This window comes from Meles meles, chromosome 20 (genome assembly GCF_922984935.1).
Source record: "Meles meles chromosome 20, mMelMel3.1 paternal haplotype, whole genome shotgun sequence".
Classification (NCBI taxonomy): Eukaryota; Metazoa; Chordata; class Mammalia; order Carnivora; family Mustelidae; genus Meles; species Meles meles.
In genome coordinates, this window is record NC_060085.1 from 3,008,162 (window position 1) to 3,141,718 (window position 133,557).

The 133,557-nt window shown below is 59.0% G+C and overlaps 8 protein-coding genes across 15 annotated transcripts; 3 read left to right on the forward strand and 5 right to left on the reverse strand.

Annotated features, from left to right (window-relative positions):
- The first annotated feature begins 308 nt into the window (after positions 1-308).
- MPND (MPN domain containing) lies at positions 309-8,194 on the forward strand. 2 transcript variants are annotated; one of them, XM_045989798.1, is made up of 13 exons: positions 329-474; positions 567-868; positions 1,570-1,806; positions 3,517-3,649; positions 4,077-4,161; positions 4,409-4,505; positions 4,771-4,843; positions 4,924-5,000; positions 5,772-5,940; positions 6,056-6,126; positions 6,502-6,591; positions 7,148-7,240; positions 8,011-8,194. In XM_045989798.1, exons 1-13 carry the CDS (start codon positions 468-470, stop codon positions 8,095-8,097), a joined length of 1,521 nt encoding a protein of 506 aa, XP_045845754.1. In that variant the 5' UTR covers positions 329-467; the 3' UTR covers positions 8,098-8,194. The 2 variants fall into 2 exon arrangements, with proteins under 2 accessions (XP_045845755.1, XP_045845754.1); XM_045989799.1 differs by lacking the exon at positions 1,570-1,806 and having other exon boundaries at positions 309-474.
- A 318-nt stretch (positions 8,195-8,512) lies between these two features.
- On the reverse strand, positions 8,513-38,189 carry SH3GL1 (SH3 domain containing GRB2 like 1, endophilin A2). The gene is made up of 10 exons (XM_045989800.1): positions 37,958-38,189; positions 13,794-13,862; positions 13,501-13,573; positions 12,434-12,577; positions 11,887-12,020; positions 11,567-11,725; positions 11,185-11,288; positions 10,610-10,734; positions 10,420-10,476; positions 8,513-9,966 (listed from the first exon to the last, which is right to left on the reverse strand). Exons 1-10 carry the CDS (start codon positions 38,000-38,002, stop codon positions 9,770-9,772), a joined length of 1,107 nt encoding a protein of 368 aa, XP_045845756.1. The 5' UTR covers positions 38,003-38,189; the 3' UTR covers positions 8,513-9,769.
- Positions 38,190-41,321: 3,132 nt separating this feature from the next.
- Positions 41,322-66,388, forward strand: CHAF1A (chromatin assembly factor 1 subunit A). Its single transcript, XM_045992181.1, has 15 exons — positions 41,322-41,581; positions 44,121-44,171; positions 45,002-45,867; positions 51,252-51,305; positions 52,891-53,120; positions 53,306-53,366; positions 53,599-53,667; positions 56,424-56,650; positions 57,128-57,296; positions 57,422-57,502; positions 58,409-58,501; positions 59,567-59,819; positions 60,300-60,790; positions 65,249-65,345; positions 65,927-66,388. Exons 1-15 carry the CDS (start codon positions 41,530-41,532, stop codon positions 66,001-66,003), a joined length of 2,871 nt encoding a protein of 956 aa, XP_045848137.1. The 5' UTR covers positions 41,322-41,529; the 3' UTR covers positions 66,004-66,388.
- Positions 66,389-68,533: 2,145 nt separating this feature from the next.
- UBXN6 (UBX domain protein 6) lies at positions 68,534-78,507 on the reverse strand. Of its 2 annotated transcripts, none has more exons than XM_045991973.1 (10): positions 78,328-78,507; positions 75,301-75,464; positions 74,894-74,958; positions 73,967-74,095; positions 71,317-71,414; positions 70,674-70,749; positions 69,873-69,957; positions 69,430-69,780; positions 69,171-69,319; positions 68,534-68,684 (listed from the first exon to the last, which is right to left on the reverse strand). In XM_045991973.1, the coding sequence occupies exons 1-10, from the start codon at positions 78,408-78,410 to the stop codon at positions 68,556-68,558; spliced, it is 1,329 nt and encodes a 442-aa protein (XP_045847929.1). In that variant the 5' UTR covers positions 78,411-78,507; the 3' UTR covers positions 68,534-68,555. The 2 variants fall into 2 exon arrangements, with proteins under 2 accessions (XP_045847929.1, XP_045847927.1); XM_045991971.1 differs by having other exon boundaries at positions 74,885-74,958.
- Positions 78,508-85,198: 6,691 nt separating this feature from the next.
- Positions 85,199-106,326, forward strand: HDGFL2 (HDGF like 2). Of its 2 annotated transcripts, none has more exons than XM_045990875.1 (16): positions 85,199-85,372; positions 88,088-88,164; positions 88,268-88,406; positions 95,452-95,643; positions 99,938-100,054; positions 100,154-100,225; positions 100,846-101,014; positions 101,121-101,196; positions 101,283-101,592; positions 102,724-102,821; positions 103,706-103,779; positions 103,946-104,016; positions 104,374-104,475; positions 104,711-104,924; positions 105,521-105,653; positions 106,049-106,326. In XM_045990875.1, exons 1-16 carry the CDS (start codon positions 85,301-85,303, stop codon positions 106,146-106,148), a joined length of 2,016 nt encoding a protein of 671 aa, XP_045846831.1. In that variant the 5' UTR covers positions 85,199-85,300; the 3' UTR covers positions 106,149-106,326. The 2 variants fall into 2 exon arrangements, with proteins under 2 accessions (XP_045846831.1, XP_045846830.1); XM_045990874.1 differs by having other exon boundaries at positions 85,202-85,372; positions 106,046-106,325.
- Positions 106,327-106,331: 5 nt separating this feature from the next.
- PLIN4 (perilipin 4) lies at positions 106,332-117,143 on the reverse strand. 3 transcript variants are annotated; one of them, XM_045990873.1, is made up of 9 exons: positions 117,098-117,143; positions 116,934-117,004; positions 116,288-116,423; positions 115,361-115,419; positions 113,800-114,238; positions 110,842-113,007; positions 110,542-110,729; positions 108,621-108,707; positions 106,332-108,546 (listed from the first exon to the last, which is right to left on the reverse strand). In XM_045990873.1, the coding sequence occupies exons 2-9, from the start codon at positions 116,982-116,984 to the stop codon at positions 108,214-108,216; spliced, it is 3,459 nt and encodes a 1,152-aa protein (XP_045846829.1). In that variant the 5' UTR covers positions 116,985-117,004; positions 117,098-117,143; the 3' UTR covers positions 106,332-108,213. The 3 variants fall into 3 exon arrangements, with proteins under 3 accessions (XP_045846829.1, XP_045846828.1, XP_045846827.1); XM_045990872.1 differs by having other exon boundaries at positions 110,842-114,238; positions 115,361-115,416; XM_045990871.1 differs by having other exon boundaries at positions 110,842-114,238.
- A 2,770-nt stretch (positions 117,144-119,913) lies between these two features.
- On the reverse strand, positions 119,914-126,672 carry PLIN5 (perilipin 5). Of its 3 annotated transcripts, none has more exons than XM_045991235.1 (8): positions 126,626-126,672; positions 125,517-125,592; positions 124,864-125,059; positions 123,983-124,065; positions 123,461-123,641; positions 122,493-122,692; positions 121,132-121,248; positions 119,914-120,929 (listed from the first exon to the last, which is right to left on the reverse strand). In XM_045991235.1, exons 2-8 carry the CDS (start codon positions 125,574-125,576, stop codon positions 120,399-120,401), a joined length of 1,368 nt encoding a protein of 455 aa, XP_045847191.1. In that variant the 5' UTR covers positions 125,577-125,592; positions 126,626-126,672; the 3' UTR covers positions 119,914-120,398. The 3 variants fall into 3 exon arrangements, with proteins under 3 accessions (XP_045847191.1, XP_045847192.1, XP_045847190.1); XM_045991236.1 differs by having other exon boundaries at positions 126,567-126,671; XM_045991234.1 differs by lacking the exon at positions 126,626-126,672 and adding an exon at positions 125,977-126,095.
- Positions 126,673-127,565: 893 nt separating this feature from the next.
- LRG1 (leucine rich alpha-2-glycoprotein 1) lies at positions 127,566-130,583 on the reverse strand. Its single transcript, XM_045991511.1, has 2 exons — positions 130,464-130,583; positions 127,566-129,302 (listed from the first exon to the last, which is right to left on the reverse strand). The coding sequence occupies exons 1-2, from the start codon at positions 130,514-130,516 to the stop codon at positions 128,291-128,293; spliced, it is 1,065 nt and encodes a 354-aa protein (XP_045847467.1). The 5' UTR covers positions 130,517-130,583; the 3' UTR covers positions 127,566-128,290.
- Positions 130,584-133,557: the final 2,974 nt, after the last annotated feature.

Genomic DNA, 133,557 nt, shown 5'->3' on the forward strand with positions numbered 1-133,557 from the left:
AGTTAACCCTCTAGAGACTGAGGTCCGGCCGGGACGCTTCTGAACCGTGGCGCGCGGCCCCTTCCCCGTTCTGCTTGCAGCCCCAGGGCACTCTGGCTCGCTCTCCGGGCCTCAGTTTCTCCCCTGGTCTCAACGACCGAGCTCTCCGGCCCCTCGTTTCCCGTCTGGTCCCCCTGAGCTGAACGGCCCGCAGCTCCAGGCCTCCTCCAGGGCAGGCACTAGTTCCCCGAAAGCGCAAGTCCCGGAGCCTCAGTTTCCCCACTTGTAAGCTGCCACGCGCCTCCCACGGGAGGCAGCCTCGAGCCCCCGTCTTCCGAATGGTCCGGGAGGGCTGAGTCCCCCGGCTCCCCGCCCGCCCCCAGGCTGGGGCTCCTCCCCTTCGGGGCGGAGCCTTGTCACGTGCCGGGAAGAAAGGGCCCGCGGCGCGCGGGGCGCGCGGGGCGCTCGGGGCGCGGGGCGGAGCGTCCATGGCGGGTACCTCGGGGCTGGCGGGGGTCGGGGGGCACCCGGCGCGGGGGCTGGGCGGCCGGGGCGCGCGGGCCCATGCAGCCGGTCGGTGCCCGCAGCTCCGGAGCCGCTGTCCCCGGCGGGCGGCGCGGGCGAGGAGGCGCCGGACGAGGATGAGGACGAGGCGGAGGCCGAGGACCCCGAGCGCCCGGCTGGAGCGGGCGGCGCGCGCAGCGGAGGCGGCAGCGGTGTCGGCGGCGGCGGCGGCGGAGGAGGAGGCGGCGGCTGCGGGGTCGGGGCCGGGGCTGGGGGCTGCGGCGGGCCGGGGGGTGCGCTCACCAGGCGCGCGGTCACGCTGAGGGTGCTCCTCAAAGATGCGCTGCTGGAGCCGGGCGCCGGGGTGCTGTCCATCTACTACCTGGTGAGCGCCCCTACCCCATCCCATCCCGGCTGGGGCAGGAAGGGGAAACTGAGGCCCAGCGCTCCCTGACCGCCGGTCGAGCCCGGGTGTGGGGAGGGAAGGCCGAAACACGGAGCGTGCAGACCCAGCAGGAGCCCCTCTGGGCTGGAGGAACTCCTTTCCCCAATACCCCGTTGCACAAAGGAGAGGACACCGCCGCTTTCCTGGCTGTGGCACCTTGCTCAGCCTCTCCATATCCTAGTGTCCTCATATATAAAATGGGATTTTTTTTTTCCCCTCACGGAGTCGTATGAGGATTAAATGGATACAGCGCCCAGCCGGTGCCTGGTATCCCGGGAGTGCTTTTCGGGTTTGCTGCTGTTGCTGTGGGTCTGTGCGTGGGAGCAGTTTATGAATGGAGCGCCTGCCGCGCCTGGCTGTGCGTGCGTGTTGGGGACTCGGCAGACCCCGGCTCTGCCCGTTGGGGGTCTTGTGGTCCATTTAGAGGATGGAGACACAGAGCTGGACACTTTCAGTCCAGGCTGATGAGCACTGTGATAATGGACACATGGGTACTGGGAGGTCCCTAAGCCAGAAGGCTTCCCGGGAGGGAAGTGGAAGTGGGTGCCAAGCCCTGGGGAGCAGCAGGGGGTCAGGGAGGGCTTCCTGGAGGTGTCTTGGTGGGTCCAACTCTGGGCCCAGCCAGGCCACTGTTACTGCAGGGGAAGAAGTTCCTGGGAGACCTGCAGCCCGACGGGAGGATTGTGTGGCAGGAAACTGGGCAGGTGTTCAACTCTCCCAGTGCCTGGGCAACCCACTGCAAAAAGCTGGTAAACCCAGCCAAGAAGTCCGGGTGCGGCTGGGCTTCTGTCAAGTACAAGGGCCAGAAACTGGACAAGTACAAGGCAGCCTGGCTCCGGCGACACCAGCTCCACATTCCCACGGCTGCTGCCGATGAGGTGCGTCGCTCAGCCTCCTGGAGCAAGGATAAGGGTTCCCCAGAGTGAGAGCATTGGAGCTGGGGCCCCGTGGGATGAGTAGGAGTTCTTGAGAGCAAGGTGAAGAGAGTTTGCCAAGGGAATGGCACAGCCAAGCCACGTTGGTTAGAAAGCAACACAGCACTTGGGGAGCCCTGATTAGCTGACAGAGCTGGAGGCTCACGTGTCTTAGGGAGCTGAGGGGACTGGGGACATTGGCAAGGACCAGATCTGGGAGAATTTCCAATACTATGATAATAATAAATCTTTGTATATTCACCAACTGGGTAGACCTAGCTAAGGACCTCTCTGGGTCCTAAATCTTTGTAGGTAAAATAGAGATGATCACAGTACCCGTATGTATCAGATATGTATATCTAGCTGGTAGGGCTGAGATCTGTAGGGCCTCTGGCAGGCTAGAAACAGGCAGGGAGGACTTGGGCTTTTGCCCTGGGGTGGGTGGGAGCCCTGGATGGCTAGGGGCAGAGGATGGACGGACCTGACTCAGGGGCCCACGGCGCCCTCTGGTGGCCGCTGTATGCAGTACAGCCTAGGGGGCGGGGCGAAGGCGGGAGCTGGGGACCAGTGTGCAGGAGACTGAACTGGCCCAGATGGGGAGATGATGGGGTGGACCAGCCCAACAATGGATGGGGGAAGAAGTGGGTTGGTTTTGGCTAATTTTGAAAGTTGGCCTCATGAGATTTGCTGCTGCATGAGATGTTGGTGTTAAGGTAAATTTTGCTCTGAGCAAGTGAATGGCTGGATGGTCATTATCAGAGATGATGGGGATTGGGGAGGAGAGGGTGTGGGGGGACAGTCGGGTGCAGCGTGGCTGAGCTGAGCGTGAGATGCCTCAGAGCCCCCCCGCAAAGAGACCTCCAGGATTAGCTGGACCCCCAAATTAAGCTCAGGGGAGGGCCGGACTGGAGACAGGACTGTGGGCATCATCTTGCCATAGACCGGGTTGGGGGGGGGGACAGCGTGTGGTGGATGAGGCTGCCTGGAAGCGGAGCAGGTGGGGAGGGAAGAGGCCGGAGGACCCACCCTGGGCATCGGGGGAGGGGTGGGAGACCGAGGGGGCTGGAGAGGAGGGAGCCGAGCCGGGTCCCTGAGGAGCTCCCAAGAGAAGGGGGTCAGTGAGACATCGTGGTGAGGGGACAAGGACAGAGACTATGTGACTGTTGGGTTTGGACACTGGGAAGTCACCCCAGCAGTGGCAGTTAAAGGGAGAGCAGGAGGAGGGAGGGATTACTGAGAGAATCTGATAAAATAATCCCTGTAAGCCCTCGCTTGCCCTGTGAGTGGATTGACAAGAGGCATGCCAATGGCTTTCCAGCCATTACCTTATTTCACCTGGATGCTGTCCCTGTGCAGCTGGAGGTCATTGTGCGTTTTTACAGATGAAGAGGCTAGAGCTCAGGGAGGTCAGGGTGCTTGCCGGAGGCCACACAGCTTGTAAAAAAGGAGAGGCAAAGTTTGCATCTTCTGCCACGCTCTCCGATCTGAGCTGCAGCCGAACCATGGGCCGCCTCTGCTCACTCCCTCCCTCTAGTGGACATCTAGGGCAATGGCAGGAACCTAAGGCTCAGGCCCACCAGCCGTCTGAGTGGACCTCTGGGTAGACGGCGGTGAGGAGGGTGGGCAGCACCCAGCTGAGGGTCCTGCGGCCGTCCCCCACCCCCACTCCCCCAGAGCCCGGCCAGTGAAGGGGAGGAGGAGGAGCTGTTGATGGAGGAAGACGAGGAGGAGGTTCTGGCAGGGGTCTCGACGGAAGACAAGAGTCGGAGACCACCTGCGAAGGGACCCTTGGAGCCTCCCCACCCAGGTGAGAGGCCTAGGGGAGGGGAAGGGGTGGCACGGGAGACGGGCACAACTCAGGTGAGAGAGGTGGCCGCGGACAGATCTGGTCTTTCTTCTGCCTGGCTGACTTCCTAGCCCCGCTGCCTAATTTCCTTCCCCCGCTGCCTGATTTCCATGACCCCCTATAGGACTTCTTTGCCTCGTTGCCTGATTTCTTTGGCCCCCAGCCTGGTTTTCTGAGGTCCTCAGCTGATTTCCTAAGCCCTTCATGTGGCATTTTAATCTCCTTTTCCCGATTTGTTAACCTGCCACCCAATCTCTCTGTTCCGCGGCCTGATTTTTCAAGCTGCCTCGGGAGGTTTTTCTTTCTTGGGCTGCCTGGGCTTGTGTGTTCGGCTTCTGGGCTGGAAGGGATTGATGCCGCCGCCTTTCCGTTACCCCACACTGTGCAGAGGCCGTGCCCCCCGGGAAGCGGGTGGAAAACAAGATCCGGGTGCCCGTGCGCTACTGTATGTTGGGCAGTCGCGACTCTGCCAGGTCAGACACCCCTGTGCCCGCCCCCCCGCCCCCGGTGTACTCGTGCTCTGCGGGAGTGGGGGGAGCAAGCACCCCAGTCAGACACAACCTGTGCCCACCCCCCGCCCCGGGTGTTCACATGCTCTGCGAGAATGGGGGGGACCCCAAGTAGGTGAGCACAAGGCTTCCCGTGCTCAGAGCTGGCTCTGGAGGCCTGGGGAGCTGGCTCCTGAAGCTATGGGGCTACGGGACCCTCTGGCTCCGACAGGAACCCCCACACCCTGGTGGAAGTCACATCCTTCGCTGCCATCAACAAGTTCCAGCCGTTCAACGTGGCCGTCTCCAGCAACGTGCTGTTCCTGCTGGTGTGTGCCCCGCTGCCCCCTTGTCCCTTGCGGGCCAAGGGCCAGGCTGGGGCAGGTGGCTGGGGCACCTGGGAGGTGTCCCTGGAATGTTAGCTCTGTGAGGGCAGGAAGTGCTTTGTCACTGCTGAGAAACTGGGGGCACTCCAGGTCCCAACGAAGGAGGTGGGCGGGGTAGGCCCTGCCCGTGGCCAGGGCTGGGCCTGAGGACAGACTTTGGGGAGGGGCGGCAGCCTGGGCCGCTCTTCAATGTCCGTCCCCTCCCCAGGACTTCCACAGCCACCTGACTCGCAGCGAGGTCGTGGGGTACCTGGGGGGCCGCTGGGACATCAACAGCCAGAGTGGGTATTCGGGGCCAGGCGGGCAGCGGGGTGCTCGGGGCCAGGGTCGATGTCTACACCTCCCCCCCGCCTCTGCGCAGTGCTCACGGTGCTGAGAGCCTTCCCCTGTCGGAGCCGCCTGGGGGACGCCGATATGGCCGCTGCCATGGAAGAGGAGGTGAGGGGACACCTGGAGTCAGGGTGCTCCGGGGAGGGCAAGGGTGGACACAGCTGTCCTGGCTACTGTGCCCCGGTGGCTAGCACAGTGTCCTACTTCCACAAGTGAGCAGATGTGTATGTGTGTGACCCCACGGTCATCCTTTCTCTGGGCACAGGTGGCCAGCCCCCTGTCCTTCTGAACCCCTGTCTCCAGATGGATATCAGGGGCCGTTCTAATCGTGCTTGCACGGTGCGGCTTTGCACGTGCCTGGTGCTGGGGCCAGCGCTCCGGCCGGCCTTCTCCCTGCTCGGCCGGGGGCTCTCGGGGGCATGCGAACAGGCGTGCATTTGGTGCGCGTGTCTCCCGGCCGCTGCCGTTCTTGGTCCTTAGGCTGGCGCTTGCCTCTGCTTGCTTCAGGCCTCTGGAGACGCCTGTCCTGCCCCGGTGCACACACACCCTCCTAGCTGCTTGTTTAACTATCTGGGCGCCGACCGGGTGCGGGGAGTTGTTCCCTGAACTAGGGATACTGCAGAGCCCGCCTTTGCTCGGTGACAGCTGCATTTTCTTTCATGGATTTGCGGACTGTGCCCCCTCCCTTGGCCTCACGGCGGGTGGTGGGGGCAGGGTCTGGCTTGGTCACCGCGGTGTCCCCAGGCCTGGTACACACCAGGCACGTAGGTAGTGCTGGCCTCACGTGGGGGATGGAGCGCGGCAGGTGGGTGCACACACAGGCCGGTAGAGCCCCGCCAGCGTGCGCCCCGCCTGCCTCAGCCTCGCCTGTGCCCCCAGGTCTACCAGAGCCTGCTCCTGCGGGGCCTGTCCCTGGTGGGCTGGTACCACAGCCACCCGCACAGCCCTGCGCTGCCGTCGCTGCAGGACATAGACTCGCAGATGGACTACCAGCTGCGGCTGCAGGGCTCCAGCAACGGCTTCCAGCCCTGCCTCGCCCTGCTCTGCTGTAAGTGTGGCTGCCCCGCGTGCGTGCGTGCGTGCGTGCGTGCGTGCGTGCGTGCGTGCTTGGCGCCCTGGGCCAACCCCCCTGGCCTAGCCCCCCTCTCACTCTCCTCTTGCAGCCCCTTACTACTCTGGCAATCCCGGCCCTGAGTCCAAGATCTCGCCGTTCTGGGTGATGCCGCCCCCTGAGGTAGGCGGGGCCAGCACTGCAGGGGCGGGGCCTCAGCGTCCGGGGTGAAACGAGAGCGTAACCGCTGCACTATCTGAGATTTGGGCGGCCGCCAGGGCGGTAAGGGCTGTTGAAGAGGTGTGGCCCCCATGGGGAGCAGGCTGCCCGCCTTACTGAGAGGGTCCCCTTCCCGAACCTGTCCTGGGGTCAGAATGGGGTTTGGAGAGCTATTCCTGGCCTCTTGTGCTGGGGGCAGGGCCATGTGGCCCTGAACCTGGTCGCGGTGCAGAGCCGGGCCTGGGGTCTTGATTCGCCGATGGCTGGCCCAGGGCACATCCTTCATGGGATGCAGAGGGCCGGAGGTGGCTGAGGGTGACTAGTTTGTGTCCCTGCCAGCAAAGGCCCAGTGACTACGGCATCCCCATGGACGTGGAGATGGCCTACGCCCAGGACAACTTTCTGACTAATGACATCTTGCATGAGATGGTAAGCTCACTCCCATGGGGGTGGGCGGGGCCCCAGCTGGCCGGTGGCAATAGCGCAGGGCTCAGGGTGGCTGAATGCCCCGCATCAGGGCAGCGGTCAGACTCCTCTGCTGCGCCTGACTCTCCAGTCCCACGTTCTTGCCCACCTGCGCCCCGCCCCCCCGCCTCCTTGCTGTTCTGGAACTTGCAGGAGGTGCCCCTGACTGTCCAGATGAAGACAAGTGAGGGACTTCAGGTGGTGCCCACATGAACGTTTCTAGGGCCCACGGTCCAACGGCCATTTTGAAAACAGCTAGGAGGTCACCCTGCGTGGCTTTGCTGATCGGCTGTTGCTTGGGAGGAGGCTAAACAAGGGGGCGGGGGTAGGAATCAGAATCACCGGTGCCCCCCTCATTGCCCTCTGGGGGCGCTCCTCCGTGGTCTGTCTTGGGGTCCTGGGTGGCTCCTGTGTGCTGTATAGGACCAGGAGCCCCATGAGGGGTGGCTCGCTGCTGTATCCAGAGCGCCTGGTGCGGGAGGGCGGGGCGAGGGGGTCCCACTGGCCCCCTGTCCTCTAGATGCTGCTGGTGGAGTTCTACAAGGGCGCCCCAGACCTCGTGAGGTTCCAGGAGCCCTGGAGCCAGGAGCACACGTACCTGGACAAGCTGAAGGTAAGACTCATGCCCCCAGCCTCCTGTGAGCCCCTTGAGGAAGTCAGTTCCTGGAGGGCCCCCAAGGATCTATCCATGGGCAGCCTGAGACACGGGGCTCTCCTAAGTTGTTCTGGACACAAAAGCTGAGGAAGAGGAGTCCGGTTTGGCCACAGGTGGGTGGTGATGGGGACAGGGACCCCTGCTGGAGGCCTGTGCGCCCGCGGGGAGCGCAGAGGGGGATGGTTTCTGGGGAAACCAGAAAGCGGCTGGTGCCCTGAAGGGTTTCTCCAGCTCTCTAGCCCTATAGTCATTTAGGGGGACTTCTAAGGGCTTGGTGGCCTCGGGGAGGGGGCAGGGTGTGTGTGTCTGACTGACTTCCGGCATGGAAGTCCTTCTCAGACGGCATTTTCAACGGCCCTGGGGAGAAAGGCAGTTTTGCGTGCTTGTTTTCTTCAGACTTAAGAGTGACCAGAGCTTCGAGCTGTCACTGGTCCCCTCCACCCTGTCATGGGGCTGGTGGGGTGGGGGGGCGGCTCCCCACGCAGGGGGTGTGAGATCCTGGCAGGGAGACAGCTGGGGAGAGAACAGGATGTGGAATGTGCAGAAAGCACCCCCTTCCTCGGCCCAAACCCAGAACAGCACGAGTGGGCCGCCTCCTTTAAAAATAAAAGCTCGTTCTCAGGACACTACCGTGTACCTGTTAGTAGAGCTCCTCTGCCGGGATGGGGAGCGGGGGGACGCCAGCACTACGGGGCCCAGCCCTGAGGAGCCAGCCCTGCTCGTTTCAGATGTCCCTGGCCAGCAGGACACCCAAGGACCAAGGCGTGTGCCGTGTCCTGGAGCAGGTCTACAGCCTTCTGGAACAAGGGAGCTGAGGCGCTGCCTCCGAGGTCGTTCTCCGAACCCCCAGCGGTTCCGGCTGAGGGTCGGGGGAATTTGTTGTGGTGCAGCAATAAAGGGGAGAAGCAAAGAGCCTGGGCGTGTGTCTCACCTGGGGGGTGCCCCCTCCCCGCAGTGGTCGCCAGGCACGTGGGCGGCTGTCTGGGTGGCACGGCCCCTCGTTTAGGGCAGCAGGGGACACTGTTGTGCAGCTGTGCTGGAGGGCATCCACGGCCCGTGCTGGCAGCTGGGCAGAGGCCAGCTGTCCCTCCCCGGCTCCTGGGGGGCGGGTACCCATGCCGGGAGTGGGCCCTGCCCTGACAGAGGTCCCCTCAGGGGAGCTACGAGAGTCTGGAGGAGTTGGGGGAAGACCCACCCTGCACCTCAACCAAACAAGAGACTCTAGAAAGAGACATTTAATACTTTTTAAAAAAAATCCGGATTACATTTTGATCTGCCCTCGATCGTGACCAAGGCTATGCTGGTCATCTTTGCCAGGAGGTCAGTGCCTCCCCCCAGGAATGGCAATGTGGGGGGGGGGGGGCTCAAGGAAGAACAGAGCCTGGTGTCCCCAGGGCTTTGCTGAGTCATCAGAGGAGGGGAATGTGATCCAGTCCCAAAGTCCCCGAGTTGAGCCGACTTTTGGACTAGGCAAGAGAGGACGTGGCTGCGGGGCTGGGCTCCGCTGCTCAGGGCAGCTGCCTGCCTGGGTCTGGGGGGAGATGGCTGGGGCCACCGTCAGCAGCAGGGACAGCAGCCGGTTGAGGAGGGGGGATGGCGCCTGGACCCTCCTGAGGTCAGTCCCAGCAGCCAGGGGTCTGGGAACATTCATCAAAGCCCATGTCTGACCTTCAGCAGAGCAGAGGCTGGAAGACTCCTGTGGTCCCGTCTGGGGTGCACACGTGTGTGCCGCGTGCACAGTGGTGGCGGCAGCTCGTGCCAGAGGAAAACGTGTGTGCGCTCCGCACGTGGGAACTGAGGAGGGGGCAGGACCGGGGGCGGGGGGAGGGCGCCGCCGTGCAGAGCTGAGCGCCCTGCAGGAGGGAGACGCCAGCGGCTCCGAGGCTGCTCAGGAAAGGGCCAGTCTTTCGGGGAACCCTGAGGACCCCAGGGTGGTATCTCCCCAGGGAGACGGCACCATGGGTGTGCCGGGGCCCGGGGAGCCCTGGGGTTGGGGCTGGGAAGGAGTGCCGCGGGGTCGCTTAAAAGCCGGCTGGTGAGCCTGGGCTAGGGGTCCTGCTCAGAACAGCCAGTGGCGCGGATGTTCTGCTCACCCTGTGAAGGGCAGGTCTCCTGGGGGCCCGGGGACAGCCCGGAATAGAGGAGACGAAGCAGGGACGGGACAGGGCGTGTGCGCACACACACGTGTGTGGGTGAGTGAGGGGGCCCACCTGCAGTCGCCCGTCCCTGGAGGGGCGTCCCTGGAGGGGCGGGAGGAAGTTAGTGTTTCTCAGAGCACCTTGGTGTCAGCCCGCTAGGGGCACGGGGCCGGGGAGGGAAAATGCAGCCCGGGGGGGAGGGGGCTGTGGACGCGCTGGTGTCGGCGGGGCCTGCCTCCCCCGCGGGGCCTGCCTCCGCCTCCCCCCAGCCCAGCCCCAGGAGCTCCGGCGGCGCAGCCGTGGCTGCAGAGGCAGGTGGGACGTGGGCCGTGGGCACGGGCCGACGCCCTCACTGCGGCAGGGGCACCAGCACCTCCACGTAGCTGAGGGGGAAGAAGCCGGACTGGCCGTGGAGCATGCCCTCGTACCAGTTCTCGTCGATCTGGTTGGTCAGCGTGATGACGTCACCCTCGTGGAAGCCCAGCTCCCCGGCGTTCTCCGGCTCGAAGTCGTACAGCGCTTTGCAGCTTGGCTGGTCCAGGGGGGCTGGGGGGCAGAGGCTCGGCTCGGACCCGGGGCCCCCTCCCGCCCCGCCCCGCCCCCGCCTGGCTGCATCCCCTGAAGGACAGCTGCCGCTGCTTCTGCTGTCCCCCAGCCTTGTCAGAAAGGAGGGACGAGGGCCCCATCCGTGGGCACCAAAACACTCCTGGGAGGAGCTGGGGATGGCCAGGGGCATCAGGGGGACAGAGTGACCAGAAGCCCTCAGGTGGCTCGTCGGAGAGCCCAGAAGCTGTTGGCCACCCTCGGTGCTGTGGACGGGAAACCCAGAGATGCCGTGCGTGCCGTGCAGGCCCGGGCCTAACTCGTTCCCTGCCCAAGACGGGCCACGAGGACTTGATCCCAGGGGCGTCCGCTTCCACCACAGAAGGGGAGGAGAAGCGTGTCACACTGCGGTGGGGAGCTTGTGAGGGCAGGGCCCGTGCCCGCAGGGACACTCACGCATGCTCCTGCTGGGAGTCCGGATGGGCTTGTCCGACGACCGGAAAGATGACGAAGCTGCTTACAGACAAAGCAGAAAGGCGGGCTGAGAACCTTGGGCTGGGCCCCTTCGCCGGGGGTGGGGGTGGCGGTTGGCTCCGCACTTTGCACGGAGCAACAGGCTGTGTGTGGCGCCCTCCCCACTGCTTACGTGTGATCTTGGGGGCCGTGGCACAGGGGAAGCCCCCATTGGACTGCTCAGGCTCCCCAAGGTCGAAGGGCTCCCGAGGCTTGGGCTTGTATTCCCGCTTGGGACGAGAGGAGGCGTCCCGCATCCTGCAGGCAGGGAGGAACAGCTGTGAGCAGCCAGCAGGGGCCGAGTCCTGTACATGCCAAGGGGAAGGGACACCCCCGACCCCACCGTTGATGCTGCTGCCCAGGACTTGGGGTGCGAGGAGCCCTAAGACCGGCCTGGACACAGAGGCCCAACGGGTCTAACCAAAGGGCCTCCCAGCAGGTCAGTTACCCCAGCTCAGACCCTACTCAGAGGCTGCCACCTGGCCAGGTACCCCCCGACACACGCAGCCTTCATCTCTTGATGAAGAGAAGCCGCGCCCCTGCTCCGAACAGGCCCCAAGCCGGGCTGGGCCATCGGGGAGGCTGGCGGTGGTGTCTCGGAAGCCCAGAGGGCCAGCCCAGGGACCCACGGGAGCGGCTCTGGGCTTCCAGGGCGCAGCACAAGTCCAGACGGGGCTCCCGCGGCGAAGGCCGGGGGCCGGGGCTCACCTCCGCTTGAGCTTGTCGGCCAGCTCGTCCAGGATCTGCACGGCCTGCCGGTGGTAGTCCAGCTGGGCGTCCACCAGCGCAGAGAGCTGGCTCACCTGCTCGATCTGCGAGGAGCAGCCCACTGAGGGGCCGGCCCCCCATGCCCCCTGCCCCCGAGGTCGCCTCTCTCAGGGAGTCTTGCCAGAACGCTCCTGGCACCGGGGCCCTCCCCCTCCGCCTGACCCCCCGCACTGTGGCTGGAGGAGACCTGAAAGCTTCACAGGGCCGGGGTTGGCCCCTCGGGTCCCGCGGCTGCCCCTTTGGGCTCTGGGTAAGGCATGGGTGACTCCGCCCACGCGCCCCGGTTTTGAGGAGTCTCCCCCCAGGGAGGGCCCAGACGCACATCGGTCTCCAGGAGGTTGTGCATGCTGGTCTCGGCCACCTCCTTGGACTCCTCGAACTTCTCCAGGGCCTGGCGCAGCTCCTCGTCGGGGATCCTGCCCTGTCGCTTCTTCTTGTAGTCGAAGTCCAGGCGGCGGCCCTCCAGCTTCTTCAGGTGGTGCTGGGGGTGGGGGGGAGCGTCAGGGCTGTGAGGTACGTGCTGGGGCTCTAGGAAGTCGGGCACGCTGGGCGGCGCCGACACGCGGGGGGCAGGGCTGGGAGGCACCTGCGCCGGGTGAGGGTGGGCACGCGGCGGGGAGGGGGCAGGGGGAGGGGCGGCACCTGGATCTCCTTCAGGTCTTTGTCACACAGGTTCTGCAGGGGGTCGATGAAGTTCTGCTTGACCTCGATGTCCAGAGAGTCCTTCACCTCCGCCAGGCGCTTCATGGACTCCCCCGCATCCAGCAGGGCGTCCCCTGGCGGGGGGAGTAGGGGAGAAGCTGTCATAGGAGGCCAGGGCCGGGGTCCAAGATACCCCCAACTGCGAACCTGCCCTCACCCCCAGGGCCCAGACGCCAGAATTTAGGACCAAACAAGGGTCCCTGAAGTCTGAATCTGACCCCCGCAGCCAGGAGGAGCTGGCAGACGGGGGTCAAGCCCCCCACGCGCGGCTTCCCCCACATTAGCTGTGGCTCAAGGGCAGGCTTTCCAGCGGCAACACTGCTCGTTCATCCCCACAGAGGAAAGAAGGGTGTTCTCAGCTTCCGTTGCCCTCATCCAGGGAGTGAACAGGCACCGCAGAGGACCCTGGAGCATGGCAGGGACGTGGCATCCTACCCTCCAGCGTCAGATGCTCTGGCCCTCCAGCCTGGCCTTCTAGAGCCCTCACCGAAGTTGGACTCGCCGCCCAGCTCCTTCCCGTGGCGGATCATGCACTCGCCCAGCAGGCCCTCCGACTGTGGGTAGCCAGGGTTCTTCACCTGCCCTCGGATCTTGGACACTGTGTTGAGCATCGTCAGCTTGGCCCGTGAAGCTGGAAGAGAACGGGCTGGGTAGGCCTGTGGCCAGTCTCTCTCCAGAACAGGCCTGCGCTCTGCCAGCGCTGCGGGCTGCCTGTCCCAATGCCCTCTTTTATAGAGCTCTGCCCTGGCCCAAGGAACCTTGGTTCCTGGGTCTGCTAATGGCCAGGCTCCGAGGAGAATGTCCTGCACAGACCTCCGCGCTCTGCCCACCCTGGCCACAGAGGAGGACTGGCAGTGAGCAGGTGATCGGCTCCCCTGGGCCCCTCGGGGCCTCTGCATCCTGGAGCACAGCTTTGATCCCAGAAGCTCCCCTCTCCGGCCTGGGGACTAGCACCCCAGAGAAGTGAGCAGGCAGGCATCGGTGTGTACAGGTTTGGGGGCCCCCGACACAGTGCCCGCCTGGCACCGGGGAGGAGCTGTGCACCAGCCTCGTCCGCTCAGCTCTGTCCCTGGCGCGGGCCTCGAGCGGCCCAGCTGGAGCGGCTGCGGGTCCCACAGCCGTCACCTCCTACTGCGGGAACTCGGATTCGGACTGTCCTCAGGGAAAGGTCCCCGTCTCTCTCTCAGACTAGGAGACTCCCACCTCTCGCTCCAAAGCTGGGCCTGCAGCTAGGGCCTGGCAAATGGTGGGCAGCCAGTTCAAACTGGGGCAATGACTGGTCAGTGGGAGAGATGCCCCTTCGGCGGGGATTGCTAGCTGTCAGGGTGACTTCGGACTGGGGCTGCCACACAGAACGAGAGCTGCCTGATGGAGAGGAAAGGAAACGCAGGACTCTGAGGGCATCCTTTGCACCCCTGGGTCCAGCCCCCCATGAAACCCGCCTGCCTACTCCCGGGCACTTCAGTTCTCTGAGCCCACACGTTCCTCCTTCGGCTCCGGAGACCGGCGGGTTCCTGGCTGACATGGACCCCTCTAGCCGGCTGGCACCCCTACCTGGGTTGGGCTGCAGGTACTCGATGGTTCTGGCCAGCACTTCCGTCACGGCCTTGCTGGTGACATCCACCTTCTGTCGAGAGAGGCGGGGTGTGGGCTTTCACAACCACTGGGGCGCCGGAGGCCAGACGGCGAGTCCCCGGACAGCCCCTGCCCCTGCCCCGCCCCCTGCCTCCCAGGGCCAGAGGCCCATCCATGCAGGCCCCCCTGCCGCAGCCCAGCTGCGGTGTGGCTGTGGCCTGGGAGGGTGACAGTGCCGGGCGTCAGGCTGGCCACACCAGCTCTCCCGGTACCTTCTCCATTTCTTTGAAGTCTTCATCAAGCTTGGTCCCTTCGGCACCTCCGACCTTTTCGCTGACCAGCTGGGAGGCAGAAGGAGGGAAACCAGTGTGAGCCTCAGCCGAGGAGAAGGCCAGACTATGCTTTCCAGCCACGTCCACTGCCAGGGCGGCTGCTGAAGGGGTGCGCCCTCCGGGATGGCTTCCCAGGGGTGCGGCTGACAGCAAGGTGGGTGGCCCGGGGAGGGGGGAGTAGGGGTGGCGCCTCCTGCTGGAAGCCTTCCCTGGTCACGCCTCCCCCTCAACGGCCCATCACCCCCGCAGACCCGTGTGGGGCCAACCACAGCTGGTGACATTCTCTCTCAGCGCTCAGGCGCCCACACCCGGACAGCGATGCCATGGCTCGGCTCCAGCTGTGGGGATGAGGTTCACCAGAATAACTCTCTGCTCAGGGATCACACAGCTCCCTTTCCCGCACTGAATTCCTGTCTCTTTGGGAAGGAATCCTGGAACCCGGGGGCCAGCACTTCCCCAAAACACATTCTCCCTGGGCACCTCTGGGAAGTGAGCCAGTGTGCGGTGGGGAGGTGGTTCCGCAGCTGAACGGACGTGCGGATGACGCAGGCCATCGCTCTGTGCCCCCCCCACCCCCCGATCCGGAGCAGACAGGGTCTGTGCGCCAGTGGGTCGGGGTTTCTACTTGGCTGACCCTGGGAGTCAGGAGGGGCCCCCAGCGCAGGCGAGCGGTGAGGCCGCCGCGGTGCGGGGACAGGAAGGAAGCAGGGCTGGTGCAGGGTCTGCCTGGTGACTGTCGCCACCTGCCGTGGCTCAAGCCATGCGCCATCCTCTAGGGGACCCGGCAGGACAGGCAGGGGCTGCCCTGCGGGCTCCTGCTAGTCGCTCCAGAAGTAAAGACCCTGGTCACTCCCTGGGCCATCACGGGGCGTTCCACTTTATTTCGTGCGACAGTTTCACTTCTTTTGATGACGGTAAAACAGGACGTTCTCAAATTCAGTGGTTGCCAGAGAGGGAAATGAGTTCACCGCCTGACGTGAGACGGGACTCTTCTGGTGAACTGGAGGGAGTTGAAGTGTAAGTGCTCAAAACCACATCTTCCGGGGCCCCAGGACGACGGCCCGCTCGGTGCAGGCGCGGGGCACACAGGGAAGGTGGCGCAGGAGCCACAGCCCTCCCCTAACCGGAGGGCAGGGGCAGACCCTGAAGGCTGGGGAGGGGGCGGGCATGAGGGGCGCCTCCCCGCCTCCCCAGAGCCCTCAGCTCCGCAGGCAGCATGTGTGGGGCTCGATTTCTCAGGCCGTCCCTGCACCCGGGCACACAGGAGGGCATGCGGGGTCCCTACTCATCTCCCTTTACCCCTCCTGGGAGCTCCGGGCTCAAGGCCCTCACAGAGCAGACGACCATTCCCCGCATCCCTTCTCGTCAAAGCTCAGAGTCTTGGACCGGCACAAACGGATGAAAGGATGACAAGGGGCCAAGAGGAAAAAGGAAAAAATCAAAGAAGTCATGTGCTGACTGTAGCAACAAAGGGCCGCGGCTCTCAGTGGGGGCCTCGCCAGGGCGCAGACCGTGCCCAGCGGAGAGGGGCCCGAGCGGCCCGTGGGAAGAGCTGCAGGTGTGGGCAACAAGCACGCACCTTTGGGCAGGAGGAGCAGGTGTTGCTAGGGACCGGGGCCTCCTGTCACCGAGCAGCCAGCCGGGGAGGCTCAGCAGCTGGGATGCTGCCTGGGTGGAGGGGCTGGGAGGGTCCCAAAGGGCCCTGCCCATGGGGAAGGCCAGATCCCGACATTTCGTTCCGGCTCAGGAAGAACGCACACACATTTTCAGATCCAACGAGCGCAGCAGACGCCCCCTCGGAAATAACCTGTCCCCCGCCCCCCCCCCCCAGAACCTGCACCGCACCCGAAGCTCCCCTCCCACATGCCCTCGGCCGGACTCCCTACAGCCCGATCCTGCTCCTGCGCGGGGCGGGAAGAAACAGGCGTGGTGCCTGGTGGGGCCCCTCTTCCTCTCCACACCTGAGAACGGCCAGGGACACCCACGGGCTTCCAGCGTGGCAGGTCCCCCGCTGGCCGAGCCCCGCGTGGCCGTGGCCCTCCCCACCGAGCACAGGCAGAGAGGGTGGTGACCAGTGCCCACTTTCCTGCAGGGCCACGACCACGACAGTGGAAACCGCAGTGTCCCGGGCCCCACCAACTTCATCGGAGCCTGAATCACTGGCTCCAACCCCATAAGGGCCGCTGCTGAGAAAGTCAGGCCGGCGCCTCCCTGGAGCCAACATGAAGCCCAGCCCGGGCCAGAACCTTCTCCAGAACCCTGCCCCAGTTCAGGAGCCAGTCTGTGCCGCCAGCGGCCCCCACGGGGTGAGACCCAGGGCTGCGGAAGAGGCTGCCCGGCCGTGGGACCTGGTGGCGGCCTCAGAGGGGAGCTCCCCACGGCCCACCGGACGTGTCCCTGCTCCTTCTGAGACCAGCTGGAGCTCCTCGCCCCCTGCACTGGTGCTGCCTGCACGGTGGGCCTCAGGCTAGTGCTCAGTGACTGTGTCCACGAAGGGCTAGAGCAGGGGGTCTCTCCTGGGGGCCATCACCTGTATCTACGAGCCGTGCAGCCGCGTCCGCTGACCGCGCCCCCTGCGAACGAGGCACCTGGGAGACAAGTGAGCCTGGAACAGCGCCAGATCTTCACCCCAGCGCGCCTACGTGACTTCCAGGCACAAGGGTTGGCCTGTGGGCATCAGTAATAGACTGTCTGGGGGAGGGGCTGTTCTTTTGGAGACCCGTCATCATTCCAGACCTCTGGAGAGAAGCAGGGAATCGGACGGTCGGGACAGAAAGAGAACACGCAGCGGAAGGACCCACGAAAGGAGCGCAAGCCAGTGGGACAGCCGCACCGGCCTCAGGACACGGAAGGGCAGGGAAGCGGCTTTCGGGGGTGGGGGAGGATCATGGGGGGCTGGTCACCGGCAGGCATGTCCACGGTGGCCACATGGTGGCAGCTGGGGAAGCAGTGTGAATCCTGCGGGGCGGGAGGAAGCCAAAGCGGCCTCCGGCTCAATCGTCTCCGCAGGAAAACCGGACTGACATGCGCGACACGGAGAATGAAGGGGTCCGTCTGCAGGCTTGGTGACCTGGGCAGACCTGCTTTGACCATGCAAGGGTCTGAGAGAAAACAAGGCAGGGAGAGGAAGGAGGAGGAGGGGCGGAGGGAGCTGGCGCGGACGCACTAGGAGGAGGGGAGATGTGCAGGGCTGCCGCGTGTGTCCCTACTCAAGCCCTGCGCCTTGCGTCTGGGGGCCACTTGCGGCGCTCCAGGACCATTTCCCAGGGTAACACCGGAGGTCACCTGACCTCTCCTGGCCCAGGCTTCCCCTCCTGCGTTCACGTAGCTAACTTCTCCCTGCCTATCTGTGGGTGCCAGGATGACCTTTGCCACGCCAGGCACAGAGGGGGGGAAGCTGCTTGTCAGCACAGAACAGGTGACCGAGACCAGGGCCCCGGGGCAAAAGGGGCCTCAAGGATCTGGGCCCAGCCACTATGGCTATGGCCCTACACGAGCCATCTAAGGATCTGGGCCCGTGATCCTCCTGGCTCTCAGGTGTGAGCACAGCTGCTCCAGTTAGCAATGGCCGTCAGGATGGGGGTCGACCGGCTGGCACCAGCTAACGACCGCATTACGCCATGCCGGGTGTCTGAACAGGAGGGGGTACAGAAGGAGCACGAGAGTCTGACCTGGCCTTGGGGAGCACCGCTCTGGCAGGGGAGATGAGAAAGTCTGACGAAACAGCAGGGCAGTACAGAGAACACGTGAGAGTCACAAAGGAGGGGTAAATATGTCCACAGGGGAGCGGGCTGTGGCTCCGAGGGGACCTGAAGGGCAGGGCCCCAACTGGCAGGGCCGGGCCAGGTGGGGAGAGAGTTCTGGGTTCTGGGTGAGAGGCAGGTTTGGGGCACAAGGGCTACAGCTCCTGGCCGACAGGACGCCAGGCGGTGTGTCGTACAGGCAAGAGGGTGCGGGGACCAGCTGGCCCATTTGACGGATGAAGAAACTGAGGAGTAAGAGACCATGGAAATGTAAGTGGAGGACGCGGGTGCTGTGCCCAGACCTGTCGGACTTGCCAGTCCACCTGCACTGTGTCCTGCGCTGGGGGAGGGCGGTGGTAGGATGCGGGGGAAGCCTGCGGCCCACGTGGGCCTCCAAGGGCTTTGGGGAGGGGTCAGAATGCCGCGTGCGCAATGCCTGGACACGGGAGGCCCCAGGAGGCAACAGGGATGATCCCGGGCAGAGCTGAGACATTCCTGAGCCAGGGTGACGGCACAGGGATGGGAGGGGAGGGGATGGAACCCGAGGACAGACACCCTCCCTCCAGATCCCTTCCAACTCCACCCGCCCTCCCTGCCGCGTCCTAACATCTGGAAGGCTAGGAGCCAAACGCTGCAGAGCAAACCCCTCTAGTTTCCATCACGGTCTTCGGTCTCGTGACACCCCGTCACCCAGCTCTCCGTCCTCGCCCTGTGCCCCCGGGCCCCCATCTGAGGGAGCGCCGGCACAGACATGAGCTGCTGTGCTCTTGGGCTAACAGGCTCCCTCTCCGGAAAGGCGGGGCGAGGCGAGCATGCTTCTGGGGAGGTGGCGTGTGGGGTGCACTGACTGCCCCAAGCCGCCGCCTCTTGATGCATCCGTCCCCACCCAGGAACCCCCAGCGGCCCCTGGCGTCACCGGGACACTTGGGGAAACTGCCAAAGCCTGGGCCCTCGTGAGCCGTGGGAGGACGAGCTGCTTGCCGCCCAGGGCAGAGCTCCCCCGTGGCTCTGAGAGCAAAGGCCACGAGACGTGGGGCTGGGCCCCGGCTCTGGGGTGACGAGGGGGTGCCGGGGAAGTGGAGCCCGTGGGAACGCTAGCTGTGCCTGCACGGGTCTTCCTCCTCCTCCTGGGAGGAGCCGGAGGACGTGACGGAGACGTGTGAGCCAGACTGAGAGCTCCTGCCCCAAGCGCAACCCGTCTGTTACAGGTCCTCCGTACATATTTGGGAGGTGACAGAACAGGTCGCTGCCCCCACGGAAGGCAGGGTCGGGACAAGTCAGAACTCCCGAGGCATGCCGGGAGTCTGAAACTGCCCGGATTTGCCGGCACCTTCACGCCTCAGGGCGCACACCTGCTCTCCTCCCGGCCATCCCAACTGTGTTTTCCAGAAAGCAGCTTGGTGGAAGGGCGTGGTGGCAATGATGAACCGGGAAAAGTCTTGTGAGGTTCGGTGCCACGGGAAACCCGCCGGCTGGGCGCCATGGCCACCAGCTCAGGCCCCGGTGGGCCCACCTGCACCCAGACACAGCCCTGCACGCGGCATTACGGGGCTTCCCGGGGACGCCAGCTCTGGTGCCGAAGGACTGCGGCCTCTGAAAGCCCAAGTGTTCTCTCAGCAGAAGGCGGCGGTGGCCTCGATGCTGGCGCAGAAGCGGAAGCCGGAGGTCCCCCAGACTACAAGGCCATGCCAGCTGCTGGTGTCCCTGCCAGAGCGGGGCTGCTGTCATCTGGGGACAGAGCCAGCAAAGCTGTGGCGAGGAGCCGGGCAGGAGGGCCTCGGCCAGACCAGGCCCCTGAAGGCCGAAACCCCGGGGATCTGCTGCCACCCATAGGGCCGGTCCTTGATGTCACGTCCCGGGCTGGCTCGAGCCTCCCACAACCTGGCACAAATACAGCTCGGGACAGCGTGGCTCTCGGCTCCTGGAGATGAAGGATGGGACACTGGGCTGGCACGGGGAGGGAAACGCTGTGCTGCCTGGAAGGCGGCGAGCCGAACGGCCCACAAGGTCCCAACGGCCGCTGCCCTGCCTGGCCCACGCTGTCCGAATGCCAGGGGGGACCCTCAAGTAAGAAAACGCCTCCAGGTCACCTGTCTGGTTCACCCGAAAGTCAGAGCTGGCCACTGGGAGCAGCAACTGACCACTGGGAAGCAGGGACTTCAGGAGGAAGTGGCGAGGCAGACGGGACCGTCACCCAGTGACTCTCACGGCGGAGTGAGGAGCCAGATGACGAGGCTCCATGTGCTGCTGTCCCGGAGACGGAACACAGCGGAGGGACGCAGCGGAGGCCGGATATGGAGGCCCTGACCTCTGCTTCTGCAGTGCCGGTCTGAGTCCCGGCGGGGACAAGCTCCCACTGGGCAGACACCAGGACAGCTGTCCCCCTCGCCCCTCCCCGCTCCAGGCTAAGAAGGTTCTTCATGGACTCTGCTAGAGCCCAGTCTACCCAACCCCCCCCCCCGCACTGTCACGCCCCTGGCCCGCGAGGCCTACTATACCAGGGCCGCGCGGACGTCTGCAGCCCCCACGTGCCCCCCGACCCTGGCTCAGACTCTCCTCGGTCCTCCCCAGGACCCCGGGTAGCCTCTCCCCAGGTCTCCCTCCCTGGGCCTTGCTCCCACCTCCTGTCCAGAACCCTCCACGCGTCACGTTGGGGCCTGCCACCCTCTCCGGGCTCCCAACCCTGTTTGCACTGCGGCCCCCATGACTGCTCCCCTGTCCGCCACCGCGGCCTAGTCCCCGTGTGGAGTAGGGGCCTGGCTCCGGCGCAACTTCCTGTGAGAGTCCCCCAGGCCTTCAGAGCGCCCCGCATCCTAGCCCCGCATGCCGAGCATGCCATGGATCCCGCATTTCTCTCCGGCTGACAGCCAGCTCCGGGGGTGGGGGGACCCCGTGTGTCTTGCTTTCTGACCCAACCCGGCCCGCTGCATAGGTCTGCTGGACACCATCTGACTGGCTGGCCCAAGGCCCACTGAAGGGCGGACTCCCGCTGGCCCCTCTCCCCACCTGCAAAGGGCTGGCTCGAGAGGCGGCCTCTCCTCCCCCCTCCGGGTGTGGCTAACGGACAGAGGCGCAGGGTCCCCCGAAGGCAGGGAGAAATCCGAGGGCCCGAGGCTGCGGAGGAACAGTGAGGGGCGGAGCAGACACAGGCAGTTGAGAGGTGCCATTTCTTGTTGCTCCGGTCCCCGTTCCCGTATGTGATGGAGCCGGCCTCAGCCCTCTCAATTTGAGGGGAGCACCTTGCTCCTCCCTGCAGGGTGACTCAGCAGTCCCAGGAGACACAAGGAGCTCCACGTGGAGGGTGCGGGAGAGGGCAGGCTCCCAGCACTGGCCACAGGCAGGGATTTCCCCTCATGGTCCTTGTGGCCAGGAGCCAGGGGCTGAGCACCCTCCCCACGCACTGTGGGGGGGCAGTGGCCTAAGGTCCTGGGCGGGGTTCCTCCGGGGACCCTCCCAGTTTCCTTGTCCATGAAATGGAGTGTTGGCCCAAGTCCAACTGTCAAGATCAGCAATCCTGGGATTTCTATGAAGAAGCCAAGTTTCCCCAAAAGGAAGCACAGGCCACTTAACAGAACTGGTCCCTGCTCTCACCCATGGTTCCCCAGTTCCCTGGCTGATCTCACAGAATCTGCGGGAGGAAGTGGGCCCGCTGGGCGCCGAGGGGAGCCGGCAGAGGGGAGCTCAGGAGGGCTCAGACAGCACAGGGGACCTGTGGTCTTGCCGCCCTGCTGGCCCTTCTGTCACCCTGGGGACCGCAAGAGGAAGGGACAGAGGCATCCAAGACCTCCAGCAACCCTCTGGACCAGCTGTGGCCTCTGGGCAGGTATCTTGACCTTATAAATGGGACAACCGGGCCCCAGGATGTGCCTTGCCCAGGGCCAGGCAGCGTAGTGTGCCTGTGTCCACGGCAGGCAGGAGTCCCAGGAGAGTTAAGTCCAGCCCAACTCCAGAGGCTGGCCCCGCACTCTTCCGGCTTGTTCCTCGTTTTCAGAGGCCAGCTGGGTGTCGGGGGGTTGGGAGACGAGGGGCTGATTAATAAGGAACGTGGGTCTGCTGCAGACTGAGGCTGGCACTCGGGGAGGGCCGCAAACCGCAGCCCTCCCACCGGTGAGTGTGGAGCCATGTCTCAGGCCCTGTAAGCAGGTCGGGAGGACCTTACTTGCTCCTGGACGCCAGAGCAAGGCCCCGAGTTCAGAGCTGTCCAGGACTACTCTGAGATAACGGTGCTGGCCCTGAAGTTGAGGGCCAGCTTTGCCCTGAGCCTTCTGGAACTCCACACAATACCGATGGCTCAGGGGTAACAGGAGACCAAAGCTCCTAGAACACTACAGGGGCCTGTGCGATGCCAAGAGCACACTGGAGCCATTCGGGGGCCCACCGGTCTCCCTTACATAGACCCTGGCCCACGGCACGCTACTGCTCACCTCGGAGGAGCCGGGTGGGACTTTTTTCTCACCCTCCCGCTGACTGTGGCTCGGCCCAGAACACAGCCTGGGAAAGTGTGGAATCTGGGCAGCACCAGACTTGGCGGGGCTCAGGCTGTGAGCTCATTCTGCCTCCTCCCAGGGCGGGTGGAAGGAATGAGGCCTGCGGACCAGGGGACTCTGAACTGGGCCCGATCCCAGCTGGCGCCCCAGCTCCACAGATGGTTTTTTACCAACGACCGAGATGCTAGCAATTGCTCAAGGAACAGATCACCCCCGCGACTTGTGGTCGGGCTGAAATGCCTGGGTATGCGTACTGACCTCCTGGGTTCTGTCTTCTCATCGTGGGATGAGGCAGGAGGGCTGCAGGTCACACAACCGGGGAAGTCAACTTCAGATGAAAACTTGTAAAAAGAAACACCCAAGCCACAAACAAATGTAATACAGCCCAGGCCCGCCCGGCTTCACAACAGTGAGCGTGCGCTGAGCGGTGGCTGCTAGCGGCCAGGCCACGGTCTGGGCGGCAGAGCACAAGGGGTCTGCACCGGCACAGAGACAACAAGGGGGCCCGCAAACCCGTCCGGGGGCCACGGCAGAGCCGACAGAAGAGGAGCCCTTCAGGAAGAGACCCGAGATGCAGCTCGGAAACCCTGCCTGGCCTCCAGAAGGCACCGACAGAACGTCCATATCAAACACTGTGAGCACAGCCTACCACCCAAGAGGCTGGGCACCCAGACTAGAGTCTCAAGGAGGGGCATGTGTACCCCAAACACGACAAGCTAAGGCAATTCCCTGATCGACCTAAAAGCCCAGGGCCCCTGCCTCTTGGAACACAGATGCCTTCTCTCCGGTCTCTAAGACCCCTTCCATTTCTAAAGTCCTAACTTATGAGAAGCTGCCTCTTCCAGGAAGCCCTCCTGATTCTCCATCACCTGCCTCCTTACCCAGACGGAAGTGCTGTGGCCAGTGGTCACCTCTCCCATCACATTACCGGCACCTCCTCTCTCAAGTCCCTGCCCCCTTCGGACCACACCTGGGACCAGCTCACCTGGACTGTGTTTTCCGTTCTGTGAAGTCACCGGCCTCACTCCCACTGGGCTGTGCACTGGAAGTGGGCGGCCCCATCCCCGACAGGAAGCGCTTCGATCTGACCCCATACACCACTCCATGGCGGCGAGGCTCTGGGAGGGCAGCGGGCTCAGGAGCTGACTGGATGGCAGCTCGCCTCTGTATCCCCAACGTCCCTTCGTTGCCCACATGTGGGAAATTCAGGTCACGCTGGCAATCTGGCTGGAGGCCGCCAGTCCAACTCCCTGCTCTCCACCCAAGGTCTGCCCACAGCGGGCTCCTGCACCAGAGAGCCAAAGGTTGATGAAAGTTGTGAAGAAAAACAAAATCTGGGCGCTTGAGTGGCTCAGTTGGTTAAGCCATGGCCTTCGGCTCAGGTCATGATCCCAGGGTCCTGAAATCAAGCCCCGCATCGGGCTCCCTGCTCGGCGGGCAGCCTGCTTCACCCTCTGTCTCCCACTCGTGCTCTCTCTCACTACGTGCTCTCTCACCGTCTCTGTCTCCCTCTCGCTCTCAAACAGGAAAGGAAAGGAAAGGAAAAAAACGAAAATCAAAATCTGGACCAGTCAGGCCCAGACTGCTTCGTATTCAGAGGACCCCCCTCCTGGAGAGGCATGACTTCTCAGTAACAGGAACCCCTGTGAAAGCAACAAGTCTGTGGTTCGGGAGGACAGGACACTGGAGAGGAAGGCTGACAGCAAACAGCCTCTGAAGGCCGAACAGAAACACGCCAGACTGGAGCGGGGAGCTGGGGCGGCGCACACTCACGGCGCCGGGCATCACCGGGCAGGCAGGGCTCTGACGCGGAGCCCCCGGCCACAGCTCCAGCCAGAGGCGCTGAGAGGGTGCCGAGGAACGTGCCGTCACCTGGCGCTACTGCTCGCCTGTCCCATCAGGGCGGTGACAGCAGGCCTGTGTGACTCACGGCCACCAAGACCAGTTTCTTCAGGTGTGGCCACATCCGCTCCTGGGCAGGCGCTGACCCCGGGACAGCACATGGCGAGCAGCAGCCTCAGCACGGCAGACCCACCCCTGCTGTGGGTCAACGCCCGGCGCTGTGAGTGGGGCCAGGTGCTAAGTGCCAACGTTCTGTCACCCTACCCGGCCACTGTCCCCCTGCCCCCCTCCAGAGATACCAGCCTGGGTCAGCTGCAGAGCCAGTCTTGGAAAGCCAGAGCTGGAAGGAGTCTAGTCTCAGAGTCACTGTCCAGCGCCTCCGCACAGATGAGGACACCAACAGGGCTGAGGAGGAAGGAGCTGCCCGGGTAGGCAGGTCGTTCCCGGTGGGCACGGGGACAAACTGCCCCATCCCTCCAGCTGCCACCCACCCTTTAGTGACCAGAGCAGATGGGCCTGTCCTTCCTCGGGATGCATGGTCGTGCGCGTGCACACACGCACACACACAGCCATCGGCACTCATGCCCCAGCCCTGGGAAGCACCCAAGACCTGGAGGTTCCCAGGGACCTGCCGCAGGCCGCCGACGCCACTGCAGTTCCGGGGGCCTCTCTCCTCCCTCAGGGTCGATCTTTATTCCAGCAAGGCCACTTGGGACAGCCCGGTCCCACCTCCCTGCTCCAGGGCGCCCCGTCCCCAAACACGAGCTTCCAGCCGGCGGTGAGGTTACCATGAGGAGCCGGGAGGGCAGCGGGGGCCTGGATCCCGGCAGGTGCCTGGGTAACCAATCTCCGTTGAGAGAGTAAATAGACACACGTTGGCGCGCACACCCTGCCCTCCGGGAGCCGCTGGGGGGGGCGCTCTCAGCAGAAACACGCACCGCCTCTGCCTACCAGGCCACGACTGTTCGCAGGAAGGCGGACTCTGCTGAGCCTCTGTTTCTTCAGCTGCAGGCTGGGAGGTGGTGACATGTGCTGCGAGGCTCGGGTGTGAATGTGCTTTAAAACCTACAGACCGGCGGCGCCTGGGGGGCTCCGTTGTTAAGCGTCTGCCTTCAGCTCAGGTCATGATCCCAGGGTCCTGGGATAGAGTCCTGTGTGGGGCTCCCTGCTCGGCAGGGAACCGGCTTCTCCCTCTCCTGCTGCCCCTCCTCCCTGCTCATGTGCGCGCGCTCTCTCTCTCTCAGATTGTATTTACTGATTCGACGGAGAAGAAGTAGAGCGAGCGGCAGGGAGAGAAGCAGCAGCAGGTTCCCCGCTGAGCCCGGGGCCCGATGCAGGGCTCCATCCCAGGGCTCTGGGCTCATGACCTGAACCAACTTAACCAACAGAGCCACTCAGGCGCCTCCACCCCTCAAATGAATAAATAAAATCTTTAAAAAAAAAAAAGCCAAAACAACCCACAGACCATAGGAGCACGCCTGCTGCTCAGTGCGGGACAGGCCACATGAGGAAAGGCGGCCAGAGGGCTGTGTGCAGGCAGCTGGGGCAGCGTTCCACGGCTCGGGCAAGGTCCAGAAACAGGATCCACCATGGGCCCATACAGTGGGGTGAAAGGCTTCCCGGGGAGCCCTCCTGAGGGACCCGTGTCCCACACATGCATGACCACACAGAGCCAGGCAGGGATAAAAGCCACGTCCACAGCAGGCCGATCTGTTAGCTCTTCTGCAACAGAAACTCCGAGGGATCAGTATCGGGACCTCGACTCCAGAAAGCTCACGGCGCCAAGAATATCTGTTGACAGGCGGCTGTGATACACAATTCTTTGAGAGCGAGAGTGAGCAAGAGAGAGAGCGCGAGAGAGCGAGCCCGTGCAGGAGCTGGGGGCTGGGGGGGAGTGGGAGAGGGAGAAGCAGACTCCCTGCCGAGCAGGGAGCTCCACACAGGACTCCATGCCAGGACCCAGGATCATGACCTGAGCCAAAGGCAGACGCTTAACGACGGAGCCCCCAGGCACCCCTAGTTACGCCCACGCGCTCCTGGTTGCAGCACTTACGCTCTGCGAATGAGAGCTCACCCCCACAATTTGGGGACGGGGGCGCTTGCTGCATTTGCCAAGACGGCTCTGCTGCTTTGACTCATGGGACCCCCCCAGCAATGCTTTTCTGTATTTTGCAGGAGAAAAAGAGCCCTGCCTCCCCACCTGGTGGCCTCCCCGCTCTGCTGTCACCCCGTGACATGTCTGGCCTCGCTGCTTCTCAAGCTGGGAGCCGTAAGAGCACTCAAATCCCTCCCCACCTCGTGATGCCCACCTAGCAGCCGGGGCCGCCTCCCAGCACCCAGGGCCGCCTCCACTTCCCGGGAAGGACAGAGCCCACTGACACATGGTGTCTGGGCTCCAGGATGAGGGCGGAACGATTGCAACAAGGCAAGCCAGCAGCCCCGAGGCTCCCGCACTCGCTCTAGCCACCCATCTAGAAAGCCCTGTGTGCTCTTTTGCTTTCTTCCTCCCACGTCCAAATGCAAAGCCGGCATCCAGGGTCATCACCTCAGGAATCATCCCTGGTTTCTCGCTGCCAGCACTGGTCATAGGACCCTGTGTTACTGTATCAGCCCTGTTCCAATCACTGAGTCACCATTCGTGTTTGGGACACTCTCCAGCCCGGAGCTGATCTGCTCTGTCAGGATGGGGATGAAGATTTGGGGTCAAAGTGGGAAGGTCAGATTTCCCCCTTTTGAAAAGGTTGCCCTATTCGTTCAACAGTTCATTATATGTGCCAAGTATAGTAGGGGAAAAAAGATTAATAAAACCACACACAAAAAAGATTAATAGAAGGGACTCACAGGGAGAAGCCACTTCCTCCTTGCGGGGAGAGAACCAGGGACGGTTCACAAAGGACACGACCCTGAACTTGGCTTTGAAGGATAAACTGATGCAGAAAGGAGAGGAGGATATGATGTGAAGAAAGGCACAGACAAGGGGACATGGAATCTGAACCCATGCCGAGGACAGAGGAGCTGAGGGCTGGCAGGGAAACAAATGCTCTCGAGGGGTCCTGAAGTGTCCCTCTTAGAGACGGGGTGGTCTGGTCTTTAAGCAAAGAATATCTAGTGTGAGCTCCAGGCTCTGCGATGGGAAGAAAGGGGTCCTTGGACTCCAGACCTGCCAACTTCCTTCCACACAGCCAGCAGGAGCCGGTGACCCTCCTGCGGTGTTTCCTGCGAGGTGCCGCCCTGAGGGGCAGGTGCGCAACAGTGTTTTTGGCATAAAACCTGAACACAGCGCCGGTTTTCAGGTTCATGTTAAACAATGGTGGCGGAAGACTTCCTATCAGTCAGCTTTTAAGTCACCGAGGTGGGATCCAGGAACCAGGGAGTGCCTTCCGCAGAGCCCTTTGGCTGAAGACGGCTGTTGGGGGGGAACTGCTCTCAGCACGGTGACCCAGAAGTCGACTTGGCGAAGTGACCTGGTCCTATTTTTCTGGCTGACTGTGGCCGTCAAGTTGGAGGCGAGAGCTAAGGGAGGATAAAACACCCGAGCACGCGTGCACACACCCCCACTCTTGAGGAGGAGCGGAAAACCTTTATCAGGACAAGGCTTTCAGACAGTGCAGACCTATGGCGCAGCAACGAATCACGGTAAGTTCAGTGACAGACAGCACAGAACGTTAAACGACAGGACGCCAGAACGATACAACCACAAATCTTAAAGAGGTGAGAAGTCCGACACAGATCTCACCGGGCCAAGTCCAAGGTGTTGGCAGGGCTGCATTCCCGTCTAGGGGCGCTGGGGGTCTTGGTGCCTCTCCTGGCTTCTAGAGTGGCCCCTAGCCCTTGGCTGTGGTCCGTCCTATCCTCAAAGGCAGCCAAGCAGACCTGCCACACTCCCTTCTCCCCGACCCTCTCCCTCTCACCACAGAGGCGACAGGAACCTGGCTGTAAGTGCCCTGATCCCTAGACGGGGCCTGCTGGGTCAGTTCTGAGTGATCTCTGCACCTCCAGGTCCACACCCCGGCTCCCGTCAGCAAGCCCCCACGCCAAGGCAGCACACGGACAGGTTCCACGGAGCAGGGCGAGGCCCCCTGCCCGCCACAGGAAATGCGGGAGGGCCTCGCCACCCGTCCATAGCACTCCTGTTCTAGAAAGTTGCCGCAAACACTGAGCTGTTGAATAGGAACCCACTGCTCCTAGGGGAAACAATGGGGTTAGGTTCTTGTAAGCCTCTGGCCACAGCTGATCAATATATAACCTTGTTGTCACATGTGTTTGTTTCAAGACACCGTATCTAACACACGCTGTTGACTCATCGACACTGAACTTGGCCAGCAGCGCCATAACCCCCTCATGACCGAAGTTCATCGGACACATGGGTTTCCTCCGTAAGGAACAACACGGTCTTGTACTTGGGAACGCGAGCCGGCCCTGTAGCTCTGGGCTTGGGGCCGTTTCAGACAGCAAAGTCACCCACAAAAAGCACAAAAATGCAAAAAAATGTGGCATTTAACAATACCACAAGGACACTGGTTATCAGTTCGAGCTGAACACAAACGCAGGGCCACTTTGTCCCCCCCCCCTCAGCTGGGAGCAAGCACACGGGGAGACTCAGAATTGTCTGCGCCTCGGCACAGGTTTGCAAGGACTGCTAAGTGCCCCGAGTGCTGACTTGGGGGCTACGAAGAGATCCCAGCAGCCGGGGAGCATGCACACGCAGCATCTCCCACCAAGGAGCCTCGACGGTACATGTCAGCGCGAGTGGCCCTTCGCAACAAGGCTGGATGCCAGGTGCTTTCTGCAAACTCGGCCTCCCCGCGGAGAGCAGAACTGAAAACTAAGCTATTGAGGAGCTGACAGCTGATGAACAAATGAATCCTGGGAGGAGGACGTGGGGCAGAGAGAGGGCTCTGGGTGCCGGCTGCGGCTGCAGGCCTCCCTGCTTTATCCAAGGTCTGTGTACCCCCCAGGCCGGGGAGCCTCCGCCCAGCCCACTCAGTGTCCTGGCCAGGGCCCCTGGGCGGTACCGCAGAGCACACTGGAAATATCACCCTTATGAGTGTTCAGACACGTGACTCCCATCAGCTTTGGGCCCAGGACTTCAGGTCATGCAAACTGACGATTTTTTTCCAAGCTGCTACCACAGAAAACCTATGCGGTTACATTAAATGAGGTCTAATCTGGAAAACCTCTCAGACACATGCCCAAGGGGACACCTGCAAGAGCGCTCACGGCCACACAGTTTGAAAGAGCAAAGACACGGGAACATTGTAAGTGCCCCCCGGCAGGGGATGGTGAGATCACGCCAGGGAAGGCCATCCAGTGGAGCACTGAAGCCAGAGCTACCCCCGTCCGTGCGGCGAGCGGCTTTTTCTGCGTCTGAACCACTTCGTGACACGACAACAGCAGCAGGGATGCAGCGCGACCGTACGCGGACACAAGTGACATTAGCTGGGTAACAGGTATCAGCAAACGATTATCGACAACGCACGGAGGGGTCAATGTACCCAGATTAATGGTTACGATGTAAGGACGTGATGAACGATAAGGAATACTAATACGAGCAGCCACCGCCTTACCAAGGTACCTGAGAAGTGATGTACTCTCGACAGCACCCCCCAGGCACCCCAGCGCTGACTGGCTCGGGGCCTGCTGAGCGTGCCGGGAGCTACCCCAGTGACCTCGGCAAGGTCGACCCTGGGGCTCTGCCGGAGAGCCTAGCGGACTCCTGGACTCCAGAAGCACGACGGAGGCAACTGGGCAGAAGGGCCTTCTCCCCGCTCTCCTGAACCAGCACACTTCCCTCCTGCGTCTGCGGCCCCGAGACTCCAGAGCCCGCCTGTCCATGGTGCTGGGGGCAGAGCAGGGGACCCGCTGTGGGAAGCGCAGGCTGGGACAGAGGGCACTCAGGGGCCCCGAGACGAACGGCTCAGATTCCTCCGCCATGAAGATGTCCCATGCCGAAGCTGGGGGACAAAGCCATCTGGATTCCGGGGTCCAGGACCTCCTCATAGCCCAGCTCAACATGGGGCACCCCTTGCACGCGTTTCAGGGCCCTGACCCAGACACCCACTTGGCGGTCAGTGGGGAGCTGCAGCGGCTCCTACGTTCCACAAAGATGGGGGAAATGCTGCATTGTGCAGGCCAGAAAGCAGCGGGAGACAAGCCCACAGCGAGGGCTCTCACTCTCAGGAGCTAAAGGTCAACCCTAGACCAGCCGGGTTAGATTCAGAGATGAACAGACCCCATCCCCGCTCCCTCAGCTGCCCTCCTGTGAACCACACACGCTGGCCTTGAAGGGCCGACGCTGGGTGTCCGCTTCTGGACAGTCACGGCTCTGATGGGCCAAGGCCTTCAGGTTGACAGATGCCTGCCTGTCTGCCCGTCGGCCCCTTGGCCCCCAGACAGCCGTGGGGCCTCGTCCTGGGAAGCTGAGTGGCAGGGGCCAGAGGGAGACTTGGGGGCAAAAAGGAGCAGGAAGTTTCCAGTTTCCTTCCCACGGGGCTTCCTAAGACTGTGGATTGCTGCTCGATCCTGGGGCTGAGACCCTGAATGACAGGAAGTTCATCATTCGGCTGCTGCACTTGAGAGAAAGTAGGGCTGGGTAGAGGGGTGCTGGTGAAAAAGATGTGAATTAAGGGCCCGGCCCCGGTGAAGGCTGGGGACTCCCCCGAGAGTACCGACGGAACCAGGCACTTACTCTCAGGCCAGTCGAAAGCCACGGGAATAATCTCTGAGTTTTGATTTCTTAGTTTTAAACGAGCCGGACCTGCTCCTGATGGAGGGCTGTTAGCCACTCTGCTTCCCTGGGGTTCTGCCTAGGCCTGAGCAGGAGCCACCCCCAGGGACACGGCGGGCGGCCACTGTCACTGGACTGCCCCACTCCCACCATTTCTGACCACTTGGCCAGCAAGCGATGGCCCAGGGGGCCCTGGGCCTGTCACAAGTCACCAGGCAGCCGTGCTCCATCAGGAGCTCAGGTGTGACGGGCAGAAAAGCACGCTCTGCTATACGGGAGTATCTGGCACACGGCACGTGGGCGGGAGAGCAGTCAGCTGCTCCGCACACGGAGAAGACTTTCCAGTGGGCGGCCCCGGGCGAGGGCAAGGATAAAGGGAGACACAAACAGGGCTTTACAGGGCACACAGGAAGTGGACGGAGAGACCAGGTTGGGATGCGGAAGGTGAGGCTCAAGGAACAAGGCAGTGCAAGGCGGCCCGGCCGGCCGGCAGACCGGTCAGACCGGAGTGCGCCACCCGTGCAGGGAAGAGGTGGGATTTGAAACTGGGACCAGGCGGGGCTCCAGGAGGTCCTGAAAGCCAGGTCAGCTGGGGATGTTCACACTTCCCGCCCGTCCCAGGCTCAGCTTCCTCCGGGCGCGCTGACACTACACCTCTGGCATCTGCACCCGCCGCCCGGGACGCAAGCATCTGCTCACTAGTGTGCAAACATCCTTCTGTCCGCCTACCCATCCAATACTTACTGAGTGCCCGGGACCGGCCAGGGACGGGGCTCAACGGGGCACACAGCAGTGGCAGAACCACAAGGGCCCTGCCCACAAAAACTTAGGATCCAGCGACAAAGACGCCAGTCTTGGTCCTCGAACGGGAATGCAGCCATGCAGGAGTCGCAGAGATGGGAAGACAGGGGCTCTGAGTGCCCGGGGGCTGGGGAGACGCCGTGGAGGCTGAAGGGACACGTGGAAGGTGAACTGAGGTTCACCTTCCAAAGGCCCGTAGGGCTGCCGAGCCCGGGAGAAGAGCCCGCGCCCTCCGTGACACTCGGTGGACCCCTCGCATGGTTGGGCTGGGAAGACACTCCCCACGACTGCGAGCCCTGCTAGGACAGGGGCCGCTGGGCGGATGGTCTCGGGCACCGGGTGAGAGGCCACTGGTGGGCACCACCGGCGGCGCCTGATTCCCAGGTGTGGACTCTGGGCAGCTGCGCAGTGACCGATGCTGAGTCAGGTCCTTTGGAGGAAATCACACTTCAATTTTCCTGCTGTGGTTGGGAGTCTCTACATGACCCCGCTCTCTGGGCCCAGTCAGCAGGTTTTTTTTTTCTCGGAGCTGAGCGGAAAAGGAAGATGGAGCTGTCCTCTGGGATCCTGGGTTCGTGGAACCCTGGTTACTGCCTAACAGGAAATGAGCGGAAATGTACCCAAACTGCAGTGCTCAGTCGAAGCAGCTGCCAAATCGAGTCCTGTGAGCGGCTGGGGGGAGGGGGGTTGCAGCGGTGGACAGGGACAGGGCAGGGAGGAAGGGGGGGGATGGGAGAGGAGAGGGGGAAGCGGGGAGGGGAGAGAGGAGAGAGCAAAGAGGAGTGAAGACAGCAACCAGCTGCTGCTCATCTGACACAGCCCTCCAACCAGCTCGCCAGGGACAGCTTTGAAAAGGAACCCGAGAAAGCCACCCCTGACATTTCAGCAGGCAGGAAAAGCCATCGGGGTTTGAGTACAAAGGTAAAGACCCCTCAGTGGGCCGCAGAGCTCCTAGGGTAGAGAAGGTCTGTTGCTGGAAAGCTTCAGCATCAAACCATCCTACAGCTCACACGTCTCCCCCCACTCCCCGGCCACCCCGCCCTGGAAAGCAGGAACAGAAGACTACTGCACTTTCCTCCAGCCCCCGCCCCCCGCCCCCCGCAACTTGCCACGGTGCCAAAACGTGCACCACACTTGCCTCCAAACCCCAGGGAGGAAGCTGGTCACAGGGCCCGTACTAAACACTAAGTTTCCCCAGACTGGATCGGTTTCCAATAATGGCAACAACGGAAGAGGAGGAGAAGGGCTGAGATGGGCCAGGGCAGAACTGGCCTATGTCCTTGGGTCAAAGGCCCTGGGACGCACACGCCAGAGGCAAAGGGCAGGTCTGAGTAGGCCGGGATACAGCGCCAAGTGTTTCCTCCGAGGAAAAGAAATCGAGCAGATGCCTGTATCGACACCTGAGGGGCCAACCGGTGCGCTCGGGCCCGCGCACATACTAAGGTCCAGGGGGCTTCGCAAAGGGAAGGCTGGGGGCGGAGGGGTGTGCAGGGAGGAACAGCACCACACGCCCGGTTCGCTCGCTAAGTTCTGGGGTCTCAGGAATGTGGCAGCCCCCCATGTCTGAAACTGAACAGGGAGACACTACGGAATCCCTAACCTCGCAGGCCATCATTCAGCGGCGCGCGGACTGTAATTAAGCACCCTGTGGGCTCTGCCCTCACGCGGCGCCAGACAAGCAGGGAGCAGAGCACCCAGACGCGCTGGCAGGTCTTTAATAAACACAGGGCTCGGAGTCAGAGCGGAACTTGCCACCTCACGTTTGGCAGACACGGGAAGCCGAATCAGAGCAGGGTGCCCTCCTGGTCCTGGTTCGTTAACAAGAATACGCAGGATTCTGCTTGGCTACAGAGCGCCTCCAGGACTTTGAACGGCGGGTCCTGGGAAGGCGGTTGGGCGAACCCGGTTTTACCGACAGGCCTGGGAAGTGGTGGGGTTCAAGGAGGTCCCGGGGTCCTCTGGGGGAGAGCGGTCTCACACTTGTTCTGCAGCTCCACGGTCCACCCTAGAACACCAGGCTGGTGGGAAGAGCGGCCGGGCCTGATCCCCAACGGAGCAGGACGGGAGCATCTCCGTCCAGGGTCCCACAGGAACACGGCCAGTTCAAGGGTCTTCTGACAGACGGAGTCAGCAGAGTCGCTTCCGGCAAACTTGGACTTAACCCAGCTCCCATCACACATGGATATCGCCAGCAGCCCAAGCCATTCCCAGGGCTGCTAAGAGTCTCCAGGAAGTCAGCCGCTGATGCTGAGCTCAAGGGCTTGGGGCAGGGACGCAATTGAGCCCGTCACCTGGTGCTCTCAGCACACAGGTCCCGTGCTTTTATTCCACACAGGTGAAGGAGGCGGAAGTTCCAGACTTTTGCATCTTTGACTATCCCATGTTTGTTACTTAAGAGGCCAAACCCTTTGCTGGGGAATCAAAAGCCTGATTCCACACAATAAGGTTTTAAAAAAAGTCAGAACAGGTAGTAACTGGGGATGTTCCAAACACCAGCCGCGTCCCCCAGATATTACTTACTCTAACAGGCCGGGGTACCGGGTGCCCCAGCCCACCACAGGCCTCTCAGAGGAAGTCTGATCTTTCCTCCAGGCACAAACCCAGAGCCTAGAAAGCACCCAGTGAACTTCAAAGCCATGGGATATGGCCATTGTGAACTTTCCTCCTAGCTCTGATGGAACCAATCTTTCAGTTCAAACGCTCTCCCTCCTTGCAGGCAGGCAGGCAGGCAGGCAGGCAGAAAGAAAGAGAGAGAGAGAGAGAGAGAGAGAGAGAAAGTAAGTCAAGCCAGCATTCCAGGCAGCTGCCAGATCTATCCCTGGTTACACTCTCAAATCTGGCCTGGCCACAAGAATTATCAGAGACCAGCGAGCAGCTTAGGTCTGGAAATTAACATCGAACCACAAGGAGAACTGAACTTCCTAGTTTGGATCTCACTAGCTGGGTCCCCTGACCCTCCTTATTCCCCCGGAAATACTCAGATTAAAGCATCTCCCCCAGTTCTAGATGTGCACAAGTACCAGGTGGGCAGCAGGACTGGGGCCCCAGATGGACGCCTCTTCTTTCCAGCGCTTTCCTCTACAGACTCTTTAGCAAGCCTCGGCAGCGGCCAGTTCTGAACAAGTAAGTTCTGAAAAGCTCACAGACTTCTCATGCGAGCCCGAACTGACCTGTGACAAGACCTGAACGTTTGCACCAGCGGTGAGCTGGGGTGGGATCTGCCAGGACACTGCCAGACACTAACAGCTGGTTTGTGCCCAGTGTCATCGGTGAGATCAGAAACTTTCAATTAATGTCACAGCCTCAGCTTCTGGAAACCAAGCCTCTCCATGCCCCACTCTCTCCCACACCCACCCGGCCTCTTTTTCTCAATTTAGAAACGGTACTGCTACAGGCCTCTGAAAGCAAGAACCTGTCTCAAAGCTCTGTTTCTCAACCTCGGTGCCACGGACATGTGGGGCCCGATAACTCTTTGCCGTGGGGAAGGCTGTCCTGTGTACCATAGGATGTTTAGCAATCGTCCCTAGCCTCTACCCACTCAACGCCACTAGCGCCCTCTCCCCAAGTAGTGACAACCAAAAACCGTCTCAAACATTGCCAAACATCCCTGAAAGGGCGCACAGGGTGGGGGAAGAAGGGAAGGGTTAGTCACCCCAGCGCACACTTATGTCTTCTTAAAAATACCAGAGGCCAAAAGATACCCTGGGGTTCTAACCGCCTGCGATCTGGGGGCTGAGCTGTATGTCCACGTCCATCTATGCTTTCGTGGTTATCTGTGTTTTGAAAACGAAGAAAAGCAGGCAGCTGTCCTAAGAATGGCCCAGGAGAGAGTTGTTGTTGTTGTTGTATTGGTTTTCTGTTTTTGTTTTGTTTTGCTGTAATTATTCTCACTTCTCCCAAATCTTAGGGCAGGGTTTCTCTTCCTCGGCACTACGGACATCTGCGCCCAGATAATTCTTGGTTGTGGGGGCTGCCCGGTCCACTATAGGGCGCTGGGTGGCATCCCTAGCCTCCAGCCACTAGACACTAATAGGAACTAGGTTTGTGACAACCAAAAATGTTTCCAGATATTGCCAATGTCTCCTAGAGAGTAGAACTGGCCCTGGTTGAGAACCACTGTCCTACAGGAAGATATAAACGGCCCCACATCATTTTGGTAAAAAAGGGGAGCGCATTTACTCTTATGCCAGGTAGATGAGACCAGAGGCTGAAAGCAGACTGCCGGTTCATACAGGGAGGATTCAACAGACGTTAACCACCGCCTCGTCCTCCTCAACAGCCGACCCTACTCTGAGGACACGAGGATGAAGAGAGGTGCAGTGAGCACAAGAACAGAGACACACAGGGAGATGTTCGGATAAGCCACAGAGATGTGGGGGGCCTGTGGGAACTATTCCAGAAGAGAGCGGAGCGCGGCCAGCATGATTCCTGAGAGCACGGCTCAGCAGAGACTCCATCAGGAGGCCAAGACAGCCGCTCCCAGAGCAGGATGTGGCCACTGCGGCCCTTGCTTGGGGATGGGCCTCAGAATGGCGAGATCACAAATCGATGTGAACCAGCAGCGTATGCTGCACGGTGCTCTCCAGGTTTCAAGATAGTTCTCACAGATCTGAATGCAGGGCACCCCGCTTTCCCCTGAGACGTAAAGCTCTGGTGGCCAGCCAGAGCGGCCTAGCTAATGCCTCTAGCAGAGTGTGCCTGCTTGGGACAGCACGGGCCTCCAGCAGGGGCCTTGAGAGCTGCGGGTTGTGAAGAGGGGGCTTCTCCTGCAGGAGGAGCTACATCAAGGTCATCAGGGTCCAAGACAGTAAGCACCATCCCCAGATTCTCTGGTCAAGCCCCGGGGATCTGGTGTCTGCTGAGAGAGGTCTAACCCAGGGCCAGGTGCCTTTAATTCTATCCTGCTGGGGCAGAGGGCTGTCCTCTCAGCAGTAATCCCAGAACCCCTCTCGATTAAGTTTCTCTTCCTCCAGGGGTTGGCCATTGTCTGGGCTTTGCCCTAGATAAAACACTAGGGTGGGGTCAAGACTTTTTCCATCAAGGGCAAAAGGTACCAGCTGCGTTACTGAGAACTCATTTCTCTTCCCTCCCCCTGAACTTCTCCACATTGTGGGAAAGGCCCAGTCGGCCGGCAGGGCCCACACCATCCCCGGGACGGCCGCTCATTCCTCCGTGGAGTCTATCCACGTGCACTCCACACCTAAGCTTCTGAATCTGGGATTAGTTAAGATGCGGGAACCAGTAGGAGTCAAGGAATCTGGGACTTGACGTGGATCTGAAACTCTCAGCTGAACTCCCCCCAACGCCCAGTTTTCTGGAGAGCGGACGCACAGCTCGCACCAGACCCACGAGCGATGGGACACGGGCATTCCAAAAAACCTATACTTCTCTGTCACAACTAAAGCCCTGTTCTCTTGGATTCAGCATCCCCCTTCTGGGCATTTGCCCTGCAAGTCCGATCCCACCTGTGAGCAAAGATGGTCAGTGGCTAATCCCTGCGGTGTCATTTGTAGCAAAAACGGGTTGGAAACAATCTACACATCCACCACCAGGAAGCTGGTTAAAATTCAGCCAGTCCCCACCAACCCATTACAAAGATCAAAGAAACTCTGGGGCTATGCTCCAGCGCAGTAGCTCGGGGTAAGGGGAGAAGGGGAGTTCCCCCAAGGACACTTGGTAGCGCAGGGAGATAGAGGTGGTGTCGGGATGGGGGGGGGGTGCTGGAGGAGGTGGGGTCAGGGATGCCGATCACCACCCCGCAGTGCCTAGGACCCCCCCCCCCCAAACAGAGAGCCATCTGAGATGGAGAATTCCAGCTCTAGCGTTATCTCCAAAACCATTTAAGGAAAACCTGAAGCACTAAGGGCTGCGTAGCCTACGCTACCACTTGTGTGTGTTTTGTAAAGAAAAAGTGTACCCTATCTCTAGAAAGGGACGTGACTCGTGGGTGACAGTCCTTGCCGCTGGGGAGCGGGGCCGGAGGCCCCAGGCACTGGAGGCGGAAACGGACTTTTCACTCTTACCCTGTCCCAACTCTGTACCGGGCCCATCAAAAGGGGTTTTCGTTTGTTTGTTTTAAAGAACTACTCCAGACGCCCAATCTCCCTGCCTCTGGGCTCTCTGGCAAGAGTCCCGTGTCGACAGCCTCAGGAGTGTTTCTTCCCCTGCTCTTTCCCCACTCCCCGCCCTTTTACAGGGGAGGGCGGGAGGGGAGGGGGCCCTGCCCCGGGTCAACCTCCGGGCGCATCTCGGCCGCTCCCAGGGGTCTGCCCACCCTTCTTGGGGAGACCGGAGCCCACATGGCGGGCAGGGCCTGGGCCACTTCGTGGGCACCCCCGTCCCTCCTGCGCTCTCCCCACCCAGCGGGGGACACGCGCCAACGCCGCCCCTTCGGTGCCCGCGGCCCCCTCCCGAGCCAGGGTCGGGCCTGGCCGGGTCCCCGACTCCGGGCAGCCTGGGGCCTGGGGCCCGGGGCTCGTTCCCCCCGCTTCGGCCTCCGCTCACCTGGCTCGCCTTGTAGAACTGCTTCTTCAGCCCCGCCACCGACATACTGCCTCCCGCCGTGGGGGCTCCCGCCCGGACCCAGCGAACCGGAGGGACCGAGCAAGCGTCAGGCTCCCGGGCGCCGCCGATACCCTGCGCGCCTCAGCGGGCCCCGTCGGCGCCGCCTCCACCGCCCTCTCGCCAGCTCCGCGCCCGTCCCGGCGCCGCCTCAGCAGCTCGCGCGCCCGCGCGGCCAGGATATTACATGGCAACCGCACACTTCCGGTGCCGGCCTGCGCGCGCCCCGACTGCCCCGACTGCGCACGCGCGCCCCCTGCCGGCCAGCGAGCGCACGCGCATGTCGTCGTCCCCGCGGCGGCGGCCTCCGCCAGAGAGCTGGCAGGAACGAGCCTAGAGAGACCATGGAGATTACAGCGACCCCTGGAGGCCCCGGAGGTAGTCCTAACGTTTTAGGAAAGGCGCTTAAATCCTGGAGAGATTGGGAGGCCGGGTTTACAAATCTCAAGATACCTGATTGTTAATCTCAGCTAACCCAATTCTCTGGGCATTTAGTCCCTCCCGCACACACTGCCTTCAACCCTGCCACGTGCTCATCCATACAACTGCCCAACTCAGACATCAGGGTGTCACTTCTTCCTTTCCATCCCCTTATCCTCCCTGCCCTGTGTAGACCAACCCATTTGGCCTCCTCTCTGTATGCCTATTTGGAGGTTCCCCTTCCAATTTCCCCTAAAAATAGTCAGAAAGGTGCTCTATAACACAATTTATATCACGTTATTCTACTGTCCTCAGAATACACTCACAGCGGGGCGCCTGGATGGCTCAGTCGTTAAGCATCTGCCTTGAGCTCAGGTCAAGATCCCAGGGTCCTGCGATCCAGCCCGGCATCCGGCTCCCTGCTCCGCGGAAGCCTGCTTCTCCCTCTCCCACTCCCCCTGCTTCTGTTCCCTCTCTCGCTGTCTCTCTCTGTCAAATAAATAAATATAATCTTTTTTTTAAAGATTTATTTATTTGACAGATAGAGATTACAAGTAGGCAGAGAGGCAGGCAGAGAGAGAGAGAGGAGGAAGCAGGCTCCCAGCCAAGCAGAGAACCCGATGCGGGGCTCGATCCCAGGATCCTGGGATCATGACCTGAGCTGAAGGCAGAGGCTTTAACCCGCTGAGCCACCCAGGCGCCCCTAAATAAATAAAATCTTAAAAGAAACGAAAAAGAATACACTCACAATTTCCAAGCATGATCTGCCTACAAAGCTTGCACAGTTTGGCTTCATCTTGCACAGAATGACTCTTCTGACTTCAGCCCTCTTCCTCTTCTATAATCCATGATCCCTGTTTCCTAGGGGCCTTTGCTAATGTTGTTCCTTTCTTGCACATTCTCCCCCAATCTTCCCCTCATCCTTTGTACATAAAAGAGAAATCTGTTTGGAATGTCACCTTCTTCGGGAAGTCCTCCTGGGTTGATACATGTTAATTGATTTGAGTTTTTTTTTAAATCAACTGTTATTGAATTGAATTGATTGGAAGTAATAATGAATTGAAACAGATAAATTAATCCAAAAAGAGGAACAAGAAAGTGGCTAGAGCTAACGTGTTTGCAACTTCAATGCTGAAATCTCTGATGGATTTGGGTGATTTTCTGAAGCAGAAGATTGGTGGAAGTTTCCAAATGCCTCAACAGAAGGTACTGGACTAGATGGAGGATTGTTTCAGAATATGTATGCCACAAACCTCCTTCCCAAAGATCCTGATGGGGCTGTTATGAATAGTTCTTTAAAATTCCCCATGTGATTCTGAAAGGCACTCAATGATGACCCGCTGGTTTAAATCATTGCAAAATGCTAGAATGTCATAATTCATACGGGGGAAATCTCATGCCTTGAGTAAAACATGACCTGCCCAAAGTGATATGCCTAATAATTCAACTTTAATTATCCAATCTATAGAATCGATAGAATTCTGAACTTGGGCTAAATGTCAGTCTTCTTTCCTAACTTCTCCGCTTGAGAGATTAAATTGATGCTAAAGAAAACTAATTCTAGGGGCACCTGGATGGCTCAGTTGTTAAGCGTCTGCCTTTGGGTCAGGTTATGATCCCAGGGTCCTGGGATCAAGCCCTACAGTGGGGGGGGGGGGTCCCTGTTCAGTGGGAAGCCTGCTTTTCTCTCTCCCACTCCCCTTGCTTGTGTTCCCTTTCTTGCTGGGTCTCTGCCAAATAAATTTTTTAAAAAGCTTTCAAAAAATGATTCTAAGCCTTGCTGGTTGACCCAGAAGGTCTCTGTTCTATGTGAGGTTTTTAATCTACATGATCACACAGCCCAATCAAATGAAGTTTATGCATTCACTCAACTATTTATTGAGCTTGCTAAAGTATCGGTCGCTGAGAGGTACTGGGGATACAGTGTTAAATTATTCCTTCCCTTATGGAGCTGGTGACAAATACAGATACTAAATCAAATAACAAGTTAATAAAAAAAATAAGCTGTAATTGCTTCAAGAAAAAGAGAGGTGCCTGGGTGGCTCAGTCGTTAAGCGTCTGCCTTCAGCTCAGGTCATGATCTCAGGGTCGTGGGATCAAGCCCGGCACAGGCCTCCTTGCTCATCAGGAAGCCTGCTTCTCCCTCTCCCACTCCCCCTGTTTCTGTTCCCTCTCTCTGTTTCTCTCTGTCAAATAAATAAATAAAATCTTAAAAAAAAAACACCAACTGTAAGGAAAAAAGGGCGGGGGAGGAGGAGAAAAAAAGAGGGGAAAGAACCCAATTGTAGGAATTTCACCTTGCTGGGGATAGGGAGGGAAAGGCTCCTCTGAGCTGTAGATCTAAGATCTGAAAGTTAGATAGAAACTAGTCAGGAAGAATGCGACGAAGAGTTTTCTAGGCGAGGCAACAGTATGTGCAACAATCTTGAGGATTACACCAGAAAGATCCATTTCATTCATTCCCTCGAATATATTTGGTGCACAGTAAATGCTTTTAAAGCGCTACACAGAATTTACTTTCTTCCTGTTGTTCACCTAAAAAGACATTTATAGTTTTAATAGTTATAATATTCAGCTGATGACCAATCAGCATAAACTAAAAACTTTTCTTCCTCTAAACCGCAATTTCAGGTTGTCACCCACCAGCCTACGTAAAACGTTTCGTCATGACGTAGGAGCCTGGCCCTCCCTCCTCCTACCGACCTATCCCACGCGCCTAGCCAATCACAGTGTGGAACTCTCAGCTTGATATCTTCTGCCTCCAATCGCAGGGCACCTCCTCCCCGCCAATGACCGGCGGCGGAGAGGAAGCCCCGGTCCTCCGCGGGAATATCAATAGGGGAGCCATGGGAGGAATGGAAGCCTCGGCTCTCGCGAGGATGCTCCCGGCGCTCCCATCTTCCCGAGGCGGGTTGTCACGTGATGCTGTCTCGCCCAATCACCGCGCGGGCTGCGGGGGTCGCCGCGGTTCCCGCCAAATACGAGCTCGGCGGCCGCGGCAGCAGCGGCGCGGGCGGGAGGGCGAGCGGCAGTGGCCGCCTGAACAGAGCCCGCGCCTCCGCCGCCTGAGGGGAGCTCGAGCCGCCGCCGGGGCGATGCTGGAGGAGTTGGAGTGCGGGGCGCCCGGCGCCAGGGGAGCGGCCGCAGGTCAGTTCCGTCCCGCGCTGAGGGGAAGGGGGGGCGCGGCGCGCGGCCTGCGCAGGCCGAGGCGGCAGTTGGGGGCGGACGGGCCTCCCGGCCCCAGGCCCGCTCCTCTTCGGTGGCTGTTCGGTCTGGGCGGCTGTTACGGCCGTAGCCAGGGCCCTGCGACCCGAAGGGCGCCCTCCTTGACGTTATTGTTGCGGCCGCGACCATTTTCCCCGGCGCTTTTGCGTCAGTTCGTCCTTGCAGGGCTCTCTGCGGTGTTGGGTCGGTGTGGCCCGGAGGGGAGACCGAGGCCCAGGGAGGCGGAGGGGCTGCCTCTGCAGGTTGCCGAGTGCGTTTGTGTCCCCTGAGCAAGTTGGACCGTGCAGCGGCCCTCTGGCCGGGTGGGGAAACTGAGGCCCGGGGGCCCACGGGCTCGGGGACCAGAACAGCCGCGTCTGCGGGTCGGGGCAAGCCCAGGTAAGAGGCCCGGATGGTGGGCTCGACCGGGAGCTGGGGCTCCCGGGTTCTTGATCCTGCCCTCTATGCAAGGTGAAGACCTGTCTTCCCCTCCCCCACCGCACCTTGGGGAGGGGGCTTTCCTGCACCTGGCGGGGCCTGGGAAACGTGGGATGGTGAGCCGAGGAGGACTAGGCTGCCTGTCTACTTTGCTTGACTCCCATTTTGTGCCTAGCCCCGGGGCAACGCTTGGCGCATAGTAAGTGCCTGATAAACAACCTGTCCCTTGAGTTGAGGGCTGACAGGGAGGTCCACGAGTCTGCTCCAGGGTTTCTCAGCCTGGGCACTGTTGTCACTGGGGCTGTCCCTTGCATTGTGGGGTTGAGCATCGTCCCTGGCCGCCACCCGTTAGATCCCGTTAGCATCCCCTTTTTCCTACTTGTGACGACCAAAAAAGGTATCCGAGCAGTGCAAGGGGCCGCAGGATGGGGGGGGGGGGGACACAGAATCGCCCCCTCGTTGAGAAGCACTGCTCCTTGGAAATTTCACGGAGACATAAAATTCATATCAATAAAGTCGGGACCGATCGTCGTGAGCGGTCATTTGATGCAGTAAGAATGTTTGGTTTAAAAATTTAAAAACCACCGCCTTGCCGTGACCCTCCTGCCATAAATGGAAGGGGTGTTTTAAGGCTCCGTAAAAGAGGAGCCATGTACTCTCAGAAGAAAGAGCCTTGGTAACTTTAGACACGAGTGTGTGTGAATTGTATGTGTGCCTTTGAACGGTTCACATCCCTGGGTGGGCTCCTCTTTCATGCTTCTGGGCCTAGGTCACTTTCGTTCCCCTCACATCAAAGCTGGCGGGCCACACCGGTAAATCCTTGTGGTTGTCCTAAAAATAAATTTACGTGGGTAAAGATGATGTATACTTCAGATAAGGGGGGGAAATCCTGTCTTTGGTAAACGAAGACGTGGGAATGATACCGTCTTGAAATGGGTAGAAATAGGCGAGAGCAGTTTCACCTCTGGACAGCTGAGTTTTTCAGAAACCTTGATCTGCTTTTTGAAGATACTCACTTGTGTGTATCTTTTCCCAAACGTATGTAGATTGCCCCAAATAACTAACCTAGATTTTTTCAAGCCAGATCTCCTAGCAGGTGTCAGCTTCTAAACTTACTCTAACCAATTTAAGGATATTTTCCCAAAGACTTAGCTCTATTTACAGTCATTTTTGTCTCAGCTTTGATACTTTTTTGGACATTTTTTTCGTGCAGGCAAATACTCTCCCTTATTTCTTGACAGCACGTCAGGTCCACCCTGGCAAGCTCAACATGCTTTAAATTGTTTTACCTGTATGGACTCTTATTTAAGAAGAAAATTAGTCCTATTCTGATTTTGCAGATTTGGTGGTGGGGATGGTTTGACTGGAGGAGGGCATTTGGGGTCATTAATGGTGAAATTTGTAATGCAGTGCTTTCTGTCATCTCCGCTTGTACTTGTTTCCCTTTTTCTTCTCTTTTCTAAGACTGTTTTTTAAGTAATCTCTACACTCAATGGGGGGCTTGAACTCACAGCCCTGAGATCAAGAGCCGCATGTTCCTCCAACCGAGCCAGCCACTTGCCCCATCTTTCCCCTTTTTGCTGTCCCTGTTACCATGCTCATTGGTGTCCCACTATGCGCCAGTTCTGAGCTAGGTGCGCAAGGTACAGTGCGGAACAAGTCTCCGTGTTGTCACAGAGCTGCCATTGTGTAGGGGAGAGGGAGAAGACCTAATAATGCAAGTTTCAGAGCGATGGTTGCCACACAGAATGAGAAGGTGTGACAGGTTGAGAGCAGAATTTCTCAACCTGTTAACATTTGGGGCCGATAATTCTGCTTTGGGTGCCCTCCTGTGCATTTTAGGGTATTTAGCAGTATCTCTGTCATGTATCTACGAGACACTCCCTCCTCACAGCAACCAAAAATGTCCCTAAACATTGCCAAAGGCCCCGTGGTGGGGGTGGCAGAATCGCTCCCACCGGACAACCACTTTGGACGTGTTAGGTGGCTCCATATGAATTGCTTCCAACTTTTAATAACTTATCCTTTGACACTTCATTCACAGCCATGGATTGCAAAGACAGACCAGCTTTTCCAGTCAAGAAGTTAATACAAGGTAACTGTCTGGGAAGGGGTTAAATATGTTCCTAACTTGTATCCTTCATCGTCTCCTCAGTTGTATTTGTAGTTTTCTTTGAGCAGGGGCCTTCCACTGGGGTCCTCAGGGCTCAAGGGCTAGAGGCGAGATAACATTTGTACCTTCCAGTCAGAGGCTGGGGAGCCCCTGTGATTATGTTGCTGTTTCCTTAGGTTCCCGGGAGCAAATCCAGTGGTCACTGCCCTTACTTAGGTTTCTCTACATCAGCACTGTTAACATTCTGTAATTTTTTGTCACAGTGTGGGGCTGCCCTCTATATTGTATGGTTTAGCAGCGTCCCTGGTCGCTCATCCAAGTCATGACAAGCAGTAATATCTCCAGACTCCACCAGAAATCCCTGGCACACGCAGCTGCCCCTGGTTGAACCACAGTTGTACAGGATGATAAATGTGTTCAAATCCTTTGGTGTAAAAAGAGTGTTTATTTGCCCTTAGGCCAGACTCGCTAAGTAACTATATACAGAAACTATGGTTTCTGGTGTTTAAAACTTGGTATCTGGTTCCGCTGCAGCTGTTTTCCTCTTCCCATGATGACTGATAGCAAGTTTGGTGTTAAGGGGAGTCACGTTAAGGGCAGCAGTCTCTGAGGTGAAAGGATCAGGGGCAGGGGCAAACCATGGAGCCCGAGGGCATCCGTGTTTTCTAGAGAAGTCCCGACCCCCCCAGACCCCCAGACTCCCCTCCAGCCCAGCAAGGTCAATGCTTGTTGAGCCTATGGAATGTCAAATTATTGATGGCTTGTCGCCCTTCACACTTCCCTGTAAAGATGGCCTTCTCTCTCTGTTTCAGCTCGTCTGCCCTTCAAGCGCCTGAATCTTGTCCCAAAGGAAAAGAGCGAGGACGGGTCGGATGACACCAGGAGCTCTGAGGGTGCTCCTGCCCAAAGTCAAGTCCCTGATCTGGAGACCTCTTTGGACACCTTGGAGAACAACTGTCATATGGGCTCTGACATAGACTGTAGTCCCAAACTTGTCAATGGGAAGGGTCCCTTAGATAACTTTTTAAGAAACAGAGTCAAAACCAATATTGACCAGACCGCGGTCATCATTGATTTGACAGAGGACTCGAATGACCAACTAGGTGGCCTTGCGGCCCACAGTAAACCAGATGCTGCAGCCTCTCCCTCTGCGGAGGCTGTAAGTGGGATCGGAGAAGCTGGAGGAGACAGGGGGCCGCCAGAGGCCCGTCCGGAGGATGATCTGGCGTGTCCTGAGGAGACCCTTTCCGACATGCCATGCAAAACCAAGAAGGAGGGTGCCGGCTCCGGGGGCCCAGAGAGGAGTGGAGATGGGCAGAAAGGCTTGCCCCCAAGCTGCGCTGTGCTGACCGGTGACGCAAGAACGTGCCCAGAGAAGGACCAGGATGGTTGGAGTGAAGCCAGGGGCATCCTGTTCAAAGGGAAGGTGCCCATGGTGGTCTTGCAGGATATTCTGGCTGGGAAACCTCCTCGAGCCAAGTCTCCACCCGTGACACCCACAGACCAGGGCGTGCCCTCTGAGAGCGAGACGCCGGAGTCCGGCCCTGAAGAAGACTCTGTTCTAAGCCACTCGTCCCGGGGTTCTTCCTCTCCCAGCAGCTCACCCGAGGGTCAGTCTGATTCCAAAAAGCAGCTCAGCAGTCCCAGGCCCTCCCCAACCTGCACACCTATCCGCAGAGTAAGTATCTCTGCCGAATGCCGGTGTGGCAGTGGCCACGGGATTCAGCCTCTCGCTCTCCTCCTGGGGATGCTGCGTGGCCCAGGTGGTTAGTGGCCAAGCAGGTGGGGCCACAGACTGATCGGGAATTTTTTTTTTTTTTTTTTAATTTATTTGACAGAGATCACAAGCAGACAGAGAGAGGAAGGGAAGCAGGCTCCCTGCCAAGCAGAGAGACCGATGTGGGGCTCGATCCCAGGACCCTGGGATTATGACCTGAGCCGAAGGCAGAGGCTTTAACCCACTGAGCCACCCAGGCGCCCCATGACTGGGAATTCTTTGGCTATCAAAACCGTGAGCGGTGTTTGGTTACATGTGCCCCGCGATGTGCTGGTGGCAGTGTTAGTCACCAGCGTGTCAGGTGTCTTCTGTGAACTGCCATCTTGGTAGCCGTGGTTGTTCACACCTGGTGAGTGGTGCCAGTCAACTTGGCCGTGTTAATGAGGATTGCTCGGAAGCAGGCAGCTGCGACCTGTCGTGTCAACTGTTAGCTCCGTTTCTCCTTGCTGTTCTGACGTGGGTTCGTAAAGGGGTTAATGGAAGGGAGTCTTGGTGAAGAGATCCCAAGACAGCAGGAAGACTAGAATGGGGGTTCTGCAGGGTCAGCTCTCGTCAGCCTGGACACCCAGACCTAGACACGGAAAAACCGCCCCCAGAGCGACGAGAACCAAAGGAGAACCAATATGGCCCCATTTTTAAGGACCCACAGAAAGATGATTCTCGAAATGCCTATCCCTGTTGCTGGTTTGTGATCAGCCCGGTGGCAGCTGTCTCCGCTCTCATGCCCCCTTAGGGTCTTCTGGGTAAAACTGATAAAATGAGTCAAGAATCCAGAAGTGTGTTTAACGGTGTCCTTTGGTTTGGGTTTTTTTGGTTTTTGTTTTTCCGTGTTTTGGTTTTGTAGAATTTTTGTTTATATTACATTTTTGTTTGTTCTAACTAGGCTCGAGCTCAGCATGGGGCTTAGCTCAGCGTGGGGCTCAAACGCATGACTTTTTAGATCAAGAGTCACACGCTCCACAGAACCAGCCAGGTGCCCTTAGGTTGTTTTGTGTTTTTGGTTGCTTTTTAATGTAAGATCAGATCCCGGGTTGGATCATTCAGTCTCCACCCAACCTGCTTGATTTGACCTTGATCACTTTCTGAGACTTGATCTCTAAGGGACTAATTATTTTTCTAGGTGACTGCATGGCTTTTATCTCCTGAGGAGTTTAGAAGGAAAGAAAAAGTGGCTTTTTCTTTAGGTTTTCAAAATGGCAAGAGTGGAGCAATCTTTTTTTCTGGCAGATACTTTTTTTTTTTTTTAAAGATTTCATTTGTTTATTTGACAGGCAGAGATCACAAGTAGGCAGAGAGGAAGGCAGAGACAGAGAGGGGGAGGCAGGCTCCCTGCTGAGCAGAGAGCCCGATGCGGGACTCGATCCCAGGACCCTGGGATCATGACCTGAGCCGAAGGCAGAGGCTTTAACCCACTGAGCCACCCCGGCGCCCAGAGATACATTTTTAAATTCCATGTGAGCCGTCACTCAGGCTCTCAGAATCAGAGTTGACGTCCCTTTTCGCTGTGAGCCATCTTGTTGGGTCGGGCCAATTGCCTGAAATCCTTCCAGCTGCTGCTGCTACTTGGCCTAGATCTTGTCATGTGACGTGTTACAGCCAGTTAGCCTAGAAAACAGGACATGCACACGTGTTTCCGTTCTTCTCAAGCACTTTATTTTTTAAGTTTGTTTTTATACCCGTAGCCAAGCCCGAGGATTGGGAAATGACATAGTTGGGCCTTGTCATGAAAGTTTTATTTCTATCCGCCGGCGCCCTCGGCAAGCCGAGCTCGTGAACGGAATGTGGTTGGTTAGGAGATTCTGGCCTTGGGTGTTGGCTCCTCACTCTCAACACTGGCCTGGAGGTCTGAAAGGCTCGAGAAGGCAGTGTTTACCACACGGCTTTGCAAATAATTTGCCCTGTGAGTGGCGAAGGTTTGTGGGGCCCCAGAGCCTGCGGCCGAAAATCCGCCCCTGCCACCCCCCCCCCCCCCGTGAGCTGGTCCGTCACAGGCGTGGAAGTGGAGCTCCTGGTGGTGGTTGGCACCAGATGGATGAGAGCAAAGCCAAGTGATTATCAGGCGTCCCCCGTGCTGTGAGAGCCAGACTCCCTGGGGGAGGGGCCCAAGACAGTCCACTTGGGACCCACAGCCTCATGCATTATCTCCCACCACCACCCCCTCCCCAGGAGCAGGAGTTTCCGAGTCGCGGGTTAGTTCTGTGTTTGGTGCTCAACCAGCACCTTCCCTGGGGGACTCCTGGGTTTCCTGACCCGTATTAGCTTGGGGAATACTTGTGTTTCTCCACTTTCCCTCTCCTCCTGGTCTTTTCCCGATTGTCGGTGGAAACTCAGCGCAAGCTTACATATTGTCTCATGTTACTAGGTAACGTGTTTGGTTTTATTTGGCTTCCACGGTCCTGGGGTTGGTGCCATCATCTCTGCATTTGGACGCCCTAGGCGTGCTCCTGCCGTGCGTGCGCGTTTCCCTTCCGGGGACCTGAAGATGCAGCCCCCGCTGGACCTTGCCAGGGGGTCTGAGACAGTCCGCTCAGAGAGCCTCGTTCTGTCGTTTCTTGTGTCGTGTGTTGTGTTCATTAAAGCACCAGGGTTCCGGAGACTCTCGCTTTGAGTACAGGTCTGGAGGAACGCAATTCGGGCTCACGCGGGCTCTTCTGGCTAAACGGTTGCTCCGTAGCATTGGAGCATTTTACCATCTGGAATGGAAGTTGGCCTGTGCTTTAGCCGTGAATTCAGCCTGCTTTAATGGCGATAAGAGGGTTCTTTTTTTCATAAACGAAGATGTGGATACAGCTGTGTTCCTGGAATCTGGGCATCTCTACAAATGAGCCCAGATCGCTGGAACTTCTCCGGGTATAACTTGAATTACACAAGTGCGGGATTCTTCGTGTTCAGGAAACATCACAGGAAGCGCGACAGTCCCTCCAGCCCAGCTCTCCCAGGACTTTGTCGCAGTTTACGCTTCCCTGTGTGGTGTCTGTGAGAGATCCTTGGGAATACACGGTATCGTCTTGTGTCCTTACAGGAGCATGTGCTGGAAATACGTTTCTTGTTCATTCTGGGGTGTCTTCCATACATTCGATACTTTCTCTACAGGCCTGGGAGGGTCTCTGGTTAGCTGCTATGTCTGACACCTGTGGTCTGAACACCCTGCGGTTCAAGGAGTCAGTCTTGTTGGTAGATGTTTCCATTGCCTCTAATTCTCAGCCTTGACAAAACAACTGTAATGCGCTTCCATCTGCCTGTTTCCTTGGGCTGCTGTTAAGTAGCACCTGGAGCTCCCGGAGGCCCGGGTGAAAGACACCTGCTCGCTAGCCCTCCACCGCGGCTGGAGCGGTTTGCAAAGGTCGCACGCCTCCCCCGCTGCTGTCTCTCCCCTGCGGGGAGGTTTCCAGCTGCTCCTGCTACATCACTGCCTCTCCTCACCTCATTCACTGCTGCTTCAGAGCGAAGACATCGACCTCCCTGTATACATAAAGTCAGAGCAAGTGGCTCTGAGCGGGTCCTGTCACGTGAGGTTCGTGCCCGTGGTTCGGTCCGTCCTGACGACCCGGGCGTCGATGTGTGCGCGTCAGCTTCCTGCTGGGGTCTTGGTCTTGTTTTCGGCAGCCGAGTTCCAGACAGGTGACGCGTGAGGTCTCCACTTGGGGAGAGTTTCATCAACACTGGGACCAAACGTCGAGAAGATAATCTGTCAGACCAGTGAGGCCCATCTGGGTGCCTAGTGATGCGGTACACCCTGGTTCCGCACGAAATGATCACAGCTCCGGTCGTCGATCCGTAGCCGGCTCCTGGGAGTCCGTCACCTGCCCGGACTCGCCGCGGAGGGGAGGCTGTGTCAAAGGCACTGACTGTGTTTTCCTCTCACGTGCACTCCTCGCATGGGAATCCGGCCATCACGTTGGGTACTATCAATCTGAACACAGAGGACAATGACAGAAATGCGGCAACTCACAGATGCTGCTGTTAAATCCTTTCTGGTGCGGGTGATGTCCGAGGACTTGGCAGGCAGAGCGGACTCTGGAGAGGCGGCTGGTGTTTCTCAAGTCCTTGGTAAAACCGCTTCAGAATCTGGCATTTGCGCTGATGCGGGCTCAGTAAAGACAGGCTCGAGCATCCTGGCCCAATGCTGGAGGCATTTGAGGTCCTGCCGGCGCGTGGCTTTCATGTGACTGCTGCCATTTCCTAAGGGAAGGCTTAATCCCAAAAACTTGGTGTGTCCCAAGTAAGAAGAATGTCTTCTTGATTTATTCATCTGTAAGTTGTATTGCACACGAGGTCTTGGGCTTTCCGCACGGAATCATCGCTACCTAGTCTTGTCAGTGTTGGCAGAGCACCTCGAGGAAAATGGGCCTTTGGTTTTTCAAGTCTCCAGTCTCACGTTCTGGTTGCCTCTCTGTCTCCACGGAGCCTGGGTAGTTGCTGCTTTTCTGTGTGGGCTCTCCGCACCGCTCTGTCTGACGGTTTGGTTTTCAGGCTTCTCCCCTCTGGAGGTAGCTTAGGCCGGTAGTCTGAGTTGTTCACACTCAAACCTGAGGCCGTGAAGCCAGCGCTGCGTCTTGGTGAGTCCTTCCGGCTGTGCTCACCCTGCAGCCGGGCGGTAGAGGCTGTTGTGCTCTAGGAGGCAGGGATCGTACACCAGATCGCTACCTCCGGCAAGCTGACCTTTTCCCCTGAACGTTTGCTCCGCATCTCGGAAGGCAGAGTACACATTGGTGGCCCACGGGAGGCTAGGCCATAGACGCGTTTTATTTGATTCCCAGTGTTGACTTTCAGACATTACATAGAAGATGTAAACAAAATTGCCAGTATCCGCTCCTCTTGGAAAAATCAGAAGGGGCTGCTGTGCCGGGTTACTGGCTCTGTCCGTTTCGCAGAGGGTGCGTCCCATGTCCGCTGTTATACAAAGCCTTCTACTCGTGTCACCTGCCGGACGCCAAGGCTGGCTGTCCACTGCTATTTTTTGCTGAGCCTGCCGTGTTTCTCTTGTGCTTGGCCCCCCTTCGTTCTTGTTATCTGTCTCCCCAGTCTCCTGTTTCATCCCCAGAAACATGCACGTGAATGTTCTTTGGAGTTGATGACCCCACCACGACATTTTGGTTTTGGGTTCTGTTTGGTGGAAACTAGTCACTGGGAAGGTTTTCACTGAGCTTTTTGTAAAGAAGTTCTCAGTAGCGTGAGCCCCTTATTCCCCCTTCCCCTTCTTTCCCAGAAAAGCGTGTGATATGTTACGTGTGCTGGAGTGATTGAAACAAGCCATGTTTAAAGAGAAATATCTTTCATTTCAGATAACTAAGAAACTCAAAGCTTCTGCAGAGAAGGACAAGCTCAAACTGCAAAGAGTAAGACATTTCCCCTGAAACAGAAACTTAACCTGCTGTGCTTTTTGTATTGAATAGTAAGCAAGGCCCCTGCACCCCTCCTTTGCCTGTTGTCACCTTTCCCTGCTTGTCCTGACCATGACTTTGAATCTTGCTTCATTTCACACAACTGCCCGGGGACATGTGGCTTGCATGATTTTAGTGAAGATTTTGCACGTAGCCTTTCTAAGCTTCTGTTATGATCATTGTTACTCCTACTGTCTTGATAGCTGGGCTTTGTAGCTGACACTTACCAGCCCCTTCCCATGTGCTGTGCCGGTCTGGTGGCCATGATGCTAGATGGGTAATTACTGTCTAATGTTGCTTCTGAGTCTTCGTTTCTGTCGCCTGGGGGTCACTACCTGTCTTGCGCTGCAAAGCAGAGGACTCTTTCCTCATTGCCGTAAGGAGCAGAGAAGGCCGGTGGGCTTCCGCAGCCCAGCCAACTGTGGGGAGTGATGAGGACAGTGGGTCGGGGCTCACCCCGTGCTTCCTATGCTTCCGCCTTATGGCTGCATTCAGTTTTCGTGCGTCGGCTTTTGGTGGTGGTTTTCGAGTTTCTCTCATTCTTGGGGAATTTTGGAGGTTGACGCACGTGGGGTGGGGGAGGGACATGGGGCTCAAGTATGGCGGGTTTCCCGACGCCTTCTGCCTTCTTACTGAGCAGTGGGCCCACACGACTCCTCACCACCTTGCACGCTTTCCCCAGTCCAGGCACCTTCTTCAGGTATCCGACCGGTCCGCGGAAGGTGCAGGGGGCGAGGCTCTGTGGCTTTCCTTAAAGCAACGAGAGGTTTCTTAGGGCAGAAGGTGGGACATTCCCTAGAGACGAGGCCAGAGTCCTATGCCCAGACCAAAAGCGGAGTTGCCAGGCTCCTGATGTTGGGAAACCCATTTCCGACATAAATAGTCCTTGAACTTTCCCTGGTTCTGTGGCAGAAAGTGTGCCCCCGTGTCTGGCAGGTGTCTCTGGCAGGTGTCTGGCCTACCAGAGTGAGCTGGGGCTTAGATAATGACGCAGTGCCTCAGGCCGTGTGCCGCTTGTTTGGAATGAGGAACTGATGTAAAGATAAAAGCAAATTCATTTTTTGCTTTTATTGTTTGTTTTCATTTTTCCCCCTGACTTAGCAGATTCCCAGTCCCTGCCTCATCCCGATCTTCCATTTCAGAGGAAAAAAAATAAACCTTATAATCTGATCTGGTTTGGGGAGGGTGGGAAGAAAAATGCTTTCGTTTTAAAGGTAGGGAAGCAAAACCTACAGGTATTTTTGTGTCTTTATTTTATCATCGTTTTCTGATTAGGTAGCGGGGAGGTTCTTATGTCACTGTTTTTAATTAAGCAAAAAGATAAACTCTGCCCCATGTTTAAAGATGGTATTTTGAGTGAAGCTTATTTCAAATTGCGCAGAAGGTCCTGTGAGCATTGGCTGGTGGCCGTCACTCTTCTCCCAGCGGCCGGTGTGGGAGGGCGCCGGCCGGCAGGGTCCCTCCCGGGTGGGCCACCTCTCCACGTCCTCCACTGCCTGCGGGCGCAGGGACACAGCTGTGGGACCCTCTCTCGGTGCAGGACAGGGAGCGTTTGGGCAAGCAGCTCAAGTTACGGGCGGAGAAAGAAGAAAAGGAGAAGCTGAAGGAGGAGGCCAAGCGGGCCAAGGAAGAGGCCAAGAAGAAGAAGGAGGAGGAGAAGGAGCTGAAGGAGAAGGAGCGGCGCGAGAAGAGGGAGAAGGACGAGAAGGAGAAGGCGGAGAAGCAGCGGCTCAAGGAGGAGCGGCGCAAGGAGCGGCAAGAGGCACTGGAGTGCGTGTGCCCTTGGAGGAGGGGTGGGGGGGCGTGGGGGGAGAGGGGAGCATGCACCCTCCCCAACCACGGGCACACACCCCTGCACGCACGGGCCTGTCCGGGACCGGAGCTGCGCCTTCCCAAGGCGGGCTGGGTTTGCACAGTCGAGCTGCCGGGCTGAGGCTGAATTTCCTGTGTCCCAGGGCAAAGCTGGAGGAGAAGAGGAAAAAGGAAGAGGAAAAACGGTTGCGGGAAGAGGAGAAGGTAGGTTATTGTCACAGGACCGCTGCGGGCGTCCCCTCTGCCTGGGGAAGCCAGGTGGCCCCGGGGGTTCCAGCTGCAGCTCGCGGGCACGCGGAGTGTCGGCCGCCCCCGGGCCTTGGCGGGTTGGGAGAGCTGGCAGCAGAGGAGTGCTCTCACCTGAAAATGCTGGGTTCCCGTTCCCGGGCCGCCGTCTCTCCTCACTTCTTCGTGTTCATCTTCTCTTCCACTGCAGCGCATTAAAGCAGAGAAGGCCGAAATCACGAGGTTCTTTCAGAAGCCAAAGACCCCGCAGGCCCCCAAGGTGAGCGCCCGGCTTCCTCCGGCTCGACTTTCTCTGTCACGTTCGTCCTTCTGAAAAGGACAAGGGTATCTTCTGACTAGGGAGCTTCCCTTTCATCAAGAGGGGGTCTCTGCTTACAGAGGGAGGTTTTATTTCTGACGGAGGCTGGAGACGCCATATTTTGTCATTCGCTCTGTCCTTGAAAAGGCGAAAAATGGCACATTGGTAAAACCACGGCCAAGTGTTCGGAGGTTGCTTCCTGAACAGTTTTGCGTTAGGAGCTGTGTGGGAAGGTGTCAGAGAAGACCTAGTGCTTACGTTCCGGGAGCTGAGGCTTGGGGTGGGAGGTGAGAGTAAGCATAAAACAGCAGTTTAGAATTCAGCACAGAGTTCTGCTTCTCCAAGCTGGCATCTGTCGCCTTCTAGCAGCATCTGCTTCCGGAGACCCCAGACTTCCCTCCCCCTCCCTCTGCGCTCCAGAGGTAACTCATCTCCTCTGATGCAAGGGTGTCCATCTAGAGCTTTCTGCACATTTACATGTCTTCATATGTTTGTGTGTTTATGTACATATCGTGTGTGTTCCGCCCCTGCTTTGTTTACATCGCTGAATCCTGGATTCTTGCCCTGCTGGCACGTTTCGGTCGGCTTCGTTCTTTGTGTTGCCACTTCTCATAGTGTGGTTGGTGTCACAGTCTATAGCCATTGCCCCATGGGTGCCCCATCAGTGGCACGGTGACTGTCACTGACAGTCCTGTCTGCACGTCTGCTTTTTTTTTTTTTTTTTAAGATTTTATTCATTTATTTGACAGAGACCAGCGAGAGAGGGAACAAAGCAGGGGGAGTGGGAGAGGGAGAAGTAGGCTCCCCGCTGAGCAGGGAGCCCAAGGTGGGGCTTGATTCCAGGATCCCAGGATCATAACTTGAGCCGAAGACAGACACAACCAACAGAGTCACCCAGGTGCCCCTTAAATTTTTTTTTTTTTTTTTAAGATTCTATTTATTTATTTGACAGACATCACAAGTAGGCAGAGAGACAGGCAGAGAGAGAGAGAAGGAAGCAGGCTCCCTGCAGAACAGAGAGGCCGATGCGGGGCTCGATCCCAGGACCCTGGGACCATGACCTGAGCCGAAGGCAGAGGCTTTAACCCACTGAGCCACCCAGGCGTCCCGCCCCTTAAATTTTTTTTTTTTTTTTTTAAAGATTTTATTTATTTATTTGACAGAGAGAGATCACAAGTAGACAGACAGAGAGGCAGGCAGAGAGAGAGAGAGGGAAGCAGGCTCGCTGCTGAGCAGAGAGCCCGATGCGGGACTTGATCCCAGGACCCTGAGATCATGACCCGAGCCGAAGGCAGCGGCTCAACCCACTGAGCCACCCAGGCGCCCCAAATTTTTTATGGCGGTTGGCTTATGGTTACAAAGCCTTGTGTACCCTTTGGCATAGACAGATATCATCTCTTTCCCAGTTTTTTGTTCTAGTTTTCACTGTTTGTTTTTAAAAGATTTTTTTTTAGGGGCGCCTGGGTAGCTCAGTGGGTTAATAAGCCTCTGCCTTTGGCTCAGGTCATGATTCCAGAGTCCTGGGATCGAGCCCCGCATCCAGTTCTCTGCTCAGCGGGGAGCCTGCTTTCTCCTCTCTCTTTCTGCCTGCCTCTGCCTGCTTGTGATCTATCTCTCTCTGTCAAATAAAAAAAAAAAAATCTTTAAATATTTTTTAAAAATCATCTCTTCACCCAGTGTGAGGTTCAGACTCCCAGCCCCGAGATCAAGAGTCGCCAACTGAGCCACCCAGGCCACTATTTGTTTGTTTTTTATGTGTAGTTCCTTAGCTTGGCTGGAGTCCTTGGTCCTATGGGCCCGGCCCTAACTCTGTCCCGTATGGGTGCTCGATAGCCCAGCGCCCGTTCACTAACGAGGTAGGCCGTCGGCTGGTTCTTGGCTTTGGCTGCAAGTTGGGAATCACCAGGGAGATTTGCAAAATCTTGGAGCCTGGATCCCATCCTGGAGCATCTCCCAGACGGCCCTCTGTGCGGCCATGGTGAAGGCGGTTACCGTAGTGTTCTCTCCTCAGTGAGGTCGGAGGCTGGCTGGCTTATACTGAGCTTCACAGACGGGGCCTCTCCTCCTGACCCCGCATGTCGTCATGTGCCAGCTTTGCGATCCGCTGATAGACACAGCCGAGGCTGCAGGAACTCAGAGGGGAGATTAAATCCACCAGAACTTGTGATGAATGATTCTTAGGGAGCAGGCATCGATGTGTCAGGTTCACGTCCGCCTTCAGGGTTGAGATGGGCTCTGGCTCGTGAGTCGTCTTGTCCCAGTGCAGCTCTGGGGAAGCGGCGGTCACTCCCTGGGGGGTTCAGTTCCCTCTCCCGGGATGGCGGGTCCTATTGCGCCCCGCCCCCTGCTTTTTAAAGAGCCGTGTTCAGTGAGGTGTAATGCAGAGTAAAATTCACTCATTTGGTGAGTTCTGACAACGTGTAGGGCCCGCAGCACCCCCACACTCAAGCTGAAGTGTTGCTGTCCCCCAGTTGGCTCCTTGTAGTCGGCGCCCTCCTCCCCGCTGGGCCCCCAGCCCCCGGCAACTGCTGATGTGACTTCCGGCCCTCTAGTTTTGCCTTTTCCAGAAACTTGTGTACATGACATCACACAGCGTGTAGCCTTTTGTGTGTCTCCCGGGACTTAGCGACCTGGATGAAAGTGAAAAGGAGCATCCCTGTGCAGTGTGCCCGGCGGCGCCCTCCCTGGCATGCATCACGTCGTCTTCTCCATTTCAGACCCTGGCTGGCTCCTGCGGGAAGTTCGCCCCTTTTGAAATTAAAGAGCACATGGTTCTCGCCCCTCGGTTTCGGACTGCCTTCGACCAAGACCTCTGCGCTCAGTTGGACCAGCTCCTCCAGCAACAGAACGGCGAGTTCTCCTTCCTGAAGGATCTGAAAGGCCGGCAGCCCCTCAGGTCCGGACCCACCATGGTTTCAAACCGAAACACCAATATTCATAACAGGTTAGTGGCCGGGGAGACCGTCTTTTGCCTGTTGGTGACATCAGAGCGCAGTTGGAAAGTGCCAGGGGGCCCGAGGCAGAGCCCTGCCTTCTGGTCTGCTGCGGGCTCACCGTGGCCGGTTGTCTCCCTCCGGGGCCTAAAGCCGAAACCTCAGTGCTGAGTGTCGGGGCTGCTGGCCTTGCCGAAAGCCACTGCTGCGTTGGGCAGACTGGCCGGCCTGGCTCCCTGGGAGCAGTTGCCCTGTTCTTGTCGGCCCCCTTGTTCTCTGGGAGCCCGCTTCTGTACATCCTGCGGGCCAGGAACTCGGTGATCTTATTTCCCCCTTCTTGCTCTGTGTCCCTGGAATGAATGTCCCTTAGCTTTCTTGGGAGCAGGTGGTTTCCCATCTCTGGAAAACGTTGCCGGCCTGCTTCCCTGAGAAGCCGGGGTGGCGAGCGGCGCGGAGCAGGGAGACGCATTGCTCCGTCTCCTCCTCAGCGACGTGGTGATCGTGGAGAGCGGCAAGGCGGACGGCGTTCCTGACAGGAGGAAGTTCGGCAGGATGAAGCTCCTACAGTTTTCCGAGAATCACCGGCCGGCGTACTGGGGGACGTGGAATAAGAAGACGACCGTCATCCATCCAAGGGACCCCTGGGCCCAAGACCGGGTGAGCACGCGGCGGCGGCGGTGCTGGTCCCGGCGCGTCTGTCTTTCTGCGTCTCTGCCGTTCCAGCGTTTGCTGCTTTGCCGGCCCCGAAAGAGCCGTGACGCGCTGCGTCTTTGTTTCCTCAGAAGCTCCTGGACTATGAGGTGGACAGTGACGAGGAGTGGGAAGAGGAGGAGCCGGGAGAGTCCCTCTCCCACAGCGAGGGGGTGAGCACGCGCCTGCACGGCTTTCGGCTCCCGCCCAGAAGGCTGCGCTCACACTCACAGTTAGCCTGTGTCTGACCGGCGGTGGGGACACCCAGATTTCCGGGGCCACCCGGCTGGCCTCGTCGGCTGAGCTTCCAGCTCTTGGTTTCGACTCGGGTAGTGATCTCAGGCGCGTGAGGTGGAGCCCCGTGTCAGGCTCCGCGCTGAGCAGGGCATTTGCTCGAGATTCTCTCTCTCTCTCCCTTTCCCTCTTCCTCTGCTGCCCCCCCCCAACCCCCACCCTGTGCTCACTCACTCTCTCAAATAAATAAATAAATCTTTATGTTAAAAATAGTTAAAAACAACCAGATTTCCAGCATCTACTGGAAAATCTTATCTCGTGACGCTAGCCCACCTGGCAGTGGGACTGAGCAGTGTCCGGCCCGTGAGATGGCGCACGCTGACCCCTGGTCTGCCTGGTCCCCACCCACCCCTCCTGTCTTACGTCTGGGTGGCTTCACTCGCTTGTGTTCTGCCTGACACATACCCCTGCTGCCCCCCTCAAATAATGGGATACAGGGGCGCCTGGGTGGCTCAGTGGGTTAAAGCCTCTGCCTTCGGCTCGGGTCATGACCCCAGGGTCCTGGGATCGAGCTCCTCACTGGGCTCTCTGGTCAGCAGGGAGCCTGCTTTCTCCTCTCTCTCTGCCTGCTTCTCTGCCTACCTGTGATCTCTCTCTGTCAAATAAATAAATAAAATATTAAAAAAAAAAAAATGGGGTACATTCACGGGGTTTCACCCCGCACCCATAAGCATGACGGTCAAGGCAGTAGGTGCCTTTTCCTACCTTAGATGTTCACAGGTTAACATTTTAAATGAGGTATATATTCTGTTGCCACATATTATGAACCGTTTTTCTTTTTTGAGGATGATGATGACGAAGTGGGAGACGATGAAGATGAAGATGATGGTTTTTTCGTGCCCCATGGGTACCTATCTGAGGACGAGGGAGTCACTGAGGTGAGGGGGAGCATGGGGAGGTGACCGTTCCAGAGAGCGCTCGCTGGGCCGAGCTGGGCTGCGAGTGCGGGGGCTGTGACGGTGGTGCGACGGCCCATGTGCGCTTTGCGACCCAAACACTTAGTCATTTGTGGGGTCTCAGGGGCCGGAGCTTGAGTTTTGCCCAAGGAGGGGAATGGGGGTCTACAGAGATCGGAGAGAATCCCAGATGGGGCAGTGGCGTGAGGAGAAACCCGAGTCAGAGGCCAGGAAATGTATGCTAAAGCACTTTGGTTTTGTTTACATTTTCCCAGCTGAGGTATAACGAACTTATAAGAAAACATGCAGATCTTAGTTATTGAGCACAGTGAGCTTTAATGATGGACATTTGTAAATCCATCACCTGAAATAAAATCTAGAACTTTCTGTGTCTCCAGATGGTTCCCCCCGTGCCCCTTGGAGTTAACCCCCAACCCCTGCCACCAACTTGCTAGACTCTGGCAGATGGCTGCTTTTAGGGCTCCGACAGCCGGTCAGGTTGTTGTGTTGGGACAGTGGACAATGGAGAAGTATGCCGTTGCCTGGGGGAGTGGTTTTGTCTCTCCCAAATCAGGCTGGAGGGACGGGTGTTCCTCATACATTTCCAACAGCAAGGCAGGCTGTGGAGCCCGTGGGCCTACCCCTCTCTGAGAGCGGTGTTGGGCCTGGCCTGGAGGGTGAACTGGGTTTGTGGTTGGTGATTGGACGGCCCTGGCATCACACCGTCCCCAGAAAGTCTAGAGTGACCTCGAGTGGCTTACTGGAGGGGCTAGAATACTTCAGCCTCTGCTAGTCATGGCCAGAGAGGAAGGGCGCATCCCAAAGAGCAAAGGGCACGATTGCCAGTGTCCGTTGCATCTAGGAAGGCACTGCGCTGTTTCCCGGTGGTGATGTTGGGAAGAGGGGTGCAGGACACGGCGGGGGCCGGGACATGTGGACGGCTATGCCCGGCCCCAGCGTGCTCGTCCCTCTCCCTGGCCCGGGGGTGGGACGAGAGGGCACAGGGGCCTGGGAACCCTGAGAGAGCATTGCTGTCTGCCCTGCAAGGAGTGTGCTGACCCAGAGAACCACAAGGTTCGCCAGAAACTGAAGGCCAAAGAGTGGGACGAGTTTTTGGCGAAAGGGAAGAGGTTCCGCGTGCTCCAGCCGGTAAAGATCGGCTGCGTCTGGGCAGCTGATAAGGACGGGGGCGCCGACCGGAAGGTTCTGCAGCAGTTCACGGCGTGCCTGCTGGAGACAGTCCCCTCCGAGGAGGAGCAGACGCCCAAGGCTTCCAGACGGGAGAAGAGAGACCAGCAGAGTGAGTGCCGGCACCTGCCAGGAACGGGAGGGCATCAGGCTCCCAGCGCCCTGGTCCCAGGGAGACTGCTGGGTGGCTGGACCGCGATGCAGGAGGCCTGTCGGCCAATCACGAAAGCAGCGCCGGCTGAGCGCATCTCTTGCTTTCTTGATGCTACCGGCAGGACGGCAGGATGGGGCCCTCTAATTAGCACACTCCCCAGAGGGCGGGGCTTGAGGTCACACATCCCTGAGGCCGCTGCCTCCTCGCTCTTCGGAGCCCAGGGAGCCCCGTGACTCGGGAGAGCTGGGCACGCAGAGGGAGGCATGCTCGTTTATCGAGAGAAATCCCGCCTCGGGAGACCGGGGCTGCCCAGCCTCCCGCAGCTCACCTCGAAAGGCCACCTGGCAGCTGACCGCGTCTCTGACCTCGGTGACAGCCCGGGAGCCTCGTGCGACATGTGTTCTCTCTCCCCGTGTCTCCCCGCCCTGCCCCCACCAGTCTTGGCGCAGTTGCTCCCGCTGCTGCACGGGAATGTGAACGGGAGCAAAGTGATCATCCGGGAGTTCCAGGAGTGCTGCCGCCGGGGGCTGCTCAGCAGGGACGCGGGCAGTCCCGACAGCAGCTCCGCCAGCCCGCCCAGCCCCGGCTCCTCCCGCCCGCAGACCCCCACCACCAGCGAGGACGCCGCCGTCCCCTCCAAGGCCAGGCTCAAGCGGATCATTTCCGAGAACTCGGTGTACGAGAAGAGGCCTGACTTCAGGATGTGCTGGTACGTCCACGCGCCGGTGCTGAAGACCTTCGGCCAGGAGCACCTGCCCGTGCCGTGCCAGTGGAGTTACGTCACCATGGTGCCCTCGGCCACCAGGGAGGACAGTGGCAGCGTCCCTGCCACGGGGCCCAGCCAGGGGACGCCCGTCTCGCTGAAGCGGAAGTCAGCCGGCAGCATGTGCATCACCCAGTTCATGAAGAAGCGCAGGCACGACGGGCAGGTGAGGGGCGGGGCGGGCCGGCGGAGACCCCCCCACGGGGGCTTTCAATTTCTGTGAAGTGTCTTTGTTAGAGCAGTTTTCGAGTCGCAGCAAAAGTGAGCAGAAAGTGTAGCGATTTCGCGTGTTTGCCCGGTCCCCAGCCACCTGGGCGCCCCGATGGCTCATTTCTTTTTAGCCCCCAACAGTGTTCTGTGTGGAGACTTTTCAGTTTTTTATCTGTTTTTGCTTTTACCTTCACTTCCTGTCGTTGGAAGCACTGACCCATCTGGGGCTTTGCTCGACCTCGTCCACACAGTGGCGAGCAGAATCACGCCTGGGAGCACAGGCCGCGGTTTGTCGCCCGAACAGCTGCCTGGTCACAGACGGGCGGCGCCGGGAGGAGCAAGTGCGAGGAGCCGAGTGTGGGGACCTGGGGGCGCGGGGACGGCCCCGTCTCCGAGGCCGGCTGCGGGTGCAGAGGGGCGGGGACCCGCCACAGCCTTCACTGCTGTTGGATGTGCGTTTTTTTCCCCTGCTGGAATAGGAATGTGATGAGTTTCTTCCTTTCACGCATCTACTCTTACCGGAAACCTATTTTGCGGCGCGAGTCCCGGGTGCTTGTCTTAGGCAGGCGCGTCTCAGGGTTACAGGCTTTACGAGGAGGGTGCGAGGAAGGGTCTTTGGAGCCGTGTCTCTGGCTCGTGTCCAGTGCCCTCCACGGGCGTCGTGTGGCTTGGGGAGCTGCATGCCGCGGGCTGGGTGGTGGTGCCCCCACACCCCCAGCTCCTGCCGCGGCTTCTCAGACAGGAGGCATCGTTCAGCTTAGAAAATCCAGTGGCTTTTAGAACAGAAAGGCGGGAGAACTTGCTCCTGGAATGACGCCTGGCTTCTCCCTGCTGCTGCAGGCAGACGAGGCCTTCCACCCCTTGGAAACCTTCCTCTTAAACCAGGACTGTTTGTGTCCTCAGCGCGGGGCTGTGTGCAGGGTTCCACCCTGCCTGCAGACACGGCTCGCCCCTCACACCATGGGGAGCCTACACCGTGAGGAGGCAGGGCTTGGGACACGCAGATACTTCCCTGGGCCTCAGCCCGGTGATGGGCTCTGGTAGATCTGTTAGGTATTCGGTCTGTGTGTGAGCGGCGGAACCTTCCCACGGTCTGCACCGTTGGTCCCCAAGCAGTCCTAGACGGAGCCTGGGTATGGCCAGCTCTGCTTGAAACCAGCAGTGGGAACCCCAGCTTGAAAATGGTGGGGCTGGAAAACAGCCTTGTTTGTCCGTTTGTGTAGGCGGCCCTCCCTCAGGGCCCTGCCGCGTCCTTGTCCGGTTCGTGGATGTGGAGTCTCACCCGAGCTTGAGGGACGGCCCCGGCTGCATCCTGAGCTCCATGGTGCCCTCTCCCCCATGGTGGTCCTTGCTTTCAGGGCAAACAGTGTTTTCGTTTTTGTTTTTTTAAAGATTTTATTTATTTACTTGACAGAGATCACAAGGAGGCAGAGAGGCAGGCAGAGAGAGGGGGAAGCAGGCTCCCCGCTGAGCAGAGAGCCCGATGTGGGGCTCGATCCCAGGACCCTGAGATCACGACCTGAGCAGAAGGCAGAGGCTTTAACCCACTGAGCCAGCCAGGCGACCTGGAAACAATGGTTTTAGCCACTACTACATGTTCCCTCAAATGCCAGGTCCTAGGCTAGGCGCTTTATGGGAATCCCTGCGTTTCGTCTGTAAGATGCTTTGTTCCCGTGCTGAGCCGCCAGGAAAGGAAAACCCCAGTTGTGTGTCCGGGAATCCGCGCAATGGGGCATCTCACCTGATGGTCTGCGTGTGAACAGCTGCCTGTGCTTCCATTCCCTGTTCACGGGTGGGCCCTCCAGCAGCTCAGCAGTGCTGGGGACTCAACCGAAGGCCACAAAGCAAGTGAACCCCCCTCCAGCCCCACCAGGGCTCACGTGCTGCCCCTGGGATTCTAAAACTGCTCCGGGCACAAGTACCGCCCAGAGAGTGGGCCGAAGCTTCGGAGTTCTGGGCGTCCTGGGCCCGGTGATTCTGATTCAGCACATCTGAGTGAGGAACTTGGGGTCTCCGTGTGATTTTATTTACTTTTTAGAGAGCGAGCGAGAGAGCGTCCTCAGCAGATTCCCTGCTGAACGCAGAGCCAGACAGCGGGACTCGATCTCAGGCCCCTGAGGGCATGACCTGAGCCAGACACACCGCTGACCTAGCTGCCCTGAGGTCTGCGTTGTAAAAGCTCCTCGGAGGGCGGCTGGGTGGCTCGGTCAGTGACAGGTCCGACTCCTGATTCCTGCTTGGGGTGCGGACCTCTGGGTCCTGAGGTGGAGCCTGCCCGCCCCTGCTGGTCGCTCTGGGCGGGGAGCCTCCCTCTTCCTCCGGCCCTCTGCCCTCCTGTTTCTGCGCGTGCGTGCTCGCTGGCTCTCAAATAAGTAAATAAATCTTCAAAGTTAAATAAATACCAGAAGCCCCTTAGGAAATGCCGTGTGCCGGGCCCAGGACCTCAGTGTGGGCCAGCACAGTGTGTGCCTCGTGGGGAGGGAAGCTCCGAGCGCCTTGGTTCTGGGGGTGTTCTGGGAGCCGTGCCGTGGGCAGTTAGCCTCACCCCTGGTCCGCAGAGGGGGACGCAGTGCTCGGCGGTCCTGGTGTCGGGCCGCCGCTCACAGGGCCCCAGCGTCAGCTTCAGCACCAGGGGGTGGGGGTGGTTTGTCCTCAGCAAGGGTAATGACAGGCTCCTCCTGTGTCCCACTCCCTCCTTCCTTAGCGTGTGGCCTTTGTCTCCGTGGTCACACATGGCTGTCGCACCTCCCGCCAGCAGACCAAGGCAGCAGAGACTTTCCGCTTAGCTGGGTTCACAGGACTGGCCAGGCGGCCTCACTCGGCTTCTGCCGTGCAGGGGCAGGGTCGGGCGATGGCTTTGGGGGCAGCCTTAGCCGGGGCGCCCCCTGCTGACAGCACCCACATAAACGTGCCTGATGCAGGTAAACTTCCAGAAGGTAAGACTGGAGGCCCGGAGCCTGTGGAGCCTTTCGGCTTGGGTTCCGGTAAAGCCGTTGATACTTCCCCACCTTTGCTGATAACTGCTGTCAAGCCGTCAACGTCCGCACAGATTCTAGATGGGGTTGAGCTTTCCTAACTTGTGGGAATTTTTTTTTTTTTTCTTCAAATTTTTGCTTCAGGTTTTTTGTTTTTTTTTTTCCTTTCAAATTTGTGGGAATTTAAAGATCCTTTTGAGTTGACCGCCGGCCTGCTACACCGCATGTTCACGAGGCGTCACGATCAGTCAGGTGAACAGGGCCGGCCGAGGCACCAGGACTGCAGTCTTGTGTGGCCCCGGGGGGACTCGAGCTTTGGGTTTTGATTTTATTCTGAAATGGGGAGAGGCCCTGTTTTCCCTTTCCAGTCCGAAATCGCCTGTGATCAAAAGGACCCCGAACAGGTGTTCCACAGAGTTCATTCCTGGTCGTGGCTAAAGGCCTTTCCAAGCCCAGAGCGTGTGGCCGGCCCTGGGCCCCCGCGGGCGGTAGCCACAGTTTTGAGCACCTGTCCTGTGCGTGGGGGGCTACGGCTGGGGAGCCCCCTGCAAAGTGGCGGCGCACGGGAGACTCCGTTCCCGTTGCTCCGCAGACCTGCCGAGGGCCTCCCAATCAGCATGGGGAGAGCCCGGCTGTGCTCTTAGCCAGTGAATTCTCTGGAAACGAGTGGTTGGAGGCATCGGTGCTGCGTGCTCTGGGGGCCGCTGGCATGTCCGCGGGGCTGCCCTGCCAGGCCAGCAGGCTGCACACCGCGTGCTCCTGCGCCGTCGCCCCGTTTCCAGGCAAATACATGCCCGTTTCTGTGGCAGAGGAATTCTGGGAGTTTGGAGAAAGAGCCTCCCCTTTTGAAATAAGCCCATCTCTGTTTCTGCTGGTTCTTTGTTCATCTACATAAAGTAGGGGCACTTGTACGGATGGTTGGTGTTTAAAATTGGCCCTTTTCCACGTGGTCCTTCTGTCTCGTCTGGTAAAAGCTGATGAACACAGGTCCGGAAAGGCAGGGGAGACTCTGCCCGCAGAGGCTCGGATGGTGTCGTCACTGGCAACAGTGGTCCGAACACGAGTGATGACAGTTGCCGGGGGCCGGGCAGCGGGGCTGAGCCCTGGGCAGAGGTGGCGGCGCTGGCTGGCGGAGTTCTCCCCCGTTTATTTCAAGAGAACGTGAAAGTGGGCGTTTTATCGCTGTATCTTCAGATCAAACCAGAAAGCCAGATTGCTGATTCGGAATCGGCCAATTATTTTTGTAAATGATGCTGGTGGTCGTTTTGGGAGATCTGAATGAGGTCGTCGGCGAGAACCGTCCCCCCCGCCCCCCGAGGCTCCTTTGCGCACAGGTTCTGACGCACACCCCTGCAGCTTGTCGCCAGATCGGCTGGGGGGTGCACACGGCCCGTCTGCTGCTGCTGCTGCTGATGGTCCGTGACCCCTTGTCTGTCCAGGTCGGGGCCGGGGACCTCGATGGCTTCCAGGCAGACACGGAGGAGGAGGAAGAGGAGGATGGCGACTGTGTGATCCTGGACATCTCGGATGTCAGGGGTGAGAATCTGGCAGGAAGAGAACGCACGCCCCATCGCTCCCACACTCCTCCTGTCTGTAAACAAGGGGGCGGAGCTAAGAGACCCCAAGAGGCACTGAGTGGGCTGGCTGCGGGGGGTGGGGGGGGTGGGCAGTGCGTTCTGGTCCCAGGTCTGTAGGATCTGGCTTGTCCGAAAGCTGCCACGTGCAGAGCGGGACTGGACTCCAGTAGCCGTGGCAGAAATAGGTACAGTAACGGGCCAGCAGTTGGATGCTGACCACGCTGTGGTGCTGTTCCAGAAGTTTCCCAGAGAATCGGCAGTGCTGCGCCGCAGCGCCACCCCCTGGGCTGGGTTGCAGGAGGGGAGCCGTGGAGTCTTGGGGTGGTCTCGGGTGTAGAAGGGGCCGAGTCAGGGACACCTGGAGGGGGCAGTGAGGGAGGCCAACGTTTGACTCTTGCCGAGTGAGCTGAGGAGGGGACAGGCTCTGAGGGCCGTAGTTGAGTGTAGCTGTCTGAAGGGAGGCGTGGGGGCAGTGATTTGGGCCCCTACCCAGTCTGGGGGTACAGGCAGCTAAAGGCCCCTCCTTCTCTTGCCTTGCAGAGGCTCCGGCCCCGTGTGGAACCACTTCTGGAGCTGGGGGGTCCGTGGGAATGGACACCAGCGAGAGCCCCTGCTGAGTGCTCTGCTGGCCCGGCGTGTGTAGGTAGAATGGTTAGGGCATTCACAAACGCCTCTTGGATACTTGAAAGTCCTATGAGTCCTGTGTAAAGAGCACTTTGTCCTGCTTCGCAGGCCTCCCCGGAGGTCTGGAAAGTTTTATAGAGGATGCTTGATTTGTTCCTTTTGGTATTTGTAAAAATTCCCCCCAAAAAGCTGCATATTAATCTGCCCTTGAATAAAGCATTATTGCGATGTGAGGATCTGTACAGGGACAGCCTGGTCACGCCTGTGGGCCCCCCAAGCAGGCGCTGTGATGAAATGCTTGTAAATGAGTTGGAGCCCGCGGCGGCTCCTCGACCGATGTGGGTGTGTATAAACTTATTGTCCAGCCCTGACCCGGTGCATCTGTCGTCTTTTAAAGCGTCGTTCCTCGTGCGTGGTCCCATCCTCTGGGCTGGCAGGTGCACTCTCCCTTACCCGGTATGTGGCTCGGTCGTTTGTATAAAGGGTCACACCTTGCAGAAGCACTGTCCCCACTCTTGGCTGTAAAATCCTTGGCCTCTGTGCTGACCTGGTTCAAGGTGACAGCTTCCGGACAATGCTTCTGTCGGCCTATCCCTGCTGCCCATCTGTTCGGCCACCGGGACTGGAACTGTAGCTCCCAGATCGACTTCAGGGTCGGGTCACTCTTGGGGAAGAAGACATGGACAGCTGCAGGCCCCTGTGCCCTGGAGCGGCCCTGTGTTGGGGCTGTAAGCAACCCCACCGAGACATCAGAGCACATCAGAGGCCTGGGGGTGCGGGGATTTTGGTAGAACTCCTGGACCCCACTTAACCTGGACCGGCCCCTGTCGAGTTCTGTTCCTGCTGCGCCCGCGGGAGAGGAGGCAGCCACCGTGTTGGCGTTCAGCAGCCCCCGACTCAGCCAGGACCCCTCGCTGGGGGCAGGTGTGTGTGCCGCCTCTGTGGATGGGACTGCCCCAGCCAGTCAAGTCTTCTGGGACCCGTGTTAGGTGGCCACCTGACAACCTGGAGTTAATGTCAAGTCACAGTGGGGCAGGGAAGGGACCGAGATGGGGCAGCAGAGGACAGGCCCCCATCTTGCCTGGTGTGGGAACAGGCAGATGGGAAGCAAAGGCATGTAAGGGGGCTTCTTGCCGGCTGGGGGGCTACAAGGTGTTTTTGATGGTAAAATCACATTTGGGCCTCAAACTTCAAGTCTGTCACTGGGCTGGTGGTGGCCAGGGGACTGGCCACCATAGGCCTCTCTCTCTGCAGAGGAGGAGAGGGTCTGGGAGGGGCCAGCCTGGGGAGAGGGGAGGGGACAGTCCAGGTGAAGTCAAGGGCATCTCCCCAGGGGACGGGTGACCAGGGCCAGTGCCTCCTGGGCTCCACGCTCAGCTTCCGTTACTCACTTCCTGCGGCTGCTGGAACACGCAGCTGCCAACTTGGCTTGGCTTTTTTTTTTTTTTTTTTTTTTTAAAGATTTTTTATTTATTTATTTGACAGAGAGAGATCACAAGTAGGCAGAGAGGCAGGCAGAGAGAGAGAGGGAAGCAGGCTCCCTGCTGAGCAGAGAGCCAGACACGGGACTCGATCCCAGAACCCTGAGATCATGACCTGAGCCGAAGGCAGCGGCTTAACCCACTGAGCCACCCAGGCGCCCCTGCCAACTTGGCTTAAAACCACACCTGTTCCGATGGTTCTGGGAGTCAGAAGTCTGCCATGGGCCTCACAGGTCGGAAGCCAGTGTGGGCAGCGCCAGCTCCTTCTGGAAGCCCAGGAGGGGGGACCCGCCTGCCTTTCGCAGTTTCGAGGTGCCCATGTGGACTCGGGGGCCCCCCATGCAGCCTACCTCCTTCCAGGGGTGAGGACCCCTGTGGGGACGCTGGGCCCACCCGCCTACCCAGGATACCTTGTCTGGACGTCCCCAACCACAGGCACAGCCACTTTAATCCTATAAAGTAACCACCCCAGGGACTGGGGCTGAGGACGGGCCTCCCGTGGGGACCTTGTTCTGCCCCCCCCCCAATAAAACAAGAGCTCCCTGGGAGGTCCACCCTCAGCAGGTGCCCACCCCACCCCACCTCCCCCGGGGTCCCCTCGGGGGCCTCCTGTGCTGGCAGCCCTGCAGCCACTGCTTCAATTCAGCACCAGGAGACGAGTCTGACGTCATTTATTCGGTAACCACAGAACCGTGTCCTGACGGGCCCTGCATCTCCCTCTGCTGCTGTCCCCGGCAACCCTGTGGCTCAGCATCAGGGCCAGCCGCAGCCACCTGGGCCATAGCACATGGGGACTGGGCCCGTGCTGCAGGCCTACTCTCCTGCGCAGGGGCTCTGTGAACACGTACAACGGCTGCCTCCCGAGAATCCTCTCGGTGGCCGTCCCGGGCACGTGTCAGCCCGCCAGCGCTCCTCCCTGTGCCTGCAATGCTCTCGGGGCCAGGGCAGGCACTTCCGCGGGAGTGGGGGACCCTGGGAGGAGGGAGACTGGGTGGGGGGGCTAGTGGAGGAAGCAGGAGAGCATGAGACAACCCACGCAGGCTGAAGCCAACCCTGCTTTTATTTCACGAGAGCTTCTCGATGGCTGCCAGGAGCTCAGGTTTCAGAATAGATGAGTCCGGATCGGCCCCTGCGGCCTTGATGTCCTCCAGCACGGCTGCGTCCCACGAGAAGGTCAGGAGGGCCGAGGGCACCTGCGGTGGGGTGAGAAGCCTCAGCCGCACTCTGGCATCTCTGTGCTGGGAGTCTCTGCACTCATTTCCTTGTGCTGGGGCCAGGGCCACACTCGCCCTGGGCGGCTCCACGCCGGGGACCACACACCACAACCAGCCCATTCCCATGGGCTTGCCAACCTCAGGAAGTCCCTCCAGTCTTCCCACGGGAGGGTCTGACAGTCGCCGCCCCCACTTCCTCCCCAAGAAGGCCCTCATCTGGGATCCATCTGCCTTGGTTCTCCTCCTCAGAGAACTCTAACACGCCTGCTATGTTCCCACTCTCTAGGTGGGAAACTGAGGCAGAGATCACTTGGGGGCATGCCACACGTCCACGGGAAGGTGGGACTTGAACCCAGGGGCCCAGACTCCTGGGCTCCCCCCTCTGGGGCTTTGTGTGGGCAGGAAAACCCAGAGACGCACCCTGGGCCGCCCCCTACCCCCCGACGCAGGGAGCCCATCACCCACCAGCCCGCACTCGTTGAAGGCCAGGCTCTCGTCCTCCGACAACCTCTGCCCGCCCGAGGCCAGCAGGTCGAAAGGCAGCCAATCGTTCTGCAAGGCCTCCCGCACGAACGCGTACAGCGCGGCCACACGCTCCCGGGCGTAGAAGGTCCCTGGGTGGGCGGGACAGTCAGTGGGGCCCGAGGTCAGCAGGAGCACCGCCAGGGAGCACCCCCAGGCCTGCCCCGCTCCTCCCGTGGCCGCGCGGCCCACGGGCACGCACCCTGCAGCAGGCAGCCGTCCGGGAGGCGCACGCGCAGCAGCGTGTAGGTGTACTTGCGCAGCTCGCGCTGCTCCTCCCGCTCCCGCATGGCCTTGGTCCGCAGCACACTCAGCCGATCCACCGCCTCGGACCTGAGCCTCTGCTCCCGCTTGATCTCCTCCGCCGTGAGGTTGAAGAAGTCGCCGGGCAGCTCGAACTGGGAGGCCATGGGCGAGGGCCGGAAGAGCCGGCGCTGGCGGGCCAGGGTGGCCCGCACGGGCTCAGCGACCAGAAGCTGCTCCTTGTGCCTCTGCAGGCTCTGGGGCTGGGCCAGGACGCCCTCGCTCAGCACGTAGAACTCCTCGGGGCCCTCTGGGGCGCACACAGAGGTCACTCTGCGGCCGCGGGGAGAGCCCCCCACCCCTTCTCCCCGCACAGCCAAGACCCCGCTCCACCTCCCTTACCCTGATCAGCAACCGGAAGCAGGGCCTTCTGGAAGCCAATGGCCTCAAAAAACTCACGGGTCCCTTCCAGGCAGTTAATGCGCTCCTGAGGGAGTCAGCCAGTTGTCACACAAGGCCCCGGGGCCTCCGGGAGGCCACCAGCCTCACTGACCACCCTGCCCAGCTCCCGGTTCCCTGGTCTTGGAGCGACGGCCAACCCGGTGAACCGGCTGAAGCCGTCCCCGGAGGGCGCACGAGCCCACTCGCCGCAACACCGGCCGCAGGGCCACCAGCAGCAGCTCGCAGGGGCGGCTGAAGGGCCAAGAGACAAGCAAGAGGACCCCAGAGGTGGGGGAGACCGGCTGCGTGGGATGTGGGGGCAGGAAGGGGGCAGGCGGCGGCCACGGCCACCAGAAGTCAGCAGCAGGCACCCTGCCAGCGGCACAGCTAACGTGGGCCACGGCGGAGGGACCCCGCGATTTCGCCACAGAAACCCCAAGTCTGCGTTTATGGGAGAAATCTCACCAGTGCCCACGGCATCCCAACGCATTCAAATTACAGTCGAAACCCGCTGGGGTGGTGGGGAGAACAGACAACATAGACCCGTGATGCACGACCCCTGTTCCCGAAGCCCCGGGTCCCTGTCTGCCCCCTGCTGCCCGCCCTGCCCCGCCAGCCCTGCCCCAGCCCTCCAGCCCCTGGTTCCGGCAGCCTCCCCTACTCCCCAACGGGGCGCTGTGCGCATGCGTGTGTATGTGGTGTGTGTGTGGTGTGTGTGTGCGTGCACGCGGCCCGGCCACACCCCGCCGCGGGCAGCCTCACCTGGAACACTCGGTTCTGCAGCTTGATCTTCCTGTACTTCTCCTCCTCGGGGTGCAGGCAGATGTTGTCCAGGTACCTGCGGGAGAACGGGGCGGGGGGGGGCAGAGCTGACAGTCCTACCTGGCCTCGTGCTAGGACGCACCCCAGAGGATGGGCTCCCCTGGGCTGACAGCCCCCACTGCTGCCCCTGACACAGCCCGCCCGGGACCATTCCCGGTTCTCCTCCTTGGTCCTGCTTCCCCCGAGGGCACCAACACACACAGCAGTGGGGTGCGGCAGACAGAGCCAGAATAAGGGACCACGGAAGCCCCCGGGGCCCCAGGGGCTCATGAGCTACAGGGACTTCCTGGCATCCTTCCTCCCCCAGGCCTGTCCGAACAGATGAGGGGAGTGGGGGGGGGGACCCTTCACTCCTCTGATAATACCGAAGGAAAGCCAGGGTTGGGACCCCCTCACTTGGTAAACCGCTCCGTTTTACAGACAGGTAAACTGAGGCCCCGAGAGGCCAAGCCCCTTTCCAGAGGGCTTGGGGCAGGGAGTGCAGGGTGGGGCCTGGCTGCACTCCCGTGCTCCTTCCAGGCCCCCCCAGGAGGCTGCGGTTGGTGGGGACGACACCCTGATGGGAGGGTGACTGCCCGCTCACTTGGCAATGGTGTCCACACCCAGCTTCACCCGGTCCCGGTCTTTGTTGAACGTGTGGATCTTCATGATGGAGGCAGCCACGGGGTCGGTGGAGAAGTGCTGGGAGGAGGACGGAAGTGCATCAGGCACCTTTCCCTCCCCCCAACAGCCCGGTCTCACTACTCAGGTGACATCGGGTGACAAAAGTCCCCTGGGAGGCCAGGAGCGCTTCACTGAAACAAACTCAGCTGTGCATTTTCAGCACAGGAAGAGAAGGAGAGAGCCCCCCCCCGTGCTCCAGCCTGGACCTGGTCCTGCCCTGACCTCTAGGGAAGAGGGTGCATCAAAGGCCAGATGATGCCACCTCTGGGGGTCCATCAGACAGACCTGTGCTACCCGGTTTCCCAGTTTAGTTGTCGGGGTGGGACAGAGGGGACAGCGACGTCAACCAGCAGAAAAAGCCGTCTCCAAATGAGAGGGGGCATGCTCTCAGGACGAGGCCAGGCCAGGCCTGCGTGACCTCCCAGACACCCCCCGGGGACGAGCTACCGCTCCAAATGCCGCTCTCGGGGGTTTCCAGGTACAGGGCCCGAGGGTACACAAGGGAGAAAGGAGCAGAACATCCAGAAAGGAGCCAAACCCGTACAGAATCCGCTTTGCAATCGAGGCAGATTTCACAGCTGTGACCAAAGAGCAGGTGTGTTCAGTTATGGGGGCTGGGGGCGGTCAAGAGAAGCTGGGAGCTACCGGGGACAAAGAGCGCTGGCTTCATGCCTCATGCTGGACAGGGTGAGAGCTTCTAGTTGGATTCAAGTGGTTTTTATGGATCAAAGTTTTAAACATTAACAAAAAGCAAAACAGAAAAGCATTAAAAAGTCACATAAGAATCATTTTAATTCCCAGGCGGGGAAGGCCTTTCTAAGCGTGCCACAAAACCCAGAAGCCATAGGACCAACACATTTAATTACACAAATCAAAAACCTCCACATGGCAAAGTGACCATGAGCACAATCTAAAAGTAAAAAACTAGAGGAAAACATGCACAATTCACATTACAGGCAAAAGACCAATTTCCGTAATATGTAAGAAGTGCCCACAAATCAACTTCAGAAAAAGCCCAGGGGCACGTGGGGGGGGCGCAGGTGGTCAAGCGTCCAATTCTTCCTGGTCTCAGCTCAGGTCATGATCTCAGAGTTGTGGGGTCACGCGCACTGGGCTCTGCGCTGAGCATGGAGCCGACTTTTTTTTAAGATTTATCTGTTTGACAGAGCAAAAATGAGAGAGAGTGCACGCACACAGGGGAAGAGGGAGCTGCAGACTCTCCACTGAGTGGGAAGCCCGATGCGGGGCTCTATCCCACAACCCTGGGATCATGACCTGAGCCGAAGGCAGACGCTTCACCCGCTGAGCCCCCCAGGCCCCCCAGGCATGGGTCCTATCTAATAAATAAATAAAAGATCCAACCACCCAACAGAAAGACGAGAAAGAGACACATTCTCTTCTGAAAACACAGCCAACCTGAACCAAAGTGAAGGAAATACACGTTACGACTCTCCCAAGATATTTTCACCTGTCCCTCCGGGGGAAGACAGACGAAGCGTCTGCAACCCCCACAGGGACGGTGTGGTCACCGTGATCTGGGGGAGCCGCTGGTGGAGCGTGAGTGGGGACAGCCCCTTGGAGATTCAGCAGCGGCCGCTGTCCGCACCGCACGCACGTGTCCATGCAGCGCTGCCTCCCGCCCCGGGACTGACCACGCTCTGTGTCATGTCACTTTGCCCGCTAGGGCAGGACACACCGGCCATACAGTCCTCAGCTAGGAGCTTTCTAAACAGCTACGGAACTCATGTCAAGTCACTAACAGGGCAGAACCGTCTCTCAGATGGTTCAGAAAAAACTAGAAAGGGGTGACAAGACAAAAGGAGAAAACATTAACGCCATGAACTCGGGGTAAGGTGCCGCAAAACCCCCGTCCTCACCCCTCAGTCTTGCGGGCACCATCGGTGACACGGGAGGGGCAGCGAGGCGGATGGAATGAGGGCTGCTCATCAGCGGGCCTTAAGAATAGGGAGATTAGCCTGGATTACCCAGCGGGTGCAGCGTAATATCGAGGTCCCTTCAAGGGGAACAGAGGAGGGAGGAGGCCCGAGAAAGACCCAGGCCTGGCGCGCTGGCTGTGAGGACGGAGGGAGCCGCCACGGACAGCCTGGAGGCTGGACAGGGCCGGGCCGCGCTGCCCTGCCCTGCCCCGCCCCAGGAGCGTCCAGAAGGAACTCAGGCCCGCTGTCACCTTGACTCAAGCCCAGTGGGCCCCATGCCACGCTCCTAGCTTCCAGAACCAGGAGGGAACGCGTGCCGTCTGAAGCCACCGGCTTTGTCCGAGTTTGTCATGGCGGGGACAGCTTTCCCTGCACCTGGGGTAAGCGGGTGCGGGGTTCGACAGCTGCGCCTCCCTGGAACCTCTCTCCGGAAACCACTAAGTGGCCGAAACCGCTTAGAGCGGTCGCCTCCAGGATGGGTGGGCAAGAGGTGGCTTTGCTTCACCCGCCCTGGGGCACTGGACATTTCGTACCCCAAGCACACGCTGCCTCTCCAGAGAGACGACACACGCACCATCCACACAGACCCGAGCCACCCAGCTCCCTGGGGCAGGGCCCAGCGCTGCCACTCACCGAGAGAATGGCCTCTTTGATGTGGGCGTCCCGCTGGTCCTTCCGGAGCGTGGCCCCGGTGAGCGGGCACGTGAAGCACACGCCGGGCACCGTCAGATGCGCTGAGCCCTCCTCTTTGGCCTCGGGCACCTGGCGGGGTTGCAGGCGGCTGAGCCCAGAGCCACCACGCCGCCCCCTCTGCGGGTGGGCGCTGGGACACCCCGGCCCCGCACCGCAGCCCCGCCGAGCCCCCCTTCTGCTCTGTAAAATGGCTTAGTGGGGCCAGCACACAACTGAAGGACGGGGGACAGAAAGTGGGGGGCGACAGAAAGTGGGGGGCGGCTCTGGACGCGGGGCCAATGCTCTACAGCGGCCCTGATCATGCTTCTCCCATGTCGTAGGGAGGTGGCCAGCGGGCAAGTCAGGAATCACCGCACCCTAGAGGAGTCCCGACTGCTCTCTGAACCTCTGTCCCTAGGCACTCTTCTAGGGCCTCTTCCATTCTAAAACTCAGTGAGAGCCCCAGGGTCAGGCTGCTCAGAACGCCCTTTCAGCCAAGCTCCCCTTTAAAGCCCACCTCCCCCAGGAAGGCGTCCCTGATGCCACTCATCTCCGAACAGCCCTCCCACCTCCGCGGAAAACAGCTGAGGGCGGGAATTGAGCGTGACAACGTCCCAGTCAATCCCACCTTCAACCACAACCTGCTTCCACCGTCCCAGGCGGGGCTCCCCACACTGCCTTTGTGCACAAGGCCAGAGGTGACCTCCGGCCACCCTGACTTCTCCTCTGTGTCCCCCACCCCAGCATGCACGCTTAGAGCCCCAGGGCTGAGCCCCCGGCTGGTAATGAGGAAATGGCCAATGAGACCAACACAGGCAAGAACGAGCTCCCCATTCCAGAGGCCCCACGGGCGTCTGGCTGCCGTGCAGGCGTCTTTACCGTCTTTACCGTGTTGCTCCCTGGGGCCTCTGTGCTCCCGCTGACAGTCGCTTCGGCTAGAAGTTCCTTTCTCACTGGAGACAGGACAGAGACGGGCAGGTTGACGGGCAGGTTGTAGGCCCTGGTGTGTCCCCAGGCATACAACCCCAAGACCCAAGAACGAAGAGGGTCAAGATCTAGTCCTTCCTCTCCTTGGGGCCCGCCTGCCTGAGCCACCTTCCTCCGCCCCCGGGCTTCCCTGATCGCCCGACGACAACCCTGTCTCGGCTCCCTTCTCCCCTCCTCAGCCTTCCAGACTGCAGCACCCTTGTGCCTTTCTGCCCTGTACCCCCTCCAACGACTTGAGACTTCAGAGCCCCCAAAGTTGCTGGTCCCGTAACTATTTCCATCCCGGGCCAAGCACAGGCCTCGCTCACCCTGGTTGCGGATGGACTCCTGCGACGTGGGGCCCCGGGCCCTGGGCTGCTTCTGTTCCAGCCGGGCCAGGGCCGCCGCGGCCGCCATCTGGGCCTCATCCGTGGGTCCCTGGCGAGTTTGCCGCAGTGCTGGCTGGGTGGGCTTTTCTTTGGGGGCCCTCTCCCTGGGGACAGGCAGAGGAAAGTGAGGTACACGGGGTCAGACAGAAGAGCCTCTGACCCTCTCCCACTTCTGCCCCAACGGACAGACCCCTCCCCCTTTCCCCAGGGGTCACCCGCAGCCACTAGATGGTTCTAACACAGAAGAGCCTCAGGGGGCAGAGGGCAGGTCTGCTCCCAGCTCTGCCCGAGGGCAAGTCCCGCACCAGCCCGGGCCTCAGGGTCCTGGCAGCTCAACAGGGGACCGCCAGCCTGCCCACGCGGGCCACCACTACGCAGCTGTGAGAAGGCGCCCCATTGCCCTGAGGAAGTGAGGAGACTCAAAGCTGTCACTCCCCTCCTCCATCCCTCCCGAGCAAGACCAACCCTGCCCGTCTGCGGAAGCCAGGCGCTGCAGCTTCGTTAGTAGGCACCTACTGTCTGCCTGGCAGTATGCCAGGTCACACGGCAGGGACTGGGTCTGCTCTTGCCTCCACCTGGGAAACTAGCCCAGGACGCATGTTCCCGGGTCCACACGGCACAGAAACGATCCGGCCTCCCCCTGCGGAGAAGCTCGTCCTCACACCCTACTCTAATTCACCTGCCTCGCCTCCTTCCCTCAAGAGCCTCTCCAGGTGCCAGGGCTTGGAATTATCTGTACTACATCCCCAGAACTTTCTAAGCAGCCAAGGCACTGGGTTCCTGGCCTCACTCCTCCTGCCCTGCTCAGATCCACGGATGGCCTGATTTTTGTGTCCCAACATCTCCGGACCTGCTTCCTGCTCACCCCTGCCCCTCTGCCCACAGCTGACAACCTCGTGTTGAAGAAAAGATGAATCACGTAGCCCCCCCCTTGCCCCATGTGACATTTAGTTCTAACAAAACACCATTTTCAAAACCCCTTACTTGCCCTCTTGAAGGCTCCATGGGGCAGCCACAGGGATCCTTTTAAACCCAGGCCAGAGCTTGTCACTCCTGCACCAAGCCTGTGCACCACATGCACGACACAGTCCTAAAGCCTCCCTGACCTGCAGGCCCTTCACACCTCCCAATCTACTCTGATTTCCTGCTGTTGCTCCCAGAAGCCCAACTGGCTCCTACCACAGGGCCTTTGCACTTTCTGCCCGGAATATTCTGTCTGCATGTGGGATGAGGAAGGAAGGTCTGAGAGCAGCCAGGCCTGCTTCGGGGGGGTAGGGGTAGGGGGGGTGGTGTGTGTGTGTGTGTGTGTGTGTGTGTGTGTGTAAAGACTGATTTTCACATGGCTGAACTCCTCCGGCTCTCGGCTTAGATGTCTCCTTCCCAGAGAGGGCTTCCAGAATGTCCTAACAGTCCCCAAAATCACTTGCCGTCTCCTGACCCCGCTCATTTTCCCTCACAGTTCTGAGTATCCCCTGACCTCTCACCACACGTGTGCTGGTTTATCTGTTCATACCTCCCCCCTGGAAGCTGAGCCCTGAGACAGCAGAGACCTTCTCTTACCCATGAAACCCATGACAGCCCTTGTCACACACCCTGAGCCCCCAGTCTTGCCCAACGGTGTCACAGAAGCCCGGATCTCCCTGCTACTTCCCTCTTCTGTCCTCCCTTCTGTCCTTCTGGCCTCTTGTCTGATACAGTTATCACCCACACGGCCCCCGCCTCCTCCCCGGCACACCGTCTCTGCTGCACCAGCCCCACCTCTGCCCAGTACTTGTGGAACAAATGAAGGGACCCTCTTGTCTGGTCCACCCCCTCTTCCTGACCCTCTTTTAAGCTGCCCTCCTCTCTCAGGCTCCCAGGACCTGATTCAGTCTATTGGGCTTCCCTCCCTGACTCAGGAACTTGGCCCTAGTGGGCCTCCTTCGTCCCGCTCTCAGGAACCCCCAATCCCCACGACAGATGCCCTGAGGTCCTGTACCCACCCCCAGCTGCCTCATGATGCCCTTCCTGCAGCCTCCCTGCCTCTCCGCCTACCCCTCACTGCCGCCCTCTTCACAATCCCTTCCGCCCTCTTCACAATCCCTTCCGTTATTCCCCACAGACCCCACCCAGGGCTGACATCTTCAGCCACTCCCCTTCCTAGACCCCACTCAGTCCCCAAAGCCCCCGCCCCCTCTACATTTGGTCTTCCCAGCCCACCAGAGCCCTCCATCTTCTGTCCTCCCGAGTCTCCAGACTTGCCCCTGGCCCTTCTCTTCCCTGAGTCCTCCCCAGACGTCCACAGTGGCCTGGACGAGCACTCCACCCGCCTTCCCTCTTCTCCCCTCTCCTCCCAGGTCGCCCTCAGAACCTCCCGCCCGACTCAGCCTTCGCCCACAAGATCCCCATCTCTTCCCCAGATGCCTCCAGCTCCCCGCCTCCATTTCCCTCCCAGACCTCCCTAAGCCTCTACGACCCCTGCACCCCCAGTCCACCGAGACCTCTTCCAACACCGCCTCAGGCTCCCTGGCCTTCAACACGCTTACCCGATCCTCCCTCCCCCTCCAGAGCCAGGGCCCAGACCCCTACCGCCATGGATGCTACGCCTCCCCACTCTTTACGACCCCAGCTGTACTCGCTTCTTCAGGCTCTGTGTGCAATCTCCGAACACCTCGATTCCCTAGGTGATGCCCCTCTGGGGCCCCTTTACAGCCCACACACTCCCCTACGGCTTCTCCAGTGACCCCCAACTCTGCACCCCGCCCCCTAGCCCCCGCCTCCAGCCCCGCCCCCCGAGGCCTCGACGCCCCCGCCCCGCCCCCGGAGGCTACCCCTCCCCATGCTCCCACCGTCGCCCCCCCGTGCCCCGCCCCCAGAGAGCTCTCTCCACCCCCAGACGCTAGGACTCCCCTCCCCGCCCCTAGACCTCTCTGGGCTCCCCCTCCCATGCTCGCTCTCGGATCTCAAGTATCAGCGCTGGTCACGCACCCCACGGACTCCGTGAGCTTCTGACCAGGTCCCGCGCTCTTGAACTTGATGTCAGCTTTGATCTCCTGGAAGAATTTCTTCATGGTGGCGGCGGGCCCGGCGGCAGGGGGCCGCGGGGGGCGGGGGGGGCGCAGGGCCCAGTCGGGGTGGGGCCGGCGAGAGCCAACAACCGGAAAGAAAATACCTTGCTGCCGGAAGTCCCGCCTTCAGGAGGCCGCCCACGTGACAATCGGCCGGGGGTGCCTCTCTAGCTCTCCGCGCCTCGCTGGCCTGTGGCGGCCGCTCTGCACCCCCGGGCTGCGTCTTGGCGCTTTTTCCGGACTCCGTTGCTAGGGGCGACGAGCGCGCTTCCGGCTGGAGGCTAAGCCGCGCTCCCTGCACAGTTTTCCCCAAAGCGGTGATCGGAGAAGGCGGGATCGGCCCGCGGAACTTGGTCCTGACCTTTTCCCTGCGCGAGAGCCTTCCCTGGCTACCCCACGCAGTTCAGTGTGGGGGCGTTCAGGGCCGTGGTGACCGTCCCGGTGCCCGGCGCTGTGGTTCTCTCGGGCACACGTGCTGTGGGCGCGGGAGAGGGCGCACGAGCGAGGGCCTGGGGACCCACGGGGGCGCATCCCCACGGGGTCTGGGCCAAGGCGCCCTAAAGTCATCTTCACAGGATTTAGGAAAGAATCCGGTGCAGCCCAGACAAAGCTTGCGGAGCTTTGGTTTCCTGTGAAGTGGGCACAGGAGGGGCAGCCCCCTCGTCGGACCCCATTGTCAGGGTCACGATGCCGTCAGAAAGCTTTCAAGAAATGTCAGACGTTGCAATGACTTGCTCTCTGCGTACTGAGAGTCGGCCCTGCACCAGCGGGGAAGCACACACAAATTCCCCGACCTCGCCGCCCTCGTGGAGTTTCCGATGGGGCTGGGCAGACAGACGAGGCGAGAGTTAGGTCTGGGGCCCACTGGATGGTGTTAAACGCTAGAGAGAGAAGGTGGACTTTGGGAACAAGGGAGGGCGGCTGGGGACGGTTTGCAACATCACCTAAGAGGGGGGCCGGCGCAGGAACGGGGGGAGATGCAGATGTGTCTGGGCATCAGATGATATAAAGTAGCGGCCGTTGCTTTTTTTTTTTAAAGATTTTCTTTATTTATTTGACAGATAGAGATCACAAGTAGGGAGAGAGGCAGGCAGAGAGAGAGAGAGTGAGGAGGAAGCAGGCTCCCCGCCTAGCGGAGAGCCCGATGCGGGGCTCGATCCCAGGACCCTGAGATCATGACCTTAGCTGAAGGCAGAGGCTTTACCCCCACTGAGCCACCCAGGCGCCCCTCTTCTTACTTTCTTTGTTTAGATTCCCCATATAAGAGACATCTTATGGTGTTTGCTTTTCTCTGCCTGACTTGTTTCACTTAATGCCCTCGAGGTCCATCCATGTTGTCACGAATGGCAAGATTTCTTTTTCCTTTTTTTTTTTTTTTTTTTTTGGCTGAGTAATATTTCATCATATAGCCATACCACCTCTTCTTTATCCAGTGTCCTTCCGTGGACACTTGCTTGTTTCCATAGTTGGCCATTGTGAGTCGTGCTGCAAGGAACATGGGGGTTGCACACTTCTTTTCGAATTCGTGGTGGTTTTTTTTTAAGATTTTATTTACTTATTTGACAGACAGAGATCACAAGTAGGCAGAGAGGCAGGCAGAGAGGAGGAAGCAGGCTCCCTGCCGAGCAGAGAGCCCCTGGGATCATGACCTGAGTCGAAAGCAGAGGCTTTAACCCACTGAGCCACCCAGGCACCCCCGAATTCGTGTTTTTGCTTTCTTCAGATATAAGTGTAATTGTTGGGTTATGATACTTTTTTTTAATTTTTAAGAGATTTATTTATTTGACCGCAAGAGAGGTACAAGCAGACTCTGGGCTCAACCGATTGAGCCACACATGTGCCCCTGGTACTTCTATTTTTAGTATTTTGCGGGACCTTTTTACTGTTTTTCCACAGTGGCTCTACCAACGCACAAGCAATGCATGAGCGTTCCTAGCTTGCCACATCTTTACTCACACTTGTTTCTTGTCTTAATAATAGCCGCCTTAACAGGGATCAGGTGATTGTTTGTGGTTTCAATGTGCATTTGCCTAATAATTAGTCGATTACCTTTTCACGTACCTGTTGGCCATCTATATGTTTTCTTTGGGAAAATGTCTTCAGGTGGAGGAAGGAGCCCTGAGCTGAGGAAAGCAGGCAGCTTCTAGGAGCTGGGAAAGGCAAGGAAACAGGTTCTCCCCTAGAGCCTCCAGAAGGAGATCAATTTCACAAACACATGGATTTTAGCTCATTGAGACTCACTTTGGATTTCTGACCTCCAAAATGGTCAAAAATCAATTTAGTTTGTGGTAATTTGTTCCCTAAACAGGTAAGGGCGTCTGGGTGGCTCAATCAGTCAAGCATCTGCCTTCAGCTCAGGTCATGATCTTGGAGTCCTGGGAATGAGCCCCATGCTGGGCTGCCTGCTCAGTGGGGAGTCGGCTTCTCCCTCTCCCTCTGCTGTTCCCCTGTAAGTACTCTCTCTTGCTCACTCTCTCTCTCTAACAAATAAAATCTTCAAAAGGTTATAAAAATAATAATAATGTGCCCTGGAACATAATGGCTGCTCAATAAATGTTATTGATTTTTTTGAAGACATTTTTATTAAAGATTTTATTTTTAAGTAACCTCTAAACTCAAGGTGGGGCTTAAACTCATGACCCTGAGATCAAGAGTCACATGCTCTATGGACTGAGTCAGGCTGGCCCCTGTAAATGTTACTTATTCTTGTACTTGGCTAAATGGGTGGTAAATATTTCCTCATGATAGTCCCCGAGCAAACCGAGCCTGCAGCACACAGTAGGGGCTCAGGCGGCCTGCTCTTTGGAGGAGGCTGTTTCTTGCCGTTCTGGGGGGTCAGTGGTAGATCACCAACTTGCCTGTTCTGGCCCGCTGCCAGACCCGTTTCTTAGGGAACAGGAAGTAACCTCACCTCCCCAGGTGATGACTAAGGGCTCAACCATTGTCTTCACGGGCCTCTGATCTGGCAGGAAGACATGGATTCTCCGTGCCTCCTCCTACCACTTTGGGGGGCCCTCCCCACCTTCTGGGAGCAAGCTGGCCCCAGCTTTCACCAAAGCTTCATCATTTCCCAGCTGCTCAATGTGGCTCAATGAGGTCCGGGTAGGGAGTCTGGTTTTCTGGTCTGGTTCAAGGTCTGGGGGAAAAGCGTGCGCAGAATCAGGAGGGCTTTGAAAAGGGCGGGGGCCCACAGAAGTGGCATTTGAGCCCCTGGACTTCCATGTCTCACTTCAGGCAAGTCATGCCCCCCTTTGGGCCTCAGGTCTCAGTCTCTCTCTCTCTACCTAATTCAGGCCCCTCCATACCATCTTCATTCCTTTTTCAACTTCCACACTTGGCCCCTGTGTGATTTAGCATATATAAGATACAGGACACCCCATGAGATCTGAGTTTTAAAAAAAGATTTTATTTATTTATTTGAGAGAGAGAGAGAGAGAGCACGAGAGGAGGGAGGGTCAGAGAGAGAAGCAGACTCCGGGCTGAGCAGGCAGCCCAATGCGGGACTCGATCCTGGGACTCTGGGATCACGACCAGAGCCAAAGACAGTCACTCAACCGACTGAGACACCCAAGCACCCTAGATCTGAATTTCAGATAAAAAACAAATACTTGGGGCACCTGGGTGGCTCAGTTGGTTAAGCATCTGCCTTCAGTTCAGGTCATGATCCCAGGGTCCTGGGATCCAGCCCTGCATCAGGCTCCCTGCTGAGCAGGGAGCCTGCTTCTCCCTCTCCCTCAGTTGCTCCTGCTTTCTTTCTGTCAAATACATAAATAATCTTAAAACAAAAAAACCCAAATACCTGAATGGTATCTATAGAACACTGAGTTACAATTTTAACCATTTTAAGGAACGATGAGTGAGGTATTTCTATTGGATGTTATTTATTAAGAACTATATTTTTATAGTGGTAAATATACATAAAATTTACTCTTTCAACCATTGTTAAGTGTGCAGCTTGATGGCAGGAAGCACACCACACCGCGGTCACCCCCACCCTCTCTCCAGAACTTTCCATCCCCCACACGGAGACTCTGTCCCCATGAAGCACGGACTCCCCACCTCCTGCCCAGCCCTGGCTCCCACCATCTCCTCTCTGTCTGTGCAGTCAGGACTCCTCTGGGGACCTCCTGGGAGTGGGGTCCTTCAGGATTTGTCATTTGCATCTGGCTTATTTCATTGAGCAGAACGTCTTCAAGGTTCGTGCATGTTGTTGGGCGTGTAACAGATAATTTTCCAGTATAGGTATGTCACAAATATTGCATGAGCCAAACAGAACATACTTACACTGAAAAGGTATTTGTTGTGTATCTGCGATTTAGATTGAATTGGGCATTCCGAATTTCATCTGATAAGTCTACCTTATAGCTCTTCTCGGCCAGAGAAATCATTTTAATTTTTTAAATTTTTAATTTTTTAAAGATTTTATTTATTTGATAGACAGAGATCACAAGCAGGCAGAGAGGCAGGCAGAGAGAGAGGGGGAAGCAGGCTCCCGACTGAGCAGAGAGGCTGATGCAGGGCTCGGTCCCAGACCCCGGGATCATGACCTGAGCTGAAGGCAGAGGCCCCAACCCACTGAGCCACCCAGGTGCCCCCCGAGAAATCATTTTTAGACAAAGCTTTGTTGATAAATAATTCACATACCCTACATTTCACGTTTTAGGGATACAATTCAAAGAATTTCATTTTATATTTGCAAAGCAGTAAGACCATCACCACAATCTAAAACATTTCCATCACCTGCAAAAGAAACCTTATACTGCCCTTCGTATGAAATTATACATTTAACTCTGGATTCCTAACCCTAGATCAAAGTAACTACTTTTGTCTTGAAAGATTTGCCTTTTTTGGACATTCCATAAAATAGCATATGATGTTGGAGAGTATGTGACCTCTTGTCTGGCTTATTTCACTGCCCCTCGTGTTTTGGGGGCCCTTCCAGGCGGTAGTGTGTCAATGCTGCTTTTCTTCTCATGGCTGAATAGTGTTCCTTGCAAGGATATAGCATATTTGTTTTATCCACTCATGTTTCAACGGACACTTGGGTCTTTCCGCTTTTCGGCTGTTGTGAATCATGCTGTGATGACTATTACTGTGCAGGTTTTTGTGGGGAGTGTGTTTTCATTTCTCTTGCATAGATTTCTAGGGTCATGTGGTTAAGTCTATGTTTCACTTTTTAAAAAAATCTTTTGCAGATGTATTTCATGTGCATAAGGATGTGTCTTGAGACTAAAGTATTATCTTTGTACCCTGTGATCAGATCTCTCCAATGTTTTCCCAAGAAGCTAAAATAAAAGCCAGACTGTTCACACACGTTCCCAAGACCCTAGGAGAGGTCCTCAACGGACCCACTCACTTGCTCCATCCTCTCTGGCTCACACGTTTGCATTTGCTATCCCCTCCGCCCTATGTGCCTTCTCTGGATCCACTTCACTCCACTGGCCCATCTTTATCGCCCTGCGAGTCTCTAGAATCTCTACCTAAATTACCAGCCAGAAAGCCCGCCCTGGCCCCTCCCCGACTACTCAGCATTTTCCTAAGCACTCTGGCTCTTTTCCTTCGAGTTCCTACCGAGGGTCACTAGAACGAAATTAACAGGGGCGCCTGGGTGGCTCAGTGGGTCAAAGTCTCTGCCTTCGGCTCAGGTCATGGTCTCAGGGTCCTGGGATCGAGCTCCACATCGGGCTCTCTGCTCGCTGGGGAGCCTGCTTCCCTCTCTCTCTCTCTCTGCCTGTCTCTCTGCCTGCTTGTGATCTCCGTCTGTCAAATAAATAAAACCTTTAAAAAAAAAAAAACAAAACAACAGAGCGAAGTTAACAGAGGTGGTGGCAGCATCTAGTGCCCCAGTATTTCCGACGGCAGGCGCAGTCCGCAAGGCTTTAGGGACGATGAGATCACTTAACGTTTACGCCCCTCTAGGATGGGTACCGTTACCAACCCCATTTTATAGGTGGGTAGACTAAGGCACAGAGGCTTAGGCTCGGTGCGGGGCAAAAACACATTTTTCTCGAACAGGCATATCGGGTATCTTGTGGCTCTGGCAGCCGGTGCTCAAAATCTTTCGCTGAGTGAAGAAAGGAGCCCCCCGCGCACTCCGCCGCTGTTTACCCCAAGAACTCCCCCACGCCCCGCCCCTTCCCCGAGCCCCGCCCCTCGGGCCGCCAACGGCGCGTCCCTATTTTGAGTTGAACCTCTAGCACTTTATCCAATGGCGAAGAGTTGCGTAAGCCCCGCCCCCCATGGTAGCCAATGCCTGCTTCCTACCTTGAGGCCTTCTGGAGTAGCAGCCAGCTCCCGGGAGCGGGAGGCTTTCGGTGCCCCGCCCCCTACACGGAGTAGGCCTTCTTTCGGTGGTGGCCAATGGCCTGCCTCCTACTTAAAGCCCTCCTTCTGTGGCCGTTCGTTGCCCGACCCTCTGTCCTAGGCCCCGCCCCTAAGCAGCCTGGCCGCCCGCCTCACCACTCCCTGAAAGTCTCCGTTTCCCTCCTCCCACCTTTCCCCTTTCACCTCCCATAACCTCCGCCCCGCTCCCATTAGGCCTCTGGGTCACGCCCCTTGGATCTACCCGTTACCCAATCCCGTTAACTTGCTCTGCTCCAACCCCTCTTCTCATTGGTCCCCGTGAGCCTCTATCCCCCGCACGTGGTCCTGAGCGACGGCACCTCCCGCCCGTGAAGGCCGGAGGGCGGGACTTCCTGGGGCGCGCAGTCCAATAAGCACGCGCCGGCCCTCTGCCCAGGAGGCCGCCCCCGCCCCCTCGGCGCCCCGCTCCCGCCCCCGGCTTCGCCTCCCGCTGCCGCCGCCGCCGCCGCCGCCGCCGCCGCCGCCGCCGCCGCCGCCGCCGCCGCCGCCGCCGCCGCCGCTTCCTGCGGCCTGGGCTTCCCGCCGCCAGCATGCCGCATGCCTTCAAGCCCGGGGACTTGGTGTTCGCCAAGATGAAGGGCTACCCGCACTGGCCGGCCCGGGTGAGGCCGCGCGGGAGATGGGCCAGGCAGGGGGGGTGGGGCAGTAGGGGCCCCGGGCCTGAGGGATCCTTACAACAGAGGTCTGGGGGTCCCCGGGTTTGAGGGACCCGCGCAGCGGGTCCTGGGGGTAACCTGGGCCTGAGGAAGCCCGTGCCGGCGGCCTGGGCGTCCTGGCGCCTGAGGGACGCCGCGCGGGGGTCTGGGGGTCCCAGCGCTTGAGGAAGTCCGCGCGGGCGTCTGGGGTCCCGGCGCCTGAGGGACGCCGCGCCGGGTTGTGGGGGCCTGAGGGAGCCCGCGCGGGGATCTGGGGGTCCCCGGGCCTGAGGGAAGCCGCGCCGGGGTCTGGGGGTCCCCGCGCCTGAGGGAGCCGTACCGAGGTCTGGGGTCCCCGGACCTGAAGGAGCCCGCGCGGGGGTCTGGAGGTCCCCGCGCCTGAGGGAAGCCGCGCCGGGGTCTGGGGGTCCCCGGGCCTGAGGGAGTCCGCGCCGGGGTCTGGGGGTCCCCGCGCCTGAGGGGGTCCGCGCCGGGGTCTGGGGGTCCCCGCGCCTGAGGGGGTCCGCGCCGGGGTCTGGGGGTCCCCGCGCCTGAGGGGGTCCGCGCCGGGGTCTGGGGGTCCCCAGACTTGAAGGAGTCCGCGCCGGGGTCTGGGGTCCCCGCGCCTGAGGGAGCCCGCGCAGGGGTGCTGGGGGGGGGGGTCGCGGGGAGATCCAGAGCCAAGGGAAGTGGGGTTTGAGGGACCTGGGGCCTGAGGGGGCAGGGTTCAAGTTTGAAGGAGGTGGTGGTGTGCGGAGAGCGGAGGAACACGGGGCGTAAGGAGAGGAATCCCACTGATGGGAAGGGGGTGCCGCTGCCCGAAGATGTCAGGTGGGGCCCCAGGCCGTGTGCGGGAGAGAGGGCTGGAGGGCGGTGCAGGAGGGGAGAGGGGTTGAGGGTTGAGGCTGAGGGGGTGAGGGAGGGTAGATGCCTCCGCCGGGCTGTGTTCACACGTCCCTGAAGCCGAGAGGACTCGTCTGAGAATGTGGGGTGTCAGGGACCAGAGCTTGCAGTGAGACTTGCTTCAGGGACCCTGGGAGCTGGTGCCTTTGTGAGGACTCCCCCCCCCCCCCTCTGGTGGAGGCCGCCGGCTGGGTGTGAGGTTGAGGGAGACCTCGGAGTGGTCCTCCCTGATTCTTGAATCAGATCCTTTTCCGGCTCAAGCCCAAAAGAGAGAGCATCTGAGGGAAGAGGTTGAGCCAAGGGGACTTTGGGATCCGGGGTCGAAGCTGAGATCCAGGGGACCCCGATGGTCTGAGGGGTGCCGGTCTGCCGGGGTCCTGAGGGTGGAGGCCCCAGAGAGTGCGTTTCCAGGCACTATCCCGGGCTGGCCCTCGTGGAGGAGGGAGCTGGCGGTTGTCATCCCCAGGTCTCGGGAATAAAGCTGCCCCAGGACCTAGGCTGGTGGAATATGCATGACAGGACTGAAGGAATTTGGGGGATGGGGGTGGGAGGCCCAGGCAGCAGCAGGGGGCATGGGAAGGACGAGGCTGGAACTGAGGCCCGCAGGGGAGTTGCCGGGCAGTATTGCGATTTCAGCCCCGCTCCCTGCTCGCACCCCGCTCCTTGGAGCCCCCGTCCCTCAGGGTGGGAGTGCGTATAAGGGCATCGCGCAGAGCTGGGGGTCTGGGTGCAGACAGGCTGCCACAGGAGGCCGGGAAGGGACACTGACCAGGCGGGCAGTCCTGACAACCCTTGGAGCTGGTGCTGCCGCTAGGATACCTGAGCCTCAGGCGCAGAGGCGGGTCCATGGTGAGGCCCGAGCAAACGCCCGGCCGGGAAGGCGTGGCTGGTTCGTTCTCAGGAGGTGAAGTTTGGGGGAAGCTTCTGTGCAGCAGTGGGATGCTTGGGATGGATGCCTGATGCCCCCAACCAAGGACTTTGAAAAGTAGCCCAGAGAGCCGAGGAAGGAAGCTGGGTGAGGGGGACGGGAAAGTTTCAGTAGCCCCCAGGCATAGTAGAGGATGGGAAGGATTCACGGGGACCAGAAAACTCACTTTAACCTGGTTTGCTCGGGCTTATTTTGTGGGGGGACTCTAGAGCCATGAAACTTTCCGGGCACGTCCCTTCTTTCGAGTGTACCAGCTTCCCCTGTCCTCGTTACCCCCTCCTGGCAGCTCCGAGCCCGGAACATTTCCAAGCACCTGATTGGAAGTGAAGGGGCTGCTAGCCTCCTGTGGGGAGGTGACTGACAGCTGCCGGGGCCCATGGGCCTGTAGGGAGAGGGTGGGACTTCCTGGATGCTCTGGGCCTGTCCCCTGCAGCCCACCCCCCACCCTCTGCATCCTTGGAGCTGCCAGCTACAGCTTCTGGGAGACCGACCACCCGATCGCCTTTTGGCGGAGGTTTCCCGTGGGAGGGTCCCGGGAGTGTGGAGAGGCTGAGCTTGCCCCACCTCCTGGCTGCTCAGGGCACCATATTTAGCTTTGCTCAGGTGAAGCACCTACCCTGGAGGCAGAGAAAACACTCTGGCGGGGGAGGGGACAGGTATGCACTGCGTGAGTGGGGGGGGTCCTAGAAGAATGCAGATGCCTAGCTGGAAGGTGGTGTGTCTCCCTCAGCCGAAGGCTCCCTTCCTCCCAGCATGCTTACCCCAAGTAACTTAGCTGATTTCTTGGTGATTTCCTGGGTCAGGGGGTGAAGGTGTCCCCCAGCCACCCCCTAACCTGCCTCTCGCTGCAGATCGATGATATCGCCGACGGTGCTGTGAAGCCCCCGCCCAACAAGTACCCCATTTTCTTCTTTGGTACACACGAAACGTAAGTTTCTGCAGGTGGGGCTTGATTTTCCCACCTGGTGCCTCCTGGTGCCTCCTGGGTGGCCTGACTGACCTGGGACTGGCCCCATGGTTCCTTTCTCCAGAGCCTTCCTGGGACCCAAGGACCTGTTTCCTTACGACAAATGTAAAGATAAGTACGGGAAGCCCAACAAGAGGAAAGGCTTCAATGAGGGACTGTGGGAGATCCAGAACAATCCCCACGCCAGCTACAGCGCTCCTCTGGTGAGTACCTGGGGATGGAGAATGACCGATGTGGCGTCTGCGGGATCCAAGTCATGCCCGGCGCTTGGCTACATTGGGCGCCACAGGTGGTCTCAGGTTGTCTCATAGGAAAGGAGCAAGGGCTCAACCTCCCTTGGGACTGCTGACCGTTCTCTTTCGGGGTGTCCTGGGGCGTCCTGGGCACAGTGGGGTGAGTAGCACCCCTGGCCTCACCCACTCCATGCCAGTAGCACCCCCGAAGTCGTGACCGCCATACCCGTCTCCAGACATAGACGAGTACCCCTGGGGTCATGGAGGGCTGGAGGGCCACCCCTGGTGAAACCCAGAGCTCTACAGTTAGCTTGGATTTATGATAGCGTCTATGGCTGTTAAAAAACCTTTTGTTTTCTCAGAAAAAAAGTTTTTTCTGTCAATGACGCACCTCCCTTCCCCCTTACTTCCAAATTTTAGCTTTGAGAAAAGGCTGTGATTGGTCGATGTGAGAGTTCTTGCTTAGATGGGAAAAAAGTGCCAAGAACCACAGAGATGACATCTCAGTGGCAAGTCAGTGTCCGGAAGTGTTCAGGGAAAGAAGGCCTTCAGAAGAGTCGAAGTGAAATTCGTGGAAAGCCCCGGAAGGCTGCAGAAAGGTGGCAGAAAGCTGCCTTGCTCTGGGCCTTTTGGGAAGAGGTGCAGATGAGGGGAGGCTGGGCTGGGGTTCTCTGCTCTGCTCTCAGCCAGCGTGTTTTGGGTTTCTGCAGGGGCACAGGGACCCAGAGTGGTCTGGCTTCAGGAGGGGTGGGCATGAGGTTGGCTGGGAGGCCAAGTGGGCTGACTGCAGGGGCAGAGCATCCTTGCTGGGGGAGACGAGGGCCTGCGGCCTGGCCTGTGGGGAGGGATGCAGGAGGCGCGGAGAGGGTCTGGTGTGTGTGAGCCCAGCCACCGCTGACCCAGTAGGCACTGCTCTGGGGCGGGACCGGCAGTCCGAGATGAAGCAGACCCATTCCTGGCCTCCTGGGACCTCATGTCGGGATTCAGGGTTTATCACCAGATGTTTGAGTGCTGAGGGTTTGGCAGCCCCTTCTCAGGGGGCGAGGCTCACATTGAGTGGATGTTGGTGATGTTCTGCTTTTACCTCCTCAGATGGGTCTGGGAGAAGGAGGTCTCCCGCGCCCCGCTTCTGCTGCCCACCGTGTCTCCCGGCTTTGTGGGTGAATGGGTCGGAAGGTCTTCACGAGAGTTGGTTCTGTGTGATCCTTTTCTGGCCCTGGCTCAAGTGCTGTTGGTTACGTCCTAAGCTTATTACTGCTGGTGAATCATCACACCATTTAATATTTATTGCACACCCACGGCTTGCTAAGTGCTGTGTAGATGCCTGCCCTCGAGGAAATAAACTCAGAAATGGTACAACCTTGACATTAAACTGGCCTGACACAGACTCCCCAGGTTAAGAAGTAGCTATTAAGTGTGAGAGCTTGTCTTGCTGGAGCCTATGGCTCCAAACTGGACATCTATTTAAGATGCGGATTTGTGGGCCCCACCCGTGGAAGTTTGGCTTTCAGGGGCTCAGGCCTGGGACCCCTGAGGTGTTCCCTCCAACGCATCGGCCTAGGCATCAGCCTAGACGTTTCGGATGGAGCCAGGCCGCAGGCACGCTTTCAGAAGCAGCTCTGTCCGGGTACCTGGGCGGTCTCTTTGTTTAGCCTTCAAGTTTCTTGTGGGAACGCAGACTTGCGGCACAAAATTGAAAAGATACAAAGGTGCGTAGGGATAGTGGACAGTCGGCCCTGCCTCCTGGTCATTCTGCTGCCGTGTCCTGTCAGGATAACCGTAGCTGCTCTTTTCTTGTACATCCTCTGAGGTTCTGTATTCATAATGAAATCTTAACGCAACTTTTCCTTCTAAGGCATGGAATTCTAAATTTTGCTTATTGTCTTCCAAAATACTTCTTTTAAAAAATAAATATTTTTAATAACCGCTACACCCATCGTGGGGCTCAAACTCAAGATCCCGAGATCAAGAGTCACACGCTCCACTGACTGAGCCTTCCAGGTGCCCCAAAAATATATCCTGAGTGTTGGTTTGCATGCAGAGAATAGACTCATTCTTTCCGATAACCTTAATTCAGCTTGTTCTTCCTCTAAGAAAGGACAGCAAGCCCTGTTTCCGCATCTCCTTGCCGAGGCGGGAGGTGGGAAGAGATACGAGTGTGGTTCCAGCTTCATTGTCCTTTGGTCCACACAGTAATCCTGAGAGTAGCCTGGGCAGGTAGCATCTTTCCTATTTTCCAGATAAGCAAACTGAGGCCCAGAGGGACCCACTTAGAATCTGAGCCCTCTTAGACCTAGACCAGGGTTTTTCAACATTTGTGGCTACGTCATTTTAGGGCGGGGTGGTAGGGGGTGCTCCTGGGCCCTGTGGAATGTTTAACAGCATACCTGGCCCCCACCGACTAGATGCCAGAAGTGCCCCAGTTTGGGCAGCCTCAGGTGTCCCTCGGAATTGCCAAATGCCTCAAGAGAACAAGTCATTTCTGGTTGAGAACCGTTGACTTAGAAGGATCCCAGAAATGTATGCTTGTCCCTCGATAGAGGAGAAGGGACAGGGACCTGTGCATGGTTCTCAAGTTGGTGAAAGGGAGCTGGGGCTAAAGCCCAGGCCTTGCACGTCCCAGGCTGGAGGAGGGCCCCGAGAATCTCTACCTTGGGTCTTGGGTTCAGAGCCCTGCGGTATGAATGTAGGGACCTGGGTTCGAGTCCTGGCTCTAGCACTTGCTTACTGTGAGCCTTGGGGCAGCGCATCACCTCTCTGAGCCTCAGTTTCCTCATTAGAGACAAGGGTCATGGTAGTGTCAGCATCTCACAGGGTTGCTGGGGGAGCCCCGGGAGCAAACGGCACAGTGCTGAGCAGCTGATGAGGTGCTAGTTGGGAATGAGGCCAGGCTGAACGTGACCTTCCCTTTCCACCTCAGTCACCCTCTTGATCCATTAAGGCAGTGAGAGAAACGAATGCTCAACCCCCCTCACCTGACCATCGGGCTTGGGGTGGTTGGAGGTTGGCTGGCTCTTGGCCTTTGTCTCCTGGTTCCTTCTGTGCCCCATGCTTCTCTGTGTGGACCGGATTTCCATGGTTTAGATCCCATGGGCTGACCTCAGGAGATCCAGAGTTCCTGGCTTTATCTACAGGCATAGGGTAGGGCCAGTCACTTACCTTCCCAGAGAGTCCGTTTTCGCAATTTGGGACAGACCCGTTCACCCCCGCCACCTGGCCGCCCCAGCCACCTGGGCAGATGTGAGGGGCACAAGTTGGACCCCAGTTAGTGGGGAGCTTGGCAGAAGCAAGGGGGGATTATGTTTATTTATTTATTATTATTATTATTATTTTTTAAAGATTTTATTTATTCGACAGAGAGATCACAAGTAGGCAGAGAGGCAGGCAGAGAGAGAGGAGGAAGCAGGCCCCCCACAGAGCAGAGAGGCCGACGCGAGGCTTGATCCCAGGACCCCGAGATCACGACCCGAGCCGAAGGCAGCGGCCCAATCCACTGAGCCACCCAAGATCTCATTTACTTATTTGATAGAGACACAGCAAGAGAGGGAACATAAGTAGGGGAAGGGGCAGAGGGAGAAGCAGGCTTCCCGCCGTGCAGGGAGCCCGATGCGGGGCTCGATCCCAGGACCCTGAGATCATGACCCGAGCTGAAGGCAGAAGCTCAACGACTGAGCACCTTCAGGTGCCCCAAGGAGGGTTTTTTTTTCTTTTAAATATTTTATTTATTTATCTGACACAGAGAGAGAGATCACAAGTAGGCAGAGAGGCAGGCAGAGCAGGGGCAGGGGAGGGGGTAGGGCCTTGCTGAGCAGAGAGCCCAGTGCGGGGTTGGATCCCAGATCCTAAGATCATGGTCTGAGCCAAAGGCAGAGGCTTAACCCACTAAGCCACCCAGGTGCCCCTAGGGGTTTTAATTAGCAGTAGCTGCTCCCAGTGGCCCGGACGTAGAGGCTAGGACAGACCTGGCTGCCTCCTGCCTCTGTCCCACAGTTGCTGTGATCCTGAGCTCTCGCTCCACCTTTTCCTCGGCTGCAAAATGAGGGTTGACAGTTCGTACCCGGTGCACCCAGAGAGAGATGGGGAGCTTGGGGCCGGGGCTTGCCCCAAACCAGTGTCCGCTTTTCCTGCCATGAAGCTGATCCTTCTGCAGGAGAGCTGTGGGCCTAGTCACTCGGCCTCCAAGCTGCTCTGCTCCCCCCGCCATGGGGAACGGGTCATGTCTCCCTGCTCCCTGCCGGGGCTGCCGTGAAGAGAATCCGCGTCCTGGCATGAGGCATGATGGAAGTCCACCGACAAAGTGGGATTATCCTCTCCCAGCGGTTGGGGTTGGGCTCGACCACCCTTCAGTTTCGTCAGCCATTACAGATCGGGCCCGTCACCGTGCCACAGGGGAGACGACAGGTTCTCGGAGCTGAGTGCAAGGTCCTGCCAACACCTGGCCTTTATTTTTCTCGCCTGTTACGTGTTACCCAGCCACATGAAGGCCGGGTGGGCTCATGACCCGGAAAGGACTAGGGGCTTCCTACAAGAGGTCATGGGCAGGCTGGCTCCCCTCCCACGCACTCCCTCTGACAATCCCCACGCTGGCTCCCCCATTTCTGCTCTTAACGCATTTCCACACTGATGTGGTGCCGGGACCTTGCCTCGTCCTCTCTCCAGTGCCGGCAGGTTCCTTCCCTCCTGGGCCCCTGGCAGCTCACGCTTCCACTTCTTGCTTCTCAGTCCTGGTCTCAACTCATGTGTCCCATCACCGTGGCCCTGGAGGGTCCTTGCATGTGCTCTCGTTTCCTTCTTGTCCTCCCCGCTTTTTTCTTGGCCTGTGTGCACGCGCCACTCCGATCTGTTGATTCCCTAGCTGTGATTATGCAGGGAATGTGACTTTTTTTTTTAATGTAGGAAATTCACTATTTTAGCCATATACCATGGCGGCGTTGTGTGATCATCTCTATTATCTAACTCAGAACATTCCATCACTGCACAAGGAAACCCCCTCCCCATTTACCTGTCACCCCCAATTCTCCCCATAGCCCCTGAGAGGTCTTTTTTTTTTTTTTTTTTTTTTTTTTTTTAAGTAGGCTCCACACCCAACATGGGGCTTGAACTCACAACCCTGAGATCAAGAGTGGCACGCTCCACTGACTGAGCTGGCCAGCCGCCCCACCCCCGAGAACTGATCATCTCTCTATTTCTGTGGATTTGCACATTCCAGATATTTCACATAAATGGAATCCTGTTAGGTCCTTCGCCCGGCTGCTTTTCACTGAGCATGTTTTGGAAGTTCATCCACGCTGTAACATTCCTTTTTATGGCCGAGTAGTGTTCCGTTCTGTAGCCGTCCACGCTGTGTTTATCAGTAGGTGGCTGTTCGCCTTGTTTGCAGATAATGTAGCTTTGAAAAGTTCATGTAGCTTTGGGGCGCCTGGGTGGCTCAGTGGGGTAAGCCTCTGCCTTCGGCTCAGGTCATGATCTCAGGGTCCTGGGATCGAGCCCCGCATCGGGCTCTCTGCTCAGCGGGGAGCCTGTTTCCCCTCCCCTCAACCCCTGCCTGCCTCTCTGCCTACTTGTGACCTCTGTCTGTCAAATAAATAAATAAAATCTTTAAAAAGAAAAAAGTTAATGTAGCTTTAAAAAAGAAAAAGAGGGAGAGAAATCAGTTACTCAGTAAAGAAGTACCATGGAATAACATGATCAGGTTTTACACGGGCTTAGCGGCACTGGGTGCCCCAGGACTGTCACGGCAGCCCCCCCATGGTGCTTTGTAGCTGTGCGTTTCCTTGTCTGTCTCGTTAGTGCGTGGGCTCCCCAAGGACAGGGATGCCTTCTGGCTCGCATCTAGCTCCGGCCCTCAACACGGCAGCCTGGGCTGTGTGTTCCGTGGCGTGCGCTCAACGGAGTGATGGCTAAATATGCCCGGGACTCATACGTTTTCCTCCCAGAAATGTCAGACATTCAGAACAAGTTCAGAAATTGGCCCAGGTGAGCCGTGGGGCCTGGCCATGGTTGTGCCATCTGCCAGGTCCCCTAGATCCTCCAGGACGCTGTATAAGCCCCAGCCGGCACGTCAGCCTTTCTTCCGGCCTGTCCTCTCTCAAGGGGCGGTGGCCATACTGACCTCGCCGGTGTCTGGGGGGAACCTGCTCTCATGCCATTGGCAGCTTTCCAGAATTTGTCTGGCCTCTGCCCCTTTGCGTGTTTGGGACGACTCCTCAACTAAAATGTCACATCCTCCAAGGTTCCCCCCACAAAACGGCACTTCAGAATACTCTTGCTGCTTCATGCCCACCCCTTCCTGGTCCCCCGGCACCCATGTCTATCCCTGTCCCCAGAGTGTGACGTTATTCTGCTGCAGCGTCCCCTGTCGGCCTCTGCCCCAGGGCTGTAAACCCCCCCGGGGCAGGCATCATACTGTGCTCACCTGTGTGGGCTCACGGCCTACCCTGCACGGTGCCTGGCGCAGGCCCCGGCTGACACCCCTGCTGAGTGCGTCCCAAGCCCCGCACAGGGCGAGCTGGGAAGGGTGCCGTGTAAGCGTTTGTGTTTCTGTGGCCCTTGCCTGAGCGAGCATGCTGGGTGACCCAGAAATCGCAGTGCCTGGCAGGTCAGGCCTGGCGGTCCTGTGTTCATGACGACCGGAGGGTTAATAAGAGAAAAGCCAGCTCTGGTGGCCCTCTGGCCAGTCTGGGCACTGTCCTCAGTATGTCACATCCCACTTCTGCCTCATCCTGGCCACAGCCCTGTGAGGCCAAAATGGTGCCATCCCCATTGCTCAGGCTGGGAAACGGAGGCCCGAGGTTTGAGCTGCAATCCTCGCACCCACTGCACGTGTCATCTCGCCTTCCAGCCTCCATTTTCGGGGCTTTCTGGGCTGCAGGTCCCCAGTGTGGAAAGTGAGGAGGCCACACCCAGACATTTGAGACCCCGCCATGGGTTCTGTCCTCTGGGTCACCGTCCTGGTTGGGAAATGCACCCCAGGCTGATGGTGACTCACAGTCTCTGCCCCCTCCTGCCCCCCCAGCCGGTGAGTTCCTCTGACAGCGAGGCCCCTGAAGCCGACCCGGCAGGCGGGAGCGAGGACGACGAGGTCCGGGGGGTCATGGCCGTCACAGCCGTCACCGCCACAGCGGCCAGCGACAGGATGGAGAGTGACTCAGACTCAGACAAAAGCAGTGACAACAGTGGCCTGAAGCGGAAGGCCACAGCCCTGAAGGTAGGGGTGGGGCAGAAGCTCCCAGCCTCGGGGGCGGCCGGCAGTCCAACCAGGCTCTGACCTTTCCTCCTCCCCCACAGGCCTCTAGCAGCTTGCACTCCCTGCCCTGCCTTTCTTGTTTTTAATACACGTTTTACCTGATACCTTATTTATTTTTATTTGTTACTGTTGTACATGCGTCATCCCATTAACTTTTATAGTCTTGCTCAGTAGATATGACCGTTTCCACCTTGTAGATGATCATCTCAGGGAGGGCAGTGCGCTTAGCGTGGCTCTCTAGTGTGAAGCTGAAATGCTTTCCTGTATTCACGCGACCTTTTACTCAACACCAGCCAGACTGAACAGATACTTACAGAACTGGAATGCAGGCACTTGCTCTTGGCTTTTCCCTCCCAGGAGCCTCCTAGCTGAAATTATGCCCTTAGCCTGAATATGGAGTTAGTTTTTCTGCATGTTTAACATGCCTTTTTTTTTACACGCTTTTTAAAAATTGAGATACCATTCACATACCACAAAACTCCCTCTTTCAAAATAGGCAATTCACTGTTTGTTAGCACATTTGCAGAGCTGTGCAGTTACCACCACTGGCTAGTTCCAGAACATTCCCTGACTTCAGAAGAAACCTTGTCCCTGCCAGCAGTCATTCCCCCCAGCCCCCCCCCCCCGAACCTCCTTCCCGTCCATGGATGAGTCTGGTCTGGACATGTCACACGCGTGGACTCACAGCCCGTGTGGCCTTCTGTGTCTGATTCCCTCCCTGAGTGTCGTGGGCTCAGGGTCCATCCCCAGGACAGCATGTGTTGGTGTCTTGCTCCTGTTCGTGGTGGAGAGACATTCCCAGGGGTGTGTGCTGGACGTGTGTGTATCCGTTCATCAGGGGATGGACATCTGGGTTGTATTCACTTCGGCTGCCGTGAACATACTGCCGAGCACGGGTGGGTGCAGATTTCTGTGGGGAAGGGAGTGTTCGGTTCTCCTGGAGATAGTCTCTTTCTTGCCTTGTCTTCTTTTGACTACTTTTGAACATTCGGGAGCAGAATGAAAGGACTATGATTTGTCATCAACTTCTTTGACATAGTAAGGCTTTCCTTTTATTATTTGTAAAAATAACATTTGCTTTCGGTTCCATTCATAAGGATCAACCACGCTTGTAAGTTGTAAGGTGTAAAAAGCGTGGAGAAGCTAGTAGAAAACGCCCACGTTACGTGGGAGGGCTTCCATGCCGAGGACCGGACACACCCTATCGTGTTTCTCCGTGATCCCGCGTGTGCCTCACACATGGGGTGGCTGCGTGAGGCCCAGAATTGGTGATCATGCACACACTCTGTGTGTGAAATGCTGAGCGTTTCTTTGGCGTTACAGAGAGTATCAAGTCGTAGTCATGAGAGGTAGTATATGACGTGCGTGATCTCTAACCAATATGTGATTGAGAGTGTTGGGCATTTGGCTTCTTCCCCAGTTTTCACGATAGAGCGGCATCATTTTTTAAAGTTCCCCATTACTGGGGCGCCTGAGTGGCTCAGTGGGTTAAGCCGCTGCCTTCGGCTCAGGTCATGATCTCAGGGTCCTGGGATCGAGTCCTGCATCGGGCCCTCTGCTCAGCAGCGAGCCTGCTTCCCTCTCTCTCTCTCTCTCTCTGCCTGCCTCTCTGTCTATTTGTGATCTCTCTCTGTCAAACAAATAAATAAAATCTTAAAAAAAAAAAAAAAAAAAGTTCCCCATTACTACTGTTTACAGTTACCGGGCCGTTGAACAGAAATGTGTAGGAAACAGCGCCCCCCCCCCACCCCCGCCCCTGACCATGCCACCCCTTAGAGGTAAATCCCTATTTGTAAGTCAGTACTCACTCAGATGGGTTTTTTTTTGGAAGGGGTGGGGGGGCCAATTCTGCATTAAACAGCTCTAAGTTCTTATTACACCTTCTAACCACGCCAGGGAGAACTTAAGAGATTAAGAGACCTTTTCCCTGGTAGCCCCATGACACCAGCACGTTGCAGCTGTCTTCTGCCCAGTCCATGAGAGGCTGTGGTTTTCCTGCTGGGCCGGCTTTCTGCGTTTTTCTCTTCAGTTAACATTAACTTGCTCGTGTGTTTCTGTGGGTCCACATGCTGCTCTTCTCATCGCCCCTCTGACTGGCTCCATGGCAGATTCTTCCACATGGCAGACCCTGACCCCAGCCCCGAGCCCTGGTGCCTCATCACTCCCTGCCCCCCCCCCCCGGGGTTCTGTTCTCTCGGGGGTTCCAAGATCTCACTGCTCGGGGCCCCTCCCTACCGCCTCTCCTTGCACCTTGGGACATTGGGAGAGTGGGTCCTGGGTCATCTTCATCCCCGTGATCCCTGCCTTTTTGTCTGGGGAACCGGGCCATGTCCCAGCTTGAAACACCCTGGAACTGCCTCAAGTGTCTTGACGGAACAGAAGCTGTCGTAACTCTGGATTCCCCAAGCGCCTGGGTTGAGAGTCCTATGCTAGCGGGCTGGGAAGGGGGAGCATGCGGCACCCCGAGGCCACAGACCACCTCTGCCCCAAGAGGGAGTGGGGAGTATGCAGTGCACCGGGCTTGGGCTCGGCCGCCCGTGAAGTGGGACCGGGCTCTAGACACAGCACGCGCAGCCCTGCAGGTCTGGCCCCTTCCCTGACCGCTCACCAGCCACACTGCCTTCTGCACACGGGGCTTCTTGCTTGCTGTCTCTTCTGTCCCTCCATCTGTCGCTCTTCCCACTGGCCTCATGGTGGCTTTCTATGACTACCGCCCCCGTGGAACAGTAGCCTTAGATTCACACGGAATGTTTCGGTTTGCCTCTCCTGACGGGAGCGTACGGTGTGCGACCTTGTAGGGACCTTGTCTCTCACTGGTGTGTCACTGAGCGGACAGGTGTGCCAGCTGCCCTAACAGAGCAGCACGGATCATTCCTGGAGGCTGGAAGTCCGAGATCAAGGTGTCGGCAGGGCTCGTTCCTTCTGAGGCCTCTCCTCAGCATGCAGGCGCCCTCCCATCCTTGCATGGTTGTCCCTGCGTGTGTGTCTGTGTCCTGACCTCCTCCTCTTAGGATATGGGGCGTACTGGATTAGGGCCCCCCCAGTGACATCGTTTTAACTTAATGACATTCTTAAAGATCCCTGTCCCCAAACCCTATTTCCTTCTGAGGGTCAGGGCTTCACGGTGGGCATTTTAGGGGGACACGGTGTGGAGCAGGGGAGATGCTTAGGTGACCGTTGTTATGAGAACCGATGACTTTCGTAGGTGTGACAAAACCGAGGGGAGGTGTGACGTAACTGCACAGTTGCCGACCAGACAGACCGAGGTTGTCGCTGGTTGAGATCCGTCTCCAAAGCTTGGCTCTTTCTTTATAAAAATTCTTCCGTTGGCCTCTTTGGGTGGATGTCAGGGAACGCGGGAACCCCGAAACTGAATTCAGGCTGTATGTGTGCATGTGTGTATACGTGTATTTTTATTTTTTTATTGAGGTGAAATTCACAGTAAAAAGCAGCCGTTCTGCAACGCACCGCTTAGCGGCTTGTGGTCCATTCCCAGCGTTTGGGCAGCCTTCATCTCCCTCTAGTCCCAGAATGTGCATATATGTTTTTCTGGGGAAAGCGTACTTGGCTTGGTTTTTTTTTTTTTTTCATTTTTCTAAATTGTGCTAAGGTACACGTAATATAAAATTTGCTGTTTTAACTTGCACAGCTCAGTGGCATAAAGCGCACTCACACTGTCCTCCAGCCACCCCCACCTTCCGTCTCCAGAACTTTCCATCTCCCCACACAGAGACTTTGTCCCCATGAAGCACAGACTCCCACCCCTTGCCCCAGCCCCTACCCCCTCCTCTCTGTGTGGATGGGACTCCTCTGGGGACCTCCTGGAAGTGGGGTCCTGCGGGATGGGTGCTTCTGGGTCTGGCTGCTTTCGCTGAGCCCAGTGTCCTCATGGTTCAAGATCCATGGTTTTTATTTATTGATTTAAAGATTTTATTTCTTTATTTGAGAGAAAGAGCATGAGAAGGGAGAAAGTCAGAGAGAGAAGCAGACTCCCCGTGGAGCAGGGAGCCCGATGTGGGACTCAATCCCAGGACTCTGGGATCATGACCTGAGCTGAAGGCAGTTGTTTAACCAGCTGAGCCACCCAGGTGCCCAGGATCCATGGTTTTTAATCAGATCCTCAAAAGTGTCCCTGCTGCCTTCCAAAAGTTCCAGAACCCCAGCTCTTCAGAGTATGAACGGCCAGGTGGGAGGCAACTCTGCCAAGCACATAGGCTTTCTGACTGTGGCTCTGTTTGGGCTGCTCCCTTGCTAGATGTCAGTGTCCAAACGAACTCGAAAGGCCTCCAGCGACCTGGATCAAGCCAGTGTGTCCCCATCAGAGGAGGAGAACTCAGAAAGCTCATCTGAGTCGGAAAAGACCAGTGACCAGGTGAGCGTGTGACTGGCTCTGTGGGAGGGCAGACACACGCATGGGAGCCGAGCAGTGGTCAGCCGGGGGGCCCGCACTCAGCCCCCTTCTCTCGTTCAGGACTTCACCCCCGAGAAGAAAGCTGTGGTCCGGGCACCTCGGCGGGGCCCCCTTGCCGGACGGAAGAAAAAGGTAGAGGTTGTTTGTTCCGTTGTTTTGTCATTTGTGGTTTTGTTCCCACCTGACTGCGTGTGGGAAACCCTGAGAGATCCTCTCCACGGTCACCGGGCACTGTGAGAGTCAGTCCTTTTTGGAGGAGGGTCGGTCATAGGCTACAGGGAGCCCCTGGGCCCGCCGTCTTCCACCTTGACCTCTGCTTCCACTGATGGCTTCAGCTCATCGTTTCTGAGCTTGGTGTGTGCAGAGCACTTCCCTGGAGCTGAGAGCGCCGAGACACCATCGCTCCTGAGAGGAGTGTGGAGGCCAGTTTGGGAAACGGGGTGCTAGAACGCTGGCCTTGGAAGGGAGTAAAGTGCTCTAGGCCGTAGTTTGTATTCGAAGGAGCTCTAAGCACTGGAAAAAAGAATAGCTCTCTTCTGCCTCCCCACCTCACCGAGGAGGAGATGCGGCCTGGGGATGTCACATGCCATCACTGAGCCGGACCATCAGGTGGCTGCAGGCACATCGGGGGCTGCCTGCGCATCCTGACCACCGTGAAGGGTTTCTGCGTGGAGGCTGTTTGTGGGTTGGGGGCTGCAAGGGGCACTGTCCTTGGCCCGGGTTCTTCTCACCTCTGTGCCCGCCTCTCTCAGAAGGCACCTTCAGCCTCCGATTCCGACTCCAAAGCAGAATCCGACGGGGCCAAGGGTGAGCCAGTGGCTGTGGCCAGGTCAGTGCCGTCCTCCTCCTCCTCCTCCTCCTCTTCCTCCTCTTCCGACTCGGACGTGTCTGTAAAGAAACCTCCTCGGGGCAGGAAGCCAGGTATGGTCCCAGCAGCGTGTCCCTCACCTTTGGCTGCCGGCGGGGGGGTGGCCTGCCCTGTGGGAGAGTGCCCGCGTAGACCAGGCCACCCCTTCCTCTCCTGCAGTGGAAAAGCCTCCACCAAAGCCCCGCGGGCGGAAGCCGAAGCCCGAGCGGCCCCCGACCAGCTCGAGCAGTGACAGGTGGGTGAGCAGCGACTGGCGGGTGACGGGCCAGGGTCGTGTGGCTGGGCCTGCCCCGCGGCCCCCTGACCAGCCCGCACCCCCAGTGACAGTGACGAGGTGGACCGCATTAGCGAGTGGAAGCGCCGGGATGAGGAGCGGCGGCGGGAGCTGGAGGCCAGGCGGCGCCGGGAGCAGGAGGAGGAGCTGCGGCGGCTCCGCGAGCAGGAGAAGGAGGAGAAGGAGCGGAGACGCGAGCGCGAGCGTGGGGAGGCCCCGCCTGGGGGCAGCGGGGGCAGCAGCGGGGATGAGCTTGGGGACGAGGATGAACCTGTCAGGAAGCGTGGCCGCAAGGGCCGGGGGCGGGGACCACAGTCCTCCTCCGACTCGGGGCCTGAGGCTGAGCTGCAGAGAGAGGTGCGTACCACTGGGGTGTGTCCTGGGCTCTTGGGGAGCATATGGTGACCGAGGGGCTTCTCCCCCGCACCCGCCCCTTCCAGCAAGTCCGTTCCTGACTCCACACATTCAGTGAGCACCAACTGCATGCTGGGTGCTGTGCTGTGGCCCAGGGTCTGGGAAACAACCTGAGATGCGTTCCAAAGTGTTCATTGCTAAGGACAAGAATGCAGGGTCGGAGGCAGGAGCTGTCGAGTGAGGTTTTCTGTTTTAGGTAGGGTAAATCCTAAAGGCTTTAGTTGAGAAGGTGCCATTAAATAAGGATTGGAAGGAAATGAGAGGTGGTGTAGGAAGATACTTGGGGAATAGCTCTCTAGGCAGAAGGCACAGTCTAGGCAAATGTCCTGGGGCAGCACTAGGCCTGGTGTATTGGGGGACTAGCCAGGAGGCGTGTGTGGCTGGAACAGAGTGGGTGAGGAAGAAAGAGGGAGGAGGGAAGGGTAAGAAGGGGGCAGGGCAGAGTGTGTGGGGGCCTTGGGAATCGGGGTGAGGACTTGGGCTTTTACCTCAGTGAGTGGGAGTCCTAGAGGGCAATGGGCAGAGGAGCGGGAGTTGACTCAGGTGCTCACAGGTGGGCTGCTGCGGGGAGGGAGGGAGGGAGGGAGTCTGAGTGAGCGGCAAGCAGGTAGGAAGCCTCTGATGACTTGGCGGTGACCATCAGGTACCCCGCAGTCCTACAGGCCTGTCCACTTCCTGCTCTCTGGTCCTTGAGCCTGCCTGAAATTGAGCCTGACTTTCCAGGCCTGTCACCTCCTGCTGGTGCCCTACGTGATGGGAGGACAGGGGAGCAGGGCAATAGTCTGTTCTCGCCCTTTCTCTTTTCCTTTGATCACAAAATGGGGACCAAGACCCCTGCTACAGGAGACGTGTGTGCGGTGGGGCTGCCCCGCCCATCGAGGGAGTGGTCCTTTTAGGGTCTGAGAAGCCGTTCCCTGGGGAACGGCCTGGACACCCGAGTCCTTCTTCCTGTCCCATCCTGCCTGTTGCACCAGTTCCCAGCAGCGCAGAGGTGGTGGCGGGAAGTGTCAGACTATCTCTAAGGAGGAGAGGCCCCACTGCCCGCCATTCCAGCGCTCCCTCTGGCCACTGTAGGCAAAGAAGGCAGCAAGACAGTCACAAAGCACAGAGCCCACGAGGAGACCCAGCCAGAAGGAGAAGAGAGGGCGCCCCGAGGAGAGGCCCCGAGCCAGGTCAGCACTCGTTCTGCCTCTCCTCCCACAGATACCTGGGGGCACACCTGCCCCGTGCTAGTCCCTGCAGTGCTCAGCCTCCTGGGGACCCTCACCCCTCACCCCTACGGGAGCAGGGTTTCCGATTCCGATTTCCGAATTCAGCCTTGGAGATAGATCTGATCCGAGTGTCCCATTCTTGGGGCTCCATCGGCTCACATAGGAGCCGGTGCTCCAGGACCGTGACTCTGCCCCGAGCGGCACCACACCGTATCTGTGGTCGTCACACTGGGGGTGCTCTGGTATCAAGGGGGGGACCAGGGCGCCTGCCAGAGAGTGATCCACCTGATGTCAACAGTGCTGAGGGGAGGGATCGTCCCCCCAGACCTGTGGTTCTGAGACTTCTCCGAGGCCCGCCAAGGCGGGGGACGCAGCCCCTCTCCCCGCTGCTGGCCAAGTGAGATTCCAGTGTCAGTGAGGGAACCTGCCCGTGGGAATTAGGCAGCTTCTGCCAAGTAGAATGTCGCTTCCAAGCTGTGGAAACGGGCCTTCGGTCATTGACAGGCGTCAGATTGGGCACCTTTCCGCAATTTGTTTACTTGGGTTTCTGTTAAGTCCCCATTTATTCTTGGTTGTATGTTCGTAGTGATGATAATTCTGAGACTTGATGTTGTTTGCGGGCAAGAAGCAGAGGGATCCCTGGCCGCCATCCCTGGTCACTTCAGGTGACCTCCTAGACCAGATCACGACAGGCCTTACCTCCTCTCCCTCCAGCTTCCAGGGCCCCCTGAGGGTCTCCTTCCCAGTGGCTGCAGGTTCCCCACCGCACAGTCAGGAGACGCAGTGGCCGGGGTGGGGCAGCTGGCTGGCAGTCCAGGGCAGGACTAAGAGGTGTGACTCCACAGGCCTGCGAAGGTGGAGCGAACCCGGAAGCGGTCAGAAGGGTTCCCGCCCGACCGGAAGGTGGAGAAGAAGAAAGGTGAGGGGCCAGGTGGCTGGCGGGAGGCTAAGCCAACGAGGAGCCCGGTGCTGCCCGGCCAGCTCTGACGAAGGGATCAAGGGACTCTGTCAGGTGTAGGGGGCCAGGCCAGGCGGCTTCTTTGGCGCTGCTCAGGCCCAGGTGTTGCATTCTCTCCTGGTCCCAGAACCTTCCGTGGAGGAGAAGCTGCAGAAGCTGCACAGTGAGATCAAGTTCGCCCTGAAAGTTGACAATCCGGTGAGACCTTCGTTGGGGCACTGAGGCCACATCGCAGCCACTTCCTCTGAGCCAAGCAACACCCCCCCCACCCCGTCCCTCCTGTCTGGAGCTCCCTTAGAAGTCTCAGGAACCTGAGGCAAATCCAGGGTCATTGTTCTCCTGGGTGTCAGCCACAGAGGGCCCAGGTTGGCCTCCTCGGGTGCACTGCTTGGCATGACCACCAGGTGGTGCCAAGCAGCCCTCCAAGTGCTGGGCCCCGACCGCCGTCCCTGGGGTTCCCTTGGCACTCCACCCTCCGCCCAGGGAGCCCCATGGGGCCCTCACGGCCCCTTCAGCTAGATGCTGTCCCTCCTTACTCCCCTCCCCACCCTGCAGGACGTGAAGAGGTGTCTGAATGCGTTAGAGGAGCTAGGGACCCTGCAGGTGACCTCACAGATCCTCCAGAAGAACACAGATGTGGTGGCCACGTTGAAGAAGGTACGTGGGATCCCAGCAGTAGAAGGGGCTGGTGGCAGGCGAGGCAGGGGCTGTCTGCCCAGGGAGCCTGGGTTCCCGGCCGCGGCAGGCCTGGGTCCAGGAGGACGCCAGTGTGCCGGGGTCCACTGCACCGTGCTCTTGGGAAGGTGCTGCCAGGGGGGGCCGCGCTGGGGGCGGGTCTGTGGCGGGGGGTGAGACCAGCTGCATTTCCTGAGCCAGGCCTCTTGCGGGCCAGATCCGCCGTTACAAGGCCAACAAGGACGTGATGGAGAAGGCCGCAGAGGTCTATACCCGGCTCAAGTCTCGGGTCCTGGGACCAAAGATTGAGGCCATCCAGAAGGCGACCAGAGCAGGGTTGGAGAAGGAGAGGGCCGAGGTGGAGAAGGCCGAGGAGGTGCTGGCCGGAGAGGAAGCTTCCACGGAGAGGGCGGAGGTCGAGGCGAGCACTGGTGAGCAGGGTCGGGCCTCCCTGGGCCTCAGGCGCCACTTGGCACCAACCCCTACGGCCAAAGTGGCATGTTCCTGCTGGCACTCTGCATGCCTGGCTGTGTCCCCAAGGTCGCCAGACTCTGGTGCGTGCACATACCTGAGCTGCTCATAGACTCTCAGAGCCAGACAGCACGGGAGGCCGTGTGTGTGTGTGCGTGGGCCACGTGGGAGAGCACTGCTGGGACAGGCCTGGGGTTGGAGGAAGAGGGTGTTTCCCACAGGGTCAGTGGCCCTGGTCCCTGTCTGATGGGAGGACGGTCCTTCCTGCTGGGGTCATGTGATGCCCACGGAGCTGCTGAGAGGTGTTCAGCTGAAGCCTCAGCAGCCGCAGGGACAGCCTGCAGGGGACACCGCCTTATTTCTGTCACGCAAGCTTCTCCCCATGGCCACTCATGAACTGGCTCCTCCCTCTTTAGGGTTTTGTGCGCCTGCCTGACTGGGAGGCGTAGGGGTGAGGGGATGTGGGTGCAGAGGACCAGAGCCCTTGAGGCAGGTCGAGGCTCCTTTGGGGCCCCTGGCCCCAAACCAGGGAGCCCATGAGCCTCTCTCCTGCCAGATCTCTCAGCGCCAGTGAACGGCGAGGCCATGTCCCAGAAGGGGGAGAGCGTGGAAGACAAGGAGCAGGAGGAAGGACAGAATTCCGAGGAGGGGCCAGGATGTGGCTCCTCCGAAGAGCCATTACACAGCGAGTGAGTATCGCAACGGCCACAGCCGTCCTCCTGACGAGGCCTCGGCTCTGGGGGCTGCTTGTTCTGGTGATGGCCGCAGGGACTTGTCTCACACGCTGGCCTCCCAGCCCACCTTTGCCGCTGACCCTCAGATGCCCCATCGAGGGAGCTCTGCAGCTCTGAGCTGCTCTGGGCCCGGCCCCTGGGATACTGGCTTCCTCCTGGTGCTGGAGGAGCGGGCACAGCGGGCTGCTTGACGCTGACGTCGCCATGCTAAGGACCCTGGGCCTGGCAGGGGTCTGGCTGGGGCAGCGTTGGGGGGGTCCAGATGCGGGCTGCACTCGTGGGCACGGGGTCTCCGCTGGCAGCGGAAGGCCCGAGTGCTCACCCCCGCCCACTTGTGCTCCCACCAGCAGCGCACGGGAGGGCCCCGAGCTGGACGTGCCTGGGAAGGAGCGGCAGGAGCGCGCGAGGGGGCGGATGGACTCGGAGTCCCTGGACGAGGAGGACAGCTGAGCCCTGGCGGCCAGGCCTGCCCGTCACACGTAGATGCCCCAGGCCTGCCCCGGCCCCCGCCCACCACCCGCGGAGCAGAGACCTGTTGGGGAAGCACCGTGCTGTCCCTTTGTATCTGTCCCCCGGGTTGTTTTTCTGCCTAACTTCTGTGATTTCCAACCAACATGAAATGACTATAAAGGGTTTTTTTTAATGAAAGTCATTTTTATTGGCTCGGTTTTCTAGGGTTGCTGGTGCAGCTGTCCAGGGACAAAGGTTTAAGCCACAAAGTGACCATTCACGGCGAGTGTGAACTGGGTCTGACACTGCCCCGCCCAGCGTGGGCCTGCAGGGCTGGCGGTGAAGGAGAGGGGAGGTGGGAGGCGGAGGCTGTGGTCTGATGCTCTTGCATGCGGCCGCCAGGGACCAGACACTCTCGAAGGGCCTTGCTCCAGTTCCTGCTCCTAGCCGGGCTGCGGGTGAGACCCGGGTCCCTGGCACCAGCCGCTCGGGGCGCTCAAGCCATTCAGGTCTCGGGGGGTGCTGTGGGCTAGCCGTTGTCCTTGATGTTCAGAGGGCGTAAGCGTTGTGGGGCAGGCCTTGTTTCATGACCGTGGACAAGTGTCCCTCCCCCTCTGGGCCTCTCGCTCCTCACCTGTAAAGGGACCCCAGGCTCCCGGGGCCGACACGGGGATTTGGACCGTGTGTGCGGTCCCCGGCCAGGCCCCTGCATCAGTAGTGGCGACACCGTGTGTCCTCTGCCCGCCCCCGGTCATCTGCCTCCGTCCCAGCCAAGGCCGTGCTGGGTGTGGGACTTCTGAGCCTGGCGACCCTCCCTTTGGGCTGGCTGGGTTGGAGCTCTGGTGACCGCTCAGTTTGCACGAATGGCTGTGCGCCCAGCGCCTCTGCCTGTGGCGGAGACTGAGGAGCAACAGGCCCGAGGGGCTACCTGACCCGCACACAGGTCTCACCATGGCTGGGAGCCAATGGTGACCCTTTGGTGAATGACGGCCTTGCGTCCTGAGCTTGGAGCACCCCATTGTTTCTGGGAAGGGGCTGGTGTGAGGGCGCCTCAAGCCTTCCTTGAGGGAGGGAGGGAACCTGATGGGGGGCTGTGGGTGGGATACAGGTTCCGGGAAGCGGGGGCTTGCTTGGCTGGGCTCCCCCCGGCTGGAGGACAGGGGAGGCCCAGTGAAGGGGAGCCTCAGCTTCCCCACGTGCCACCCACCTTGCGTGGCTGCCCTGGGCATTTAGGGACAGTGTGGCCGGGGAGGAGGGGACCCTACATGCATCCCTGCCCCTGTTCTGCAGCCTGGGGTGGGCGTGGGACCGCGTTGAGCACATTTTGTCATGGACCCCCAGGGCCCCATCCCCCACGGGGGAGTCCCCTCACTTCTTCCTCGGCCCAGGGCCTTGGGGACCACCAAACACCAGCTCTGGGGGTGGGCCGAGGCCCAGTCCGGTCCCCCATCCGGGCCAGCGCACGGCTGTTGTGACTGCTGCGGCTTCCGCCTCTCAGAGCCCCTCGGCCGCACTGGACGTCAGCAGAGACGGTAGGGGCCTGCGCCAGGTGACCGTAGCATTCTGGTACCTTCTGGTGCATGGAACACGATTTGCTGAGGGCCGGGTGTGTGCGTCTGGCATGAGGACGGGGCTCCGGGAGCCCAGGATGGAGGAGCACCTGCGGCACTGGTAGCTAAAGGACCCAGGTTGGGGTGCCCCAAAGATAAAGGGGCGCCTAGTTGAGGCTGCTGAATGGAGAACCTTCCAGACCTAGGGATGTTTCCACTTGTCTTGCTAATAGGAGGACTTGCTCAAGACCGTCAGGGGAAGAATGCCCTCTGTCAGCGGTCTTCGCGGCTCTGGGCCCCTAGGCCAGGAGAAGGCCCAGCGGTGCTTGGGAAGAAAGGGTGGACGGCATAGGCAGGGCCAGAGCTGGGTGTGCGGCATGGCCAGACTCAAAGGTCCTCGGTGCCCCCGTAGGTGCCAGGCAGCACCAGCTGGCAGAGTCCAGACCTTCGGGGGGTTGGAGCTGGTTTGGGGCTGGGGAGCAGGCTCTACAGAGGGCTCTGTGGGCAGGAGGGCCCTACAGCTGCTGCCCAGTGGGGTGCAGGGCAAAGGGCCCCACGAGCCAGCAGAGCGGCGGGCCGTGCTGCACGCTCTCCAGCATCTGCTCCAGCTCCCGCCATGCTTGGCGCACCGCCCCGCGGCTCTGGGCCAGGCGCTCTGCCGGCGGCTCTCCCACGGAACGGGCCGAGGAGACCAGGCCATAGAGCTCACAGAGGCCGTGGCGCGCCCGCCCAACCTGCTGCTGGAGCTCAGAGGGGAGGCCCTGGAGGCTGGAGGCCAGGGTGCTGTAGGCCACGTGCAGCTGCTGGATGAGGCCGCAGGCCCTGGACAGAGCCCTGGAGTCCAGCACCTGCAGGGGAGGTAGGGGTGAGGTAAGCAGGGGTTGAAGGAGAAGAGCGGGGGCCATGCCCCTTTCTTACATACCTCTTGGGGAACGCCTTCCTCCACTCTGCTGCTCAGACCCTGGTCCACCCATGACTGGCCTTCTGGAGCCTGCTTGGCCTTTTCAATCTAGAAAGAGAGTCCAGCAGAGGAATTATGGCTTCTCAGCAGATCCTTTCACACACACTCCCCTGGGGACATTCCTGGGACTGGCCCTGGAACCTCGTGCCTAGACCTTTCCGTGGCATGGTGGAAAAGCCACAAGTTTAGAGCCAGCAATGGGCAATAATCCCTATTCTCTTTGGGCTTGTCAGAGACCAAATAATAAACTTGTCACTTCCCACCTCAAAACCCTCCCCTGGCTCCCCAGTGCCCTTTGGATAAAATCCAGCTCTTCACCATGGCCTGCACTGTTCCTTGGGACTTCCCAGACCGCCGTCTCCTGCTGACACTTTGTCACCCTCTGCTCTGGACACGCTGGCCTCATTTTGTCCTCTAACCACTTCCAGCATGCTGTTGCCTCAGGGCCTTTGCACATGCTGCCTGCTCAGCCTGCAGCATGCTTCCTCTGGCCTTTCATGTGGTGCCCACCCAATCTCAGCTCTAGGTTGTCCTCCAGGTAAGGCCTTCCCCAGCCACCCAGTGCGGTGGCCCTAGTCCCTCCTTGTCAGATTTCATTACTCTCCTCAGAGGCACGTAACTGTCGACTTATCGCAGATATTTGCTTGTTTGCTGTTTATCTCTCCCCTGGGTGGAGATAAAGTTCTTTTGGCAGCTTTTCTTCCTTGATTGTTGGGTCCCCGGCACATAGGAGCCTCCCCAGCCCCACCAGCAGTTAGCTGACCCATCTTCATGGTCCCAGCAGCTCGTGGGAGGACAGTACATGGGCCAGGTGTGGACTCCTAACTTGTGATTACCCTCCTAGCACACCTTGCCGCGACTCCCATCTGGGGCCCGCTAGTCAACTTCCAGGTTCCCCCGTCCAAAACCAAGCTCTCGCTGTTCACTCCCAACCCGCTCGGCACCCCCCTGGGGTCCCCTGCTAACAATCTCCCACACGGAGTGCCTGGCGGGCTCAGTTGGGGGAGCGTGCGGCTCTTGATCCTGGGGATGTGAGTTCGAGCCCCATGTTGGGTGTAGATGCTACTTAAATAAGATGCTTTAAAAAAATCGTTTTTTTAAAAATCTCTGAGGTGCTTTAGGATCCCTCTTTCTTGTGCCCCACATCTAGCCTGCCCACAGACCTTGGCAACCCTGCTCTAGAGGCACATCTGGGACATGGGTGCCTCTCGCTCTCACTGACACTAAGCCCTGAGGCCCCATCATGCCATTTGCCAGGATTTTTGCAAAGACCTCACTGATCTGTTCTCCCTTCAGTAGCCACAGTGACCCTCTAACAAAAACCTCTGTTGGGTCAGGCCGGTCCCCTGTCCCTGAGCGCTGGGTGGGGGCTGAGCACCATCCCGGGCCCAGCCCCCTCGACGCCGGGAGCACCTTTGCTCGCAGTCATGACAGCTACAGATGCCCCCAGACATGGCCCAGTGTCCCCGGGGCCCGATCATCCCGTCTGCACCTCACTGGATTGGACCAGTGGTCTTCAGACCGTGGCTCAGCAGAGAGCCCGGGGCCCTGATTGAACGCACCGTGGCGAGGGCACATCCTGGGGGTCCTGAAGGAGGCGGTATCCCCGGGCTCCTCACTGCACATGTAAGTGAGGCCGATGTATCCGAACACCTTAAACCTGTGACCTTGGGAACCCGGAGGTGCTCAGAGCTGGGGGTCCCTCACCATGTGCATGCGGCCCAGCACCGCCCCCCGCCCCCCAGCGTGAGTGGCGGGTGTCAGCGGTGCGGCCAGATCCCCGACCACAGGGCCCTGCAAATCCTCGCAGTCTCCGCGCGTGGCTGGGGGAGCCTGGGGAGCTATTCTGAAGAAGGGGCCGTGGGGAGGGCAAGGCTCTCACCTGCTCGAAGGACTCCTCCAGCTGGGCCAGCGCAGCCCGGGCCTGGAACTGGCCGTGCTGCAGGTGGCTCAGGGCGTGCTCGAACGCCCGCTGCCGGAAGCCCGGAGCCAGGTCGCCCAGACGCACAAAGTAGCTGCCGCGGTCAGCCGTGAGCACCTTTGGCCCAGGCTCAGAGGCGGCAAGCTGAGCTGGAAAGGAAGATGGGATTCCTCAATCCGAGAGGGCCCTGGAGAATCCAGGGCTTGGGTTTTGCAGAAACCCAGCCCCGCTGGGAGGTGGGCCCAGCCGCGCTGCTCTCACCTTGCTCCTTGGCATCCATGGGATAGAAGATCTCCCCCAGGTCCCCCAGCTCGTCCCGCGGAGTCGCGAAGCTCATGGCTCCTGCGTGTCCTGCATTCTCCCTGCCCAGGGGGGCCCCATGGGTGCCTGTTGCCGCAGCAGTGGCTTCCCTGCCAAGGTCCAGGGTCGCACAGAGAGTGTCCGGGGCGCTGGATAACCCAGAGGACAGAGCCTCCTGGGGTCTCAGGATGGCCTGTTCCCCGCCTTTGCCTGGGGCTCTGTAACTGGTGAGTCCACTCCAGACACTGTCCTGGGTACCGGGTAACCAATTCTGGACAGTTTGCCCTGCCTCTGTGGCCACACTCCCTGCACCGGTGAGCCCAGTGGACACTGCATCTTCGGTGCCCGTCAGGATGGCCTTGGAGGTGTCCATGCCCATGTGGGCAGCTCCTTTGGCCACATTCATGGCACCGGTCACACCACCGCACACGGTGTCCTTGGTGCCCGTCAGGAGGGTCTTGGTGGTGTCCAGGCCAGTCTGCACAGTGCCCTTGGCCACACCCAGTGCGCTTGTGAGCCCAGTAGATAGGGTGTCTCTGGTGCCAGTCAGGACAGTCTTTGAGGTGTCCAGACCTCCTTGGACAGTTCCTTTGGCCACGTTCATGGCACCGGTCACCCCGCTGCACACAGTGTCCTTGGTGCCTGTGACGATGTTTTGGGTCGTGTTGAGCCCAGTTTGCACGGCTCCCTTGGCCATGTTCGCTGCCCCTGTCACCCCCGTGGACACTGCATCTTTGGTGCCCGTGAGGACGGTCTTCGTGGTGTCCAGACCTCCTTGGACAGCTCCTTTGGCCACATTCACGGCACCGGTCATCCCACTGCACATGGTGTCCTTGGTGCCCGTGAGGACAGTCTTGGTGGTGTCCAGGCCAGTCTGGACAGTGCCCTTGGCCACACCCACTGCACCTGTGAGCCCAGTGGACACTGTATCCTTGGTGCCCGTGAGGACGGTCTTGGTGGTGTCCAGGCCAGTCTGCACGGTGCCCTTGGCCATACTGACTGCCCCAGTGAGCCCAGTGGACACTGCGTCTTTGGTGCCCGTGAGGACGGTCTTGGTGGTGTCCAGGCCAGTCTGGACAGCTCCTTTGGCCACGTTCATGGCACCGGTCACCCCGCTGCACACGGTGTCCTTGGTGCCTGTGACGATGTTTTGGGTCGTGTTGAGCCCAGTTTGCAGCGCTCCCTTGGCCATGTTCGCTGCCCCTGTCACCCCCGTGGACACTGCATCTTTGGTGCCCGTGAGGACAGTCTTTGAGGCGTCCAGACCTCCTTGGACAGCTCCTTTGGCCACATTCACCGCACCGGTCACCCCACTGCACACGGTGTCCTTGGTGCCCTTGAGGACAGTCTTGGTGGTGTCCAGGCCAGTCTGGACAGTGCCCTTGGCCACACCCAGTGCGCCCGTGAGCCCAGTAGATAGGGTGTCTTTGGTGCCAGTCAGGACAGTCTTTGAGGTGTCCAGGCCAGTCTGGACAGTGCCCTTGGCCATACTGACTGCCCCAGTGAGCCCAGTGGACACTGCGTCTTTGGTGCCCGTGAGGACGGTCTTGGTGGTGTCCAGGCCAGTCTGAACGGTGCCCTTGGCCACACCCAGTGCACCTGTGAGCCCAGTAGATAGGGTGTCTCTGGTGCCAGTCAGGACAGTCTTTGAGGCGTCCAGACCTCCTTGGACAGCTCCTTTGGCCACGTTCACAGCACCGGTCACCCCGCTGCATACGGTGTCTTTGGTGCCAGTCAGGACGGTCTTGGTGGTGTCCAGGCCAGTCTGCACGGTGCCCTTGGCCATACTGACTGCCCCAGTGAGCCCAGTGGACACTGCATCTTTGGTGCCCGTGACGATGGTCTTGGTGGTGTCCAGGCCAGTCTGGGCAGCTCCTTTGGCCACATTCATAGCACCGGTCACCCCACTGCACATGGTGTCCTTGGTGCCCGTGAGGACAGTCTTGGTGGTGTTCAGACCAGTCTGGACAGTGCCCTTGGCCACACCCACTGCACCTGTGAGCCCAGTGGACACTGCGTCTTTGGTGCCCGTGAGGACGGTCTTGGTGGTGTCCAGGCCAGTCTGGACAGCTCCTTTGGCCACGTTCACGGCACCGGTCACCCCGCTGCACACGGTGTCCTTGGTGCCTGTGACAATGTTTTGGGTCGTGTTGAGCCCAGTTTGCAGCGCTCCCTTGGCCATGTTCGCTGCCCCTGTCACCCCCGTGGACACTGCATCTTTGGTGCCCGTGAGGACAGTCTTTGAGGCGTCCAGACCTCCTTGGACAGCTCCTTTGGCCACGCTCATGGCACCGGTCACCCCACTGCACACGGTGTCCTTGGTGCCCGTGAGGACGGTCTTGGTGGTGTCCAGGCCAGTCTGGACAGTGCCCTTGGCCACACCCACTGCACCTGTGAGCCCAGTGGACACTGCGTCTTTGGTGCCAGTCAGGACGGTCTTGGTGGTGTCCAGGCCAGTCTGCACGGTGCCCTTGGCCATACTGACTGCCCCAGTGAGCCCAGTGGACACTGCGTCTTTGGTGCCCGTGAGGACAGTCTTGGTGGTGTCCAGGCCAGTCTGGACACTGCCCTTGGCCACACCCACTGCACCTGTGAGCCCAGTGGACACAGTGTCTTTGGTGCCAGTCAGGACGGTTTTGGTGGTGTCCAGGCCAGTCTGGACAGCTCCTTTGGCCACGTGCATGGCACCGGTCACCCCGCTACACACGGTGTCCTTGGTGCCCATGAGGACAGTCTTGGTGGTATCCAGGCCAGTCTGGACAGTGCCCTTGGCCATGTTGACTGCCCCAGTGAGCCCAGTGGACACTGCGTCTTTGGTGCCCGTGAGGACAGACTTTGAGGTGTCCAGACCTCCTTGGACAGCTCCTTTGGCCACATTCACAGCACCGGTCACACCACTGCACATGGTGTCCTTGGTACCTGTCACGACAGTCTTGGTGGTGTCCAGGCCAGTCTGGACAGCTCCTTTGGCCACATTCACGGCACCGGTCACCCCGCTGCATACGGTGTCCTTGGTGCCTGTGACGATGTTTTGGGTCGTGTTGAGCCCAGTTTGCACGGCTCCCTTGGCCATGTTTGCTGCCCCTGTCACCCCCGTGGACACTGCATCTTTGGTGCCCGTGAGGACAGTCTTGGTGGTATCCAGGCCAGTCTGGACAGTGCCCTTGGCCACATCCACTGCACCTGTGACCCCAGTGGCCACAGTCTCCTTGGTGCCCATGAGTGCAGACCGGGTCATGTCTAGGCCTCCCTGCACCACACCTTTAGCTGTGTCCACCATGTTGGCCATCCCGGAGGAGATGGCACCCTTGGTCTTGGTCATCGTAGAGCACACCAGGTCCTTTGCCCCAGAGATCATCTGATCAGAAAGAACACATGTGGTCAAAAGGAGAGCTGGAGACATTACACCCCAGACTTCAGCCAAGCTGATCCTCTGTGTGCCTCAGGAGGGGGACTGTCCCCCAGAAAGCCTGCCGCTCACCTCCCGCCTGACAAACTTTCCTCTCGTGCACGTATCCAGCCTCAACCAGCCCTGTCCCGGCGCCAGATCATCCCCATTGTTGATGGCAGGTCCCTACAGCTCGGGAGCCCTTGCCAAAGTCCCCTGAGCTTGGGCTCAGTGCCACTCACCGAATGACACCGTGGGTTCACCCTGCCTACTCTTAACTTTTGGCAGATTTCAAGCCTGGTTTCCCCATGAGTCGGGAGACCAAGTCACTTATTAAACGGAACGTCTTCAAGTGAGGGAGGAGAATCAACATTTAGAAGAGTAATACTTGCAAAAGGACAGGGACAAGTGTTGGGGTTGAGTCATGGGACGCTGTCAGTGATTTTCATCACTTTTGACCTCCCCAAGGGCGGTTTCTCCAGTTAGTTAAACCAACAAAGGTGGTGATGGTCTCAGAGTGCCGGCACGCAGTTTCAAGCCCAAGTGTGCTGTTCGTAATCCGGGGCTCCTGCACCGGCGTGTTCCCACCCTCCACGGGACACTGGCCAGTGTCTGCGGACGTCTGGGCTCGCCGGGACTCGGGGGAAAGGGTGCTCCTGGCATCGAGAGCACCCCCCACCCCCGTCATCGGGGCAGCCTCCACCTGCCCAAGGTTCAGGTACTACCATACCATGCCTTGCTGTGTGACTTTTGGCAGGTTGCTCGCCTTCTCTGTGCTTCACCTGCCTTGTGGGTTATTCCGGCTCCCTTCCTCCTGGGGCTGGTCAACTCTGAAGCAGCGTGTGGAAAGCACTCAGCCAAAGCGCGTAGAGCCTTGCCATGTCCGGCAAGGGGGCAGGACCGTGCCCATGTCACCGACGTGCCAACAGAAGCTCAGAAGGGAACCAGTGCCGGGAATCCCACAGCAGGACACACACAAGGGTCTGCCCTCGGCTTGGCCTATGACAGCCCCTCAGAAGGCAGGAACCGACACAGCCCGGGAGGGGCCCCAGAAGGAGGCAGAGGCCACCAGGCTCAGCCGGCACCTCTCACCTGATCCGAAGGCGGTGGCAGCTTCTCCCCGCGCTCTGTTGGGTCCAGGTTGGTGGCTGCTGGGAGGACAGGAGCTGGTCAGGCAACCAGGAAGGGCGAGGGACGTGGGCTGGCATCAGCCACCCCAGTGCCCGTTGCGTAATCGGTGGGCACAGCCTGAAAGGTCAGGAATGTCCCAGCCACCCTGCCAGGGACAGCGGAAGATGACACCCGTGGCCATTGGTCTGGTGCTGTCGCTGGCCCTGCCAGAGGCTCCCCTGACCTCTGGGGTCTCGGGCTCCTCTCTGGAGTTTTCCCTGCCTGGACACTCCCCGGAGGGGGCCCGCAGGAAGAGGATTCAGGGCCCCGCCCCCCCCAACCCTGCCGCAGCCGGCAGCTGCCCACTGGGCCTGGGTATGTGGAGCAGAAGTCAGCTGCTCGGGGCTCTGGCCCAGAGGGAGGCCCGGTCCAGGCAGCCGCCCACCCCCAGGCTCCCCTGCATCAGTCCCTCTGCGTGCCCTGGGGCGGCCCAAAGCGTGGAGGGCCCCCCCAGGCTGTGTGATCCCCTGGAAGCCAGTGCCCCTTTCTGGGAACGGGGAGGGGAAATCCTCAGTGAGCTCAGACATGGGGAACACTCAGTCTCTGGTCCATGGTGCATCAGAAATGGGGTGGGAGGCAGGCGAGGGGTCGAGACAGTAAGGGACATCACAGGGAGCCAGGCTGTGTTCCCAACCCCTCTGTTCCTGCTCATGCTGCTGTGGGCCACTCACCTGCCGTCTTGATGCCTCAGTTTCCCCATCTGGCGCTGAATGAGCATGCCAGCCCGTCGCGTCTATGAGATGTTGCTAACGCATATGAACCACCCCCAAATAGCCAGAAGCCCCGCTGGGGGGTCTCTTCCTGGGGCCCACCGCCAGAGCCCCTGCTTCCATGGAGCTGTCCACTCACCATCAGTCTGGGGCCGGGCAGAGGCGGCTGTGGGATCCGCGACGGGCCGGGCCTCTTTCGCTGAACTGTGGGCGCCGGCCATCAGGTTCCGCGCAGAACTGAAGCCAGGCAGAGACCCGAAGAAGCTCCCCAGGGTCTATAGGGGACAAAAGGGCAGGGCCAGGCCTTAGGGGCAGGGCAGGGAAAGCCTCAGACAGCCCTGGGTTCCTGGGTCACCTCACTTTTGCTCCTGGGTGGCCCCAGGAAGGAGTATTAGCCTCTCTGAGGCTCAGTTTCCTTGTCTGGCGAATGGGCAGGGTCAGCCTGCCTCCCATACAGAGGAGAAGGTCATCCTCTGGGTCTCTAAAGACCTTTTCCTTTCACGGCCCCCATTTCACAGATGGGGAAACCGAGGCCCAGAGAGGGGCCATGGCTGGCTCAAGATCACAGTGAAGAAGGAGCTGAGAGTTGCTCGCGTCCCCCTCTCCTGCCCTCGCCCTTCAGCTTGGGACAGGAGAGAAGCGTGGGTTCCACGGCTCTCGGAGCCTTCCCGCCCCACCTGGGAAGCCCCTGTGGACCCCAGTACGGGGAGGTCACCTTCTCAAGGCTCTGGGGGGGGTGTCTCAGGCCCTGGCAGGGATCTCCCCCTCTTACGCCTTCCCCTTACCTTGCCCTTGGGTTTGGGAGGATCCCGGCCTCCTTTGTCTGGGGCAGACATGGTGATCAGACCCTGAGCAGCTGGAAGGGGGCAGAGAGGATGTGTGAAGAGGGGTCCCTGGGCAGCCCCCCCGGCCACACCCCCAGCCCCAGCCCTGCCCTGGCATTTCTCACCTGGAGTGAGTGAGGGCCCCCGGAGCCACAGGAGGTGCAGCGGGCAGCGGGCTCTGCTCTCGGCTACCAGGCCTTATAGGGTCTGGGGCAGGCACGGCCCCGCCCGCAGAGGCAGGCAGCCAGCTGGGGGAGGGCCCTGGGTAGTCACGTGCAGCCTGCCCTGCCCCGCGTGGGCCCTGGGCCCGGCACCTTTCCCCTGCTATCAGCACCAGGCGGCCTCTGCCCACGGCCCGCCCCCACTGGCTTGATGGATTCTGGGGCCATCCCATGCCCCGAGGCACTGCCTGCGCGCTCATTGCTGCTTTGCTGGGACACCTCGGCCAGTGAACACCCTGGGGCCTCAGTTTACCCTTCCAGACTCCTCACCGTGGCCCACAAGGTCCTGTTGTCTCCCCGTCCTCACCTCTTCCAGCTCTCTGCCCCCCCTGTACATTCTGCTCCAGCACATGGGACTCCTTGCTGTCCCTCCAACGCACCAGGCATGGTGCTTCCCCAGGACCTTTGCACATGCTTTCCTTCTACCCGAGGGCCCTTCCCCATAACACGCAGCTCCCTCTCTCTCCTCCCTCAGGCCTGTTTTGTTCCCAGCAAGGTCTCCCGCAATCAATTTATACCTGGTGCACACACAGCATTTAATAAACATTTGGCTAAATGGGCCAACTCATAGGACAGTTCTGAGTGCGAAGCATGGTCAAGCATGTGACCTGTTTACCCCAGTGCCTGGTACCCAGCAGGTACTCAACAAACATTAGCTTAGCATTGTCCAGGCAGAAAGAACAGGGTCTCTCCTGGGCAGGGAGGGGATGTGTCAATCTCCAGGAGGGATTTCCCTCGAGAAATTAGGGCCAAAATGCAGACGGGTCCAGGGTGCCAAAAGAGCCGGGGGATTTTGGGAGTGAGATCCAGGCCTGGTGGGCTTGGGACAACCCAGGGTGACTTCTTGGAGGAGGCATCCTCTGCCTGAGGCCACAGAGCCAGAAAGCGGCAGAGACAGGATTCAAATGCAGCCGCAGAGTCTATGTGCAGAGTGGGCTGTCTGTGGGTTGGTGCAGAGGCCGGCAGACAAATGACGCCCTCCCTGAGCTAAGTTTCCCTCCGACTGCTCCTGGAACAGGGATCCCAGTTGTGTGTTGGGGGGGTAGGGGCCAGACCCCATTGGTGGCTCTGGGCACCGAGCTGGGAGGAGGGAGGGTTCAGACACAGCCTGATGACCCCTAAGTCATCTCCTTGGAGCCATCGCTGTGTTTGCCAAACAGCTGGGGAACAAAATGGGGATGTCCCCCAAACGCTAACCTCCCAGCCAATCCTTCCCAAAGGTGGCAGGGGAGGAGGGAAACCCTGGGTGTGCTCCTCCCCTTCTCACAGGCTGCCACAGCACCGTGAGGGCAGAGAAACGCAGCCAAGATAATAAAAGTGATCACAAACGTCCGAGTCACGTCCCGCCCTCCTCTGCCCACAGCCCCCCAGGGATCCCACTTCCCTGGAGGAAACCCTAGTCTTCCTCACGGCCCTGGCCCCTATCACCTCCCTGTCCTCCCCCTCTCCCTCTCTCCCCTCGACTCATTCTGCTCCAGACACACTGTTCCTCCAACACACCAGGGCCGGTGCCGCCCCAGGGCCTTTGTGCGGGCAGTGCCTCCTGCCCAGAAGGCTTGTCAGTCTTTGCTCTGAGAGGTCTTCTGGGACCCCCTTCTCCTATTTAAAAATATACACCCTTCCTTCTACCCTCACACACCCCCTTCCTCCAACCCTTTTATGTTTTTCATCATCTAGAAAACTAAGACATGATCTGTCCATAGTTTGTTGTCTCTCCCGCTGCACGGGAAGGCCCCAGAGAGCAGGATTTTTACCGAGTTTGCTGCCTGCCTATCCCACGGGGGTGGAGTGAGGGAAAGCTTCCTGGAGGAGGTGGCATTGTGGCCGGGGCTTGAAGATGGACGGGATGTGTCCGAGAGATGGGTGGGTGCTGGGGAGGGAGAGGACTCCAGGCACGGCCTGTGCAAAGGCCTGGCGGTGGGGGAATTGCAGAGTTCGGTGGGAATGCGGCATGCCAGGGTAAGGGGTTTGGATAATTGGTTTGAGGGTGCATGGGAGCCATGGACGTTCCTGACCAGGGGAGGGGAAGTTAATCTGGCTAGTGGGAGGTAGTTCAGCCTCCCAGAGCTGCCCCTGGGCCAGATCCTAAGGAAGCCAGAGGCCACCCTGACCTCACCACATTACACTGCGGTGTCCTAACACCCCACCCAGCCACAGGGGAGTCTGAGGGGCGGCCAAGAATTCGGTCAAAGGATGGGAAGGCCCCCAAGAGACTGGCCCGTGGCCCTTCCCCTACCTCTGTCTGTCTCATTCTGACCAGCGCAGCTGGAGAAATCACAGCAACGTCAACACCCGTGGGTCTAGGGAGGTTGGCATAGGACGGGCTGCCCTGTCTGACTTCTTTCTCCCTCTGCTCCCGTTCTGTCTGACTTCTTTTTCCCTCTGCCCTGTCTGACTTTTTCTCCCTCTGCTCCCGTTCTGTCTGACTTCTTTCTCCCTCTGCTCCTGTTCTCTGCAGTTGCTAAGAAATTCATTTATACTAAAGTGTGAATAGCTTCCATTCCAGGAAGCTGCATCTGGGTGCCTAACCCATGTGGACCGGGCGCTAGAGGTGGGACTCGACAGGATGTCAAGCTGGTCAGAGAGGCATTCTCTTGCTTTCAAATCTCGAACCTTGGCTTGAGCCATGCAGTCACACACCTGAGGTCCCCGGCACCCTGCAACTAAGACCCACCCCGGCCTGAACAGGGGCCATAGGCCTTTGAACAACACAAAGCACCTTTATTCCGGAGCACAAAACCCCAAAGGGCAAAGCAATTGGTTCCGCAGGTCCAGTGGACACAGCTGGCTATCTTCGGGGACCCCCCAGTCCGGGGTGTACAAGGTGGCCGGGAAGGAGGGTGCTCCCTTTTCAAAACCCTGAGTAGAAGCCATTGGGCAAAACGTGTGCTTTATGGGGAGTTTTGTCGGCTTCTTGGAGTTCAGGGACCGGGGCCACCGACAGATGAACCCAGCCGGGGGCTCGTGGGACCTGAATTGGGGTCCAGTCCCCATATGCCCAAGGGAAGGATTGGGGAGGGCGTGAGATCAGTGAAGCTGGTCTAAGAAGGCGACTTCAGCCCCGCCCCGACTCCCACCCTGCGCCGGGGCAGAGGCCACAGCATGGGCCATTAGTGCGCACACACGGCCACTAGGGGGCAGCAGGGATCTCGGATAGAGGCGGGCCTCCTGCTGGCTGCCCCGGCTGCCCGGCGGCCCGCTCTGGTCAGAAGTCCAGCTCTGGCATCAGGGTGTGCTTGGGGGGGCTGGAGGGCACGGGTTCCTCCTTGGGAATGTCCTCTGGGAGGGCTGGCCCGTCCCCGTGCTCGGCCTCCCAGGCTCTCTGCTGGGCCGGCCAGTCCAGGTGAGCCCAGCGGGGGTCGGGGCCCCCCACGACCTCGTCCACCAGAACCTCCAGGTCGGGCGGCGGCGCAGAGCGCTCCACGAGGATGGGCGCAAAGGGCCCCACCAGCCAGGGCAGCGGCACGGCCTGCACCACGAGCTCCAGCAGCTCGTCCACACAGGCGTGGGCCCGGGCCACACTGCCCCGGCCCTCGGCCAGGGCAGCGGCCGGCACGTCCCCGAAGCGGCGGGCGTCGGCGAAGGCGGACTGCAGGCCGTCCACGCTGCGCCGCACCTCGGCCACCTTCTCCTGGGCGCCCGGGGGCAGGCCCCGCACGCTGCTCTCCAGCGCGTCCACTGTGCCCTGCAGCTCCCGCATCAGACTTCGGGACAGCACCAGCGTCTCCAGCTCTGCCTGTGGGGGAAGGGAGGGGTCTCAGGGTGGGAATGGATGGCCTCAGATGGCCGCCCACCCAGACCAGCCTCTGCCTCAGTTTCTCCACGCACCCTCCAAACAGCGGAGCTCAGCACTTGGTTTGAGAGAGCTGGAGTTTGGGCCCTGGCGACCTGGGCAGATCCAGAACCTCCCCCTGCTCACCCTCTCCCTCCCACCCTACCTGGCTGCGGCGGCGGCCGTTCTCTGGGCAGCGCTGGCTCCAGTCCTCCCAAAGCTCATGCACCTTCCCAGGGCGGGCCGGGGCAGTGGGTGTCACCCCACACTGCATGAGGTTGATCTGAGGGGACAGGGATAGTGGTGGTCAGAGCTGGACGATTTGGGGGCTCAGAGGAGCCAGCATCCTAGCCTGGATCTGGTCTCCATAAACATCTAGAGAACATCTTCTTCCCTGCTACCGTCCCCCGCCTGCTGATGCAGCCTGGCCCACCTGCCCGCTCACTCCTCTGCTCTTGGCCGGACCCTGACACCTGTGGGTCCCCTAAAACTCAGGCTCACTTTGCCTGTGCGGCTCCCTCTGCTGGCGACGCACTTGCCTCCACTCTATGGCCTGCCTGGTTCACTCCAGTTTAAGTTTTAGTGTAGATGACTCCCCCTCCAGGAAGTCTTCCCTCCTGTCCTCCTGGCTGGGCAGATTCCACAACCCCTCGCATGTCTCCATCCGGGCCCTGATCCCCCTACTGGACCCCCATTGTGCCTTCGGTGCCCGGGACAGGTCAGGCATTACGAGATAAATAGAAATAAAGCGTGGTCCATCTGCACCCTGGAAATGATTCAGCCTTGAAAAGGAAGGGCATTTTCACCGGGGCTACAAACGTTGCCCACGTTGTGCTCAGAGATAAACCATCTCAGGGGCTCATCGGCGCCCTCTGGTGGGTGCTGTGGGGAGGACAGAGTGGAGTCCTTGGCGGGGCCGGGGATCGGCTGCAGTTATGTGGCCTGGCCCTGGATGCGTGAAGACGAGGGGGAGCTATGGGCAGAGCTGGGGTACTGGCTGATGTGCGGGGTGTGGGATCAGAGGAGAAGAGGGGAGTCGGGGCTTGCTCCTGGGTGTTGACCTGAGTCCCTGGAAGCACGGAGGTTGAGAGGCAGCAGGAGGAAGAGGTTAGGTTAGCGGCGTCTGAACTTATCCAGCTCGGTTAAATGGGGGCTGCCATGGTCCTTTGGAGCAAGGAGGGATGGACAGTGAGGGCAGAGGAGAGAACCTACAGGTTGGGGAGGGTTGGGATTGGTGGCAGGAAAGCAAGGGAAGGGGAACTTTTTCTCGCTCTTGAACTACCCTAACTGCCTGTAAATTCCAGCTCTTGCTCCCCCCCCCCCCCGGGGACGAAACCCCTTCCCGTCTCCCCAGGCTGAGCCTTGACCCCTCCCTGAGCTCCCCAGCCTCGAACACACACCGCTGGAGGCAGCTGAGCGCGGCTGTGCCTCCCCCTTCAGACCAGCTCAGGACCAGGTCCTCGGCCGGCACTCGGTCCATGCCTACTGGCCTGCATGGTGGCGGGGGCGTGGACAGAGGGCTCTCACCAGCTCCAGCGTCTCCTGCAGCTCGGCCAGCGTGTCCTGGGCATGGTGTTTCTTCTGCCTCAGCTTCCCCAGGGAGTGTTCATACGCCAGGTGGCGGAGGCGCGCGGACAGGGAGCCCAGACGTACAAAGTAGCCCTGGTGTTTCCTCTGCTCCTCCACAGAGCCCACTTCTGGGCCCTCGGCCTCGGCCGCCAGGGCCGCTGGGGGATGGGACGGGGGACGGGGTCAGCATGGCCACCCCGCCACGTCTGCTCACTCTCCTTCTGGGTGGACAAGCCCACGGACTCCCTAACTTATCATTTCCTTTACCAGTATCAACCCACTTAACCGTCCCCAGACCCTAGGACGTGGGCACTGCTATGAGCCCCATTTACAGATGAGGAACGCTGAGGCAAAGGGAAATGACGTCCCACGGCGTGCAAGAGGCACATTCCGGATTCCAGCCCAGGCACTCTTAACCCCTCGACTCAACGGTCTGTGAAGGATGTCCTACAGGTGCTTGGCATACAGTAGGTGCCTCATAAATGACTCGCAGCCTTTCTGCAGACGAGGGGGTGCCTTGACACACTTTTCCCAGGCCCTAAAGCAGGGGTTGTTGGGAGGTCAGATCGTCTCTGGGATCGGAGACAGGAGGTAGAAAGTTGGAGAATGATGCTTTTTGTTTTGTTTTGTAAGATTTTATTTTTTGAGTCCTCTTTACCCCCAATTTGGGACTCGAACTCACAACCCTCAAGTTCCTGAGCCCCGTAGACTCTTAGGGTCTGCACGGTCTGATTTCTAGCAGAATGTGGGTCGGGGAGCCATGGATGGGGATGCGGACGTCAGGCCTGGGCTCAGCTCAGTGTTTCCTGCTGAACTGCTGTGTGGCCCTGCCCAAGTCCCAGACCTCTCTGATCCATCCCCACCGGGGATGCGGACTGAGCAGAAGGATTCAGGGGCAGGGCAGGGCGGGAGGGTGGCGGCCTCACCGAGCTCGTCCTCGGTCATGGGCAGGAAGTGGTCCACCAGCTCCGCTGACTTGCCCAGCACGACGTCCACGGCGTGGCTCATGGAGCGCTTTAGGTCCACGCTCCAGCGGCGGCCCTGCCGGGCCAGGCCCACCACGCCCGTCACACCGCTGGCCACCGTATCCTTGGCGGAGGTCACCACCTGGTGGGAGGGGGCTCCTTCCAGATTTTGACTCCCTTCTTTCAGCCCAGCTCCCTGGGGCTGGGTGTCAAGGGGTCCCTGGCCCCTCCTGGCTCTGGGCCTCGATTTCCCTTCTATAAGATGGAGGCAAAAAAAAGTTCTCCCGCACGGGGTTGTTGAGGGGATGACGGGCCCCAACCTGCTAGACTCGGGTGCTGATTATTTTTGTCTGGCTCGTGTTTTCTGAGTTGGGCCCAAACCTGACTCCGCCCCCCTGTCTGGCCGGCCCAGGTGTCCAGGCTGGTCCCGGGGAGGCTGCACTGTTCCCTCCCACCTCCACCCCTCCCCGGGTCCCCACGGACCGTCTCGGACGGTTGCTGGAGAAAAGGCAGCTTCTCCTCCAGCTTGTCCAGACCCCGGCAGGCGAGGTGGTTCACTGTGGCCACTGGAGGGGAGAGGCGGGGAGTGAGGGCAAAGGGGTAGGGAAAGGTAGAGGGAGGCCTGGGCCACCCGGCAAGGGGCTGGGGACCCGGAGGGTGCGGGCGGGGCACCAGGCTGGACCCCACCACTTCTACTGCCCTCCCAGCCTCAGCCCTGCCACCGCGCGGCCACCGGTGCCAAGGTGACTCCCCGTTCACGCCCGGCTCAGATGCCCCAGCGAGCAGACTCAAGGTCACCCAAACTGGCCGAGGAGGAGGCGGGGAAGGCCCTGAGCTGGGACCCTCCAGTGACCCCCTTCCTCGGTCAAATGTGAAGTCAAGGGTCTTCGATCCACCCCCCCGCCCCTGTGCCAGGCTGGACACCTCAGCTGGTCCCAGGAGTCTGGGGGTATGTGGGGCTCGGGACATGCAGGGGAGACAACAGAGAGGAAGACGGGGAGGGAGGTGGACAGGCAAAGGGACCTGAGGTGTGTCAGGTGACCCAACCAGGGAGGACATCAAGACACACAGGAAGGGGACAGAAAGAGGGCGGCCCAGATAAACAGCCAAGAACGGGGGCAGGCGGGGTGTGGGAGATGGCGCTGGCAGGACTGGGGGAGGGTGAGATGTGTGGCTGGGGGACAGACAGGTGGACGGACTACACGGCACTCTCCAGGAGGTCCCAACTCAGCAGGTGCCCTCCAGAGCCTGCCATGGGGACGGAGAAGGAGGGGACGAGGCAGCTGGGACATACCGCAGGACCCAGGGTCGTGGGGGGCGGGGCCCAGGGTCGCAGGGGGTTGGGGGGGCGGGGTGGGACTCACGCTGGGGCTGCAGGTGGCTGAGCAGCGGCTGGGCGTGGTCCAGGGCGCGGGTGGTCAGGCCGCACACGCAGTGCTCGGCCAGGCGGCAGGCAGAGCCCAGCAGCGGGTGCCTGTCCTTGGCCGCGCTGTAAGCATCGAAGACCGCGGTGCACGTGGTCCTGACCAGCGGCAGGGCCACCACACGCTGCACCACGTTCTGTGGGAAGAGGCGGCGTCAGAGGGGCCCCTGATGGGGCGGGGCGGGGGTGGGGGTGTGGGGGGGGCTCAGCCACACCTCAGTCCACACGTGGCCTCTCTGGGCCAGGATGACCACGTGGGCGAGAGGGTTGAGGGGACTGCGCAGGTAACCTGGGGCTTCAGCCTTCCCATCTGCAAAATGGGTTTCCAGGGCTGGGAGATTCACAGGCGTGAAGTGCTGGGAGCGGGGTCGATGCAGAGTCCTGGGCAGAGACCCTGGGGGTCGGGGAGGGAGAGACACTCCCCGCTCCCGGCACCAGACGGTGCCCCTCTGGGAAATGAGTAGGCTGCGCCACCCCCTCCATGGTCCAGCAAGGATAGGAAGGAGAGGGGGTACCTGGTCTGAAACTGTCCCAGAAGGGATATCCCCCCACCCTGGCCTGTGCCCCTCCTCCGTGGGAGGGGCAGCCCCGCACCTGCTGGTTCTGTTCCCACAAGCTGGTTGGGGGCGACTGGGCAGCCTCATCTTCTGACATGCCTGCTGCGAACACCCTGCGGGGCAGGACAGGGTGAGAGGGGCCTCTACACACCAGCCCCCCGGAGTCCTGCCCAGGCCTTGGGTTCTGTCCCGCTGGGCTTTGTGACTTGGGCAAGTATTGTTCTCTCTTGCGACCTCAGTTTCCTCAAAATAGGGTAATGATGGGGCACCCGCGTGGCTCAGTCCGTCGAGCATCCGACTCCTGATTTCGACTCAGGTCGTGATCTCAGGGTCGTGAGGCCTGTGTTGGGCTCTGCGCTCAGCAGGGGGTCTGCTTGAGATTTTTCTCCCTCTCTGTCTACCCCTCCCCTGCTTGCACACCCACACTCTCTCTCTCTCTCAAATAAATAAGTAAATCTTTAAAAAAAAAAACCAACTAGAGTAATGGAGGTACCTACCTCACAGTGTCATGAGGGACGTGGACAAAGCTACAATGCATGCACAGGGCTCTGCACACAGCAGGTGCCCACTAGAGAGCTCTGGCAAGGTGGGGACACTGTAGTGATTCAAAGCATGGGCTCTGGAGAGGGAAAGACCTGGATTCAAATCTTGCCGTTACCTGCTGTGTGACCTGGGGAAGTGACTTCACCTCTCTGAGCTGTTTCTCTTCTGCCAAGGAGAGGAGGTGCCTGCCGTCCCTCCCCGCCCCCAACTCACCCTTCCCCGACAGAACTGCATACGCAGCCCCCTGCAGGGCCGGAGGGGGCAGCTGCAGAATCCCAGTAAGTCCACAGACTGACAGGGAAACTGAGGCGGCCAGCAGGTCTGTGGTGTTTCCAAAGCCACTCATCTAAGCGGACTCAGAGTCGGGAGCTCGACCTGAGGCTCCTGCTCGAAGTTCTTCCTTTAGCTCCACCCTGTGCCCTCGGGGCCCTGGTCCCCGCCCAAATGGGTCCTGAGCTTCAGCCAACTGGGCCAAGGGTCTCGGCCACCTGCTCCGCCCGTCATCCCCCTCCCTTCTCACGCCGCTGGATCCTCTCCCGCCCACCTGATCTGGAGCCCCCAAATCTGCGGGGCTCTCCTGGACGCTCTCCGCGTGGCACTGACCTGGGCGCGTGCAGCCACAGCCTCCAAGTGCACCGGCAGACCCCAGACTCTGGCTCCAGTCTCCGCCCACCGTTGGCCCCTCCCGCCTTATAGCGGCTCGGGGGGCGGGGCCTTCTGGGACCGACCAATGGGGAGGGGCCGGGCGGAGGCGTGTCTCAGGGGCGGGGCTCCAGCCTACCCTCCCCACCCTGCGCGCTTCCCTGGGGCTCGGTCCGGGTCGGGGTGGTGGTGGTGGTCGGAGTCAGGGTCGGGCGGGGCTGGGGGGAAGATGTTGTCATAGTAACTTGAGGACGCTGGATGCCCCAGGATTGAGCTACTTTCCTCGGCCAGTTTTGGCCACCTGTCACCCTGCTGTTGCCGCGGAGACAGCGGGAGGACATCCCGCAGCTCCCACCGCCTCCCGGAGGAGAGACCTTGGGCAAGTCCTCAAGGTCCTTCTGGTTATTTAAAAAAAATCTGCCATTTAACTTGGCCGGGAATCCGGGCAGGCCCATTCCCTTGGATCCCCATTTTACAGACGAGCAAAGTGAGGGATCCAATTCAAACCCCGCTCGGCCAGACTCCAGGCTCCTCCCTGGCATTCATCATCATGCCTGGAATGACCACCAATGTGGCCATGACCATTCTTCCAGGGACCCCTCCCCCAAACACCCAGGGGTCCCCCAAATCTGACTCTGGCTCCCAGCATGCCCAGCACTGTGTTAGCAGGTGGCCCAAGGTTCTGAGTGGGAGGAACACAGGCTCCTATGCTTTCCGCTCCACCCAGCCTGCCCAAGCCCGCCCTGGGTGGGTGGCTATCCCCCCCCCCCCCCCCCCCGCCTCCGCTTGTCATGGGCCAGCATGACAAATTGTTCAGAGACCTGAAGCAATCTGGTTTAATTTAAACCTTCCCCAGGACACAAGCTCTGGCAGGAATCCACCGGTAAAATGACACTCCGGGCAATGGTCAGTGTTTTCTTTCCAGTTAAGTCCTGGATAGGGGGGAGGGGAGGAGGAGTCACGGGCCATCAGATCCCCACTGCCATCCCTCTGGAAGCTTATATCTTGCACCCCAGACCCTGGGTCAGGCCTCTTCTTTCCTTCTCCTTCCTTTTGGGGAGGACTAGGAAGTCAACCTGGGAGATGCTGGGAACACAGCGAATTCTGCTAGAATTCCAATTCCATTCCACGGTTATTTCTTAAGCCCTCAGGTCTGACCCCAAATTGAATGATGCTGGCTATGAGGGAAGCCAGACCCAGGCCCTGCATTCGGACACCCCCCCCCTCACAAAGTGGGGAGGCAGAACCAGATAGAGACAACCCTCACATAGCCAGGGCTGGGCCAGAGGGAGCCGAGTAGGCTGAGGGAGCCTGGAGACCAAGAGATCTGGAAAACGGGGGGAAACATTCTTTTCTCTTTTTCTTTTCTTTTAAGCAGGCTCCATGGCCACCGTGAACTCACGACCCTGAGATTAAGAGTCGAGTGCTCTACTGACTGAGCCTGCCAGGTGCCCCCAGGGAAAGACATGTCTTGGAAGAGGGTACAGGAGGCTGGAGAGCCCCACGTGCATTTTGGGCAGCCTGGAGCAAGCGGGTCCTGGCAGCTCTGGGAAGCCGAAGGTGAATTATTTGCTGAGTGGCATGCGCTGAGCTGCCCGGCCTGTCTCACCATCTCAGCCCCAGGCCTCAGTGGGACTTGGCTGCTTCCAGGAGCTTCTGGCCCTTTGAGGCTTCAGGCCCAGCACAGCGTGTGGCATTCTGGGAGAACATCTTGTCTCTGTTGGCCACGAGCCACTCATAGAGGTCGTCCAGTTTCTCATCACAGATCCAGGGGTTCCCAGAGATGTCAAAGCCGTCCTTCATGTCCCGGGTGGGCTGCCCCAGGGATGTCCAGAGCCCCTTGGGGACGCCGGTGAGCAAGTTGTTGGAGAGATCGAGCATATCCAGCTGCCACAGGCCTTGGAAGGCGCCGGCGGCCACGGTGGCCAGCCTATTGTCGTTCAGGAAAAGGTAGCGCAGGTCTGGCTGGGGTGACAAGAGCCCCTCTCCGAGCACCGGCAATCTGTTGCCCTCGAGGTGCAGCCTCTCCAACTGCAGGGGGCCCCGCAGAAGGTCCGGGGGCAAAGTCTTCAACTGGTTATTGCTGAGGTCAAGGATGCGCAGAGAGGTGAAGTTGGCCAACAGCCCAGGGGGCAGCGTCTGCAGGCGGTTCCCCGATAGGTCCAGATGCCCCAAGGCTTGGAGCCCCTGCAGCCACGAGGGCTCCAGGATCTCCAGCCGGTTCTCTTTCAGCACCAGGGTGTGGAGAGCAGCTGAGACCCGGAAGAGGCCGGGGGGCAGCTGGGTCAGGGCGTTGCAGGTTAAGTCAAGCACCTTCAGCAGAGGCACCGGCAGCAGGAACTTAGGGGAGAGGCTCTCCAGCTGGTTGGTGGAGAGGTGTAGCTCCTGGAGGTTAGAGGCGCCCTGGAGGGTGTCGGCCCGCAGCTGGGTGAGGTTGAAGAACTCCACCACGAGGTAGACTGTGTCAGCAGGGAAGCGGTGAGGGAGTTTGGCGGGTGGGTGGCAGGAGACGGAGCTGCCGTTGATCGAATGGAACACCAAGCAGGTGTCCCGGTTTGGGGTGACATTCTGAGCTGAGACCACAGAGAGCAGCAGCAGGAACAGTGTTCTAGAAAGATGGGAACTCAGGCCTCCTGGGCTGCAGGCAATGAGAGAAGATATACCCCACTTCGTGAAAGGGTCCCCAGACTCTGCCAACTATTTCCTGTCTCCATCTCCACACCCGGGACCATGCCCCCTCATGGCTCCCCTGGATTCGGGCAATCACCCGCTGCTCCTCTCCTGGCTTCCACCCGCACCCGCCAAGAGCTGCTAGAAGTTTCTGCAGATCCGGAGAGTGGTCTAACTCTCCGAAAACTGAGTTTCTCAGTCTGACCCATAAATGCTACCCTTCTCCCTGGCCAGCCCAGCCCCAACAGGCTGTTAATGATTTACAGTCAAATTTGCTAATTTCTTGCTAATTTCTTCTGCTCTGGCTTGTTTTCTGGGTCATTTCATTTTTTTTTAAGATTTTATTTATTTATTTGACAGACAGAGAGAGATCACAAGCAGGCAGAGAGGCGGGGAGACAGGAGGAAGCAGACTCCCTGCGGAGCAGAGAGCCCAAAGCAGAGCTCGATCCCAGGATCCCAAGATCATGACTCGAGCCGAAGGCAGAGGCTTAACCCACTGAGTCACCTAGGTGCCTCTTCCGGGTCATTTTTTAGCTCCCTGGCTCCAAATTTTGAAGGCAGGGCCAGTGAACTCCTACTTATCCTGCAAAACCCCAGCTCCAATGTCCCCTTTTCCATGAAGCTTTCTTTGATTTTCCCAAGGTTTCCCCTCTGGCCTCCTGCTCTTTCTATCCAAACAAGGTTCTGTTTCTTTCTCTGATGGAGCCCCAGCTCCATCTCACTCCAAAGTGCTTGGGTGCAACCCAGCACTCCAGAGGGAACTCCGAACGTGAAAAGTGCATCCTGCTTCGTGCAGATCTGGGACAGGAATTTGGCCTTAGGATGGGGTGGTTTCCAGTTGGCACCACAGTCCTTGGAAGGCTGGGACTTCTGCTCTTCCTGGTCCCTCCAGCAGGCCTCTGATGGGGTGTCGGTCAGGAGGTGTTGGTGGGCCTCCAAATCTCTGTCTGGCCCGGGGAACACCTGGGACTTCTGTAGTGAGTGTGTGTATGAGAGCACGTCTGTCTATAGTTACAGCTGTCGGTCTATTCCAGCCTGCAGACCCACGTCTAGCCCTGGGACTTTGGTACATCAGACAGAACGGTTGCTATCTAGTCCTGCCCACCATAGGTGGGGTGGGGGCTTACCTCTGGTTTCGCTGTGGGCTCCAAGAGGACATGCCAGCCTCTCTCTTTTCCATCTGTGTTCCCTTAGCCTGGTGAGGTGGCCTTATACCTGCCTGGACTGCCCGCAGGGCCACCTCCCCTCCTAGGGACGTCCTCACCCACATCCTGTTACCGTTAGTGGCTGGACATGAACCAAGCAGGGGAAAGGAGCTGGTCAGAATTGCAAAATTGCTTCCTGGCAGGGAGAGGGCAGGAGGCCGGGACGCCTGCGCCCTTCTCTGCCTGCTTCTACCCAGTTTTTCATTCCTCTGATTCCTGCTTTTGGGGGGTGGTGGGCACCCGAGAGTCTCTGGGCCCGAATACCCACTTCCCCCAACCCAGGAATCTAGGGTCAGGTTTGCAAGGCGCCATGCCTGAGGGATAGGGACAGCTCTTTAAGCAAGAGGTACTCTTTGCAATAAATTTGAGCAACCAGGAAGTTCAGTGAATAGATGAAAAGCATTTGCCTTCAATTCATGACATATTGTTGCTGGCTTTTTTATTTTTTTAATGAAATCATTTCTAGAAAATAGATTTCAAAAGTAAGTGACACTCAAAGTCTTCCTGGGCTTTGAACAATGGCCTGGGTGGGATGAAACCTGGCCCTGGCTCCCAGCTTCACTAGCAAAGGCTTTATTTTGTGATCTTGGGCAAGTGGCTTCACTTTTTTGGGCCTCGGTTTCCATATCCATGAAGTTGAACTCAGTCTCCAAGGACCCTTTCTGCTCTTTCTTTCTTCATCTGACTCTAAGGTGCTCTTTGTTTTGGATCTTTCTCATTGCCTAATAAACGCATTTGGAGACTACAAATTTCCCTCTGAAAACTGCTTTGGCTGCATCCTGAGGGTTTGGCTAGTCAGTGCTTTCATTTTTTAAAAAAATTTTATTTATTTATTTTTTTTGCATTCTAAACATTCAGGTGTGATGTGTCATCTTTATCTGCACCCAGGACTTCCGTCATGGCTGGCCATGGCCTCTTCTCCCTGGCATGATCTCTGAAGAGTATTGTCTCTTTTGAGCTGTGAGAATGAACAGGAGTTCTGTCTTGGGGGACACATAAGTTCAGAGACGCACATGCAGGCTGACCATGACAGGCATAAAGAAAGATAGATGGATATCCTCATGAGCCCACAGATAGAGATTCAACCCAGAGGCAGGTGGAAACACAAAGAACCACACAGAGACACAGTCAGACAGAATAACAGATCCATAGAGTTGGACACGCAAAACCAGATACCGACAAAATAGGCAAAGGACCCGAAGAGACAGCTTCCCAAAGAAGACATCTAGATGGCCAACAGATACAGGGAAGGTGTTCAACATCACTCAGCATCACTTGTCACCAGGGAAATGCAAATCAAACCCCAATTAGATAGTGCCTCACACTCGTCAGAATAATAGAATCAAAAAGACAAGAAGTAACACATGTTGGTAGGGGCGTTAAAGGAGCCCTGTGCACTGTTGGTGGGAAAGCCAATTGGTTCAACCACTGTGGAAAACAGTATGGAGGTCCCTCAAAACATAAAAAATAGGGATATATGAAAAAAAAAATAGGGATATGTGATCGAACAATCCCACTTCTGCGTATGTAGCCAGAGAAAACAAAACAGTATTTAGAAAAGATACACATGTTCCTTTGTTCCTTGCAATATTATTCACAGTAGCCAAGACATGGAACATCCTAGTGTCATTGACAAATGGATGGATAAAAAAGATGTGATAAAAGAACAGAAAGAAAGAAGGAAGGAAGAAAGGAAAGAAGGAAGGAAAGAAAAAGAGAGAAAGAAAGGAAGGAAGAGGAAGGAAGGAAAGAAGGAAGGAAGAGAGAAAGAAAGAAAAAGGAAGGAAGGAAGGAAGAGGAAGGAAGAAAAGGAGAAAGAGAAAAAGGAAGGGAGCAAGCACACAAGCAAATGGGCGCCTGGGGGGCTCAGTCAGTTAAGCGTCTGCCTTCGGCTCGGGTCCTGATCCTGGAGTCGCAGGACCAAGCCCCACATCGGGCTCCCTGCTCAGTGGGGAGTCTGCTTCTCCCTCTGCCCCTCCCCCTGCTCATGCTCACTCTCTTTCTCTCTCATTTGTGCTCTCACTTTCTCAAATAAATCCGATCTTATAAAGAAAGAATGTGAGACACACACCCTGGCATATTATTCAAAAGTAAAAAAGAAGACCGTACTGCCACTTACCACCGTGCTGTTGCATCTCGACAGCATTACCCTAAGAGCGACAAGTCAGGCAGAGAGAGACAGATACTGTGTATTCTCGCGTGTGTGTGAAATTTAAAAAACCTGAAACCGAGAGCAGGATGGCGGCTGCCAGGGGCTGGGGGGCGCCGGAAATGGGGAGGTATTGGTCTAAAGGCACAAACGTGCCCTTCTAAGAGGAGTACATCCTGGAGGTGTAATGTACAACCCGGTGCCTATAGTTATCCTTACTATGCAGTGATATACTTGAAAATGGCTACGAGAGTAGCTCTTAAATGTTCTCATCATTTGCACAGGGAACTAGGGAGGTAACGTAGTCACTGTGGTAATCCTTGTGCAATCCTCGTGCAATCCTTGGGCATGCATCAAATCACTGAGTTGCACCCCTGAAACTCACACAGTGCTGAACATCAGACCTCTCTCAGGAAGCCTGAAGAAGGGCGCACACACAGGTTCAGGAGAAGCCAAGGGATGTCATTGCGGAACTTTGTTTCTTGGTTTACTGTACTAACAATCTCCCCCGCGACAAGGGGGAACAGGGTCTCTTTTGTCCACTGCTCAGACCCCAGAGCCTGGCACTTGGCAGGTCCTTCATGGACACCGGTGGGAAGGAGGGAGTGGGAACGGGAAAGGCAGAACGCCAAAGAAATCTCTTAAAGTGAAATCAGATCCCGCCTCCTGCCCCCCGCTCCCCACCCCCTGCTTAAAGGCTTCGGATGGTACCCTGTCCCACTTAAAAAGTACCACTTAAAATCCGTTAGGCTGGGAGGCGGGTAAGATGGGGAGTTAATGTTTAACGGGGACAGAGAGATGCAAAAGTTCTGGGCATGGCTGGTGGGGGTGGGAGCCCAACCGTGGGAGTATGCTTCACGCCACCCA

Coding starts and splice junctions, on each gene's coding strand:
- UBXN6 (XM_045991971.1), bottom strand. CDS start 78,410: ATGAAGAAATTCTTCCAGGAGATCAAAGCTGACATCAAGTTCAAGAGC. Junction 71,415..73,966: donor TCAAAGAGGCCATTCTCTCG/GTGAGTGGCAGC, acceptor TCCTCCTCCCAG/CACTTCTCCACCGACCCCGT. Junction 69,958..70,673: donor TGCAGAACCGAGTGTTCCAG/GTGAGGCTGCCC, acceptor TGACTCCCTCAG/GAGCGCATTAACTGCCTGGA.
- PLIN5 (XM_045991234.1), bottom strand. CDS start 126,017: ATGCATTGTAGCTTTGTCCACGTCCCTCATGACACTGTGAG. Junction 124,066..124,863: donor CAGCCACCTGCAGCCCCAGC/GTGAGTCCCACC, acceptor TCTCCCCTCCAG/TGGCCACAGTGAACCACCTC. Junction 121,249..122,492: donor TGCAGGAGACGCTGGAGCTG/GTGAGAGCCCTC, acceptor CTGTCCCCTCAG/ATCAACCTCATGCAGTGTGG.
- SH3GL1 (XM_045989800.1), bottom strand. CDS start 38,002: ATGTCGGTGGCGGGGCTGAAGAAGCAGTTCTACAAGGCGAGCCAG. Junction 11,289..11,566: donor ACAACCTCCTGGAGACCGAT/GTGCGTCTGGGC, acceptor TGCTCCTCGCAG/ATCGAGCAGGTGAGCCAGCT. Junction 10,735..11,184: donor GCCGACAAGCTCAAGCGGAG/GTGAGCCCCGGC, acceptor CCCTGCCTGCAG/GATGCGGGACGCCTCCTCTC.
- CHAF1A (XM_045992181.1), top strand. CDS start 41,530: ATGCTGGAGGAGTTGGAGTGCGGGGCGCCCGGCGCCAGGGGAGCGGCC. Junction 53,668..56,423: donor AGACCCCGCAGGCCCCCAAG/GTGAGCGCCCGG, acceptor TCTCCATTTCAG/ACCCTGGCTGGCTCCTGCGG. Junction 57,297..57,421: donor ACCCCTGGGCCCAAGACCGG/GTGAGCACGCGG, acceptor TTGTTTCCTCAG/AAGCTCCTGGACTATGAGGT.
- HDGFL2 (XM_045990874.1), top strand. CDS start 85,301: ATGCCGCATGCCTTCAAGCCCGGGGACTTGGTGTTCGCCAAGATGAAG. Junction 101,593..102,723: donor AGGCTGAGCTGCAGAGAGAG/GTGCGTACCACT, acceptor TGGCCACTGTAG/GCAAAGAAGGCAGCAAGACA. Junction 103,780..103,945: donor GAAGGTGGAGAAGAAGAAAG/GTGAGGGGCCAG, acceptor TCCTGGTCCCAG/AACCTTCCGTGGAGGAGAAG.
- PLIN4 (XM_045990871.1), bottom strand. CDS start 116,984: ATGTCTGCCCCAGACAAAGGAGGCCGGGATCCTCCCAAACCCAAGGGC. Junction 116,424..116,933: donor CTCCCAAACCCAAGGGCAAG/GTAAGGGGAAGG, acceptor TGTCCCCTATAG/ACCCTGGGGAGCTTCTTCGG. Junction 114,239..115,360: donor TGCCACCGCCTTCGGATCAG/GTGAGAGGTGCC, acceptor CTTTCTGATCAG/ATGATCTCTGGGGCAAAGGA.
- MPND (XM_045989798.1), top strand. Junction 4,506..4,770: donor GCAACGTGCTGTTCCTGCTG/GTGTGTGCCCCG, acceptor TCCCCTCCCCAG/GACTTCCACAGCCACCTGAC. Junction 6,127..6,501: donor GGGTGATGCCGCCCCCTGAG/GTAGGCGGGGCC, acceptor TGTCCCTGCCAG/CAAAGGCCCAGTGACTACGG.
- LRG1 (XM_045991511.1), bottom strand. CDS start 130,516: ATGGAAAAGAGAGAGGCTGGCATGTCCTCTTGGAGCCCACAGCGAAAC. Junction 129,303..130,463: donor AGCCCACAGCGAAACCAGAG/GTAAGCCCCCAC, acceptor CATTGCCTGCAG/CCCAGGAGGCCTGAGTTCCC.